Genomic DNA, 121896 nt, shown 5'->3' on the forward strand with positions numbered 1-121896 from the left:
CAGACGCGGCTCGGATTCCGCATTGCTGTGGCTCTGGGGTAGGCAGGCAGCTACAGCTCTGATTAGACCCCTAGCCTGGGAACCTCCATATGCTGCGGGAATGGCCCTAGAAAATATAATATTCATTATGAGAAAGAGAGGAGTGTTTGGGAAAACAGGCCATGACTGTTTCAGATGTTCCTGCCCCATTCTACAAGGAAGATCATGGAACAGCTGTTCTCCAAAGTTGAAGGCTGATGGGAAAACCAAGGGGGCAGAAGAGAACACAGGGAAGGTGGCCTGAGTCCCTTTCTGGCATCTCCACCTCTCTTCCTAATATGTGAGATGCTTCAAAGTTGTATAGTCTCCAGATCCACTCAGATGGCCAGGAGAGAATTTGAGAAAGCCCTGAATATATCTTAGGGAGAGGGGAGATGGTTGTTGGAATAACTCTTCCAGTTCCCCACGATCCTTTAAGAACCATCGGTCAGCTGACTGAGGGAGGCCTATGTGTCAAGGGAAGCCCCCAGGGCAGCCCTCGGAAGCCTTGATGAGGACTCTGGGGTTCCCTGAACAAAATCTTCTTTACTGCCCTCTTCCTCCTAAAACAGTCTTACCAAATCTCCAACTCTGAATTTCTCCTTTGTAGATGATTCACTTTGAAAACCCTTAATCCCTGACACGTTCTGTGTCCAAGGGTGTGTAACTACTCCTGCTGGCCTCCGTTGGATAGAAACAGAAAGCTGTCTCTACGGCCCCATCATCTAGGGTCAAAAAAGACAGTATATAGAAATTGTCTGCACTTTGGGCTTTTGTGTGTTGGGTGCCTTGTTTTTCCTGCTCCATCTTCCATATCGGAACTCACTGACTGTGTTAAATAAACATCTTCGACATTCAGTAGAGATTATCATGATCCATTTAAATGCTCAACTCTCTCTATGCACAGGATATAGAGTAATAATATATAAATTCTCAAGGGTATTATGTAAGTGGTGAGTACCTGTAACAAAAGAATGCTTACATTTGTTTCACTCTTTCACACCCGCCTTATGATAATTGATTTAATGTCCAGGAAAATTACAATTTATTACATGCCATGCACAGAGTTAACCACAGTGACTTTGGCAGAGTCTCTATCTCTACTTATAGACAGGCTGTCTCTTTTTTTTTTTTTTTTTTTCTTTTTTGCCTTTTCTAGGGCTGCTCCCGGGGCCTATGGAGGTTCCCAGGCTAGGGGTCCAATCAGAGCTGTAGCTGCCTGCCTACACCAAAGCCACAGCAATGCAGGATCTGAGCCGTGTCTGCGACCTACACCACGGCTCACCGCAACGCCGGATCCTTAACCCACTGAGCAAGGCCAGGGATCGAACCCGCAACCTCATGGTTCCTAGTCAGATTGGTTAACCACTGCGCCACGACGGGAACTCCCAGGCTGTGTCTTTTCTACACAGAGGCATGTGCTGGGTACTTTACATGCACTGTATTTACTCTTCTCAGGAACCCTATGAACTTGGTGTCACTATTATCCCCATCTTAAATCTGAGACGAAGCTTAGAGAAATTAAGTAATTTGCCCAAGGTCATATAGCCTATAAGTAGAGAACCCAGATCCGTGTGGCTCCAGAACCCAGGCTCCTAATTACTCTATGCTCTTTGATCTTTGTGAAAGATCAAAGCGATGCTGTTCATTGCAGAGAACTGTAGGAATCTAGATTTTGGTTTCCACCGTGACTTTAGCTCAGGGGCCCACTCTCTCGTCTCAACCCAGCCACCCAATGTAATGAAAACTGGGGGAAAGCCTCATTTGTCCCTTTCCTCTCTGGGCTTGTCTCACCCTGTCCTCTATAGAACCCGGGGTGACTCAGAGGCAAAATACCAACTGGTGTGACTCACTCCTGATGAGGAAGATCAAAGACAGGAGCAGTGAGCAAGGATGGAGGTGGGCAGGGCAGGGCAGGGCAGGGCAGGGCAGGGCAAGGCAGGGGTGCAGAGAGCAGGCCAGGCTGCAGACAGAGAGTACGTACAGATCCAGAGCGGGTGGAGGTGGTACTCATCATGCTGTCGCAGCTGCTGACGCGGGTCACGGGTTCCGAGCCAGGCCCCGCTGGCCACAGCTCCCTCTCGGGCATCGCCCGAAGCAAGGTGCAGGGGTGGTGAAAGGGGCTCCCAGAGGGGAAGCCAAGGGAAGTGGAGAATGTCCCAGGTCGGGCCTGAAAAGAGAAGAATCACAGCCAAGTGTGAGCTGAGCCGGGCTCTGGCGAGGCTCTGTCCAGGCCCTGGAGCAAGCATGGTGGCAGGGACTGCAAGCAAGCAGAGAGCTGGAAGGGGCCATGGCCAGCCACAGCCCAAACCCAGACCCCCAGCCTGCACGGGGGACATGGAAGCTGGACACGTAAGGACACATAAGCTGGCTCACGTAGATGCAGAAGGACGGACGTGGATGGTAGAGAGCAGTCTAGTCAGAAGGGAGACGCCATCCTGTCTTAGTTGGTTTTTTTCCCTCTGAACCAGGGAGCTTAGCCTACCTCTTCATTTCTATAAATCATAACTACTGCAGGGGTTAATAGCTTGGGTTCTGGAGGAAGCTGGATCTGGTTCAAATTCCAGTGCCACCATTTACAGTGATATGACTTGAGGCAAATTACTCTTTGAGTCTGTTTTTCCTCCTTACGTAGGGTTAATATAAGGACTAAATGAGAACAGTTAACATGGTTTAGTTGGTAATAAATATGCAAACGCTTAAGGAACAAATGAGTAACTACCACTGTTCTGGTAAGAAGAACACGACAAGATCCATGCCAGGTCAAAGTAGACTGAAGCGAGGGAAACAAGAGTTTAGAAAAACAAGGAACAGAGTCCGTAGTAGGACCTACCTCATAGGGTTGTCATGAATTTATAATGAAATATTACATGTCAATCACTTTGTGCAATGCCCGGACCTGTGACTGTCAGCTGTTACCATGGCCCCATCATCACGCCCCTCCCACCACAGCCACCATCAGCTCCCTAGACTGGGAGGTAGCTGCATGGCACCCCAGTGGTTGACACAAATCCAATTCCCCTCTTATGTGTCCCCCCTCTGATGCTGCACTTATTCCCAATGAGATTCCCTAACCTGTGTCAGATGAACAAGGTCAATGTCCTAGGTCGCTTCCTTCCAACTCCAACTCATAGGGAAAGAAAAGTTTCAAGTTCACTGTGCCAATAGAAATTGCCAAGGAAGGGTGTGTTGTCTTCCTTCAGGAAATCTCACGGATTTTCCTATTCCTGTTTGTGGGAAAAACTCCATCAGAGTGGGAAAGGCCAGACGTGACTCTCCTACGTGAAAATGAAATTCTGGAAGAATTAGGATGAAAAGACAGCGCTAAGGTCAAGCAGGGAGCTGGGGGAAGAGCTAGAATTAGAATATAGTTTGTCTGATTCTGAATCCATATTTTCCCCATCATGCCATGCTTTTATTTTCTACTTTCTTACCCTCCCAATACTAGGTAAAATGTTCTGGAAAACTGTGTTTTCTGGGAGATCTTGAGACTTGGGGTTTATTTTTTAATTTTTATTTATTTATTTTTTGTCTTTTTGCTATTTCTTGGGCTGCTTCTGCGGCATATGGAGGTTCCCAGGCTACAGGCCTCACTGGAGCTGTAGCCACCGGCCTACGCCAGAGCCATAGCAACGCGGAATCCAAGCCTCGTCTGCGACCTACACCACAGCTCCCGGCAACGCCGGATGGTTAACCCACTGAGCAAGGGCAGGGATCGAACCCGCAACCTCATGGTTCCTAGTTGGATTTGTCAATAATTGCACCACGACGGGAACTCCCGAGACTTGGAGTTTAGATTCCAGGGCAGGTTGCCTTTTCAGCCTCCGTCAGTAATTGCTTCCAGTGCCAAAGTCAGGTTTGGGCTGTGCTGGGTGAGTCAGCCTGACAAGCACAAGGCCTCACGGAGTTCCTCCCCTGCTTTGAAGGACGCCCTCGGGTGGGGTGGGGGAAGGGTAAGGGTAAGAAAGATCCTTTATGAGCAAGACCCATGTAATTTCATGGGGGTCCAGAGCCTCTCAGGAGAGAGAGGGAACCACAGGGGCCAGTGATACCAAAGAAGCCCAGTGATGAATCAATATGAGGTAAGACAACTCCTAGGAGTCCTCATGAGGTTAGTTCCCCATTACCCAGAGCCTCAAAGAAACAGAAATGTGAGAAGTCATGGGGATGAAATTCAGGCATCTCAGCTATCCTCTCTATGAATGGCCGTCTAGGTTCCCAAGTACTAACTCATTCCTAACCTTCTGTAGGGTTGAGATCATTACAAAGAAGAGGATCCACCCTTCCTAAGCCTAGGCACAGAGAAGGCACTCAAAACATGCTGAATGAATAAACTTGCCATCTGTTCTAGAGTCTTTTTTTTTGTCTTTTTGCCATTGTCTTGGGCCGCTCTCACAGCATATGGAGGTTCCCAGGCTAGGGGTTAAGTCGGAGCTGTAGCCGCCGGCCTCTGCCAGAGCCACAGCAACACGGGATCTGAGCCGCGTCTGCGACCTACACCACAGCTCATGGCAACGCCGGATCATCAACCCACTGAGCAAGGCCAGGAATCGAACCCGCAACCTCATGATTCCTCGTCGGATTCGTTAACCACTGAGCCACAACAGGAACTCCCGTTCTAGTGTCTATTGAGTTGAGCTGTTGGGAGGTCTCTCTTATGGCTTCTGCCCCATTATTGGAAGCTCCTTTTGAAAGCGCCTTTATTTTCCAGAGACTGTATGGGTCAATGGAATTTGGGAAATACTTTCAGTTACACTGACATGTAGGAGCACCCAAGAGGTATGGGGCATGGAAAACTTTATGAAGACAAAAGTATTGTTTCGAAGAAGTCAGTGTAGAGCCAAGGGTCTCTATTTTTGGCTCTAGATTTCCTATCTGTAGAACTGGGGCAGTAAGTATTAAAAGTGACTCACTGTAATTAATATAATATTCTCTGTGAATGGGTGAGCTGATGCTGCCTTTTCCTTTCAGAGAAAATTACCACCCTTGTTCTTCTAAGCACACATCAGCCTTTATAGTGGTTTGCTGGCCTCTCCGTCCACTCAGGGAGACCTGACACACTCTTACTTTGGAACGAAGGATGGCCTGAAGCAGCTGGAAGAGATAAGAACTACAGCTAGTACTGCTTCAAAAACCATAGCAAGGTCCTGTCATGGCGCAATGGAAACAAATGGGACTAGGAACCATGAGGTTGCGGGTTTGATCTCTGGCCTTGCTCAGTGGGTTAAGGAGCTGGTGTTGCTGTGAACTGTGGTGTAGGTCACAGAGGCGGCTCAGATCCTGCGTTGCTGTGGCTCTGGCATAGGCCGGCAGCTATAGCTCTGATTAGACCCCTAGCCTGGGAACTTCCACAGGCCCTCAAAAGACAAGACAAAAAAAAGAAAGAAAGAAAGAAATGACACCAAATGCCACTGAAGCTCATGTCGTAGACACAACATTATCACTGCAGAGATTAAACTGAACCTGAAACCAAAGCTGGATGAGCCCTGAGGTGCTCGCACCTCACCTCCACACCTAGTGTTCTGACTCCAAAAGTGTGAACTCTAAAAAGAGTCTTCTCTTCTTCCCAAACCCCGCCCCTGCCTTCTCTCTCGCACCAGCTTGACCTGACCTGGATGCTGCACTTCCTTCCACCAACTTTACAACCGTAAATCTTAGGGGCTACTTCAGGGCGGCCATTGAAACCAAGGTCTTTCTATTTGATAAGAAGCCTGAGTAACGAGCAAAACTCGAGGTGAGAGCGAGTTATCTTTTACCCCTTGACCTCTTTGGGAGGCTTGAGGGGAGGAGGGAATGGGTTAAGAAATGTGCACAGCCTATATCAGGGCCACCCATGCAAGGGCGCATTAAATATTAACTACACCCTGAAACCAGCCAAGCTTTGGAGGAGAGTAAATAAATGGCATGTGGAATTCTGGCATCTGGAGGGGGTGGGGTGAGGGCTCCAGACCCACTCCAGTTTGGCTTCTCTGTACCTTCTGAACAGACCCAACGGCCCCTTTTTACCCTCTTCCCGTGAGCCCACTCCCATGTCCTCCAAGGCTCTCTCCCCAGGGGTCCAAGAGGTTTCCGGTTTCTCTTAGGCCAGGTGTCTCTGCTTTCTGCTGACTGCACAAAAGGTGCCTTGAGCTGGAGCACATCGTAAGGAAAATGCCAAGAAGATTAAAAGTTGCACTGGGTGTGTATCCCTCTCCACAGGCACATGGGCAAGTTTCTGTGTGTTTTTAGGCAGCGATATAATCGCCTCCTTCAAGTGGGTTTGAGGGAGAGGGTTAGCAGAAATATCCCCTACGCAGAAGAGGTTTGCCAGACCCTGCAAGTTATCTTTATTGCTGACAAGGTCATCATCTATGGCTGCTTGGTGAGCTTGGTGGGCTGGTTCTGCAGCGCAGGCTGAGCGAATGCCCAAAGTTCCAGTTGGCAGGACCGGAAACTCGGTATATTCGCTGGGAGTTGTGTGCCAAGCCCTGGGATCCTGGCACTGGGTCGTCCCACTTCCCCTTTTCTGAAGCAGGAGGAAAAGGGGTGAAGTTAGGGACCACAGAGTTAACCCCTACGAGCTGGATGACCAAGAGCTGACTTGCCACTCTGACTTGACTTCCACACCCAGCTGTCCCTGTGCAGGGAAACCGGTCACACAGCCTGCCAGGGGACCCCTGAAGGAACACAAAGCAAAACCACCACACAGGTCTGGTTCTCCTCTCTGGCCTCTGCCACACTGCTTTGGCCTCAGCCCCACTCAGAATTCCTACTAGACTCAACATGCTATCGTGAAATATTAATGTGGGCGAGGCCATGGCACAGTTGAGTAGCTTTCCGTCTGCTAGTCCCTGTGTCTATTAACCGGCAACGTCGTTAAATTCATTAAAATGAACTCAAATAGGCTTGACTTTGCAACTAGACTATCCGGGGGTGTTGCAAAGATGAGCTGGTAGCCTGAGTTGGAGTTTTCCCAACGTAAGCAGACCTCACACCCCCCTTCCAAACACCCTAGCTCAGCTCACACCTTTCACACCCATCCACAGAGAGCTCCATTATCACACGACCATTACTGAACACACACACACACACACACACACACACACTGAACCCTTTGCTTAAATAAAGATAGACATTGAGTTGATAAAGCCACAGGAAATTTTCCTGTTAGAAATGCAATGGAAAACCAAAGTGCTAGGTGAGCCTTCATTTTGACGCCCTCTACAACTGTTCTCTTCCAAAATCACAACTCAATTTCAGCTCTTCAGAGATGCAAAGGTCTAAAACAAACCTGTTTTCCTTTCTTTATCTACACAATATGCATATCTAACCTAAACAGGTAGATGGAAAAAAAAAATGCGTCTCAGTCCTGTTCTCCACAGAAACACTGCAATCTCAGGAAGCTACCTACCTACTCTGATCCCACATTAGAGAGTTGAGGAACAGACAGGAAAGCCCTCTAGCTACGGGTATAAGGGGCTCCCCACCATTCCGTAGCTCCGACTTCCCATGAAGCCCCCCGCCCCCTCGCTGCAGAATAAGCAATAGTTGAGTTAGTAATTAACTCACCTTCACTGGGTGGGGACTGAGGGAGGAAAGGAATACCCTTCTATTTCAAAGGGCAGAGACGGAGACAGAGACTGCTCCCCCTGCCTCCTACTGTTTTCTTCTGACCTCTTCCTGACTTACCTAGACAGGTAAAAGCTTCAACGGAGCTGCCTCACCCCACCCAGCCACCGACTCTCAGCCAATCCCAGATTTCCCTCCCTCCTTCCCATTCCAGCTGTTCCTCCGGGGAGGGCGTGGGCGGGGACAGGGCGGGGCGGCGCTCTTCTCCTTTGGCCAATCCTCTCTTGCCTTCCCCCTCCCTCGTTGAGAGCCAATAAAGGCCCTTGAAAATAAAAGAGGAGGGCCTAGTTTGGGCTAAAACTGGAAGAAGGGAGAGTCAGCAGGGAGAGAGTAGGCAAAACATATTATTATTCATACTATTTTAAATCCTGATAGAAAGTCAGTCCACTGGGCAGTACGCTTTTCTAGTGTGTCTGCTTGAAACTTGGTTTTCTAGCTAGAACTGCCTTCTTCTCGAAGAGAAGTATTCCTCGGAAAGCCTTGTGCCAGTTTTGCTACTAGCTTTTCTAGATGTTCAGAATCACTGTTACCTTTAAGCGTTTTCCTAGAAGCTCATAACCCTAGCAGCTCCACCCAGGACCAAGGAAGAAGGCGTCTAAGGCGGGAGAGGCTGGAGCTGAGACACTGTTGCCCCACAGTTTACCAATGACCTTGGCTTCATCTATTTCTGCGGGAAATAAAACCTTTTTTCCTCCCCCAAGGGGTCCCTGTTCTGATGAAAAAGTGACTGGACAGCCTTGAAAGAGGGAACATGCACACCCTCATTTGGGTTCTGGTCTTTTGTAGCTGTGCTTGGAAAGTAGCAATGGATATTGAGCAATAAAAACAAAAAGAATCCACCAACCAGTTTAGCAGCTCCTATCTTCTTCTATGGGCACATTATTGGCACTTGTAGTTAAAAACAACTGGAGGGACTAGACAGAAGAGAATAGGTGGAAGAATCCAACGCTTTCAGGAGGAAATCTTCCTCATCTTTCTCCAGGTACAGAAGCCACTTTAACCAGATATTTTGCTTGGAAGCTGGTTTTTCCTTGGATATAAGTTATCCTTGATACCACAGGGGCAGGAAGAAAAATTAAAATCAATGCAGAGGAGTTCCTGTCGTGGCACAGCAGAAATGAATCTGATTAGGAACCATGAGATTTCGGGTTTGAATCCTGGCCTTGCTCAGGGGATTAAGGATCCAGTGTTGCTGTGGGCTGTGGTGTAGGTCGCAGAGGTGGCTTGGATCTGGTGTTGTTGTGTCTGTGATGTAGGCGGCAGCTGTAGCTCTGATTCTACCCCTAGCCTGGGAACCTCCATATGCTGCAGGTGCCCTAAAAGAAGACAGAAAAAAAATAAGTAAATAAAATCAATGCACATAGTCATTGCCAATATTCATTAAACTCTTTCTCTGCACTCAGTATTGTGCTAAGCATTTCCATGCATTTTTTCATTTAATCTTTATTTGAACTTCAAAAGGTAGGCACTATTAATATACAAATTTTACAAGGAGGTTAAATAACTTTCTCAAGATCATGCAGCTAGGATGTAGCAGGCAGGGACTTCAACGCAGGCAGTACGACATCAAGCTTGCCATGTATCAGTAGGATGCCAGTCAGCCTCTATTTTGGAGAAAATCCCAAGTAGAAAACATGAAATACACAGATAATATGCAGGTTTAATTCTAATTGCTAGATTCAGCCTTTCTTGTCACATTGCTGCCTTGTAGCTCTTCATGTCTTTTATAGCAAGATGACATATGGCTTTCATCTTTTCTCTGTATGTGATCTCTGCAACATAATCATTGCAGAAGTGCAATGATTGTAGGGCCAAGGGTAAGAAGGAGTAGGGCAGGACTAGTGAGGAGAAAGGGGGTTTGAGAAAGCCGGTTTTAATCTAGCACCCTATCAGCAGCATGTGGGTAATAGAGCTGACTACGTGTTTGAGGGGAATGACTTCTCTTCCTGATGTATCATTCAAATATGCATGATGTCATAATACTAACAAAACAGGAAGGGCATCTCCACATCAGAAGTTCAGTGCAACTAGAGTTACACCCATGGATGGAGTCACTGAAGCTGCTCCAGCTTCATAGGTGTGTTAGCTGAGCATTTGCTAAAAACAAACAAACAAACAAAAACTTAGGAGCATTAACCTCAAAGATGAGAGAGGAGGCACACTCTTTTTTGTGAACAGTTTTTGTGTTTATAAAAAAATTAGAATAATTCAGAAGCCTCTATCTTTTCCCAAGGAGAAGTAGAGAAACAGACAAAATGGTCTTTCTATTCCTTCCTTTCCTTTTTTTTAACATCTCTTTTTGAAAATTGTGAAATATTTCAGATATTCTGGGATCACAGCAGCACTGTACATAACACTCAGTTCAAGAAATAGAGTTCCCGTTGTGGCTCAGTGGTTAACGAATCTGACTAGGAACCATGAGGTTGCGGGTTCAATCCCTGGCCTTGCTCAGTGGGTTAAGGATCTGGCATTGCTGTGAGCTGTGGTGTAGGTTGCAGACTCAGCTTGGATCCCACATCGCTGTGGCTCTGGCATAGGCTGGCGGCTATAGCTCTGATTAGACCCCTAGCCTGGGAACCTCCATATGCGCGAGAGTGGCCCTAGAAAAGGCAAAAAGACAAAAAAAAAGACACACCACAAAAAAAGAAATAGAACATTAACATTATGGTTGAAGGTGCTTACAAACTTTGCTCCCCACTCACTCCTGCCTCCTCAAAATAGACATACACCCCAGCTGAAACAAATCACTTTTTTGAATTTGGTATTTTTCTTTCTCCATATCTTTAAATGTTTCCCTTGAAATCTTGCTTGTTTTTGCTTTGCTTTCCTTCTTTTGGGGTTTGGAAAAATACCCAGTCTCTAAGGTTCCAAGAGAATTGGGAAGGAGGTCTGGACCGGGGGAAAGAGAGGATTTCCAAGGTCAGAAACACCTGAGAGACTGGGTCCCTGGTAGATGTTGGTCATTGTCTGAGGAGGATGTTGCTCTTTGTATATGAGTCCTACTTGATGACCTGACTATGGAATCTAATTACAGTCCAGCTCACCTGACTCATCATATCCTCATTCCTCCATCCTTGCATCCTGTTGCTGTGTTGTCTTCTCCTCAACTATCAGAAGCCAACTTATTTCGTTCTCAGTCCAACCTCCCCATTGAAGCACCTCACTTCCCCTACATACTCACAGACACATAGACACACAGACACACAGACACACCACCTTAAGACCAAAATATACCACAGTCATTGGTCAGACTTTCCTCTTTGGGCTCCATATAAAATTAGACTTTCTGTGGGAGTTCCCATTGTGACTCAGGAGTGACAAACCTGACTAGTATCCATGAGGATGTGGGTTTGAACCCTGCCCTCAATCAGTGGGTTAAGGATCTGGCATTTTGGTGAGCTGTGATGTAGGTTGCAGATGTAGCCTGGATCTGGTGTTACTGTGGCTGTGGCTGGGCCAGCACCTGTAGCTCTGATTCGACCTCTAGCCTGGGAACCTCCATATGCTGCAGGTGCTGCCCAAAAAGAAAAAAAAAAAAAAAAAAAAAAAAAAAAAAAGAAAGAAAGAAAGAAGGAAAAAGACAAAAAGAAAAAAGTTGGACTCTCTGCAAAACAGAATGGGCCTTCATTCTAACCATTCATTTCATACTTTTCATTCACATTCCAGTCACACCCCAGTAGTGTTTTTCTTTCCTTTTCCCCTAAAAGGAAAAATGAATCACTTTGAACATGTATCATCACCAGCCCTAGGAAACACTGGGTACCAACTATGATCGTGGTATGGGGCTAAGTCTATGCTAAGTCTCAGAGTGTACTTCTAACATATTGGGGAGAGGGAAGGTTTTATTCCCCAAGTAATAGCAAGAACTTGCTTTAAAGCGAAAATAGCTAGGAAAGGATTTAGGTGAGAGTGATTATAATTTGATGGGCCAGATTAAGACATTAAATAGATCACCAGGTTCTCACCGAACTGATATTACTGTTAAGCCAAAAATAATTAGATGTGACTAAAGGGTGTAATTAGGTGGATTTGGATGAAGGAGTTCTGAAATTACTTAATCATTAAGTATTTGCTGGGAGTAGCTTTTTATTTTCCTTGTTTCTTTTTTGAGAGCAGTGTTAGCCCACCTACCATGAAATTTTGGAGGATTCAGCAGTCCTTTTCTTCCCTGTGCTAATGAAAGTTTGAGGGCTGAGATCATCTAGTTGCATCAGTGAGTTTTGTAAGGAATGCGAAATCTGAACATGTTCAAAATGCAACCCATCTTACCACTGCCCCTCAACTCTGTCCTCTCTCCCCTGGCCCCAGGCCAGCTAATTGCATCATCACACCTATCTCACCCAGACTTAATACTTCACAGCAATCCTCCCATATCTCCTCTGAGATCACCTTCATATCTGTTTCCAGCTCTTCATCCTCTCCTCTCTGATCAGGACTTCACTACTTGTAGGATCATGGACCACTGAAGAGGGAAGAGACTACAGCTCTTCCTTGTTTTGCATCTTTCATTTTATGGAGGCACATCTGGATTGTCATTCCACTCCTTAAAATTCTTTGAGGAATTTTCATAACATTCAGGATGAAATTCAAAGTCCCCATATGACGTTAAAAGACCTTCATGAGCTGGCTCTACCTGCTTTCCCACCACATATTCATCCATATTCTTTACTACCATCACATTTAATTTTTCTGAAACTGTCATGCTTTCATGCTACTGGGCCTTTGCACATGCTGTATCCTTTGCTTGGACCCATTTCCACCCTGTTCTCCTGGCTTAGTCTTCAAGGTTCAGCCCAAGCACCACCTTCTTTTGGAATAGAACGTTAGCCGTTGCTTCATCGTGGTCTGTCTTTCTTTTTCTCTCTCTTTCCCTCTCTCTCTCTCTCTATTTTTTTTTTTTTTTTTTTTGGCCACCCCATGACACATGGAGTCCCCAGGTCAGGATCAGATCTGAGCCACAGTTGTGACCTATGCCATAGCCACAGCAAAGCCGGATTCTTTAACTCACTGTGCTGGCCAAAGCTTGAACCATAAAACTTTCTGAAGAAAACATAGGCATAACATTCTTTGGCATAAATAAAAGCAACTGTTTTTTTTTGTCTTCTAAGGCAAAAGAAACAAAAGCAAAAACAAATGGAACCTAAATAAACTTAAATCTTTTTTTAAAAAAATTGAATTACAATTGATGTACAATATTATATGTTAAAGGTGTGCAACATTCATTCTAGGTTGCCAAATGCTACAGGCACTTTCAAGCTCCCTCTAACTTGATTTTTGTATAACATCCAACAAAGTTGGCCATATTCTGTTTCTTAAATAAGCATTGTCTCTTGGATTTCATGACATGAAATTCTCATGCACCTCCGATCTCTTCTGAACTCTTATCTTTGGTGGCTTGTCTCTTTAATAGACTTCTAAATGCTGGCCCTTTTCTTTACCTGACTTCTAAATGTTGGGAGTTTATTTGTGGTTTGGTGCTGAACTTTCTTCTCACACATTCTTGCTAGTTGAGCTCTTCCATTCTTATAGCTTTTAACTATAAGATAGGTAATTCAGACAAACCCTCCTTGCTGAAGCAGTGGTGAGCCAAAAATACAGTGAAGAATTTGAGGACTTGTCAGGCCAATATCATGATGAGGATAAAGTCTGATGCAATGCAACCAATAGTTGGAGCCACTTTTACTCTGGAGACATTCCTCTGTTCCAGAATGGGTGGCCAAGATGCTAAGGGATGCTTCTGACAGCTCCACAGAAGCAGGGCGAGAAATATGAAATTTAGACCTTAATCTTTAGACATACTTTTTGAGCTTTAGGTCTGTGGTTGCCTATATGACATCTTTTTTAGATGATTCATGAACATCTTCAACCTAACATGCCCAAAGTCTTATTTTTTTCTGTTCCTTCCATATACCTCCCCTTCCATCTTCCAGGGGTCAGTAAATGTCCCTTTCATCCACCAATTGACTGAATAAAAACACTGAGAGACATTATAGATGCTTCTCTCTCTATTGCTCCTCATGTCACCCAGTCCTGAAGATCCTGTCTATCTTCTTCTATTGGCATTTACTTCGTCCAATCTGTCATCCATTTATTAGCCATTCATCTTTGAAGAAGTTATCAAACCTCTCTAATTCTCAGTAACCCTATCTACAAAATGTAGAAGATAATAATCTGTCTCGTGGAGTTATTTTGAAGATTACATGAGATCATACATGAAAATTATTCTCTGTACATTGTAAGCACTCAACAAATGCTATTAAAATTATTGCCATTATCACTTATATAGGTACTGCAGTAGCCTCCTCCTAACTGGTCCTCCATATCTACTTATTTCCTTAACCCATTCCCTACAGAGCAGTTAAAATAACTTGGGAAACATAAATCTGATGATGCCTTCCTTAAAGTGCTTTAGTGTCATCCCAATGCTCTTTGGATGACTTTATTCCTAAATTTGCGCTGATATCATTCGCTTTATATTCATGCACATACATATTGAATATCTACCGTGTGTCCACTATTTTATTAGGTGCTGAGAATACAATGGTAATAAGAAAGAGCGGATCCCTGAACTTGTGGACAAATTACTTGGGGACACAAATATAAAATAAATGAGCAAATAAAATGTGGTAAATATGAATTAGGGTAAGCGCTTAATAGAGCTTATAGATGCTGCAAATCTGAATACTTACTTCTGAAACTTCATCTCATGTTTCTCTTTTCCTGTTTACCGCACTATCACCGGATTGGCCTGGAAAATATTTAATTTCCTCCTGCAACATGGTGTTCCCAAAAAAACATTATACTTGGAATGTTGTTCTTACTCATCAGCTAACTTCTATTCATGCTTCGGGTTTCATCTTAAATGTCACTCTAGAAAAGGCTTTCCCAGATTAACCACTTTTGATGTGATTCCTTCACCCCATTCATTCTTCTCTTCATAGCACCTGTATTTCTATTCCTTTATAGCCGTGTGTCTCCCCTCCTCCCCGTCCATGTGTACCCAGCCCCAGGGCAGTTCCTAACACAACATTCACATTAAAAAATGCTTACTGAATGACTATCCTTGTAATTCTGAGGAATTTGATCCCATATCGTGCAAGAGGTAGAGTTAAAGAAAACTGCTTAACAATTTATCTGAGATAAATCGACCTTACTGTTTCTGGTCAAACCTAGGATCATTTTCTCAGCCTTCATCGTGACAGAGTAAGAGTTTAAAAAAAAAAAAAAAAGCAAGGCTGGATATTAAATGATGGATCTAATCGAAAGGGTCACTTTGGCAGAAGGTCAACATAACTCAAAGTCGTTCCTTAGTTTTGTAGGTTTAAAACCCTGATTTGATTAGTTTATTTCATAATGGTCAAGCTCTGGGAGATGTAGTCCCATCTAATAAAATTCATAAGAAAAGGATTTATCAATCCCAATACAAAGTCATAGTAGAAGGAAGTTCGGAATTTTACAGTTGTAATATTCTGTCCACAATCAGGATGGAAAATTTTGTGAAGTATGCTAGACCATAAAAATTAATTCTTATTCTATGATAAAGGACACATCCTTCGTGGCTCAGTGGTTAATGAATTCGACTAGGAACCATGAGGTTTTGGGTTCCATCCCTGGCCTTGCTCAGTGGGTTAAGGATCCGGTGTTGCCGTGAGCTGTGGTGTAGGTCGAAGACGCGGCTCAGATCCCGTGTTGCTGTGACTGTGGTGTAGGCTGGTGGCTACAGCTCCGATTGGACCCCTAGCCTGGGAACCTCCATATGCCATGGGAGCGGCCCAAGAAATGGCAAAAAGACCAAAAAAAAAAAAAAAAAAAAAAAAAAAAAGAAAGAAAAAAAGGCACATTTTCTATTTAATTCAATATAAATATCCAATAGGATTGAAATGAAGTGTGCTAGAAATACTCATCATTATTTGATAAAGTACTTTGTCCTTGAGCTTTAAATACACATTGACAAATTCTTACTATCACTCTTCCTCTCTTGTTCTTCCTCTCTTTTTTTTTTTTTTTTTTTTTTTTTTTTTTTTTTTAAACAGTGAGGTGGTAAAGGGCTTTGTTTTATTATTTTTCTTTTTAGGGGCATACCCATGGCACATGGAGTTTCCCAGGCTAGGGGTTGAATTGGAATTATAGCTGCTGGCCTATGCCACAGCCACAGCAATGTAGAATCCAAGGCGAGTCTGCAGCCTGCACCACAGCTCACAGCAACACTGGATCCTTAACCCACTGAGCAAGGCCGGGGATCATTGAACATGCATCCTCATGGATGCTAGTCAGATTCAGTAACCGCTGAGCCACAATAGGAACTCCCCTTCCTCTATCGTTGATGGGAAAATTGCTATTAAATCATCTGCTTCAAACCTGCTATTTTCATTTCCAAGATTATATCTTTTTTTTTTTTTTTTTTGTCTTTTTAGGGCCGCACCTGAGGCATATGGATGTTCCCAGGCTAGGGGTCAATCGAAGCTGTAGCTGCCAACCACAGCCACAGCCACAGCCACACCAGATCTGAGCCACATCTGTGACCTTCACCACAGCTCACGGCAACACCGGATCTTTAACCCACTGAGCGAGGCCAGAGATCGAACCCACAACCTCAATGTTCCTAGTCGGATTTGTTTCTGCTGCACCACGACAGGAACTCCAATTTTGTCTTTGTTTTGGATTTAATTTCAGCATTGATTTTGAATTTGACTCCTGAGTAAGCTTCAACTCCAAATTAACATTTTTCAGCCTGTTGCAATTATTCAAGAGGGCCATTGTTAGGGTTTTAGACCATGGCCAACTCGCTATGACATCTACTCTAATATTTTAAGATTAACTAATGAAGTCCTTCAATAGAATACAAAGAAATGCCATCCCAATCCCAGTAAGGTTGGAGGACTCCCCTTGGTGTACAGAAGGAATTTTAGAAGGACAGAATGGCAGAGAAGCAGTCAAGAGGCAGGAAGTTACTAAGGCAAAGACAAAGGACTAGTTATCCTCAGAGCTTAGTTCCTCACAATTTTTTTGTTTACTTAAATTTACATATATAGGGAGTATAAAAAATAAAAATCCTAAATTTTAGTGAGTTTAGGGAAATGTGTTCATGACACCCTGGCATTTAATTTCATTTGATAAATACTCTCGAAATCTATAGACGCAATAGAGACAAAGACAAAACAAATGTTTAAAATAAAAAAAGTATTTGAGATGTTTGCTATTCTGTTCTTGAACTTCTCGTTTTAGGTTTAGAGATATAAGATAAGCATAGTATATACTACTCCCAAATAAGGAAGCCCTGCTTTGCAGCTTCCACCATATTACTAAATAAGAGTGCAAGCCCCTACTTTTCAAAAACTAATGGGATGACAAAAGAAGAAAAAGAAAAAAAAAAAGGATATGCAAATGCTAGGGAAGAAGTTTGTTTCATAATTATTCATTTCACAACCAGCTTTTGAAACATTTTCAAGATATCGGGGCCCTAATGATCGTCGCTCTATTTTTCACAATGCAGGAAGTTACATCACAGTACTTGACCTTAATATTACAGCACCCTTTTCTGTTTGTGTTAGGTTTCTAAGGGAAATTTTACTTTGTAATATTCACCCTTTATTGGTCTGAGTTCTTCCCTTCAGAGCCTCAGAGAGTAAATCGAATGCATTTGGCACACTTCCCCAGGTTTGTAGTTAGCCATCACAGCAATGTGAGAATCCTTTTCTATTCTCCAGGTAGTTGTCTACAGTTCCTTCCTGCTCTCACATGACAGTGGTCAAACCTTAGTTTTTCATCAGGTTTCACAGGTAAAACCCTCATCCCAACCCCCAATGCAATGTGGGTACACTAACACTTTTGCTTCTTTTTTCTATATCTTTTAACTATTAAAATGCAACTATGTCTGCAGCCCAAGTCATATCACCGGGTTGGGATTGGAAGAGTAGCTACGTACTATTGCTATTTCTTTGTCCATTCAACTATAAAGCCAGGTTTTACTCATGCTGCACTCACATAATGCATCATTTGAGAACTTAAGGGCAGGACTTTATGAGTATTCTGTCTTAGAGTTTTTCAGCCTGTGGAGATTTTGAATCATCTACTGTACTATCAGTCCTCTCTAGATTTATACTCCCTGTAATATTAATAACTATCTTTAAATAGTAGATAAAGATGGATTGAATGAGGCCAAGGATGTAGTACTGACATAAGCTGTCAGAGGTCTCTGGAAGTTGACACTGGCTCATTTACATGGTCCTAGCTGTGATTCTCTAACATTTACCATGCATCAGAATCACCTGGAGGGCTTGTAAAAACAGATTGTTTTATTTTTCTTTCTGAGAATTTTCATTTCTTACAAGTTCCCAGGTAATGTGATAAACACACTTGGAGAAGCTTTGCTTTATGGGTATAGTTAACTGTTCAACAAGCTACTGCCATACAATCCAGGAGACTCCTTTTAATATGAAGTTTGGCTTGACTTATTCTAAGGTTGACCCCCAAGGATATATTTTGTTTTGGTGCACAAGCTAGATTGCATTATGGTTCCCATTCCAGAATTTTTTTTTTTTGTCTTTTTGCCTTTTCTAGGGCCGCTTCTGAGGCATATGGAGGTTCCCAGGCTAGGGGTCGAATCAGAGTTGTAGCCGCTGGCCTAAGCCAAAGCCACAGCAATGCAGGATCTGAGCCGTGTCTACGACCTACACCACAGCTCAGGGCAACGCCGGATCCTTAATCCACTGAGCAAGGCCAGGGATCGAACCTGCAACCTCATGGTTCCTAGTCACATTCGTTAATCACTGCGCCAAGACGGGAACTCCCCATTCCAGAATTTTTAAGCTTTCAATGTGAAGGAAAGGACAAGTGGCTCCATTTAGTTAGCCAAAACTAGCCAGTTCTAATAACTTCAGTGTTGTTTCAAATAAATGTTTAAACCCTGACATTGTCAAAGATTAAATAAATTCTCCCATAGAGATGTTGCAGTTTCCAAACAGATCTAAGTTCGCGCAGATCTCAGTCTATTATAAATGAAAGGGAACATTCAGACTTTTCACTTTGACAATTTGTCAGCAACAGACATTGAATTACAAATTTCAGGAGCTGATCACTCACCAGAAAATATGGAGTTGAAGAAAGGAAACTTCAAAACCTTCTGGGTAGATGAAACATTTTAGTTTCTCTTGTCAGTCATTAAGATTCTGCCTATAGAGTGAGATTTGGCAGATAATGGTACACAAGTCAAAGCAGAGGTCCATTAGCTTTTGATGATAAATATGTAACTGGAGTGTGGCAGCTGTTCACTGGCCCTCTGCCCTCCCCAAGATATGCTCAGACAACAATATTTTCACTTCATTTATTCCTTCAAAACAAGTCACTTCATTCATTTAAGTACTTAGAATTATACATCTCATAAATAAAATCAATGCATCTTAATGATAAAGGCAAAATCACATAAGAGGTATACAAAATGAAAATTAGACATTTCCCAGGTAGCAACAGTGCATTAACTTAAAAAAAAAAAAATGCTGGCAAGTAGACAAAATATTTTTAAAACAAGAAAGCATTTTCCATCTTCATTAAGAAAAAAAAAATTCTTATGCCAAAGGAAACAGGACTTTGTTCTGCTTTACCCTTTCCTGCTACTTTTCAAGTCATATTTTAAAGCTCTAAATTTTACAATTTTATGGGTTTCTTCTTGTGTTTAGGAATTTCAACCTCGAATGCATTTATACAGGAAATATAGGAAACTGTTATTCTCTGTTCCTTTTGACAAGCTGTATTTTAAACTTAGTATCTTTTTAAAGGAAAAAGAATTACACTTTGCTACAGAAATTATATTTCCTGTAAACAGCTTATATCATGAATGGCACCAAGGTGAACTGGAGAACTGACAAGAATTAGGTGCCCTGGTCCTTTTAATTAACTTACAGGCTACAACTAATACAAATCCTATTACCAGTTATAGTCAGGCTCATGTAATCTCAGTAGAAACTGTAAACCTTTTTTTTTAGGTTAACCTGTTTACCTACAACTTACTATCATATCTTTACTAACCCTAAACTCCTAAATGTAGGTTTGTATTTTTAAAAACAAGTATAAAAAGGCATCATAGCAAAATGCTTATTTAGGGTTTTATACTTTACTGACGAGCTTTTCAGTTATGGCCTTGCTACATTCTATGCCAAGAAATGGGGGAGGAAGGTTATGGTGACACAAAGGCATTGCTTGAGATATTTTCTGAAAAGCCTAATTCAGGACTAGGAATGCATTCACTTAAGGATCTCTCTTTATATGGTACTTTATCTTTCTGCCTCTTTCTCCCTTTACTCTAAAACAGCATGGGAGGACTATCAATTTCCTTTAAATTCTATAAACCAAGACCTAAATCAGCACCCCACAATTCCAGAGTAACATCATTTCTTCAAAGTCAAATATCCAAAGCACTGTAAACAAAATATCAGCTAAGTTTTGGAGAAAAAAAAAAAATTATTTTCCACACTTGGGGAAATCGTATAATCTTTTTAAGTTCGATGAAATTTGTTGAAATAACGCATTTATTATCTAACAGTAAGAAAACATCTTTAGTTAATAAACTAGCTTATTCAAAACAAGTGTTTCACCTTAGACTTAAAAATGATGTTGCTTATACATAACTTTCAAGGCCTCAGACTCAAAAATCAGCTCCTTTAAAATAAGTTGCTCAGAAACAAATGAAGAGTTTGAGGACTCTAATCTTTTCAAAGCTGTAGTAGTCATCTTTGTGCTACAAGGACAAATACTTGAATACTGCATTGTACAATGAATAATAAAGAACAATCACATTATAGAAATAAGTAACATTTTGAATGCCAGGGCACAGAGCATGCTCCTAACAGTTCCTGAAATCCAGTTCTTCTGTTAACAAAACACCAGAATGTTGTGCCACTGGATACATTATACACTGATGGTAACTGTTAAGAAGAGCTAATTGTTGGGAGCTGAAGAATTGTATTTTAACATCTTTGACAAGACCCCTGGAGAGGGCTTACATGTAAACTTTCATTTCATATTTTTAAAGTGCAGCAAATAATAATAAATGTGTGTTCTCAACACATGAAAGAACATAAAAATCTTAATACATCAACGTTTAGGAAGGCCATTTGATTCATAAAGAAAAAAAATCATGCTGCTGCTCATCATGTATACTCTCTAATTTTTTCAAAAAAGACAGAAAACTGTTCAGTTAGGGCAACATGAACATTCATTTTTTTCGCTGTGCCCATGGCACGTGGAAGTTCCTGGGCTTGGGACTGAACCAGTGACAGCAGTGACCCAAGCTGCTGCAGTAACAATGCCAGATCCTCAACTCACTGCGCCACAAGAGAACTCTGCAACATTCATGTTTTAATGCCTACATAAGATAGAAAGAATAAGCTAGATATGCAAGGTGAACATGGGCATTTAGGGGCACGTATGGAGTAGTAATATGTTAATTCATTCCTGATTACGATTTTGCTGGATCTTGAACTACTTTATGGGATAATCAAATGGCATGACTATACCAGCTTTTGCCAACAGGGTCAAGCTGATCAGCCCCCAAACTTTCAAGGGTACCACTTGACTGTGCCTATTAAACATTCATGGGAAATAACCATGAACCACTAACAGATGTACCACACTGCTGTCTTCACATGGCTATCACATCACAAAATTCCCAGAGATACTAATTTTAACTTCTGAAATCACTCTATCTAGAAGAGCATCTTAACAGCCCTACATCTCATCTTCTTTAAGTCCAAAGAAGAGTAAGGAAAAGAAGAGTGAGGGAAAGTAGAGTAAGGAAAAGAAGGAGTGGGAGATAGGAGAGCACAATAATGTAAACTATACTCATTTTAATAAAAAAAATTCTTGTACGGCAGTCAAAAACTGAATGAATGGGAAGATGGGTTTCATTCCGCTCAAGTGCAAATTTAAGGTTTCTTTTAAACCTGCGGCAAGATTTTTCCAAGAGTTTAATAAGTGCAATTAAAAAAAATCTTTAAGGGAGTTCCTGTGTGGCACAGCAGAAGTGAATGTGACTAGTATCCATGAGGATGCAGGTTCTCCTGGCCTTGCTCAGTGGGTTGGGGATCTGGCATTACCGTGAGCCGTGGTATATGTAGGTGGCAGATGTGACTCGGATCCCGCATTGCTGTGGCTATGGTGTTGGCCAGCAGCTATAGCTCTGATTGGACCCCTAGCCTGGGAACGGCCCTAAAAAGCCAAAGAGAAAAAAAAAAAAAAAAAAAAAGAAAAAGAAAAAAATCTTAAAGTTCTGTGAGGCTTACAAGCTTGAGTTCAGAGCAAGTACAAGTTTAGGTCTTTAATCCTCAATAATTAAATCAAACAGTCTGCAAACAGTACTTTATCTTGAATTTCTCATGATCAGATCATTAAAGTCCCAGTGCAGAGTTTCAGCAGCTAATTTAAAAAGCCATTATTGAGAGCAATCTATCAGTGTCCAACTGAGAAATGCACAACCCAGTTAAAAGGTAAAATAGAATAAGATCCCCTGAATAAATATCTGACACTTGCTATAAAAGCATAAGCTTAAATATGCAAACAAAAGCACTTAAAATGATGGGTTTAATTTTATAAAATATAACGTTCTATTTCTTTCCATTTGTTAAATTAAAATCAAATGTAGATAATGTATACTCAATTCTAAAGTGACAGAATTTATGTTGGGCAACACATCAATGCATACCTGGTACATTATAAAGTACTCAATAAATATCTGCTGTATGAATAGACTTCTGTAAAATTCCAGTAAGCAAATATTAAGTTTGGCCCCTGAAATACTTAGGAAAGGAAGGCAAGGTTTATGAGTAATGACATATAAAGCTCAATTTGATGGGTGTTACACAGTGGTACACTCCTAACTTCAGCTTTAAATTTAGTGTTTTCTGGGGGAAATAAGAGATACAAAATCCTTTTAGACCAGATGACAGTCAGATACAAAGAGATTTTCAATCATATTCATTTGTACATATTATGATTGCCAAACATAAATACTGGAAGCTCACAAGTACTATTTTTAAGGCTCAGTAAAATAGAAAATTAAAGTTATACTGACCAAAACAACTCATAATGCCTAAAAGAGTTATTCACGCAAAAGGTACTTAAGAAGTGTCATCCAGTGATTTCAAGCATACTTTGTGAATTGTTCTTTAAAGGTACTTTCCCCCTAAATTGTTTACATGTTCCTTGATTTTATTTTATCTTTTTCCCCCCTTAATTTTACATGGCCACCTCCATCAAGGCAAAGTGCTACAAGTAAATCTCAATTTTAAAACATTTGCCAAGAAGATAAGCTAAAAGAAAAGATACAGGTGCTCTAAGGTATACCATTGGTTTTCTAAGTGAGATATTTAATCAAAAACAAGACCAAGGTAACAAAACTTCACAACATTAAGCTTCTTCACATTATGTGAGATAATATATAATGAATTATAATTTAGCATCCCTGATCTTCAGAAGAATTAAGAGGTAGAAAACTTTTATCTGGAAGATCTCATAGTGAACCTAAGTTTTAGAGGGTGTGCCTTGTGGATCAGCCCACCAAGCAAATGGCTCTACATCTAATACTAGAAAGGAGACAGCTGAATAAGGCAAAGACTTAAAACCTGTCATATTGTGGAAGTGAAGCAAATTCACTCAATATTGTCATCCCAACTACTTTAAACTTCTGCAAAAGACAAAGATTGTGGATAAACAAAGTGCTAATTTGCAGAAATGGGAAATCATTTAAAAGCATTAGTGGTGGGATAAGGTTAGCATGAAAACAAACACTGTTTAGGTAAGTCAAAGATCTCACAACAGCCAAACCAAAGCATGGCACTATTACTTAAGATAAAAATTTTTTTAAGGAGCCAGAGGAAGTGATCTTAACAAAAAGCTGAGAAAATTAAATCCCTCCAGGCAAACCTTTAGGTAAAAGAGCAAAAACCGAGCACTCAAACCTCAAGAAACCTCAATTTAAAAAAACATATCCTACTTAATTTTAAAGTTTTATCCCATGTGACAAAGATGAATAAATGAATAGCATTAAAACAATGAGGCCAATGGTCTTTTAAAGCTTCAGTAAGCTGCTCAGGCACCTTTTCCCTCATACATTCTACTTTTATACACTAGAAATCCTAAATTGGGCACTATCAGTTCCTATTTTTAAATAACATTCTCAAGGAGTAGACTGATCCCTGTAAAAATTGCTTGTTATGGACTTTGCATACAATGAAGTACACATTTATAAAGTCTACCAAATTGCAATATAAAATCAGTTTTGACAATTCTGAGCATCTTCATTAGAGGAATCTATTCATAATTTAGTAACGTTAACTCATTCCGAATTTTTAAAAGGACTCAATTACCGGAGACACTGTGGTTTATGTCCAGTGGCCTCCCTGAGGCCTTTTACATTACCCCAAATATGATGCTGTTTTCTTCTCCCAGTTAATGCCGCTGGGTGCTAATTTATAATACTAAAACTCAATCTTCAGGTTAGTGTCAGTAGGTAGCAAGGACCACCTATTCTGTCACCCCAGCAGAAAGAGGGCATGGATCACCACTGTAGACGCACATCTGTAAACTTGCACACTAATTTTAATCTTAACAAGGAATTCAGTGTCTTAGTGGTTTTAGGTTAAAATGATGGTTCAAGCATTGTGTCCTTTTACTCTTGAGGGTTACGAATAGCTTATTGGAAAACCCAGAGCCTTCTGGATCTGTGAGGTAGTAGGCTTCAATCCTCATCATGCATGGATCACACTTCTCCAAAGTTGGTATGGCCTGTCTCCTTGGCATGGTCCCTTGCTTCTGCTTGTCCAGTTAATCCCTTCTGACATACCATGCATCTCAGGGTGAAGCGGTTGACATCAGTAAATTGTCTCTTGCTTCTAGCTTCATCTGCTAATTCCAGTGCTTGTACAAGAACAATATCATCATTAGAGGAGAAAATGGTCAGAGGAGGGGTGTCTGGGTCAGGGAAGACACGCTGAAGTGGATCATAGTGGATGCCATCATATATAAGCAGGACCCGTTTGGTGTATCCTGCATCTTCCCCAAAACGATCAATTCTTACGGTCTGTGTATCCACTACACATATTTCGCATTGATAAAATTTAGACAAAATGGATATCTCAATAGCTCCACCCCAAGTATCATCCCTTTTGATCCAGTCACAGTACTCTTGATTTGTTTTTCCCAGTATTGCCTCACTATAGAAGTCTGGATCACTTGCTACGATTTGTGCTATGAGGCGTCTCATCTCCGGGGCACAAGCTGGATTCAAGACTCCTCCTTCAACAACATAGTACACACTGGTAAAGAGGCAAGAGTTGTCTGCTGGGACCGTTGTTCTGGTAAGCACAGGCAAAGGTTCCCTGACGTAACTAGGAGCACCATGTTTTGTAAATGCAGGTGATGTTTTGGGTCTGGTTTGGTCTTCTTCAACGATCAGCATGTCGCCTGTCAAAAATAAAACAAATCCAGAACTGCAGAGACATCATAGATGAAATGGGTATTCTCTAACCAAGTCTGTAAACTACAAACACGAGTTAAAAAGTGTAAGTTGGGGTTAGCAGGGAGAATACAGTTTTGCAAACATGTTTCGTCTTGTTTACTGAAATCTCCATAAAGATGAAAACAGAACAAAGAGAAAAACGTTTTAGGTTGCACTTAATTTAGTAAAGGGGCCTGAGGTATCCACCTTTATAATTTACTTGAAAAGACCCATTTCAAGAACAAAATTTTCTTAAGCTTGCTCCCTGCAGTTTACAAGCATAGATCGTCAAAAGATTTTTATTACAGAATAGGCCACTAGGGGGTTCTCTCCTTCTGAAACTTAATTATCTACTCTAGTGTTTACAGGGAGGGATCCTTGATATAACAGGGGAAAGGCTTTTAATTATCAATATTGCTGTTCAAGCTTTCATATTGGATAGAAATAACTTCTGTTGTCTAGAACTTAAAAAGGACTTTAGTAGATGTGTCAAAGCAAACTCTAAAATGAGTACACCTATCAAAGGAAGTATATATGAAGGTGACTGCAAAAATGAACCAGGAAAGCAAAAAAGTATCCTACATCCTTCAGACCTGCTGACACCTTTCAGTGATCTAAACGAAAACAGCCATCAGGACAGAAAATTTAAGTTCCACCTTTAAAAATACTTTTGTGGACGCAGAGGTTAAACAAAATGAATGAGATCTTTTCCAGACATACTAGAAAGCAGTGGGAAGGGGACTCCAAGCTTTGGGCTTGTCAGAGATCGGGCCCTCCCTGTCTCTTTCAACTGTACCTAACGTCAAGGAATTGCTAGACACTTGTCCCGACCTCCGTCAGAGTTCTGTTTTTTAACCTGTCCTCGTCCTCAAAGCCCCCAGCTGACCCATAGCCACCTCAACTGTTTCCACATGCCCTCTTGGTCTTCCCAGGACTCTGCCCGGTCCCAGCCTCGATCCCCCTTACCTGACTGGATGGGCAAGTCCCCCAGAATGGTATCCCCTTCGCTGAGATCCAGGCACTCGGGTGGGTATCCGACAAGGATGCGCTGACAATCGGGGGCAATCCCGGTGATGGCGGCAATTTGGCCCTGGAGTTCCCGCACCCGGGTACGGCTGGACAATCCCTGCAAAACATGTGTGCCATCCTTGGCCTTGCAGCGGAGCCGCCACATCGTGTCGCTCTGGCCGCCCATAGGCCAGACACCCGTGGACCCAGCTTTGGTCCCCGCAGCACGTTGGGAGACGCCGCCGGGGAAACCAGCCTCCCGCGGGACTCCAAAATGGCCACCCTTTGCCGGACCAAACATCGCGAGAAGTCGCTGGCTATAGTTCTCGCGACACTCCGCAGCTTCAGTCTTAGCCTATTCTTAAAGTGACAACTAGTTCCCACCCACCCCTACTTTAGGTGGCAAAGGGTGATGATTTAGCCGTATTCCTAAAGTGCGGCTAGTCTTGCTGCCTGTAGAACGAGTGAGGCACCTTCTGCGTTGGCAGAATATATGCTCAAGGGAAGAGGGCGGAGAACGGAGTTCCTGAATCTAATACATTGGAATGTAACCTTGCACTTAGGTCGGAAATTATTAAATTGGGGCTTCCAAACCACGCCGGATCATAGTTCGGAAGGCAAACGAATGCCAAGAATGGTCAGTGAGTCAAAAAGACCTGTCAAAGACAAACATATACTCGTGATTAGACGCATGGCTGCAGCAAACACTGACTCATTGAGGTTAAGGGACCCGGGGGACTGGCCTTTCCACCTTCATGAGCCTGCAACTTAAAAACGTCCATTTGCCACATCAGAAAGCGCAGTATGAGGTCAGCATCTGGGCCGAGGGCTATTCGGGAGGTGCTGGCAGTGTAAGAAGGAGGAATGAAGAGGGCTACCGTGTGTCATCCAGATTCCAGTTCGCCCTAGTTATACAAATACCAAGACGACTCCATTCCTGACTTCATTATGGCGAAGTACTCACGTAATCAGGAGAGCCGGTGAGGTGTAAAGGACACGCAACCCCTGTATTTCACAGCAACGTGATAATGCTAGGTTGTGTGACTTTTTCCAACCCCGTATCCCTAAACACAGGACTGTGCCTTCCAAGTAAGTGCTCTGTAAACACTTGCTGAATAGTTAGAACCAAGTTGTATAAGCACAGAGAAGGCAACTGTAACATACTGGGAGTTGTAAAAAGTTTCAACGAGTAGGTAATGATTTGAGCTGTTCAGAAGGATGAATTTAACCCCCAGGTGACAGAGGAATAAAAATACCTCTGAATTTCTCTCTCTTCCAAGAAATCCATACTCATTGTTCTTTTTCCATCCTGAATCCGAAGCAGCAAGGCCTACCCCGCGTAGAGACAGTTTATCAACAGAATCAAGCATCAAGGGGGCCTGGGGGCAACTGTGAAAAGTTCACTCGGAATGTGCAAACTCACCTCCACTGTAAAAGCCTCTAGATCTGAATAAGTTATATGGAGACTTTGCATCTTTTCAGATCTTTCATGACCCAATTTTCTCCTTGAGCAGTTTTTCTCTTTGGTTCTTCAAGATGACCATAACAGATGGTACAGTGTGAGTGGTAAGAGGGAGAATAAATAAGATGGTAAATCCACTGAAGTATGTGCATGGATCCAGGGAAGCTCCTGGTTCAGCGGTGAGAGTTGTTGATTTCCTTAGTTTACAGTGTCCGCGACCTGAGGCAAGAATATGCAAACACCTTAAGATGTATTGTGGTAGTTTACTCTAGCAAACACCTTCCAAGCTTACGTCCCAATTTACAGATCTAACAGATCCCGCTGGGATTCAGGAAAAAGCGTTAATCTCCGCAATGATTTTTCCGGTCACCCTCTCAAGACTTCTACTAGTTCATTCTCGCGAGAGGACGAAAAAACCCACAAAACTTACTTTTTATTAATCCCGCCCCCAGCCCTGTTAGTTGCCAAGCAACGATGCAACCAACCTCCACGGTGCTGGGAAACTTGCGAGCTTGTGATTTTTCCCCTTCACAGTTCTATCCTCCTTCTGGAGCTAGCGTCAGTGATTCTAATTTGAGCCCCGCCCCCTGAAGCCTGCTTGCTCTCTATTGGTGGACGATTCTCTCCAGGTGAGGACCAACGCGGGAGTGGGCGGAGCCAGGCGGGGGCACGTGATTTGCCGGCGACTGGTGTGCCGGACACCGGCCACAGTCTGTGGGTTCCCGTCTGCCGCGTTACCCGGTAGGTGCTGGGGCCACAGACGGGAGGAGTCTTAGGAGGGATCTTGGGGTGGCCGACAGCTGTACAGCGTCTTGAAGGGTCTAGGCGGACGAGAGGAGGGAGGGGCCGCATGCACCCTGAGATGTGGGAAGATGAAGCCTCGTCGTTTCGGGGAAGTACGGGCCCCCGGGCGTCGCCTGGAGTGCGGATGTTTAGGAACTCAAAGCTGCAGTTTATGTGAGTTACAGGATTTGTGTGGTTAGTGGAAGTACAGTGCAAGGTCCCTGAAGCAGTAGGACCTTCCTTCCTCACGAGTCCTTGTCCGGGTTTGTAGGGAGAACGCGTGGGGCTCTCCCACACTAGTTCGAATCAGGACTTACCCGTTATTCTGTAGGCGACCTTGGGGAAGTTATTTACCACCTCTTTGCTCCCCAGTGTTTCTTCCATGGACTGTTTCCCAGGGGATCGTTGGGGAGAGGGTGTGGACAAGGGCTTGAGAGTAGGAACACCAGAGGAGAAATGGTGACGGGTGAGGGCTGTCTCTGGGTCCAGTTACAGTTTTTCCTTCAGGGGATATGTTTGAGATTTTTCCCACTTCTCATTTTTTTCAGGACTGAATCCTCCCATTGGACTGCAGTTACTTTATGATAATGGACTTGATCTATTTGCAACTCACCCCACCCCCAACTGCTGCCACTACTCTCCCCAGATTCTTAAACTGGAATCTGAAGTCAGGAAGGAACTTGGATGAACCACTTAGTTTGATTAATCTCAGTTTTTCAATCTGTAAAATGAGGAGAAGTAATAATGGTAGCAAAATCTGTTTCATTACAGGATTGTTGGGAGGATTGAAGGAGATAATTTATTTGAGTGTAAACTCCAAAGTCAGCAATATAAATGCAAGCTTCTGCTGCACCTCTTCAGAGATGAGGAAACACAGGGCTAGGGGCATTCATGACTTATTAGGGCGTATAGCTCTTAACTGGGAAAAAGGCTGGACTTGACTCTTGGGCCAGGGTTCTTGCACTTATACCTCTCTGATCCTCTTCACTGAGTGTTTGGAAGGTTGTCTCCTTCCTTCTCTTCCTTATATCCCTTTTATCCCTTCCAGGGGTCCCCTGAAGAGCTGCCATGTCTGGGAATCCTGCATCTTCCTCAGAACAGAACAACAACAGCTATGAAACCAAAACAAATCTCCGAATGTCAGAGAAGAAATGCTGTGAGTGGTGGGAAAGAGGAAGGGCTGCCTTGTCCCAGGTTTTTGTCTTGGGAATATAGTTGTAATCCTAGACTTTGCTGCTCAATGGGAGTAAGAAATAAGTCTTTGACACGGGAATTTAAAACAAAGGCCATCAGGGGAATTTCCTGTCTGAAACAAGTAGACTCCGTGAAATGTCTGTCTTTGGTGCTAGGCTGCCCATGTGGCCGAGCATTTTCTTCCTGCTTTTGTTAACTGAATCTCTGTCTTCTGGGGGTATCTGTACACTCCACTGATGTTGAAAGAGCAAGCACTGTTGTATATGCAGTGAGTAAGACAGAGAGGCACCGGTACAGGGATTACTTGGGGCTGGTCCCGCTAACGGTTTCCCTTTATCGCTTAGGCTAAGTTTTGTGAGAGTGCTGCTCACTGCAGAAATTGCAGGTAGGAACCAGTCACTCATTTCTACAGACCTAAGGGGAATCAGCCTTGACATTTCACTTCTCGCCGTGTCTTGGGCACCTTACTTTCTCACAGGTTAACCTTTATACTTTGCAAACTATTTTCCCTGCAGGTTCATTCCTCTGGGGATGGGTTTCACAGGAGCATCTCCATGCCCATTTTTTTTAGACAGAGACAGCAGGTGGGTTTGCAGAGAGGTGAAGTGTCATTTCTTTTTTTCTTTTTTCTTTTTTTTTTCTTTTTGTCTTTTTGCTATTTCTTTGGGCCGCTTCCACGGCATATGGAGATTCCCAGGCTAGGGGTCTAATCCGAGCCGTAGCCACCAGCCTACACCAGAGCCACAGCAACTCGGGATCCGAGCCGCATCTGCAACCTACACCGCAGCTCACGGCAACACCAGATCGTTAACCCACTGAGCAAGGGCAGGGACCGAACCCGCAACCTCATGGTTTCGTTAACCACTGCGCCACGATGGGAACTCCTGAGGTGTCATTTCTTGTCCCCATGCATCTGTATGCTGAAGCATCCTTAATAGACTAGACTCCAAGAATGCATAGCCCAGTCCAGAAGGTCCCGGGCAGTTGGTTTCCAGATGTTTGGGGAGAATCTCAAGGAAAGCTAACTCTTGTTCCTGCTTCCAGGTTCCTTTGGAACCTTACCAGGCCTCACTTCAGTGCTGAGGAAACAGCCAGCCAGCCTGAGACTTGGCATCATCTCACGTTCAAAGCTTTCCCAAAGTCTCAACCTTGATGTCATGCTCTTGTCAATCTCATGATTCATGATAATCATCTCTTTTCACCAGGCGCTGACGAGGCTTGTTGGGGCTTGGGCTGTAGCTGGGGAGGCTTGTTTGGATGTGATGTTGGGGTGGGGACACCTCTTTGATTAGGGTCTTCTTTCTGTGCCAGGACTGGAAGCCAGGTACTGAGGGCAAACACTCCATGGAAAGTAACTAGCATAGCATGATATTTGAGTGCAGCCTCTGGAGTGAGACTGCCTGGGTTTAAATCTTGGTTTTAACTTCCTGGCTGTATGGTTTTGAACATGTTGTTAATCCTTTCCAGGCCTCAGTTTACTTTTTAATAAAATGGGGATGTTAATTGTACCTTCCTGCAGAGAGATGTGAGAATGAATGAGCAAGAGTGTTGGGTACATGGTTAAAGTGTGTTAATTTTCACCGGTGACTCTATTTGCATGTTGTATTTATTTCTGAAACATTACATATAGATTGAATTATAGTCTAAATGCTGTGCTGGAGCTCACTCTTTAAAGCTCCATGGGAGTTCCCCTTGTGGCTCAGTAGATTAAGAAACCACATAGTGTCCATGAGGATGTGGGTTTGATCCCTGGCCTCGCTCAGTGGATTCAGGATCTGGCATTGCTGCAAGGTGAAGCCCAGGTCGCAGGTGTGGCTTGGATCTCTTGTTGCCGTGGCTGTGGTGTAGACCGGCAGCTGCAGCTTTGATTTAACCCCTAGCCCAGGAACTTCCACATGCTGCAGGTGCAGCCCTAAAAAGAATACAAAGGAGCCCTGTGAAGAATTATATTTTTAGTAAAGAATGTTTTCTCGACAGTGTGGTAACCTAGATTTGGGGATATGGGATGCATATCTTAAAGAGAGCTGCCCTCATGTTGCTAGGACACTTGAGCCAAACAGGAGCAGAGAACTGGTGTCTGGGCGCTGGGGGGCAGGGGGAGCTGTGGGAGTCTCTGACCCTGCACAATTCCCAGTGTCAGACCTTCTAGTTCTGCTTCTCCTCCTTGGGAATCCCCTATCTGGCTCTCTTAACTCTTTTGCGCTTTTCCTGCCTTGAGGGCTTTTGATTAGTGAAGGAAGCAGTGCTCCCAGGTCTCTTTCCTGTCCTCTAGACTGTAATTCCTGCTGTAAGCTCTGCTCTCCCCTTCCCAAGTTCTCCCTTCTCCTCTGCTGGAGGCATCTGGGTTGTTCTGAAACGGCTGTAATTCATGAAGAAGCTCCAGGTTCTTCCCTTGTGGTTAGACTGCAGCAGCCATAGTCCAAGGAGAAATAGTTTTGAGACAATGTGTTAATGTCCTTTTTCTTTGTTATTTGCCTGTATCTCAGAACCGGATCCCCTGGCCGTTTAGTGTTCACGTCCAGCAGTTGCTTTATAAATAGCTCACCCGTTATCCCATTGCTGCTAATTACACCTGTTGTTAGCTGAATTGGACTCTGGAAAGTGCCTGAATTGGAGGGCTGAAGAATGTCTTTAGGGAGCCAAGACTTCCAAAAAAGCATGACTGGAATTTCAGCTGCTCCAGGGATGGTGGAAGAGGGGGGTCATGCTGGCTGAGGTGCCTTTAAGGTGCTCAGATGACTGGTTTCAGGGCTCAGTGAAAGCAGGAATTGGGGGTAGAAGGGGAGGTCTACATGCTTTTCTTTCTTTTATTCTTTGGTATTTTTGAATAGGTCTGGAACTGACCAGTTCCCGTATGAGCCTTTCCCTAATTACAAAAGCAATACACGTTCACGAAACATTTGACCAATACTGAAAGAAAGGGAAAAGCAAGAAATCTTTCACAGTTTCTCCTGACCTTGTTAAGTTTGCATCTTTCCAAAATCTTATGCTGTTGTATCCTGTTAATGAAAATAGTTCACACTGTACATATTTTATTCTACTGTTCCTTTTTTTTTTTTTTTAATGTACTATGTCCTGGACGTTTTTTTTTTTTTTTTCACATCAGTAAGTTTAGATTTACCTCGTTCTGCATAGTCTTGCCTTGTATGTATATACTAGCCTCTCCCTGATGGACATTTATGTTATTTCCAGTTTTCTACTGTCACAAACACTGCTGTAGAGAGCGTCTTTACACATACATCTTTCCCTGTTTGTGCTAGCTTTTTTTTCCTACAGAAAAAATAGGAGGAAAGATAGACACCTTTGAAATGTCAATTAGTATTCCTCCAAAGTTCTATATTGTCAGCTGTTTTTCATATTTCAAAATACTTGATAGAAACTGGGCGTTAAACTATAGTGGTACTGGTTAACTAAACATTAACATAATGAGTGTGTGGCTGCAGAACTTATGTTTATCAAACAACAGAACATAATGGACAGTTTTTTTGATGTCTGATGAATAAAAAGAAGATATGGCTAATGAGGCACACTTACAGGACGGCGTGTTTCAAAATATTAGGGCTATTTAGAACAAAAAGTAGAAGAACTTAGTCATGAGAAACCGGGCACCATGGTCTTTCTAGACTACCTTTAGGTTCAGATCAGAAAGCGGAGTTGTGCTGGCCACGTGGCTCCCTTTGTCAGGTGCTGACAAGAGCTGAAACTGGGCAGTCCTGAAACTGGGAGTCTGGTCAGAGCCCTGACCTTGACTTTCCATTGAGTGATTATGGGCCAACCTCTTCTCATTTCTCCGCTTGAAGTTTTCTGTCTAGGAGGGAAGTTATCAAGCCCCCATTTCCTCTAAGTGTGTTGGTGAGGGGACAGTACATTTCAGATTGAGAAAGTGAATTCCACCTTGTTGGAAGAGATTTTTCAGCATTGAATCGGCTTTCCATTGTATGTCAGGGGGGTATGCTGCCTTGTCTCTGAAATTAATGGGCGTGGAGTATCTACTGCTCAGATTAAAGTGGTGATGGTTTTGTTTTTTAATGGGCAGGACCCACTGTTCCTAGTTGTGCCTAGGTGGCAGTTTGAGGTGGACGCGTGGTTTAGTTTTGTCATCAGGAAAATGAGAAGCCCTAGGTGCAGCAGGTGTGCGCGGGCGGGTTATGGGCAGAGGTGGGAGGTGTGGTGCTGGGGGCCCTGTGGGGATCCTTGGTGCCTGGTATTTTCTTCTGTTCTTAGCGCTCTCTGTCCAGTTCGGTAAACATGGAGCATCTGGTTCCCTGGTTGGCTTCAGTGCATCTCCTAAGTATTAGTTCATTTGCAGCTTCAGGGAGGGTAACAGGGCCTTTGGGGAAAGTGCCTAATGGGCTGGAAGGTGTGGACCAAGCAGACAAGAGGTGCAGGTAATGAGCCAAGCTGTGGGGATTGAGGAGTGCAGTACTGAGTTGCAGAAAGTGAAGACTCAGGAGGATTGCACTCCTGAAGCCTGAGGCGCCTCATCTGCCTGTCAGGGGTCAGAGATCGATGATTAGTGTCAGGCAAGGCTGCAGTGTGGCGTTCGCTTGCCTTTGTGCTCCCTGTTTGGACAGAGATGAAAATCACTTCTGTTGCTCATTACCTACCTCGGGGAGGGGTGGGGTGCTCCTGCCCAGGCCTGGGAAATTTCCATGCGCACACTGGTAAAGGATTATAAGCCAAGCCCTGTAACCCCAAGTCTGGGCTTCTGCGCCCCGCCCCCTATCGCCAGGGCTTCTGGGTGCTTCTTGCCAAACACCCCTAGGAAATGCTCTTCCTTCTGAGGTCTGTGGTCTACCCACGCCCCTCTGCCCACTTCTCCATTGAGATCTTTTTACATTTCCTTCTCGAAAGAAGAAAGATGACTTTCTCATCCACATACCTTAGTTTTGTTGAATTGTTTTTTAGCCTTCCATGGTCACCTTGTCCCAGGGCAGAGAAGCAGCAACTACTTGTGGGGCCCGTTCTTGAAAGCAGTGCTGGGAAGATCAAGGTGAAGGTGGTTCTTTCTCACCCACCCCCACACAAGGCCTCTCTCATAGGAGCCATGGAGCCTGGGCCCTCCCACGTGACCTCAGTTGGGGTCTTGGCCCCAGGAACATGGCTGGCAGCTTGCAAGGCCCTCCCCTACTACAACACACATCTATCCCCTGTGAGCAAGCTGATGAGGAATCAGAGGCCCTTTTGATGGAAAAAAGCTGCCAAAGAAGCACAGGATCTGGATTCTAAGGCTAACCCTTCCCATGACTCATTGTGTGTCCTTAGGCAAGCCACTTGATAACTGAGCATCTCGTTGGCTCCACCTGTCCAGTGAGACCTATCTGCGTAAATGAACATTCCTTTTTTTTTTTTTTTTTTGGCTGGGCCCATGGCATGCAGAGGTTCCTTGGCCAGGGATCAAACCCGTGCCACAGTAGCAACCCAAGTTATAGCAATGACAATGCTGGATCCGTAACCTGCTGAGCCACCAGGATACTCCCTGTAAATGAGCATTCCTGAAGTAAGTTTCCTAAGGAAGGGCAGCCCAGTGGCTCTTCCTGCTTCTTAACTGTCTTGCTTTTACTTGGGCCTTTGAGGCAGGCTGGCTGATGCTCTTGTGGGCTGGCTTTACCATGACGCTTCCTGAGGGCTGGTCAGAACCTCTGGCAGGAAGACTTTGCCACAGTCTAAATGGTTGAGAAATTCTGTTCGGAGTTCCCGTTGTGCCTCAGTGGTTAGCAAACCTAACTAGCATCCATGAGGACTCAGGTTCAGTCCCTGGCCTCACTTAGTGGGTTAAGGATCTGGCATTGTCATGAGTTGTGGTGTAGGTTGCAGATGTGGCTCGAATCTGGCGTTGATGTGGCTGTGGCTGTGGCTGTGGCTGGCATCTGCAGCTCTGATTGGACCCTTAGCCTAGACACCCCCATATGCCACACACGAGGCCCTAAAAGACCAAAAAAAAAAAAAAAATTTCTGTTCTAAACTTATGCCTTGAACACAAAGGCCACCATAGGCTGAGGCCAGGCTCTTTTTCCGTGAGCAAGATAGCTCTTGCCTGTGGCTCTGAGGGACTAGATGGGATCCTCAGGATAGAAACGCTATTGGTCCTGTTAGAGGAGCCAGCTCAGGTCTGCCCTGGTAGGATCTCTCCAGACACAGGACCTTCCTTTGTGGCTACATCACTTTCATGTTACTAGACATCCTCATGCTAAGGAAGGTACTTTGATTACTGTCTTTCTAATCCTCGTTACTTCTTTTTCATTTCCACCTTTCGAACCTCTGTGAAGACCTTGCACAAGTGGGAAAGACATGTCTTAGTTTTGGGGTACTTTCTGGAAGTCGACACGACTCTTTTGTGTGTGTGTGTGTGTGTGTGTGTGTGTGTGTGTGTGTGTGTCTTTTTGCCTTTTCTAGGGCTGCTTCCCACGGCATGTGGAGGTTCCCAGGCTAGGGGTCCAATCGGAGCTGTAGCCGCTACAGCAACGTGGGATCCGAGCCGCGTCTGCAACCTACACCACAGCTCACGGCAATGCCAGATCCTTAACCCACTGAGCAAGGCCAGGGATTGAACCCGCAACCTCATGGTTCCTAGTCGGATTCGTTAACCACTGCACCACAACGGGAACTCCTGACACGACTCTTTGACTCTGTTTGAGGAGTTCACCCAGCCTCTCCTCGGTTTGCCTTCTCAGTCTTCCTGGACACTTGTCTCACTGAGGCGTATGAAGATCAAACCAGACTGTGACCATGAAGTTCCAAGCTCAGGGCGCAAATCTTACTCGGCCCCTCATCACTTAGTTCTGTTTTGTTCCCTGTCCTTCTAGCGTGGGCGTCCTACATGACCAATTCCCCGACCCTCATCGTTATGATTGGCTTACCGGCCCGGGGCAAAACCTACGTGTCCAAGAAACTCACACGCTACCTCAACTGGATTGGGGTGCCCACCAAAGGTAGGTGTAGTCATTCCTTCCTTGGGAAAGGAAATGATCAGTTTCTGGGCATAGGCCTCTGGGAAGACGTCTTTTCCCCGGCATTAGGATTACAGGGTGGTCCTGGCAGCAGTAGCGGCTGCTTCCTGGTTTCCTGGATTCATTCCCTGTCCATACACCTGTTCCTCATGGCCTGGCTAGATTGGCCTAGTTTAGAGGCAATGCCTTTGATAAGAGTCTTAAGAGTTAAATAAGTATATGGCTTTACACTTTCAAAGTCCTTATATCTACACCATTTTTCTTTCCTTTTATTTTTTTCGTTTTAGGGCCACACCCGTGGCATATGGTGGTTCCCAGGCTAGGGGTCTAATTGGAGCTACAGCTGTTTGCGTGCGCCACAGCCACAGCCAGAGCCACAGCAACATGGGATCTGACCGCATCTTCAACCTACACCACAGCTCACAGCAGCGCCAGATCCTTAACCCACTGAGTGAGGGCAGGGATTGAACCTGCAACCTCATGGTTCCTAATCGGATTTGTTTCTGCTGTGCCATGACGGGAACTCCAACATCATCTTTTCTAATCCTCGCAATGCCCCTGGGGAAGAGCCAAAGTGGCTGAGGAAATGGAAACTCAGACAATTTCAGACTTGTCCAAAGTCTTGTAAGTCAGAACTCGAACTTAACCCGATGCTTAATCTGGTGTTCCCAACATACCATGGTACTTTTTTTTTATCCATTTGGCCACTCTGACATTAGATCAAGAAGTCTCCTTTGGAACATGCCATTGTTTCTCTGCTGAAGGGTGTGGGTGTCTCTGCAGTGTTTAACCTTGGGGTGTATCGGCGTGAAGCGGTCAAGTCCTATAAGTCCTACGACTTCTTCCGGCACGACAACGAGGAGGCCATGAAGATCCGCAAGTGAGTCTGCTCAGGCCTGACCTCCAGGCTGGCTCTTTCTTGGACCTCATGAGACCGGATGTGATGGGGCTTGGTTTCCCCATGACAGTGAATCTCCTGTGGGGATCTAAGTGGAAGTTATCTTCAGGGCAGGTCACTGTGGGCTGGGGTAGGTAGAAGAAGAGGGCTCAGCAAGTCGTGTGTGTGTCTGTCGGCTCAGCCTGTGTGGGGCAGGGGAAGAAGGAAGATAGGGAAAGGTAGAAACATCCCAGCAGGGGAGTTGAAAGGACTAGTTAGGGAAGATTTTTAACCGGTGGGGGGGAATGAAATGGGAAGGGGTGTGACTCCTGTGCACCCCGGCTGTTGGTATCTCTGGCTCTGCCTGAGCCTGGCCTTTCCCCAGTCCTCTGGCTGATTCCCTCTGCTTTCACGACAGACAGTGCGCTCTGGTGGCACTGGAAGACGTTAAGGCGTATCTCACCGAGGACAACGGGCAGATCGCAGTAAGCCTTCCCGGTCCCTTCCCCATCTCGGTCTCTATCCTTTCAACAGCCTGGCTGTGCAGCCCCACACTGGGCCGGCCTTGGAGGGATTTCGTTGCTCGGTGGGTCCCCACTCCCCTACCCCGTGGGCTCTCTTCCCAGGTGTTCGATGCTACCAATACCACTCGAGAGAGGAGGGACTTGATTTTGAACTTCGCCGAGGAGAATTCCTTCAAGGTAGGATCTGCCTCTGAGCTGGAGGAGCAGAGGACCTGGAGGCAGGGAGTTAGGAGGGACAGGTGACTCCGTTTGACTGGTGGGTGAGGCCGGGACTGGACATCCGACTCCCTCCTCTTGGTGCATTACCTCCGGTCCTCGAGTGTTTTCTCTCAGGTCCTTTCTCAGACCCTTAGCCTGTGTGTATGAGGCCCCAGGGATGTGGTAAGAGCCATTTTGAAAAGAAAAGGCCTTGAAGGCCACTTTGATGAAAGAAAATCCTGGGGGAATGTCGTAGCTGGGATGGGTTAGGGATTGGCGTGTGCCATCTTTCTTTATTTTTTATTGTTTTTTTCTCTTTTTTTTCCTCTCTCTCTCCTTTTTTTTTTTTTTTTTTTTTTTTCCTTTCATTTATTCTTTTTGGCAAGTGCCGTCTTTGACTCATCCATCACTGCCTTGTCTCCCCGGCCAGGTGTTCTTTGTGGAATCTGTCTGCGATGATCCTGATGTCATTGCTGCCAACATCCTGGTAGGTGACAGCCCTACATGCCACCACCTCTTCTACCCTTAGCTCCTTGTGTGTGTGTGTGTGTTGGGAGGTGGAGTTGGGGACAGTCAACTATCTAAGGGAAGAAAGAAAGAGACGTGTTTAACAACACAGGGTGGTCTTTCTGCGCGGCGGCCAGAACACCCTTTTGCACATCCATGCTCTTTGAGGAAAAAAGGAAGAGTTAGCTGTTGCGTAGAGGTCAAACTTAAACTGTAGGAGTCCTGGCCCTGGGTTCTGAGTATCAGCTGGCTGCTGAGATCTAGGTGTGTTCTTAAAATAGACCAGACTCTTCATTATCTGTCAGGGCCGCTTTATAGGAAGGTCCTCTGCCCACCAGTGGTCTGATATTCAGGTCAGTGTTCCACACACCAAGAGCCTCATGCCCTGTGTGGGCACAGCTTATGCCAGTGCCCATCGGATGGTTGTGCCGTGCTGTGCTGAGTAGACATTGTGCGTTGTATCATGGGGGTGCTCTCCCTGCAGCGTGGGGACTTGCAAAGAGGTGTCTGGTCCACGTTGGCCATGCATCAGATCAAGCCCCCTGTTCTGAGCGGTCGTGGGGAGAGACTGAATCCCATTCTGTTTTCCCAGGAAGGTACAGAAAGGGATTGGGGCCCAGGAGCAGCTTCAGCTGCGTGTCTGCCTCTGTCTTTCAGCCAAGGGCAGGCACATGACTCCCCAGTTGTCTTTCCCTTCTTGGTTGCCAGGGTCACAGGACAGGGAGGGAGTGCTCAGTGAATGGGGAGTGCCAAGGCTCCAGTGAAAGTCCACTTCTATGGACTTCCTTTTCTTTATTTAGCAGTGGCTGTTTGCAGGAGGGCCGTTCAGGGCAGACTTCTGAATAGGCCCTGCTCTTCCTGTGATTCCAGGAGGTAAAGGTGTCGAGTCCTGACTACCCTGAAAGGAACAGGGAGAATGTGATGGAGGACTTCCTAAAGAGAATTGAGTGCTACAAGGTCACCTATCAACCCCTTGACCCAGACAACTATGACAAGTAAGGTCAAAGGCCAAGGTTTGAAGGGCCTGAGGCAGGGGTCTCCTTTGAGAAAAGAGCCTTTCTCCCTGTGTCCCCAGACTTCCCTCTGACCATCCAGACCTATGTTTACATCATTCCAGGGAAGCAAGGTATGGATTCGTGGCCTCTATGTGGCTTGAATCTTGTACTTAAACACTGGAGTGTTTTTTTATCTCAAGTTCTTCTTCTTCTTCTTTTTTCTTTTTTTTTTTTTTTTTTTTTGTCTTTTTGCCTTTTCTAGGGCCGCTCCCATGACATATGGAGGGTCCCAGGCTAGGGGTCTAATTGGAGCTGTAACCACTGGCCTACGCCAGAGCTACAGCAACTCGGGATCCGAGCCACGTCTGTGACCTACACCCCAGCTCACGGCAACGCCGGATCCTTAACCCACTGAGCAAGGGCAGGGACCGAACCCGCAACCTCATGGTTCCTAGTCGGATTCATTAACCACTGTGCCACAACGGGAGCTCCTATCTTAAGTTCTTCTTGTCTGTCCTCTGGAGCATGGATTTCTCAACCTCAGCATGATCGACAATTTGAACTGGATAATTCTCTGGTAGGGGATGTCCTGTATGCTATGGAATGTTTACCAGCATCCCTGACCTCTGCCCTCTAGATACCAGTAGCACTCCCAAGCTGGGGCAGTCGAAAATGTTTACACACATGGCCAAATGTTCCCCGGAGACAAAATCACCCCTGATTGAGAACCACTGCTCAAGAGCAGTGTTTCTTTTGGTTTTGTTTTTTTTTTTTCAGGCTGCACCTACAGCATATGAAAGTTCCTGGGCCAGGGGTTGAATCAGAGCTGCAGCTGCTGGCCTGCACCATGGCCACAACAATGCCAGATCCGAGCCGCATCTGCAACCTACACTGCAGCTTGAAGCAACATGGGATCCTTAGCCCACAGAGAGGGGCCAAGGATCAAACCAGCACCCTCACAGAGACCATGTCAGGTCCTTAACCCACTGAGCCGCAGTGGGAACTCCTAGATCAGTAGCTTTGATGCTGTAGGACACCCCTTAGAGATGTCATCAGCATTTGATTAATTTTTGAAGTTTATTGTGTGTGTGTGTGTGTATATATATATATACAAATACATTACATGTATAATACATGTATGTTGCACATGTAAATAACATATGTGCAAATATAGCATATATAAAGCATCATATATTGTACATTTTTGTACATATGTATGTAATACATATACACATTTTTTTTGGTGTATTACTTACTGTGGCCGTGCCTATCAGCAGTGTGGTATAGAGCACAGGTTAACTTGATGTGTGTGAGTGGTAAGAGCCATAACGAAATGACAAGTCCACGTTGAGGAATGATGTGTGGACAGGGAGACCTGCGAGAAGGTGGCCTTTGAAAAAGCACGCAGCCAGAGCAGATAACAGCTCTGTTTAAGTGCCAGTACAATCCTGCAGCCAAGCAAATGGCAAGACATTGTGCAATAGCCCACTGTTAAACTGCTTCTGTGGATGCTTGATGTTTTGAGTCTTTCAGCTCCTTCAGGTGTGTTGCCCAGAATGTTAGTGTCTGGAGGTGTTCCTTAGTACAGAAGTTGAAAACCACTGCCCTTGAAATGGCGAAATAGCATGTTCTTCAGTTAGCCCAAAGCCCTACGTAGAAAAACATTCTAGGAGTTCCTGTCGTGGCTCAGCGTTTAATGAACCTGACTAGTATCCATGAGGACCGGGTCCGATCCCGGCCTTGCTCAGTGGGTTAAGGATCTGGCATTGCCGTGAGCTGTGGTGTAGGTTGCAGACGTGGCACAGATCCCGAGTTGCTATGGCTGTGGCATAGGCTGGCAGCGACAGCTCTGATTTGACCCTTAGCCTTGGGAACCTCCATACGTCACGGATTTGGCCATAAAAACAACACCAAACCAAAACACCCCCTGAAAAACAAAACAAAAAAGAAAAACAGAGTGTGTGTGTGTGTGTGTGGTGTGTGTTGTGTGTGTGTGTGTGTTTATAGATATTACCTCTGGTGGTAGGGTTATGAGTGATTTTTATCTATCATCGTTTTTTCTTAACATTTTTAAGAATAAGCACATTGTTTTTATAATGAGAAAAATTTAATGATGGCCTCCAACGGAACAGTCTGTGTGAGTGCTTTTGAGAGAGGCTCAACAGGTGGTCACAGGGCATGCGCAGAGACCTCTGTGGTTCTGCCCCCTCTTCTCCCCTCCCTGCTGGTGGACACTGTCCTCTGACTCTGTCTTGACCATCTCAGATGGGCGCTGTGCTTCTCACCAAACTTCAGCGTTGGCGACACCTTCATGTGGTCCATTCCCATTCTGTCCCCCATGGGAAAGCCTGAATTCTGTTTACCATACGTATCCATGGTGTAGGCTCTGAGGACGTGGCATGTCTTGGTTCTGAAAAGTGACCCATCTCTTGGTTCCTTCAGTGTGGGTGGGGCGTGGCAGGAGAGGCGGTGGAGCTGCTGGGAGCCCTTGAGGAACTCACCATGCCCATCCTTTCCCCTCCTCCTGTCATCCTCACCTTTTCATCGCCAGGGGATTTTTTTTTCCCCCCTGCTCTGCCCCAGGGATCTTTCTTTCATCAAGGTGATAAATGTGGGCCAGCGATTTCTGGTGAACAAAGTCCAGGACTATATCCAGAGCAAGATCGTCTACTACCTCATGAATATCCACGTCCAGCCCCGCACCATTTACCTGTGCCGGCACGGAGAGAGCGAGTTCAATCTCCTAGGGAAGATTGGGGGTGACTCAGGGCTCTCAGTGCGGGGAAAGCAGGTGAGTCATCGTCCAGCAGGCTGGATTTCCCAGGCTTAGAGTTAGAAGGGCAGGGTGGAGGTCAGCCCTCTTATCTCCTTACTTCTGAATCCCACCGGGGCTGAGGCTGTGCTTTCAGATAATCAAACAAGTGAAAAGAGTTTCCCTGCACACTGATTCCAGCCCTGCATCGAAGGGTGCCTAATTTGGAACCCTTTCTGCTGTGATCATTCATCCATCAGATATTATTTATTGGGCTCAGCGTGTATGCTTAGCATAGTACAGGGTGCTCTGGTTAAAGTTCATTTCCTCCCTAGGTTTATTTTAACTATGGTGCACCTTTCAGAGTTTGACCGGGGTCATACATGCTGAGTTAGCGTCCTCGGGGAGTGTGTATGTGTTTTCTCTCCTTCTAACATTTTTGTTGCACACCCCCAGTTTGCCCAGGCTCTAAGGAAGTTTCTGGAGGAACAGGAGATAGCAGATCTCAAAGTGTGGACAAGTCAGTTGAAGAGGACTATCCAGACCGCTGAATCTCTGGGGGTGACCTATGAGCAGTGGAAGATTCTGAATGAGATTGATGCTGTGAGTAGGACGCTCTGATGGCTAAAAGCCAGCAAAGGTCTCCTCATTGGGCAGGAATGCTCCAAAGTCACCATGTGGGGCGTTTTTATCTAGAACACTAGAACCACCAGGTAGAAATTTTGAGGAACAGAGTTCCAGTCCTGGCTCAGTGGAAAAGAATCTGACTAGCATCCATAGGACGCAGGTTCAATCTCTGGCCTTGCTCAGTGGGTTAAGAATCTGGCATTGCCATGAGCTGTGGTGTAGGTCGCACACTCAGCTCGGATCTGGTATTGCTGTGGCTGTGGCAAAGGCTGGCATTTGTAGCTCCTTTAGACCCCTAGCCTGGGAATGTCCATATGCCGCAGGTGCGGCCCTAAAAAGACAAAAAAAAAAAAACCAAAAAACAAAAAACTTTGAGGAAGCTGAATCTATGGCTGGTTTGGGGAGTAAGTGGGAACAACTGTGCCCCCAATCAGGGCTTCCTACCTGCTTGACACACCCATGCCAATGATGGGACCCAAACCAATGTTTGACCTAGCCCCTGGCACCTGGGGAGAGTGACACTTCTTTTGGTTCCTTCATATACATTCCTCCTGGGAGAAAAGAAATGGCTGACAACTCACTTTTTTAATTCCTGCTACAGTCCCTCGATCAGTTTTTCTGGAAAAGTCCTTTCCGAATTTGTTCTTGGCTTGCTTTCTCCTTGAGCACAGATGTAGGCGTTTCTTTTTCTTTCCATCCTCTGTACCCTTTTATGTCTTCTGCAGGAATTCTCCGGTTGCCTTCAGTTTCCTTCCCTTCCCTGCTTTTCCTTTTTCCTTTCATCCTGACTTTTCTAAACCCTTAAATTCCCCACGGCAGTAGGAGAACACGGCAGCTAAAGCTAGAGACGCTGCCTTTCCTGCCGTGGCACAGCTCTTGGCACTTAGAAGCTATGGTTCTTCGGGGTCACCTGATCCTTGTGGGGTGGGGGGGTGCTGTCTGGGTCCGTTCACCTCCTCCAGCTGTGTGGCTCCTGCAGGGTGTGTGTGAGGAGATGACCTACGCGGAGATCGAGGAGCAGTACCCAGATGAGTTTGCGCTTCGGGATGAAGAGAAATACCTGTATCGGTACCCTGGAGGGGAGGTAAGATGCCTGTCACGTCAGGTGACTGCCCCGCCCTTTGCTGGGGGCTTAGCTTTAATGTGGGGGAAGGATTGAATGTGATTCGGGGGACCTAGAAAGGGTACCCAAAGCATCATTTAGTTTCTCTTCCTACCTTTGGGTCCTGCTGTGTTTAATTCAGCTCTGGCAGTCACATGCCTCATTGATTTGTTAAGACCTCCAGCGAAAAGGGTGACAGGATAGCCTCTGTTGTTGAGTATGTTGTAGAATCAAGACAATCTTTGTTACTTCTTTTTTCAGTCCACTCCCTCCATCCCACCCCCACCCAAACTGGTATAGGGACCAAATACATATATGGGATATGAATGATATTCTTGTCATCTTTGGTGTTTAAGGCTGCTTTCTGGTCTCAGTGGCCTTAGTCGAGGAATATGTGAGGCAAAGGTAAATAAAACACAACAGAAGCTTCCTTATGGTGCAGCAGGTTAGCGATCCGGTGTTGTCACTGCAGCAGCTCAGGTTGCTGCTGTGGCGTGAGTTCAGTCCCTGGCCTGGAAACTTTTATATGCTGCGGGCACAGCCAAAGAAACCCAGAACGGCAGGAGTCTAGGAAATCTCTAGGAACTTTTGTTGCCTTACACTCTGCCTATTCTGTGGGGAGAAAAAAAACCCCCAGAGGCTGCCATTCAGATTTTCTCTTCTTGACCTGCAGTTTTCTCAGACCGAACGTTGCTCTCTAAAGTTCCGCATATTCTCAGGAGATCCCAGGGCTGGGGGGTAGTTAGCAGGCGACATGAAGTCGCAGAACCTTGAGGAGGAAAGCCAGCTGGGGAGAAAGGAGAAATGGCCTCTTAACTCTGGATGCAGATACTCACTTGGCTGCCAGCTTGCGCCTGGCCTCCTACCAGCCCGCCTCACTTCCCCCACAGTCCTACCAGGACCTGGTGCAGCGGCTGGAGCCTGTCATCATGGAGCTGGAGCGCCAGGGCAATGTCCTCGTCATCTCCCACCAGGCTGTCATGCGCTGCCTCCTGGCCTACTTCTTGGATAAGGGTGCAGGTGCCATTGGATGGAGGGGCCGGGGACACATCCACAGGGCGGGGGCTGGACTTGGGAAGGCCCCAGGATCCCTGGCAACCAGACCCCCCCCCTTCCACACCAGTCGGAGTACATTCTCCAGGCAGCAGTCTGGGGCTCCCAGCAGCCACTGGGCCAACTCCTTGCTGAGTTTACTCTGCTGGTACAAAAGCCCCCAGTGGGGAGCGGCGGCTGCTGCAGCTCTTGATCCTGCCTGGCTAAAGGGCCAGCGTTGAGCTAACACTCCTGGCAGCATTAGAAAAGTGGTTGAACGTTCTCAGCCTGTTGCTTTGGCGACAAGAAGGGTGGTGTCTTGGAAGCATCTTCATCCTTTGGATGCGGGGTAGGCGGTTTCTGGGTAGAGCAGTCAGCAGTCAGGAAGTGCTGCTCTCCCCCCTGATCCTCCCCCTCCCTCCCTGACCCACCTGAGCTGCTGGGAAGCCTGCAGGTTGACCTTTGGTGAACCCAGCTATACCACCGCCTTCCCCTTCCGTGGGGCCCTGGCCCTGGCCTGGCCCTTCCTTCTGTCTTGCCTGCAAGGAAGGACTTCCTTCCTTCCTTAGCCACTCAGGAGCTTAGAGGCTATGTTGACAGTCATTTGGGGCTTAGAGGAGGAGTCGCGCAACTCCATGTCAGGGTAAAGAAGACCCTTGAGCTCCTTAGATTCTCTCTTCCACCAACCTGACCTTGCTTCCCAATACTGAGACGTCCTGCACCTGGTCTTTCTGCTTTCAGATGAGCTGCCATACCTGAGGTGTCCTCTCCACACCATCTTCAAACTCACTCCTGTGGCCTACGGTAACTATGAGCTTAGGAGCTGGGCAGGAGGTGGGGATTAAAGAGGGTCAGGATTTTTGAATTTTCTCTGAAGTCTGTCTTGAAGTTCTGCTTCATCCCCCTTATATATCAGGGGAGTTCCATCAGCGCCTTTCTTTCTTTTTTTTTTTTTTGCCTTTTTGCTATTTCTAGGGCAACTCCAGTGACATATGGAGACTCCCAGTCTGGGGTCTAATTGGAGCCGCAGCCACCGGCCTGCGCCACAGCCACAGCAATGTGGGATCCGAGCTGCATCTGCCACCTACACCACAGCTCATGGCAACGCCGGATCCTTAACCTACTGAGCGAGGCCAGGGATCGAACCTGCAACCTCATGGTTCCTAGTCGGATTCGTTAACCACTGCGCCACAACGGGAACTCCAACACCTTCCATTTTTAATGGAAGGGATGTATTATGCACTCTCTTAGGACCATACCAAAACGAAGGAATTTTTCCTTGAGCTTTTTTCCTCACGGCCTCTCCACATTCCTCTCTTTTCTCAGGGTGCAAAGTAGAAACAATTAAACTCAATGTGGAGGCTGTGAACACTCACCGGGACAAACCAACTGTAAGTATTTTCCCACGTATGACACGCAGGTTCCCCGCCACCTTGAGTCTCTGGACCTTTGGCGTCAGGAGCCTAGGGTTTCTTTTATGTACCAAAGGACGACAGCTCCAGAGCGCATGTCCTGGATGTAGCCTGCTGACTTTCAGAGGGAAGAGATGTTGGCATTGTTCTTTTTAAAAATGAGTATCTCTTTCATGAGTCTTAACCTTGAAAATTGGCTCTTGGAAATCTAACAAAACACGGAGTGTTTGGCTGAAGTGAAATGCAGATGTTTCCCCCAGAAAGCACTCCCTTTAGAAAGTAGGATCCAGAGGTGTCTGTAAGGTGGGGTCAGAAGGTGTAGGTTTGTTCCTACGTCTGTCCAGGTAATCTGTGATCTTCAATAAGCCCCTTCCTGTCTATGGGTCTCTTTCCTCCTTTGAGTACGATGCTCCAGGAGCTTCTCCCACTCTAGCCCGTTAGCGTCCCTGGGTCGGGGACCAGGCCATGGCCCAGGTGTTAGGGTAGACCCCCCATCTGCCGAGGGGCAGAAACGGGGAAGCCCGTTGTGGTTACAAGCATTATTTAACCTGTATGAGTGAGCTTTTTGGCTTGGCTTTCATTTGTGTGGTGTCCCTCATTTCCAATCAGAACAACCTCCCCAAGAACCAAACCCCTGTAAGGATGAGAAGGAACAGCTTTACGCCTCTGTCCAGTTCGAATACAATAAGGCGTCCAAGAAATTACAGTGTTGGGAGCCGGCCCCTCAAGCCCCTCAGCCCTCTTCGTGCCCTGGACATGCAAGAAGGGGCCGACCAGCCGAAGACCCAAGTCAGCATTCCGGTGGTGTAACCGTGTGTTTCCCTCCAGCCCTGGCCTCCTGCCCTTGTCACTAATCACCAAGGAGTCATTTAACTTCCAACCCCCACTCCCACCCCACCCCCCGGCCTCCCACCATGAATCTTAACAGAGAACTTGAAGTCATGTGTTTTTTCAGACCAACCTAGCTAGTCTATAGTGTGAAATGTCTATACCCCCCCCACCTCCAGGGGCCAGCTTGGTGAGTTGGGTATTTTTTAGGGCAGGTCCTCAGTTGGGGTGGTCTGGAGGAGGAGGAAAAGAGATCCACTCTCCTGGGGTGATTGGCAGAGCTGGGGCTGAGGCTCAGCATGCTGTGGTTCTCACAATATCTAAACTCACTAATGTTCTTGTGGGGGCAGGGTGGAGGGGCACAGAAGCCCATTTTCCCTATACCTTTGCCTCTTCAAGGTGTGCTTTACTCACAGTCCTTACCTGCCTGCTGTCTTCCCCCTCTCTCATGTCCCTGTCGGGTTGCCTCGTGTGATGCATGGCGTTGTCACTGTGTGTCTGTCTAGGAGGGAGGGGGCGGTGGGTGGGAGGGAAGGCTGGCTCAGTGGATGCTCTCTGCAGTGGGCAAATGGATCTGGATGGGGGAAGCCTTGCTTTTCCCCTCCCTAGGGTGAGAGTTCTTGCCTCTTTTCATGAGAAATGATCCTAAGTCTTTGATGCCCCAGGGGAAGCTGGCTCTCCGTCTGTGGGAAGTATCTTCGCTTTTATTTTTCAGACATAGGTCTTTGGAGGAGGGGTGAGGCTGAGGAGCGTAGGGTGGTCTCTAGGTCCTGCTGGGCTCCTGGAGGGCAGTCCTACCTCTTCTCCAGTGGCTCCCAGCTTCTTTGCCATCCCTGGGAACTTTCCTGTCAAAGCCAGTGACCTCTGGCTAAGTCCACTTCAGACTTAATTCTGACTCAATCTCAGGGGTTGGGGTCCAGATGTGTGTGTGTTTAAAAAGCTTCTCTGATAATTCCGAAACATAACTCCAGGTAAGAGCCCCATTTTATGAAGTTGGATGGAGAAACACAGGGGCAGTATTTCCTTAGACAAAGCCTTGACCTAGGGATTCTGAATTCCTTACGGTTCTGAAAGGGACAATTCTCTGGAGTTAGGCATGTGAACAGATCACAGCATCGAGTGAAGTAACCCCCTCCTAGTTACTTCAGGCAACACCCTGCCTCAGAGGCAGCCTGCTGTGTTTTAGAGGGTTCTATTCAAGGTTCCAGGTCCTGCTTTAACCCTTTACATTGCAGGGTGATGGGGAACAAATCACTACGTGAAACAAATGTCCCAGGGTAACAGCTGAGAATTTTAAGCACCCTGGAGAGGGCTACAGAGATAAAACTGATAGGATGACAAAGGTTATCTTCACAGGGTGCTGGCTTGTGACCCTGAATCCTTTATTCCTACATCCTGAGTAGGTCATCACAGCCAGTTTTCAAAGGCCACTTACCTAGATTCTCCTTCAGATTACTTCCAGACATAAAGTAACCTCTGATTCCTGCTTAGCCATCACACAGTGTGTATTCAGGGCCCTTGTTTGTGGGGCTTTAGCCTGGGTGAGGTGGTGGGGAAAGGTAGATAGAGTTTCAGGAGAAAAGGTCCTTGCCATGAAGAAGATTATTTCAGAGAAAGGGCATCTAATGTCTAATAAGTGAACATTTTTGAAAAAGCAACACACTAAATCTGTAAATGCGGGTGTTGGAGTACAGATTCCTTCTGACTTTTCTCTTGTCCTGTGAATATGAGACTAAAAGATTTGGGAGGCAGGACTGCCCCCCAGAGTGATGTGGTCTAGAAGGTGTGTGTGTGGCCCTTTAACAAGATTGCTTTGTCTAGCTTTGCTTGGCTTGGTGGCATCTTAAGCCCACATGGGCTCTTCTCTTGCTGTGAGGTGAGAGCTACTCAGAGCTAATGCATGAGAAGGAGCATTTTGATCCAAGACTTTGGCTTTGGGCTGTACATACTCTTAGGAAGAGGACAATTCTCTAACAAACTAGCATTGTGTTACCCTGTTAAAACCTCCAGCTCTAGACACAGGGCACTGGGATGGTCATTTGGGCTCTTAGCCTCCTGGTAGTTTTCCACTGTCCTCATGTGCTAGTTTGCTTCCTCCAGAAGAGGAGCCTGAGGTGGTCTTACTGTTCTCAGATAGGACATGAGAAATTAGAACATGACAACAGCCAGGCATTTGAGCATCCTTTGGTTTTTAGAGGAGGATCCCTCCAGAGAAGTTTCAGCAGGGAGAAGCCAGGAGAACATAGAATGGAATAGAGCCCTTACTGTACATGGAGAAGTCCTGTTCCCTGTCTTTTCTTTCCTGTCCTCTTTCCCCTTCTTCTAATGTGAATGATTATTGGTAATATATACATGTTACCGTGATTATGTTTCTCTCACACATCCTGCCAAGAAAGGCTAAACTCCAGAATACCTTTTGCTGAGGCTTTCAATTGTGTTATGGGAGAAATAGGTAAAGGCTTTAGCATTTGATCTTTTGATAGAACATGGGGAAAGAAAAAAAATCACCCTATATTCGATTCTCTTTCTGGTTTTAAAACTGAATGAGGGAGTTCCCGTGTGGCTCAGCGGGTTAAGGACCCAACATTGTCTCTCTGAGGATGCAAGTTCGATCCCTGGCCTCACTCAGTGGATTAAGGATATAGTACTGCAGCAAGCTGGGGCGTAAGTCACAGATGCAGCTCAGATCCAGTGTTGCCATGGTTGTGGTGTGGGCCTCAGATTCGACCCCTAGCCTGGGAACTTCAGTATGCTGCAGGTACTGCTGTTAAAAAAAAAAAAGTTCTTGTCGTGATTCAGCAGAAATGAATCTGACTAGTAGTATCCATGAGGATGCAGGTTCGATCCCTGGCCTCATTCCATAGTTTAAGGATCCAGCATTGCTGTGAGCTGTGGTGCAGCTCACAGACGCGGCTTGGGTCTGGCGTTGCTGTGGCTGTGGTGTAGGCCTGTGGCTACAGCTCAGATTTGGCCCCTAGCCTGGGAACCTCCATATGCCTCAGGTGTGGCCCTAAAAAGACAAAAAAACCCAAAAGAAGTAAAACTGAATGAGGAATTCCATGGCAGACTACAAAGAGGGATCTAAATCAGATTTAAAGAACTAGCTTTTCTTCCTATCTCTTAATCCTTAAATTGGAATTTAGCTCTTATGATCTGTACGTCTTTGCTTTTGTTTTGGTAAGGAGATTGTTTTGCATTCATTTGGAAAGTAGAATAAGAAAATCTTTTGGAAACATACTTATGCTAGGGGTCTGCCCTATATCCTTATCTCTGGTTTTTGTCTTTTTATTGTGGTTTTTTGGTCATTCCACCCAGCGCCCCCACTCTGCCCTGAGAAGTTAGGGTTAGGAATATAAGATATTTATATTCCTAGACTGAATGGTTAAGTATTTACTATGAGGTTCTGGGTGTTCTTCTTTGCAACCCACATTTGATCTTCAGAGGCCCTGGCATTTTGAAGAAACATGATATAGCTCTTTGGAATTAAATCCATCTTATGGTGTCTCTGTGATTAGGAGGTCTGAGTTCCGGAGACATTCACTGCTGCTCGGGGTTGCCAGAGGACGGGGGAAGCAACGTCTACCAACTGAGAGAATTCTATCTGGGTTACATTGTCTTAGGCACATTCCATTGTCTTTGTTAAGCCCAGAAGCCACATTCTGTTTGTTTTCCAGAAACTTGATAACTTCACGCGGGTTTTTCCAGTGTACATTTTGACTTGTCTTTTAACATGTTTTAATTTAAATTAAATATTTTATTTTATTATTTTTTTTTGTTTTTGTGGCATATGGAGGTTCCCAGGTTTGGGGTCGAATCGGAGCTGTAGCCGCTGGCCTACACCACAGACACAGCAGTGCAGGATCTGAGCCGCGTCTGAGAACTACACCACAGCTCACTGCAACACTGGATCCTTAACCCACTGAGTGAGGCCAGGATCAAACCCGCCACCTCATGGTTACTAGTTGGATTCATTTCCACTGCACCACAGCGGAACTCCTAAATATTTTAATTTTAATTGGATTCACAATCTCATCCGGTTACATTGAGAGGCTTGATTTCTGACCTCCCATCGAGGTGACACAGGCCTCAGAAGTAGGTCTAGGAATTTAATTTAGACTCACTGTGTCCAGAACACTGTCTAGAAGCACGTGTATGCTGATGGCCTGAGAGACTGTAGAAGGGTCCCCACACTACCTCACAGGTTCAGGTAGGGTTCCTTTGCTGACTACTGACAGAGTCTAAGCTGACAGTCTAACTGTTTTCTGATGGTGCCAGTTGATACTGTATGCATGTTACTGTAATTCTCCATCTATGGCATGTGTCCTCCAAGGAAGGGAAATAACCACTCCACATATTTTCTTTAGAGGAAAGTCCTGGACACTCTGAGTTTTTAATAGACATTTGTTTTAGTGTAGCAGCCAGATTCTAATCACTTTGTAGAACATGAAAGTTGCACATCCCTGGTAAGGTATTTAGTAAACTCAGCTAAGGAAGTGCCTGCCCAGAGCCAGACATTGTTAGCACTACTTGAAGTCCCCTCCCTCCATCCATTCCCCTACGTCTGGGCAGGACTTCACTTTCGGAGCCTTCGGTGTCGCCATCTTTCCTGCTATAGACTGTAGCATTCCCTTGGACAATGCTGCTGTTTTTCATCTGCCATCCATTGGGTTCTTAGTCATAATCTAATAAATAAAAATGAAAAGGGAGTTGCATTAAAAAATGGATTCTGTTGGCAAAAGTATTCTTTTCAGTAAACTTTTCATTGGGGACCTGTCACCAATATTTACCTACTCCACGTGTTTTGTATCTGAATTGCTTGTATCCTTTTTTTTTTCCTTATGTTGAAGTAACAAGATCAACTCATTCTGGTACGGTGATAGTTTTGCTGTGGCAAAAGCATAGGAGTGGTCGTCACCTGTGTCCTTTAGAAGGGTTGGGAGTGGGCCCAGCACCCCTGGGTTAAATGGAATGGACTGAACTGGGAACTCAAGCAGTAGGGCTGTACTGCTGGTTTCCTAGGCACAGCTCTGTTGAAAGAAGGAATGTAAGTCCTTAGCAGCATTCTAATTTAAACTGGTGACACTGATGTCAAAATTTGCCACTCGGATCCATATAAGGTATATAACTGTATTTGAAATGTGTTTTTGCGTGTGTGTGTGTAGAATGGGTAAATAAAATTGTTGAGTAACTTGAATCTTTCAGAAGGCTTCTGGGTTTTTTATTTTTTATTTTGGGCTGTGTTCTCCACCCATTCCATCACCCTCCAAAACTTTGCCTCAGGCTGCTCAGTGATTGAGCCTCCAGGGAGCAAAACCCTGTCTACACAGTGACTGGGGTCCTTGGTGGCAGCATAGCTCTCTTCCACCACCTGCTGGGGAAGATGGGAAGGACATAATGGAAGGCGCCTGAACTTAGTTGTATGTACTTTTTGGAGCCTCTGCAAGAATTAAAATTACCTTTGATCACATTGTGCTATGACTCCCACTTGCAACATGGAATTCATTATTTGTTGTAAAGAAAAACTTTGGTGATGGCTTAGAATTTAGGGGGCACTTCCTTCTAAGATATAACCTGCCTGTTTCTAAAGAGATTATAGCCAGTGGGATAAAATGACATTTAACTACTTGTGGGATAGGACATACAAGTGGAATTGTGTCACTCTTCTCATGCCGCATTCCTTGTTACCTTAACAAGGACCAGGAGCTCATTAGACATGCAGATTCTTGGGCCCCCTCCCAGGCCTGCTGAATCAGAACCTTCATTTTCACTGGATGCCCAGGTGGTTCCGATGCCCATTGAACATGGGAGATACACTGTTCTCGGGGGAAGCATTTCTCCCAAGGTCAAATGTTGGATCCCAGTGTCTGGGGAGGAGTTGATTTCTGCTCTGATGATTTCTGCAGGATGGACTGGGATAACTACAGTGATGGAGACCCTGCCCACAGTGTCACTTATCTGGCCTGGTCTTGTAGCTGGCGCAGCCTATTTACTCTCCTTCGCCACAGAGCTCCCTACTGCTTCTGCCTCCTATCTTATATAGCTTATCATCCATAAAAGGAGTGCCTGGTCCCTGGTCCCGCTTTGTCCCAAGGTCATTTTCTCTGGGAAGGTGTTTTGCTATTAGAGTTGGTCTGACCCCCCTAGAGTAGAGGGGCGTGTGCTACCCCAGTGTGCTCAGGCACATGTGCAGATTGGGGATGTGAGTGTGGGGAGCCGTGCGAGGGGGTGGGGGGGTGGGGGTTCTGCTCAACTTCCTCTGTCATTTGGCAGCCGTGTAATGGCTTTGTTTCTCTTCCTCTCTGGCCCTTAGGCAGTGACCTCGCTGGCTGTGCATAGGCTCTCCTCTCCGGCATCCCACACATTGCTCTCCTGATGATGTGGAGGCTGAGGCCAGACCTCTCCGGGGGACTGGGGGCTACCGAAAAGCTTGGCATGTCAGCTCTGCAGGGGCTTGAACAGGAAGCTAAGTGGGGATTGGACATTCGGGGCCACCCAAATGAGGCCTGGAGAAGCTTCACTACCCTTCTCCCCGACATGCCTAATGGGAATATCGGTGACGCTGGCAAACTTAACTTCCCTGTGCCTCAAAACTTTTCACAGCCTGAACCGATTCATTTTGATAATCTCTTTGCTGAGTTTGGCCCAAGTGGGCCAATCCTGTTCTGTTTCGGCATTTAACATCTGACCTGTGACTGTATCCCTAGCTGGCCCTGCTTTGCCTTCTGTGCAAACGCACCTCTTCAGAGTTCATTGCTTCCAAGTGAGAGGGCTGAATGCCAGCCAGCCTTTTCTGGGCTGTCAGAGCTGGTCTCTGCAGCCACTCCAAGTGTGCAGGCTAGGGTACAACAGACTTGTTAGCAGTCACTCTGTTTGGTCACATGGGAAACAAGAGATGCATTCACCAGGTGAATGGAGGGTATCTGAGAAATTCAGTCCCAGAAAATGTCTCTTCTGCAGTGATGGAAGAGCAACATCAGTAGCAACCTTTTCGTTGAGAGACGTTTTCCTCGTTCCAGGCCCCTCGAGGGCAGGATCTGATGGCAAGACTCCCCAAAATGGGTCCTGATCTTCTGAGTTCTCTTTTGCAGCTACTGTTAATTTTTTAATTGCCAGTTTTTTTTTTTTTTTTTTTAAAACTAGTTCCTGTGTGCCTCTCATAGCTCAAGAGGGCTAATGTCATCCTCTCTGGTGGTTGGGAATGCAGGCTGGAGAGAAAAGGGTGCCGTTAGGATCATGTGAAGAAGTAAGGGAGGTTCCTTGGGAATCAGCTCTACCATGGCATTCTCTCGGCTTCAGAACAGGTTCAGGGAGACTTGCCCATCTGTGGGGTCTGCTACTATGATGTGGTCTCTAAGAAAGCTGTGGCTGGGGCTGCAAGAACAGTTGGTCTTCTGATGCCTGCTCTTAGCTGGTGGTCGCTGTGGTGGTTTGCTGGTGTCTCAGGCAGATCTTGGGGGGAATGGGGAGGTGGGGGAGCCAGGCCCTCAGTGCATTCATACTGTGGTTTCCCTTAAAGATAAACCAGATAATTATTTATTCCCTAGATCAGTAATTGTCAAACATACAGATCCATCCCTGAGATGTGATTTGAATATGTCACCACTCCTGAAAGAGGGCATGGAAGCTCCAGAGAATACAATATCTTATAAGCAAAATTCGCCCCCCCCCACCTCCCTTAGCTTAAATTTTTTTCCGCTTTTCATTCAGATGCTCACTTGCTGGGCAAGAGGGTGAGTGGCATGAAAAAATGAAATGCAGCTTTTCCCAAATGGTTTTTATTAAATACTGTGGATGATAGAGGGATCTGTTACCTAAGATGTGATGTGCTGGGCTGCAGGCAGTTCAGCATCCAGCAACCAGGAGCCTGTTTTACATGCACAAAGCTGCCTTCAGAAAGGCTCTTGTCTCTGCTCTGTAGCAAGTCATTTTCATCTGGCTGCTCCTAGCATGTTGTACTGTAATGATATTGTTTCTTGTGATGCAGGTTTCTTTCTGCATCTAAATACACTGTCTTTTGATGATCCTATAATGTTTTTATTTAGTTATTTATTCATCCATGTAAGGTATTTTTAAGTCCCCATATTAGTGTCTGCATGTATTTAATCAGAATGTAAGGTTATTTGTGTGGTCAGTTTTTTTTTTTTTTTTTTTTTGATAGAAATTTAGGTAGTTTGAGTATTTAAGTTGAATGTCCATAGTATTACCTTAAATTAAAATTTCAGTATGTAGGTGTCTGTCTTATATAAAAGAATAATAATTATGTTAAGGCATAGTAGACTTCTTTTGAACACTTTTTTTTTTTCGTTGATTTTTATTATAAGTATAAACCAAGAGATGCATTTCTCTGGAGAAGAGTTTATCTCCTGGATAAATAAAATCATGCTAAAATTTGTGAGTAATATGTATTGCTTTTGTAATGAGAACTACAATAAAAATTATTTTTAATTTAAAAATGCAGTCCATTTTTAAAATCACACACAAAGGAAGATAATATTTGGTACATTACACATACGCAAAATAGTAACCTCATGTAAAATGTGTTGGAAACTAGCTTCTTTAATGTGATTCTCAAATTATGAGATTGTGTGTATTTTTCTAACCGATGGTTTTTTAACTGGTGACTCCTACCATTATCAGGCACCATTAGCATTCTAAAGTGATATCAGTGGGGTCATTACTGCCATGCATTATCAACACTCTAGGGCCTTATTAATTATTTAATGAATACTTAATGATCACCTCTTGGTTGCCGTGCAGTGACTACGACAAAGTCTCTCTCCTCTCTCTGAAGTTTATTACTAGAAAGGAAACAGTTAACAGCAGGTGTTAGAGACCCATTCTTTCCTGCTGGGAATGCCTTTCCCCCTTGACCAAAACCATTATTAGATAACAGTTCTGCAAATATTTATGGTAAAGAAACTTGGAACACTCTCTAGGGTCGTTAGCAATAGAGATAAAATGAAATGTTCATAATCGTGGTAAATCAGTTATAAGTTCTATAAATCCAACGGCTCTGTGAGCATGAAAATGATTCATGAATTCTCCCAGTCTGAGGTTGAGTGAGAGACAGTGCTAAATGTACTGAGCTTTAGCAATACATCGAGAGGAGTGACAATAACGAGGGTGTCAAGGGTGTCATTTCCTGGACAAGATCTCCAGGCACTGGTGCGTTATCTTATTCAGCAATGAAGGCACCATTTGTAGACGGCTGGGAGTGTCTGGGATCAGGCTCCCTGTTGTGCAAGTAGGTGAATGAACACCCTTATGAAATGACTCACCTCAATATGGATGGAATTTTTGTCAAATTAGAAGATTTGTGATGGTGAGGGCCCAGTAAACATATACTACTTTTATTTATTTTTTATTTTTGACTTATTTATTTATTTTTGGTAACACCTGTGGCATATGGAGGTTCCCAGGCTAGGGGTCGAATCAGAGCTGCAGCTGCCAGCCTACACCACAGCCACAGCCATGCAGGATCCAAGCTGTGTCTACAACCTACACCACAGCTCATGGCAATGCCAGATCCTTAACCCACTGAGCGAGGCCAGGGATCGAACCCGCATCCTCATGGACACTAGTTGGGCTTGTTACTACTGAGCCACAATGGGAACTTCCTAACACACTACTTTTTAAATATAGATGGAAAAATAAACATGATCAGGATTAGAAAATGCCTGGAGAGTGCTCCAGTGCTGGGTAATGGTCATTATCTGCTTTATTTCTACAGTCATAATCATTACATCATGTCTTAAGTCCCTTCAGGGTCCTCACCGGGGACTCAACTGTGGGAAGGGTCAGCCTTTGGGTTCACTAGCTTGTCCTTGTTGGTGACAACCCCACTGGCACTTCCTCTGGCCCTCTGGCAAGAGCTTGTCATCATGCTTTATGGTCTTAGAGTATTCTGCACCATTCAACCTATGGTCATTGTCTTGAACTCACTTGAGAATTTGATAAAAGCTAAGGGATCTCTCCCCAGAAAAATGTGCACACACCTAAGTTGTGCATACAGTTGAGGGGGGTCGTGGCTTCCTGAAACCTATTCCTGGACCTCAGGGTAGGAAACCAGGAGGAAGACGATAACCTACAGCTATGCACACCCCACATATTCCTTTCTTTCCTTTGACAAAATATAAAGAAACATCTATTTGATATTAACTTTTTAAGCAGACAAGGGAAATACGTGAGATTCTGAAATGCTCACTTAAACAGTATTTTTTTTTTTGAATTTGAAAATTTACACCACGGCCGGGCAACACCAGATCCTTTAACCCACGACACTAGGCTGGGGATTGAACCCACACCTCTTCAGCAACCCAGCTGCTGCAGTTGGATTCTTAATCTACTGAGCTACAGTGGGAACTCCTGAAATGCTCCCTTTTTTAAACTGGACATTGTGGACGAGTTAAGAATTTGAATGGATTGTGGTAACATCACTAATCATGGAGAGCGATGCTTTCTTAAAAACTTCAAAGCACACAGTCTTTCTTTTATTCTTAAGGCAGTGGTGTCAATAATAATGACTCATTATTTCAGTCATCATGGGCAGAATAACTCCCTTCCGAAATCGCTTCTGAATTCCCAAAGACATTTAAATACCCTTTTTGGTGGTATACGTGATACCTTACCTTTGAAAACTAGGTCAGTTTCTGTAGATGAGTTTCTCCTTGCAGTTAAGAGAGAGAATTTCAAGAGCATAGGAAGAGCAGTCGGGATCTAAGGAGCTTCCCCTCAAAACGTGTAATACCCTTTGCCAAGTATCCAGCCTAGTTTCAGAGACTACCTTGTTTATCTGTTTGGGTTTTCTTCATCTGTGGTCCCCTTACTGTACTGTTTACATTCAGTTTTCACTTCCGAGGTTCTTTCATCTGCTGCCTTTTTAGAATTTGTGCTTGGGATGGAAGACTCTCTGGGCATAAGTTAGTAAGATCTATTAAACTTTCTTTTCCAAATTTAAATTCCTAGGTCATTTCTCTCAGTAGAGTTGAGCTTTATTTTCTTTCTTTATCATTCTATCTTTTTTTTGTCTTTTTAGGACCACACCCATGGCATATGGGTGTTCCCAGGCTAGGCGTCTAATTGGAGCTGCAGCTGCCAGCCTACACCACAGCCACAGAAACGCCAGATCCGAGCCACGTCTGCGACCTACACCACAGCTCATGGCAATGCCAGATCCTTAACCCACTGAGTGAGGCCAGGGATCGAACCTGCATCCTCACAGATACTAGTCAGGTTTGTTAGCACTGAGACACGACGGGAACGCTGACCTTTGTTTTCTTACATTCATCAGTGTTTCAGATTAGAGTTTGTTTCAGATGATGGTGTCAGCAAACCCAATAACAGCACATTACATGTGACAGAAGGTTTCTCTCACCTACACTGAAGTGTGGAGATAGGCGGTTTAAGGACTGCCTGGAGCTTCCACCATCATCAGGGACCCAGGTCCTCTGTCATATTAACTTGGCATCCTCAAAATGTGTTGGATTCTACCTCATAGTACAATATAGCTACTCAAGCTACCAGGATCATGCCACATTCCAGTCAGCAAAAAGGGTCCATCAACTTCCTTTAAAGATATTTTCCAGATGTTTCACACAACACTTATGCTCATAGCCCGTTGGCTCAGACTTCTATGTAGTTGCAAGGCAGGCTGAAAAAGTATTTTTAAAAAGATTCCAGGTGACCTTGTGCCAGTTGTAATTGGGGTTTAATTACTAAAGAGAAGGATGGGATGGATTTGAGGAATGAAAAGCAATGTGCTTCAGTAGGTAATAGGAACTTTTTAGCAAGTCTGAAGGGATTTAACAGGTGAGCAGTAGGCTTTGTAGTTATAATGTCATCATGTAAAGACACATCATTTGTCATCTATCAAGTCTAATCTTACCATAGTGCATGTCTCTCTTGACTCACCAGCAAAGCTTATTTCATAATGTTTCATGAACCGTTTGACCTTTATAAAATGCATATCAGTTTCATTCTCATGTAATCTGTATAAAGTCTGCTTTTCTGGTCCAGCTTTTTCTGGATGAGACCTTCGAGAAACATCAACTTAATATATAAAAAATAATTGGAGAAGCAATTTAAATCTTTTCCGAATTATCTTAAGACCAAAGGGAATTCCTTCCCAATGTCCTATAGAAGTTCTTAAAATCACCTTTTCCCAATTCTCTTAAAATCTCATATACATATCACAGATGGTGTGCCCCTTGTTCAACTCCTCACAACTCTTGCCCCAGCCCAGGCATTGCTGGCTTTTGTATTTCTACCCCTGTACCCTCACCTCTGGATCTCTTCGATTAATTACTGGCTGCCATTCCTTTGTAAAGCAAGCCAACCCGTCTGAGTACAACTTCTGCACCTGATTTATTACCCCAGTTCTCCAGAAAACAATCTGGGTTAGATCAACTGTTCAAAGGTCTAGAAGAGTCTGTTAGTGCTCATTTATGAGTTAATTCAAAATTGGACTCTTACAGTAAAACACATGATCACTTACATAGAATGACAAAATTCCATATGCTTTAAAACCAAAGTTTTCTTTTGATTTATGGGACCAAAAAACCTGACCTGAAACTTGTGAGGCTATTTGTAATCTCTATATATCCCACTAAGTGTAAATATATTTACATTTTGTGGAGAAATACTAATGAAACAATATTATAAACCTTTCTAAAGTCCTAATAACGCTCAATCCAAAATAAACCATTGAAATGAAGACTTATTTACAGTTATTTCCTATAATAATGCTCTATTTTATGCCCATGTTTATACAGGAATAAACATTATTTTCTTTCACTTTTAATTACTTATTGTACAAACATTATGTACCTTAGATACTAAGGAGTGTGTATTCCTCAGGATATACAATATGTGGTATATTAAGAAAAATTATTCAAAATTTGGAAGTAGGCAAAAAGATCACTGGAGAAATTTTTTAGTGGATTACTGAGTATTGTCTAGCAGATACTTTCTAGGGATTATTGACTCCATAGAGGGTGTGTAATTTTGGTTGGACTTCTATTAACTAGACTTTCTCTTACAACGCTATTATGAGTACAGGTTAATTTATAGAAAATGGATAGAGTGCAAAGGATTCTTTCCTGAGAACAATGCAAATGATTCTTGATCATAGCAAAGCAAATGAATTTTATTCAGTAGAGATTCAATTAATTTCCAATTGTTAGAAAAGCCCATTCCAAATATTATGGTTTGTTGCCCTGTATATTAAACAGCTTGATGTCTATTAGAAAAGTCATTTTAGAATAATTTTGATTGACTGGCTGTATAAGTCTCTGTTCCTTAAATTCTTTAAATTCATTAGAGTGTATTAATGGTTCCCTCATTACTTAATGCGTTGAATAAAATCTTTAACATTTTATTTTATTAATTTAATTTAATTTAATTTAATTTAATTTTATTTTTTGGCTGTGCCTACAGCACGTGAAAGTTCTCTGGCCAGAGATCAAAACTGCAACACAGCAGCGACCTGAGCTGCTTCAGTGACAATGCCAGATCCTTAACCTGCTGTGTCACAAGGGAACTCCTATTCATTTTATATATACATGACTGTCATGAACTTTTTGCAAATTATACTTATTTATTTTTAAATGATTTTATTGGAGTATAGTTGACTTAGACAGTTATATTAGCTTCAGGTATATAACAAAGTAAATCAGTTATACATATACATATATCTGTTCCTTTTCAGATTCTTTTCCCATATAGGTTATTACACAGCACTGAGTAGATTACCCTGTGCTCTACAGTAGGTCCTGGTTGTCAGTCTATTTAAAGGTGTTTTCACTATAGTTATCAAGGATATAGGAAAGCCATAAAGGCAGTATATAATAAATGGTAGTATGGATTGGAGGGGCTGTGGTAGAGTTCCCTGGTGACTGTTCTTTTCATGTACCCTGCCTTGCTTTTGTTCATTTAGCAGGCAATCCTGCTTTGCATTATGGGAGGCAGAGGAAGGGAATGCAAACACAGATGAACCACAATCCCTGTTCTAAAGTTGTCAACAGTTATTAAAGAGAGAACCACAGGTCTCAAATGACATCATACCAAACCTAGGTTTAATACTTGACCTCATTGCAATTTCTACCTTCCCCAGGAATATAACCTTTAAAATTTTTTTCATTAAAAAATTTTTTATTAGAGTATGGTTGATTTAAATTTATAGTTGATAAATTGACAGTATTGTGTCAATTTCTGCTGTACAGCATAGTGACCCAGTCATACATATTTTAATTGGGGCCAGTCTGGAATTTTCTGGTTAGCATTAATGGGCCTAATTAGGCTCTCATCCTTTCCCCCCAGAGAAGGTGACCTACCCTGAAGCAATTCTTCCTTTTCTTTTGCTAATGACCTCCTTGCCTCATTCTACTATAAAAACTCTCCATTTTATACACCTCTTTATAAGGGAGCATCCTTCTATTTACTAAATGGATACTGCCCCATTCATGAATTGCTGAATAAGGCCAATTAGGTCTTCAAATTTACTCAGTTGCTTTTTTTTTTTTTTTTTAAACAGTCTACTGTGGGAGAAAGATGAGAACAAATCGTTACAAAGGAAGCATAATGGGTGGGGATGAGAATAATATTTGAGAACTGACTGTGTCCTTATGTTTTACATATACTGTGCTGTTTTATGTTTATTATTTTATTTAAATCTAAAATTTTGTAAGACTTTTACCCCAGCTTTAGAATTGGAACACAGACAACCAGCTCATGGCTGGAATCATCATGAACAAGAAGCTATGGGAACCCCAAAAGGATTTTATATGCTTTCATTCCAGAGACCAGAGCATTCCCCTCATCTCTCCCTTAGTTCATTTGATTGACTCTGGACTCAGGTCAGGTCCTGCCTGGAAGCCCCATGGAATGGGAAGCCTTGGAAGAGACCTGGCAAATGAGTTGCTTGGAATCCACCAGGACCAGTTCCTTTCTGGGAAGCAATATAGTCTGGAAGGTCAGAGACAGGCAAGGTTGGTTGACTTCCTTGAACTTTCAGCTTTCAGTGCCTCTTACAGTCTTGGGACACCTGGTGTTTGAGAAAGGGGGAGGAGGTAGCACTCCCTTGGGTTTCTTTTAGGAAAGTACTCCCCTCTTCACCCTCTCACATACCCCCCTCCACCCACAATGCTGGAGAGAGTTGCAGAAGGTGGAGTGCAAACACTGGCAAATATTGACAGAAGTGAAGGTCATGGCAAGACCATCTGGCCCAAGTCTATTGAGGAAGGATCAGCCTACAGTTCAAAGGCACTGGTTAACTGGATTTGCATAAATAACATGTGAGCAGTTTCTGAAACTGAATTTTAAAACTGGCAGCTCTTTTTTTTTTTTTTTTAATTTTAATCATCCCTTTGTGTTTTTTGCAAAATCTCTCCTTGTACGAATTTCCTTACAGCTATTATTTTACTTTTTGTTTTTTAGGGCTGCACCTGCAGCATATGGAGGTTCCCAGGCTAGGGGCTGAATTGGAGTTACAGCCGCCGGCCTACACCACAGCCACGACAACATCAGATCCAAGCCACGTCTGCGATCTATACCACAGCTCAAGGCAACGCCTGATCCTTAACGCGCTGATGGAGACCAGGGATCAAACCTGCATCCTCATGGATACTAGTCCTATACATTTCTGCTGAGAGTCACGATGGGAACTCCCCTTACAGCTATTCTTATTTCCTGATGTAGATTATTTTTTTTTTTCCTTCCAGGGAAGGGAAGTCAATACAACCTCTTTTCTAGGAAGGAGGTTGTTGGTCTGATCTTGAGTGGTGTGAGAAGACCGTTTTGATCCAAACCAGGTGCCTAGGCTGGGTCATTTCCAACCCGGGTCAAACAATTGATCACAGGATGTTTTTCTGGTTTATGTGCTATCTTGTGGTTGTGTGGCTGATTTCTGCCTCAGATGGTATGTATGCTCTTCTTAAGCTCAATTCATAAGGCACTTGATATCAGTTTGTGGATTATGAGGGTAAGGTTTTAATGAAATTTAGACTGATGACATTTAAATTTCTGAAATTATTTCTTTTACTGAAAAAAATCTCAAATTAATTAGCCTATGCTCTGTATTCAGTAGAGGTGTAGCAAATATTAAATGACTTTGCTCTGTGAGGTAAATTGTTAACTGTTTACTTTCGTTTTCTCTTCTGGGAGTCATAAAGTTACCAATTTTTAAATCTTGAAAAGTTTTATTTATGATAAACTCTAGGGCTACTATTTGAAAAGGGGGATTGCTTTTTTTTTTTTTTTTTTTTTTTTTTTAGGTGTGGATAACTTATCGCTGAATTTGAGTAGGATTCCTGTTATGCTTTTTTGGAAAGAAAACTGTGGGAAATCCTTAGGAAGGGAGGGAGGGGGTGTTACATGGAAGAGTAACATGGAGTCGGAATTAATAATCCAGCAAAAAGGCACTTGAATGGGGGGAATCTAAAAGCATCTGATACATGATACACACTTCCTCATAGTGCATGATACATCAAGTAAATCTGTTTTCTTTTTCCTTGTAGCCCAGAGCTGCCCAGAACTCCCTGCAGTAGACAATAGCATCTTTGTTGCAAAGGAGGGGGAAGGACAAATTCTTGGGACTTATTTCTGTATTAATGGCTACCACCTGGTAGGAGAGAAAACCCTTTTTTGTAATTCCTCGCAGGAGTGGAATGCCCCCGCCCCTGAGTGCCGTTGTAAGTTTGATTTTTCTGCTTCTTTGTCTGTCTTGTCACCCCACTGTATACTTTCACATCGTGTCTCCTGTAGGCCATGTTAAGACTTTATAAGAAAAAAAATCTCAATTCTAGGAACTCAATTTTTAAAGCACTCTAGTGGTAGAACTTCCCTTGGAAAGTATATAATCAGCTCTTGGTCAGTATTAATTTAGTTGAATTAATAGACTCAATCATCCCTATAAGAAGGATTTCTTCTACATATTAAAACCATTTTTGGGGGGGCTGTAATTTGTTTAATATCATACTGCTTTAAAATTTTATGTTATGAAAAATTTTACATATATACAAAAGACAGAAGAGTAAAATGAACGCATGAACTTATCACCCAGCTTCAACAATCACCAACATCCAATATGTGACTTTTTTTAATCTGTGATTTTTTTTTTTTTTTTGCTTTTTAGGGCCACACTCATGGCATATGGAAGTTTTCAGGCTAGGGGTCAAATCAGAGCTACAGCTGCTGCCCTGTATGTTTGACTGAATGAAAGGAAGAATTTTGAGCAATGTGCTTAACATAATAGGATGATGAACATGCTCTTGGTAATTTCCAGTTACATGCTTAATTTTAGTATGTTCAACTCTCAGTTGTCACTCTTGTGTAAGATCAAGACCTTGTCTACCATGCTAAGACAGCTCAGTCTTCTCTTTTTTTAAAAAAATGTTATGGCCATTCCTGAGGCATGTGGAAGCTCCCAGACTAGGGACTGAACCTGAGCCACAGATGTGACCCACGTTGCAGCTGCAACAACGCTGGATCCTTTAACCCACTGCCCTGCGCCAGGGATTAGACTTGCACCTCTGCAATAACCTGAGCCACTGCAGTCAAGATTCTTAACCCACTGCACCACAGTGCAAACTCCCAAACCAATCTTTTCTTATCCTGCATTGATATGCTTTGATACCGTCTACAGTCCTTATTAAAGGTGCAGTTTTAGTTGTAATTTTCAAGTTTCTCAACATAGGCGGTCTAGCTTTTGTTGTGATGAGCTTCAGCTTAGCCCTTTCAGCTCTCTGCCTGTTTTCCTTTTCAGTGGGCCACTGTCCTGATCCTGTGCTGGGGAATGGTGAGTTCAGTCACTTGGAAACTGTGAATGTGAATGACACAATCACGTTTAAGTGCAATGAGCATTACATCCTCAAGGGCAGCAATTGGAGCCGGTGCCGAGAGGACCACACCTGGGTGCCTCCCTTTCCCATCTGTAAAAGCAGTAAGTATAAGAGAAAGAAGTTCCAGTCCCAAAGATGCTGACCAGCAGTGAAAGTCTAGGCATTTGCCACATGCCTGCAATGCTTTCCTCTTTTGTGTATCTAGTAAGGGTTTAGAATCTAGCAGGCAGCCAAGAAAGAGCCAAGTCTCAACTCAAGTGATGGATAGCAATGCAATGAACAGCACCCAAACAATAATCAAACTTTCCCCCCACCACCCTCAAGTAGGATTCCTGTACTACTAGGGCCAATGCAGGGTAATTTGTTTTACTATGTTTTTTGTTTTTTGTTTTTTGTTTTTTAAATTTCAAGACTAAGTGACAAAATTTTGGGGGGAAAAAAGACCATAACTCATCATTGCAAAATTGTGTAAAATAAGAGTTGAAAATACCTCCTTTTACCACTACAGTTCACAGCTTTCAGAGGTAATTAGATGGCTGTATTTATTTAATACATCTTTTTCTTATATTTACACAGATATTGAAAATAAATATACACCCATACATACCAACACCTATATAGAACTATAAAAATGGGACTTTGCTACACATATTTTTATTTTTTATTTTATTTATTTTTTATTTATTTTTTGTCTTTTTAGGGCTGCACCCATGGAATATGGAGGTTCCCAGGCTAGGGGTGGAATCAGAGCTGTGGCCGCCAGCCTACACCACAGCCACAGTAATGTGGGATCCCAGCTGCATCTGCAACCTACACCACAGTTCACGGCAATGCCAGATCCTTAACCCACTGAGCGAGGCCAGGGATCAAACCTGCGTCCTCATGGATACTAGCTGGGTTTGTTAACCGCTGAGCCATGATGGGAACTCCCATATATTTTTAAGTATCTTTTTCCCCCATATAACAATATGCATGGGAATCTTTTTTGGATAGGTATGTATAGCTCTACCTCCTGCTTTTTAACTGTGTGTGGATATGCTATAATTTGTCTCTCATATTGATAAACGTTATTTTATTTTTGTATTTTTGCTCTCACAAACAATGATGAAATGAATGTTATTATATGTATATATACATACATACATCTTTATCTCTATGTTATTATTTCTATAGTATAGATTCCTAGAATGATTGGTGAGTCACAGGACATCATTATTTGCAAAATATACCTAAAAGATCTTAGAAATTCTACTTAAAAACTTCATTCTTGAATGCAAAATAAATTCTGAAAAATCAACGGTTTCACTTTCTAGTATTAGTTATCAGATGAATATTGAAATGTTAAAAATAATTCCACTCATGAGACCTATATGAAAATTTACTTAAGAACATAAGACTTGAATAAAAGAAAAGATCCTAGATGGGCAAACTTGATATTACCATGCAATCCTAACCAGAATTCTAAATTAGAAAATATGAAACAAAAAATTAATTTTCAAATCTGATTTGAAATGATACATATCTATGTATTTAAATATTTATTTAAGTGCTTACATTTATTTATTGCAAATGTGCCTAGTTAAATACTTTATTTAAATTAATTTATTTGAATTTCAGTTTTAGAGGAAATTTATTGCAAATTGATTTTGTTAAATACTTAATTTTTAGAGCTGCTTTAGGTTTGTTATAAAACTGGGACAATACCGAGATTTCCCCTCTTCCCCCTGTTCCTACACATACATAGCCTCCCCCTCTTATCAACATCACTCTCCAGAGTGGTTCATTTGTTATACTTGATGGACTTACACTGACACATCATTATCACCCCCAAACCATGGTTTACCTAGGAGTTCATTCTTGATATTACCATTCTGATTTGGAATGGTATATATCTATGCATTTATTTAAAATAGAAGACAAGGAGTTCCCATCGTGGCTCAGTAGTTAACGAATCCTACTAGGAGCCATGAGGTTGTGGGTTCGATCCCTAGCCTTGCTCAGTGGGTTAAGGATCTGGTATTGCCATAAGCTGTGGTGTAGATTGCAGATACGGCTCAGATCCTGAGTTGCTGTGGCTCTGGAGTAGGCCAGCAGCTACAGCTCTGATTAGACCCCTAGCCTGGGAACCTCCATATGCTGCAGGAGCGGCCCTAGAAAAGGCAGAAAAGACAAATAAATAAATAAAATAAAATAAAATAAAATAAAATAAAATAAAATAAAATGGAAGACAAGCCACAGACTGTCATGTCATGTCATCTGAAAATAAATCAATGGTTTCACTTTCTAGTAATAGCTATCAGATGAATATTGAAATGTTAAAAATAATTCCACTCATAAGACCTATATGAAAATTTGTCATCTGCAAAGACAAAATTTTATCTTCTTTCCCAATGTGTATACCTTTTAATTTCTCTTTCTTGCCATATTGCATTAGCAAGGACTTTCAGTATGATGTTGAAAGGTATGATGAGAGGGAACATCCTGCAAATTCATTTTTTGGAAAATAATGAGTAATATATATATTTGGCTGGGAAAACTTATTTATCAGATAGTAAAATGTGCAAAGTTACTATAAGCAAAAATAGCATTAAAATGGCAAATTATAGGTATTGTAATTAATGTACCATTAAAATAACTGAGCACTGACGGAAAAATATGGCAGTCCTTTTTTTTTTTTTAATGTTATTATAGTTGATTTACTATGTTCTGTCAATTTCTGCTGTATGGCAAAGTGACCCAGTTATACATATATATATACACATTCTTTTTTTCATTTTATCTTCTATCATGTTCTATCTCAAGTGATCGGTTTTTTTGTTTGTTTGTTTAGTTTTTTTATGGCTGCACCCATGGCATGTGGCAACACTGAATCCTTTAACTGACTGTGCTGGGCCAGGGATTGAACTCATGCCTCTGCAGCAATCCAAGGCACTGCAGTCAGATTCTTAACCCACTGCACCACAGTGACAACTCCTATGGCAGCTTATTTTAAATTAGTGGGGAAAGTCTTTATTTATTGTTAATGAGATAATTATCTACTTAGAAAAAAACAAAGTTAGGATTCTACTCATACCATATTGAAAATAAATTCCAAATGGATTTAAATATATAAATGTAAACAGCAAAATTATGAAATTATTAAAGAAAATATGAGAGAATATATTTATTTTCTCAGAATGGGCAGAGTATTCCTAAGCAGTAACATAAAACCCAAAGTTATACAGAAAGAAAATAGACAGGTTTAACTGAATTTTAAAAACCAAAACTTATGATATTAAAAGATCATAAAAACTATAATTTAATAAAAGGCTTAGAGAAAATATTTGCAACACATTTAATGTCTAAAGAATAAATATTTCTAATATATGATCCCCCCCCCACCAAATCAGTAAGGAATACACAACTCAACAGAAAAATGGCTAATTTTAAGGATAGATAATTCCAAAATTAGCCCCAAACAACTTTTATATCCCTCAAATTTCTGAAAGGATATTGAACATTACTAACAATTATATAAATGAATATTAAAATTAGATAAACATTTACTGATCGATTAGCAAAATTTTTCTTTTTCTTTTTTTTTTTGGTCTTTTTGCTATTTCTTTGGGCCGCTCCCGCGGCATATGGAGGTTCCCAGGCTAGGGGTCCAATCCGAGCTATAGCCGCCAGCCTACGCCAGAGCCACAGTGACGCGGGATCCAAGCCGCGTCTGCAACCTACACCACAGCTCATGGCAATGCCGGATCGTTAACCCACTGAGCAAGGGTAGGGACCGAACCCTGCAACCTCATGGTTCCTAGTCGGATTCGTTAACCACTGCGCCACGACGGGAACTCCAAAATTTTTCAAAAAGTTATTTCATCTGATATCTTTCAGGACATGAGGGAATAGCCACTTATGTCAGTGAGCTAAAGTGATACTACTTTTTGGATGTATTTTGACAGTAGCTATTAAATAATAAATTGGCATTTTAAAAGCATAAGCTATATATATTTTTATTTAGGGAGTTTGGGGTTATTTAAAACATATGTATATACTACCTGCAATTAAATTATAAATATATAATGTCATTTATATAATTAGCTCGTCATAGGTTTAAAGGATTTATTTCTTCCAAGTCTTTAATTCTGATCAACATGTTTTAGACTCATTTAATATCAGGGCTGAAAGGGACCTTAGAGATAATATTATTTAGCCTGCTCATTTTATAGATTAAGAAGGAAGCTGAGAAGAGTAAAATGGCTTCTTTGGTGCCCTATCGTTAGTGGAAAAGCCAAAACCAAAGCTGACAACATCTAGTGTCTTGTCCAACTCTCTTTCCCCAATTTTACCAACTCATCCTCTTTCCTCTAAGCTCTGTTCTCCTCTTTTCTCAGAAGGTCTCACATGGTATGATTGTCCTACAGTGGTTGTAAACCTCATTTAAGCTCATACAATTTATCACCTGTCTCAGGGAGTTCCTTTTTTCACCTCTATCTATGGTCTAATTTTTCTTTTCGTGTGCACTGACAATTAGCATCTCTACAACTTAACCTTCGTTCCTCAGCTCCTGCCAATCAGAAAGTACCCTCAAATCACTGATAACACAGAGAATGAGCCAGGGGAGGGAGTCTTTCCTATGGACAGGGATGACTTGGACCAGAAGGAAATGAATGGAGAACATGTCCTAGATTCCTCATGTGCTGTTATGAGGATGGCAGGTGCTGGAAGAGAAGTTACCCTTAGAGGGCTGGCATTGTTAGTTGAGCGTTATTGGACTTCACAACATATCATTCCTATACTCTTATCTCTCAGAAGACTGTGGCCCTCCTGAGAATCCAATTCATGGCTATTTTGAAGGAATCGATTTCAACTCAGGGTCTACCATTACTTATTACTGTAAAGCGAGGTAAGTGTACTGCAGCCTTTCAAATATGAGACGTTGCCCATTGCGTAGTAGCATGGTGTTTGGAATGACCCCGTTGGTTTCAACCTAGTCCATGGATGTACCAAGCACATTCTGATTTTGAGAGCTATTTTGACTCCCTTGCCAGCTCTCCCTAATCTCTAGAAGACAGGCTGATCCTTCCATTTATCCTAATTGAAGTATCACTTTTTCTCTTAGCTAGCACAAGATAAAATATTTAAAATGTATGTTTTTCTAAAGAATCTCAGAATAAAAAACTCCAAAAACCCAAGTATGTCTGAAAGTACAGAAATAGAATTATTTGTAGATCCTAAGCTGAGAGTCTTTTTCAGCCAGTTCACCGAGATTTATTTGAAGGCTGTCTCTAGCTTCCTACTCCTATTTAGAGCATAGGTGACAGATGCTTTTTTAAAATTACTGAACTATGATGAGGTTCCTCTCTCACCATCTCAACCCCAAAACTGTGTGCGTAAAACACATATTTAGAATTTTTCACTCCTCCACTGATGGGCTGAGGACTTGGGTCCTCTTCCCCCTGGGAGAGTGGTTTTACTTTATGACTGTTTCATAATATTAAGATAACTTAAGCGTGCACTAAGGCTCTGGAGTGGGGAAGTACATTCTATCCCAGGATGAAATACTGAACTGCAGTTACACAAAACCAGCTTTCGTTGCTCAGTTTAGAAGTTGGACAGGATAAATGTGGTTGCCGTTCTAACTTCTGTTCAGGTACCGCCTGGTGGGCACACAGCACCAACAGTGCATTGATGGGGAGTGGAGTGGTGCAATTCCAGTCTGTGAGCTGATCCCAGAAGCTCCCAAGACAGCTTTGCAGATTGAGTTTGAGAAGGCCCTTGTAAGTAATGGGCTCTTATCTTCCTTGTTCACAGCTGTACCTCCAGGGCCTGGTATCGCTCCTGGCACATACTCAGTCAATGGCTGTTCAATTTGGGATGTTTTTGAGTGGGTTGGCCTTGGCCTGATGACAGAGTGGGGCTCATAAATGACTAACTCATGTTTTTATATATGGAAGTTCCCATTCTCCACCATCATTGTAAATACCTCCTGAGGTCTTTTTGGTAGGGGTGTTGTCTTATGTGCTTTAAAGAGAAAGGTACATAAATTCATGTCTTAGACTTGGAGGTATTGCTGTGAAGACCCTTTAAAATTTTTCTAGACTCCCCAAAACAAAACACTGAGGAAATTCATTTTCTTTAATTTTTTGGGTAAAATTATAGTTGATTTACGATGTTGTGTCAATTTCTACTGTACAGCAAAGTGACCCAGTCATACATATATTGTACATTCTCCTTTCATATTATCTTCCATCATGTTCTGTCACAAGAGATTGGATATAGTCAGATCCATTTTCAATGAGAACTCTTCTCTTAGTCTATATTTATTATTGGTTGATAAGTAGATCGAAGCCACTATGTTTTATTTTCAGAAATGGAAAGGGACCCTAGGGGCAAGTGGTAGTGCCCTCCACCCCAAGACACAACAGATTTCAGGACTTTATATACAATATATCTCTGTGCCCCAGGGGGGAGCAGAGGGACACTTTTCAGCATCCCGGAATGGCCCCAGACAGACCCAGCCATTCTGCACATTTAAATGATTCATCCTGTTGAAGACCCAGATGCCTCCTTAAGCTCGCCCGGTTCTGAGCCACCATGTCAGGGCGTAAACACTGCTCATTAGCTTCAAAGTGTAGAGCCAGATCTCATTTCTGAAACTATAACTTAAAAAAATGTTCTTTTTCAGCTTGCCTTTCAGGAAAGTGAGGAACTGTGCAAAGCCACTGAGAACTTTATGCAAAGATTAAAGAAAAGTGGCTTAACGATGGAGGAACTGAAATATTCTCTGGAAATAAAGAAAGCTGAACTAAAGGCAAAAATGTTGCTCTGACATTGTAGTTTGAATAATCTGGGTCATAGAAATACTCTGATGAATAAAATTTCCTCTTGGTTCTGAAATTGGTTTCAGATTTTTCTCTCTCTGGGCTGAAATGCAACTTCACAGTAACCAACGACAATTGTATAATGCAGGTGTGTGTGGGGTGTGTGGTGTGTGTGTGTGTTGCCCCAAGAATGTAGAATGACCAAGTGTAGTCGTCCTCTAAGATAGAAATTAGCAACACATTAATGAGGAGGAAATGTTGTAAGGCCCTTCCCAGAACAAAGGGAAGGCAATATGGCATAGTCAGCATCTGTGTGTGCATGTGTAACTCTGTGGCGACATGACACAATCAGTATCTATGTGTGCATGTGCAACTTTGTAACATAGACCATCCAATCAGAACTCTCAGAATGTACGTTACCTTATAAGGGGGACAAAAGGACCAAAATGTAAAGGGAAAACTAATGGAGGGTATATAAAGCAATGACCTTCTGTGTTTGAGGCTCAGCCTTTGGATATGAATCCGCTGAGCCAGTGCTGGCAGGAATAAACGCTGCTTCCTGGCAAAAAACCTTGTACGAGAATCCTGCTACAGAAAGGGTTTAATTTCCTGTCTGAAGGAGGATGGGAAGCTCAGATTACAGTCAAGGTATGTGCCTCATATTTTGTTTTATTTTATTTTTTTCTTTTTGTGACTGCACCTGCACTGCAGCATATGGAAGTTCTCAGGCTAGGGGTCTAAATTGGAGCTGCAGCTGCAGGCCTATGCCACAGCCATAGCAATGTGGGGTCTGAGCCTCATCTGCAACCTGAGCTGCAGCTTGCAGCAATGCCAGATCCCCAACCCACTGAATAAAGCCAGGGATTGAACCTGAATTCCTCATGGACACCAGTCAAGTTCTTAACATGCTGAGCCACAGTGGGAGCTCCTCATATTTTAAAATGAAATGCAAATGAGGCAAAAATTAACCCAAAATTAACCAACACTTTTGAGGCAAACATTAAACTCTCATTTTGGGAAAAATAGGCTCATAACAGTTATAGCCTTTAAATGACTTATTGAGACAAAAGAAGAATTAAAATTCACACCCTCACCTGGTCTCCCCTACATCTGGTTTATAAAACCCAGTTTCTGAATCTTCTGCAGTAATAGTGCTTACTGCCTTTTGGATGAAATGCCACCCTACCTGGTCAATTTGAGATGTTGCAACATGTGTGAATACATTTTTTATACCCCCTTTTTTTAAGAGGGCAGAAAAATAAAAATCCTAAGGTTTTCCTGTCCAGATCTTATACTGAGCTGATAGGACAACCTTCTCCCTTTTCTCATTTTGACCTCTGCTCAGAACATATAGGAACTCTGAGTAAAATAGGAATAAAATACAGAAGAGGACTTGAAATAATGGAAAATCTCTAGGTGAAGTTATGAGGGAGAACAAGAAATGGGTAGGCCACAGTGTATTAATGGATACACACACACACACACACACACACACATCATGAATTCAGAGTGTTTAGAATGAAGTATACAACTTTCAGGAAAAGTGTGCTATGGGAGCTCACGTGAGAAGAGACAGACTTCTGTCTTGAGGAGGAAGAGCCAAGCAAACATCAAGGAAGATATCACATTTTCGGGGTCTTTGAATGTGAGTAGGATTTAGAGGCAAATTTAGAGAAAAGGCCATTCTAAGTAGAAAGAAGATTTGAGTATAATTTAAAATAAAAAAATTAAATATAGTTGATTTATAATATATTAGTAGAAAGAAGATTTGAGTATAATTTAAAATTAAATATAGTTCATTTATAATATTACATTCGTTTCAGGTGTACGATATAGTGATGTAATTGTCAATAGGTTACACTCCATTTAAAGTCATGAAAAATAATGCCTACATTTCCCTGTGCTGTACAATATATCCTTGTTACTTATTTATTTTACACACAGTAGTTTGTACCTCTTAATCCCCTACGTCTATCTTACCTTGCCCTCCTCCCTTCTCCCCACTAATAACCACTAATTTGTTTTCTATATCTGTGGGTACATTTCTGTCTTCTTATATATACTAATTTGTTTTAGTTTTTAGGTTTCACATATATGTGATAACATAGAGCATTTGCCTTTCTCTGCCTGACTTATTTCACTAAACATAACAGCTCTAGGTCCATCCACATTGCTTCCAATGAGAATCAGATGCCTTTTTTTTTTTTTTTTTTTTTTTGTCTTTTTAGGGCTGCACCTGTGGCATATGGAGGTTCTCAGGCTAGGGGTCCAATTGAAGTTACAGCTGCTGGCCTACGCCACAGCCACAGCAATGCGAGATCCGAGCTGCATCTGTGGCCCACACCACAGCTTATAGCAATGCCAGATCCTTAACCCACTGAGTGAGGCCAGGGATCGAACTTGCAACTTCATGGTTACTAGTCGGATTCGTTTCCACTGCACCACCATGGGAAGTCCAATACTATTTTTTTTAAAGGTGCTGCAAAGGGACAGGAAGGTTGAAACATATTTAGGGAATAGCATATAGCCTGGATTACCTGGTTAAAGCATAGGATGTGATAAGAGAGAGACTGGAGAGATACATTAAGGCTAGGTTATGTGGGGGTTAGAGGGCATGTTAGAGAATTTAAACTTTATTTGCTATGCAGTGAGTAAGATGGGAAACTTTCAAGCAAAGACGTGATAAGTACAAAACAGATTTTTCTTACAACAATATATAGTGCAGGTATAGTAGGAAAAGAACTAAACAGAAACCAAGGAAAGGGCTACAGAGATAGTCCATCTGAGAAACAGTGATGACTGGAACTGGTTTGATGGCATTAGAAATAGAAGAGGGACAGCAGGGAGTTCCCGTCATGGCTCAGTGGTTAATGTATCTGACTAGGAACCATGAGGTTGCAGGTTTGATCCCTGGCCTCGATCAGTGGGTTGAGGACCTAGCATTGCTGTGCGCTCTGGTGTAGGTTGCAGACGCAGCTTGGATCCCACGTTGCTGTGGCGTAGGCCGGTGGCTACAGCTCCGATAGGACCCCTCGCCTGGGAACCTCCATATGCCGCGGGAGTGGTCCTAGAGAAGACAAAAAAAAAAAAAAAAAAAAAAAACAAAAAAAAAAAAAGGAAAAGAAAAGGGACAGCAGAATTGAGAAACATTGCAAAATCATAAAGCTTGTCAACTGATTGAATTTTGGAGGATGAGAGAGAGGAAGCGTTTAAAGGTGAGTCTGAAATTCCATTCCTGGAAGCCTGCATTAATCTTGGAGTCAGAAGGTAAAGCTACTGGGCCGGAAATGAGAAGTTCTTCTTTGCCGAGTTTAAAGATGTTTATCTGGGGAGTTCCTGTTATGGCGCAGTGGAAACAAATCCGACTATTGTCCACAAGGATGTGGGTTTGATCCATGGCTTCACTCAATGGGTCGGAGATCTGGTGTTGTCGAGACCCAAGGTGTGTAGGTCGAAGAGGTGGCTTGGATCTGGCATTGCTGTGGCTGTGGCTGTGGAGCAGCTGGCTCCAATTCAACACCTAGACTGGGAACTTCCATATGCTGTGAGTGCGGCCCTGAAAAGCAAAAAAAAAAAAAAAAAAAAGATGCTTATATGATGTCCAATGGGCAATGACTAACGACTACTGTAAATCTGAGTTTAGGATGTAGTTATGGGGCGGTCCTCTTAGAGAGACTAGTTAAAGCCACAAGAGCAGGTAACATAAAGGTGTGAAGAGGAACAGTTTTAAGAAGAGGAACTTGGGAGGTATCTATAGGATGTAAAGAAGGAAGGGGAAGTAATAGCAACTAAGAAAGAGCAATTTGTAAGATAGGGACATCAGGAAAGTTGAGGGTAAAGGAAGCCCAAAGAGATAAGAGTTTCAAAAAGGAGGTTCTCAGCAGAGGCAGGGACTGCTGAGAAACCATAGTGATGAGTTAAAGAAATTTTGGTTTTGGAGATAAGGGCATGCCTCAAAGTGGTGTGTCAGTAAAGGTGGGAAGAAGCCAGATAGAAGATCATAATGGGAGGGTTGGAGATTACTTATCAGGACAGAGTGGGCTGAAAACATAGGAAATTCTTTTAAGAAGTTCAATGTCTCCCAGCAGAAGAAAACCTGAATTTGAGATTTTTGGCAAGAGTGAAAGAACATTTCAGGATGGAAGACACATCAAAAATAAGGAAGGAAAACAGTGAGCAAATCTCTTCATGGGAGTGAATAGGGAAAAATATTGGAGGAGGATGGAAGCTAATGTGGAATGATGGCTTAGGAAAGTGGGAGGAAAGACCATCTGCTCAGAGGAAGACAAGTTGCTGACTTGGAGAGAAAACTTTGGAACAGTCACTCTGGAAAGTGAAGAAATGATTTCCAGCAGGCAGGGAAATGGCCTTGTGAAGACCCACCTTGAAAGGCTATATTTCCTCCCACTTGGTTCTCTAGACTGCATGATTTGGGATCCTCTTTTAGTTTCATTTGTTTAAAGCTCAATGGATTTTATTATACTTATAGTTGTACACATAGCATCACAACCCAGTTATGCTTATTCCTGTCAAATCAGCAAATCGGTCTCACCTTTGTAACTTGGCCCATGTTCTTTGCCTCTAATACTTAGTTTCATCTAATAATTTCCACTTTTCATTCAAAGCGCCTCTTGACTCTCCTATCGTCTGTGAAAACTTTTGCTGTGATTCAAATCCTTCCTTTCTGAAAACTTTATAGGACTTTTGGGGTTTATTATAGAAAAAGTAAAGTTAGGAAGAATTGCTGTTTCCCTCAGCATACAAACCTAATCCTAAAGATTGAGAGTTTAATTGGATAATGTCAAGGTGTGTGGTCCTTCTTTGATCTCTCTCATAGAAGACAGGACTGGCCCTTCATTGCATCCTTCTGAGCAGCACTCGATGATAGACCAACTTCAGAAGTCTTTTGGTATCTAACATGTGGTTCCAGAGATGGTGATGGCAATTAATATTTATGGAGTGCTGATTATTTTCCCTACAACTCAGCGCATTGCTGGAACTCAGTACATGTGTTCAACTCCTCACCTTCTGAACTTTCTTGGAGAGGGAAGGAGAACAGCCCAGAGAAAGGTCATAGTCCCTGAGCCCCAGGAAAGCCAGCAGGACCTAGAACCACGGAATGCTGTTCATTTTTGTGCACTCAGTCTGAAACCTGCAGTATTCAAGGTTTTCAGGCAAGCTGGATTGCATCTTATGTAACTCTCTTTTGTTTATACATATAAAAGAGTCTTGCATCAAATTCGTATTACATTTCCACTTAGGGGAAATGGTTGGCAGAGGAGAAAACAAATGATTGCGACATGTTATCAAGAAAGAGGGCTAGTGAAGAGGAGGGAGATAAATAAATGATTTTGCTGTTAATCATTCACTGGGCCAATAGAGAGTCTCTGCCCGCTCATTTCTAGTTGGCCATCCCTGAAAAGCCAACCACATGGCTGGAATTTAGCCTTTACTAGCCAACTTCATGGTATTCTGGTAAACTCTTATCTGGGAAGGAACTAAGGCTATTACAGATCAAAGTAGTTTTCTTCCTTAAGAAACTACCCAAGGCACCACAAGAGAGTCGTCTTCTTCTTCAGCTACCTACAGGTCAGTGTATTATTTAGGGTACCTGCAGGGAAGGCTGGTGGTTTAGCCCTTTAAGGAATGCAAAATTAGAAGGAAAATACAGACATAAACTTGGAATGTTTTCAACAGAAGACTTTTCAGGGGTACTGCGTTAAGGGGAAACGTGACTTGCAAAGTGCTTTTAACTGCTACTGAGCCTCAATTTTCTATTATAAATGGGGAAATAACAATGCCAAGGAGCGAAGCAGAAAAAAAAGTAGGAAGTTACTCTTGTTATTGCATGTATTGTCTTGGTTTGTTAGTCCTTTACCATCTCTCTCTGGGGAGGTGGGCGTGAGGAGCTGAGGCAGGAGGTAAGAGAGACATCCCAAAGGGAGTCCTAGAAGACCTGGTTTTCAGAGTCAACTTTCTGAAAATTGGAGCAATTTCCTTTTTGGAGATTTTATTAATCATTCTGCATCTCCACCCTCAATAGCAAAGACCTTTAAATTTGGTAATAAGGAGGATATTGTTTAGCCTCCAGTTAGTTTTTGAAGCTAGAAGATTTCTTTGTCCTTACTTCCTTTCCTTCTCTCACTTTTTGAATTGGTGATGTTGATTCATCTTCCTTCTTGACATTCTCTTCTCTTTTGTTGTAGGACATAGTACAAGGCTTTGCATTTCAATTCTTCAACCACTCTTCCCTTTTCTGACTCCTGTTCTGTCTCTAAATGTGGTAGTAAAAGAGAATACAAAGTCAAGTGCTCAAGAGGGGAAGATGCATCAAAGAAGGTTTGTATTGAGTGTAGAGACACATTTGAATATAATGTGGACACAGAAGGAAGGAACTGATGGAGAAAGACATTCTAGGAAGAAAGAGGAAAGTTCTTTCTGGTGTCTGAAAGTGATGTGATTGGAAGTGCAGGTATGTAAGCCACCTGAGACTGGAGAAAAATATTATCCTTTCCAGAGGTATCTGAATTTTAAAAAAGGGAGTTATTGATTAGATTGATTGATTGATTGTCTTTTCTAGGGCTGTACCCGAGGCATATGGAGATTCCTAGGCTAGGGGTCTAAATCGGAGCTGTAGCCACTGGCCTACGCCAGAGCCATGGCAACACCAGATCCGGGCCGCCTCTGTGACCTACACCACAGCTCACGGCAATGCCAGATCCTTAGCTCACTGAGAGAGGCCAGGGATCGAACCTGAAACCTCATGCTTCCTAGTCAGATTCGTTAACCACTGAGCCACGATGGGAACTCCTAAAAAGGGAGTTTAAGCAAAATAAATACATTAACTTAATAGGTTAATCTCTAATGGGAGGAGAAATCTGGAGGCTGAGGATTTTCCCAGAGGCTCTCAAATTGCACTGCTTTGGCAAGTGCTAGTGGTATTTTTCACAAGAGAACCTCCATGTTGACTATAGTTCTTGAGTTCGTTTCATTTCTACAGGAATTCAAAAGGGGATGGATGTCATTGAAATATGAGGGCATTTGCAAGGGAAATCTCAGCTTTTCAGTGAGCAATGACAGAATTCTAGATGTTGTAGGGAATAAAAAATGATATAAGTTTAATATCATTTTAAGGATAAGAAACTGAGGTCCGAGGAGCCGATATAGCTTCTCCAAAATCACAGAAATAGACTGGTATGGCTGGGACTTGAATTCAGGTCTCCTCAACTCAGAAGTCTTAGCCTCCATCTCCATTCTCCGCGGTCTCCTGAGTCCTGCGCAGGTTCAGATGAGGGACCCCAGTGAGTCATGACGATAAACTGTAAATGGCCCACCGAGCCGATGCACATCCTGAGTATAGTAAGAGAAGTCAAATTACTGAATCATCTCTTCAAAATTTACCAAGCACTTCAAAATTTACAATGCATTATTTCATTTGGTCCTCAGTAGGTATGCAGGTCATTCTCACTCTGAAGATAAACCTAAATTGAGTTTCATATTTTACATTTACTGAATAACAATTGTATGCAGTTAATAATAGGTTAGAAACTGGAAAGTTAAATAAACACCTTCTGTTTTCTTCAAGGAACATTCAGTCTATTTCGGGAGGCAAAAGAGAATCGATAGTGACAATACATTGCGGGGTTAAAATTAAGGTAACAGTAAAGTACTGGGGGAGCATAGCAGTGACTGATATTTCTTTTTTTTTTTTTTTTTTTTTTTTTTTTGGTCTTTTTTTGTCTTTTGTTGTTGTTGTTGCTATTTCTTGGGCCGCTCCCGTGGCATATGGAGGTTCCCAGGCTAGGGGTTGAATCGGAGCTGTAGCCACCAGCCTACGCCAGAGCCACAGCAACGCGGGATCCAAGCCGCGTCTGCAACCTACACCATAGCTCACGGCAACGCCGGATCGTTAACCCACTGAGAAGGGCAGGGACCGAACCCGCAACCTCATGGTTCCTAGTCGGATTCGTTAACCACTGCGCCACGATGGGAACTCCCAGTGACTGATATTTCTTGGAGGGACTGGGCAATTCTTGACCAAGGAGCTAGATGACTAACCAGGGGAGTGAGAGCATTCATGCACAAAAGCCGTCATATGCCTATTTTTGCAGATGCTTGGAAAGTTCTAGGATGTGTTTTGGGAAAGGAAAGCACTTTGATGTGGTTGAAGTACATTGTTTAAGTGAGCAGAAGTAGTGGGAGAGTTGGGAGAGTTATGGGGACCTAAAGAATTGGGGGCCATGGGAGTTTTTAAGTAAATGGCTTTTTAGGACTAAAAGAGCATCCATGAGAAGGCTGGATTACTGTTGCTTGGAAGCTTTTGCAGTGACAAGGGTGGAGCGGAGAGAACTATGAAACCAAACCTGGACTGTGGAAGTGGAGTAAAAGAGAGAATGACAAATTCTAGTGTTGCTATGGCCCATGTGACAAGACTTGGTGACTCTGAATATGGAAATGTGCCCAGAGAAAGGAGGCTAGGATGACTCAGGTTCCTAGTCTGAGTGACTGTTACCTTGGCTGAGACGGAACACAAAGCTCAAGCACTGTTGGGAGGAAGAGAGTGCATTTAGAATATTGGATTCAAGGTGACTGGGAGATACAAATGAAGCAGTGGTAAATACTGATTTGTACCTTGGAATTTATTATAGCAAATTTTTTTAAAAAAGGTTTTTGCTTTAATAAGAAATCTAAGTGATTACCAGGGGTTGGGGTTTGGGAAAAATAAGGAGAGACTGGAAAAGATTTTCAGCTGTAATATGAAACTGTAAGAGGAAACTTCAGCTTTCAGCTATAAGATGAAGAAGGTTTGAGGATTTTAACTATAGTTGATAAAACCGCCTTGCATAGTCGAAATTTTGCTGAGAGTAGAACTTAAATGTTATTTCCAGAAAAAAAAGATACACTGCTATGTGGAATCTTAAAAGACAAACTCACAGAAAAAGAGATTAGACTTGTGGTTATCAGAGGTGGTAGGTGGGGCAGGATGGGGGATGGACAAGGAGAGGAAGGGAGGAATGTGGTCAAAAGGTACAAACTTCCAGGTATGAGCTACATAAGAGCTGGGGTGAAACATACAATATCATAACTACGCCAACACTGCTGCATGATGCATAGGAAAGGTGTTGGGAATTAATCCTGAGTTCTTATTACAAGGAAAAAATTTTTTCCTTTTTATTTCTTTTCTTCTTTTAAAAAACTGGATCTACATGAGAAGATAGATATTAGCCGGACCTATTACGGTAATCATTTCACAATATGTGCAAATCAAACCATTGTGTTGTACACCTTAAACTTATGAAATGATGGAGTTCTCAACATGGCACAGTGGAAATGAATTCAGCTAGGAACCATGAAGTTGCTGGTTCGATCTCTGGTCTCCCTCAGTGGGTTAAGGATCCAGGATCCGGCGTTGCTGTGAGCTGCAGTGTAGGTCACAGATGCAGCTCGGATCTGATGTTGCTGTGGCTATGGCATAGTCCAGTGGCTGTAACTCTGATTACACCCCTAGTCTGGGAACCTCCATATGCTGTGGGTGCAGCCCTAAAAAAAAAACCAAAAAAAAACACAAAACTTATGAAATGATGTATGTCAATTATTTTTCAATAAAACTGGGGAACAATAAATTTGTGAGGTGATGGATGTGTTCATTAGATGGGGGAGTAGGGGGAAATTCTTTTGTAATGTGTACCTTTGTCAAATCACCAATCATGGTGGTTGTACACTTACAATTTAGTCACTTATACCTCCATAAGGATAAATTAAAAAAAGAAATCCAACAGTCAACACTTTTAATTTGCCTTCAGGATTGCAAGGAAAGAGGAAAGTGTAATAATTTCCTTTTGGATTTTCTAAGAAAATGTTTATAACTTTCAAAAGCAGAAATGTTAATTTAAATATTATCCAAGACAAAAAATAATTTGCTAAGATAACCAGTCAGGATGGTAGACTTTTCCAGGATTAAAGGTAATGTTCAAGCGGCAGAGAACCAATCTCCTTTGTTAGACGTAACATTTTGCAAGTCAAACTTATGATGCAGATTTCTGCTGTTCAGTCGCTGCAGGGGAAGAGAGAATAGTTCCTCCTTACTTTGCTGAGATTTCTTTCATTGACTTTTAGAAAGGTCCACAGTCATAAAGCTCGGCACTGGAAATTTACTAGTTAGCAGCACGACTAAAAGAGGCAGGCCTGAATGGTTCAACATTTACATGTGGGAAATAATAGGGCAGAATAAGATTTTTTTATTAGCAATGGAGTTTATGGAGCATGTAAATTTCGGCACCTCCAGGAGACAGTTGGAACCACAAGTCTGTGAGTGATTCACCGAGGAAGATCAGAGTCATGGGCTGGTTGCCTTCCTTCCAGGAAGACAGTTTAGGGGAGGGAAGAAGACGCTCAGGACAGGCCCCCGTGGGCACCAGCATCACTGCTCTGGGTGTGGCACTGGGTCTCACTATTACCAACGGCCATGGTGAAGACCTGACCAAGGGCTTCTGGCCCAAGGCTAGTGTGGTTTCTTTTGCACAAAGGCTTATTAAAGTCCCCCGGAGTTGCAGTCATTTGTCATTACAATTTTATTTTATTTATTTATTTATTTTTATCTTTTTAGGGTCGAACCCATGGCATATGGAAGTTCCCAGGCTAGGGGTTGAATAGGAACTGTAGCTGCTGGCCTATGTCACAGCCACAGACACTCCAGATCTGAGCCTTGTCTGTGACCTACACCACAGCTCATGGCAACACTGGATCCTTAACGCACTGAGCAAGGCCAGGGCTCGAACCTGTGTCCTCATGGATGCTAGTCAGATTTGTTTCCTCTGAGCCATGATGGGAACTCTGTCATTACAATTTTATATCATTATTGTGATGATGTTTTGGTGCTAGGAGTTCTGGTTCTGTCAGAATCCCATTCCAACACCAACTCTGTCACTCTCTTCTCTAATATTTTTTATGAATATTTACTATGTGCTGTCCATGCCTGAACCAAGGCCCCTCTCAGCAATTCTGGGAGGCATGTAGTTGTTTTTATTTTATAAAAGAGGACATTGAAGCTTAGAGGAGCTTAGAGGGCTAAGTATCTTGCCCCCGGGCTGTTCCTGTGTGGTGGAATCAAGATCGAACCCACATGGCTGGGTCTGACTCCAGCCCATACCCTGGACCACATACTGTCCTCCTGTGTCCCCAGCACTACATCTGTGGCCTTGGTGCAAGGCTGCGTGATATAAATCCCTCACCACAAGGTGGGGTCTGTTTGTATGGCTGCCTTTTAGCTCCGGTCATAACCTGCATTTTTTGTTCGTTCCTTGCCTCCTTAGTGTCCTATGGTGTATGGTTGACAATCTGCTGACTTTAGATTAAGGATGGGAAACAACCTTGAGTAAAATTCCTGGGGTCTGTTCTCATCAAGATAGCAGGTGTGCCTTGCTTTAAATTCAGGTGAAATCTGCCCTTGACAAAACAAACACTCTAAGAATAGATATGGACATGGAACAGATTACTTTTCTTTAAAACATATTTTAGCACGAGGTGCTTTTGTTTTTCTTTTTCCTTGTCTTTTTAGGAAGCAGCATATGGAAGCAGCAGCATGTGGACATTCCCAAACTAGGGGTTGATTTGAAGTCACCTATGCCACAGCCACAGCAGCGCCAGATCCAAGCTGTACCTTCGACCTGCACCACAGCCTGTGGCAACGCCGGATACCTAACCCACTGGGTGAGACCAGGGATCAAACCAGCATCCTTATGGACACTGTTCAGGTTCTTAACTGACTGGCTACAACGGGAACTCCTAGAACGAGGTGCTTTTGAATGTAAATCCAACAAACACTTGTTGAGCACTTGAACGTGAGGCACAGTGATAGGTCGAATGTTGGGCAGAGATAACTAAAAACCACCTTCTGACTTCAAGGATCTTATGGTCCAGTGGTGAAAACAGACTTCAGGTGTCAGTTAAGCCAAGTCAGAATCAGTGTTACAAAGCCTCAGTGGTAACTGGAACATGGAGACTGGCCTGGAAGATAGGAGAGGCATCAGAGATGGGACTGCTAGCATGAGTAACAACAGCATTTTAAGTATTTTTGTTCAATTTCCTGAAGCTAAGGTTTTAATCTCATGGCTGTATTTTTATCATAACAAGTCTTTTTCTGTTTATATTCAATGTATGTATTTTCTTGTGAAAATCCTAACAACTGTAGCAATTCCTATGGGAACTTTTCACTTTATGCTCTAGCTTCTTGACTTTTTTATAGTCAAATTCTGTTTTGCCAGTGTATCGGTATTTTAAAATCTCTTCAGTTTCACTGAAATTTAATAAACATGAGACAGCTACTGACATCAAAAATGAAGGAAGGGAGTTCCCGTTATGGCTCAGTGGAAACAAATCTGACTAGTATCTATGAGGATGTGGTTTCAATCCTTGGCCTCGCTCAGTGTGTTGGGGATCCAGTGTTGCTGTGAGCTGTGGTGTAAGTCGCAGACGTGGCTTGGATCTGGCATTGCTGTGGCTGTTGTGTAGGCCGGCAGCTGCAGCTCCAATTCGACCCCTACCTAGCCTGGGAACTTCCATATGCCTCGGGTGTGGCCCTGAAAAAGACAAAAGAAAAAAAAAAAAAGCAAAAAATGAAACTGATTCTTATGTTTTTTATACTTTATTTTTTATTTTTAGTTTTGTCTTTTTGTCTCTTTAGGGCTGCACGCAAGGCATATGGAGTTTCCCAGGCTAGGGGTGGAATTGGAGTTGTAGCTGCCAGCCTACGCCACAGACGTAGCGTAGGATCTGAGCCGTGTCTGCGATCTACACCACAGCTCATGGCAATGCTGGATCCTTAACCCACTGAGCAAGGGCAGGGACCAAACCTGAGTCCTCATGGATGCTAGTCGGGTTCATTAACCGCTAAGCCACAATGGGAACTCTGGTTTTTATGCTTTATAACAGTTTTTATTGGGTGGGGAAATTGATTGTATTTTGTAAATTTTGCAGATGGTTTAGTACACTTGTTTACATTATATGGGATTGCCTTCCCTCCAACTGTCTCCAGTCTCATCTGATGGCTGGGGCAGAAGGAGGAAAGTCTAGACATCAGAAGGTCAGTGTTAGGAAAAGAGAAAAGGGGAAATAAGAAAGAAAGGGGCTCAGAACGCTGATTGTGGTTTCTCCTGACCTCTTTAGATCACCCTAGCTCATTCATCATAAATTCCACAAACATATTTTTAGTCATCAAGACAATTGATAAACTGTCCAACAGGTTAAACTTACTTTTTAGCAGAATTGTCTGGTGGCCATGTACCAAGCTCCTGAGATACCATGTGCACAGGCTAGAGTTGCCTACAACTGGCAGCAGGTAGAAGGATGAGCATCAGAACTGAGTTTTGGAAAGATAAGGTTAGATGAATCCTTACTCAATGAAGAAATCAGGGCCCACTACATAGTGTGAAGGACCACTGTGAACTTTCTTACCCCTGAATGTGAAACAAAAACATCTTTGAGGGCAATAATTGAGGGGTCTCCCTTTATCTAAATGGCTAAGCAATTCGTATGAATTACGGACACAGGGAGTGCAGAATCATGTGGCTCTAACAGAAATATCAGAATAAAAGATGCAATTCAGTATTTCATTGGGAGTTAACTTCCATATATTCTTTTGAGGATAAAGACCGTTTCTGAGGTAAATTTAAGATATACTGTTTTTGCCAATGGGAACAGGAGTGTGGTGATGAGAAAAATGTCCCTCATGATTTGGCTTTAAACAAGTCTCAAAATAGTCTGATTAAATCATGAAAATACATTTGTCTCATATATTTTTCTTTCTCTTTAAATGTCTTTATATATCTGCATATGTCTGTCTATCTATCTATCTATCTATCTATCTATCTATCTATCTATCTATATTTCTATCTATATTTCTATCTATTTATCTATCTGTAAAACCATTTTTTTTTCCAAAACTGCAAATTGCTTGATGGTTTATTGCCTCCATTGACAGCTGTTATGAGAAACTCCCAATGTTATACACAGCGATCCTAGTGATCCCGCTCCTTTTCTCTGTCTCATTATTTTCTAGCCTTTTTGTTTCGTTTTGTTTAACATCTGTTGCCTCTTCTCTAACCCCTCTGCCTTTTTTTGGCCACAGCATCTCTGTGGCTCACCTGGCCAATGCAGTAGTCTTCTTAACCAACCTCCCTGTGTCCTCTTCTCGTCCAGGTCAATCTATTATGTATACATCCACCATAGTGATCTTAAAGCCGAATAATGGGTCACTCTAAGGACACATTAAAAACAACCAAAACATAACGAATCCGTCTAGGAACCATGAGGTTGCGGGTTTGATCCCTGGCCTCACTCAGTGGGTTACGAATCCAGCGTTGCCGTGAGCTCTGGTGTAGTTTGCAGACGTGGCTCGGATCTTGCATTGCTGTGGCTCTGGTGCAGGCTAGTGGCTACAGCTCTGATTAGACCCCTTGCCTGGGAACCTCCATATGCTGCGGGAGCAGCCCTAGAAAAGGCAAAAAGACAAAAAAAAAAAAAAAAAAAGAAAAAAGGAAAACAACCAAAACAAAAAAAACAATAGCTCTTTATTTCCCACAGGGTAGTGTCCATAAATTCCTAAACTTGGCCCTCCCATCCCATTCAGACCTACCTATAAGCTGCCCCACTACTGAACAACCGTCTCCCCATCACCAGCACTTTACTTTCCAGCCAAATTGAAGTATTGTCTTCTGCTCCCCAATTTTCCTGCATCCATTTTATAAGGTTTACGGCCTATCTAATTCAGATTCAGCCCCCTCCCATCTCCTCACTTGGAATTACTCTCTCTTACGAGTGAAGTGTTTCTGCAGAAGCTAACACTCACTGCTTTGTGTTCTAACATTTGTGTGCCTGTCTTTTCTTCCACTCTAGGCTGTAATTTCTCAAAGACATGGATCCCATAGCATTTATCCTAGTGCTCTATGGCAATTAGGAATTCGATGACTGTTTATTAAACTGAGTTCTTTCAACAGAAAAGTGTCAGTGAAGCATCAGGTCATGGACTTCCCAAGAGCTCTAATTACGATCTTTCATGGAAAGGGGACAATGGCATCCTGGCCCTTCTCTAGGCGGTGGAGAGTCTCTGATCCTATTCTGTTCCAAGTGACCTTAGCTGCTGCTCTGTTGGCTACTGTTCTTGGTGAGTAATAGGAAGACAAGTTCCGATTGTCAATATTTAACATCATCCACTCATGCACTTTCAAGACTAACAAAGATACTTAAGCTTTTAGAAGAAGTCCTGCTTCAGCAGCAAAGTGTTTATTTGACCAGAAATTTGGAATTTATTTGGAATTATGTGGAATGCAGGGGGAAATTTGCTTTACCTAGAAAAGCGTAGTTCTTTTTTTTTTTTTTTTTTTTTTTTTTTTTTTGTCTTTAGGGCCGCACCAGCAGCATATGGAGATTCCCAGACCAGGGGTCCAAGTGGAGCTACAGCTGCTGGCCTACACCACAGCCACAGCAATGCCAGATCTGAGCTGCGTCTGTGACCTACACCACAGCTCATAGCAACGTTGGATCCTTTACCCACTGATCAAGGCCAAGGATCAAAACTGCGTCCTGCTAGTCAGATTTGTTTCCACTGAGCCATGACTGGAACTCCAGAAAAGTGGTAGTTTTGCAGATACTTCCCCCTAGAATTTCTTTTCCAGGAATTTCCAAAACAGTCTGTCCCCAATCATGAAATGAAACAAATCTGTATTATCTCTCTGAACAATCTTTAATGTCCAAGGGTTTATCTGGAATGGACAGGGGAAGTGTATCGTTCTACTTTGGCTCCTGAAGGTATACTGGCCCTATATTTCATTCTGGCAAGCAAAGCAGGGTTAACATTTTTATGCTTCCAAGGCCCCATATTTCTTCCTTCAAATCCCTCAAAATCCAAAGGGTGCCAAAAAGTACAAATTAGAAATGTTTTTCTTGGGGTTCTCGTCGTGGCGCAGCAGAAACGAATCTGACTAGGAACCATAAGGTAACCTAGTTGGAACATAAGGTTGCAGGTTCGATCCCTGGCCTCACTCAGTGGGTTAAGGATCTGGCGGTGCTGTGAGCTGTGGTGTAGGTTGCAGACACAGCTTGGATCTGATGTTACTGTGGCTGTGGCATGGGCGGAACCTCCATATACTGCGGGTGCAGCCCTAAAAAAGACAAAAAGACAAAAAAAAAAAAAAAAAAAAGAGAGAGATTATTCTTATCCTTCTCCCCAGTTTCTGTTTCCTGAGACAATTGATGTGACATGATGTGACATGATATATTTCTGTTGAGGAAAATTGTAGGGCTTCTGGATTTGCAAGGATACATCTGAGTCAGCAGAATTGGGGAATCTGATAGGCATATGGAATCATGTCTGCTATTCTTTTAAGATAAATTGTTTCATTTAGAGAAGGGGTGAAAAGTTTACGCCTTTTATCATTATCCTTGTCATTAATCAACAAACGTGTTACTAATTACTCACTGGATTCATTAAACAATGTGGATAATAGGAGTTAACGATTTTTTCTTGGTTAGAGGAGAAAAGAATGGTTTCTGTCCTAAAATGATGTTACTGAAATGTTAATATTCTGTGTCTCAGGCTGTAACTTTTGGTGCTGTTGTCATTTTGGTGTTCAGGCAAATGTGGTCCTCCACCTTATTTACAATTTGCTTCTCCAATAAGTGAGTTGAATGAGACAGAGTTTGAAACTGGAACTACTCTGAAATACAACTGCCGCCCTGGATACCGTAAAATTACTGCAAAAAATCATGTTCTTACCTGTGAATCAAGAGGCACATGGAACTACATTGAATTCTGTGTCAGTAAGTATGAACATTTATTTTTCTTCTTTGTTTTTTTTCCTTCCTTGCAAATGTATCTCAGGAACTAATCTTAGTGAATGCAAATGAATATCTTTGGTCACTAAGGAACAATCCAGTTTGTCAGATACTGATTTCAGCGTACACATGTGCCCCACATTTTTGAAGAACGTAAGCGAAAACAACAACAACAACAACCAAAAAAACCAAAAAAAAAAAAAAATGATAAACACAAAAACAATTAGGAGCAGTCTAGCAGCATAGAAAAATAAGTCTATCCTTTACAATATATTCAGTGAATACTTTTTTCCAGAAGTGAATGAGAAGTTCAATTTAAACACATTGAAAACTAGATTCACTCTAAAAAATTATAAAAAGTTACGTTATTAGAAAATGGTAATGTCGTTTGAAAAGAAACCTCACCCAAAATATCTGCTATGTTTGTAAGAATATGCTGTGTTTCACTCGCAGTTGAGAATTAATTCTGTGACCTTTTTCCGGTAGGAAGGGTATATACATAATGATCCATACCTTTTGTGGGGGCGTTCCTTTTGTGACCAAGGACATGCATTTTTGAGTGGCTCACGTTCAAGGTACACGTTGGTAAATCCTGGGCCATAGACTCCAATTACCACAGTGATTAATCAGCCCTCTTTTCCAATACCATATGTATGAGTACATGGTATCACTAATCATCATTTTAATTTTCTCTCAGAGAAACAATGCGGAAATCCGGGAGAATTACTTAATGGGCAAGTGAAAGTTAAGACAGATTACTCTTTAGGATCACAAATAGAATTCAGCTGTTCAGAAGGGTGAGTATAAAGCCATCTAGAAACAATACTTCTTTTTAAAATTAATTAAAAAAAATCTCACATATTCATATCTTTCAAAAATAAAAATGATGTAAAAAATTATACACTGAGAATTCTCACTTCTGTTCTATTGCCAGCCTCCCCATTTCTTTGCATTCTTAAACAGGGAACCACTTTTATTGGCTTCTTCTGTATCTTTCTAGTATCCACTGGTACAAACACGAGCTAAGAAATAGCGCTGTTTTGTACCTTTCCAATAACAAAAGTAGTTTTGAATCTTTAGCAGTTTTTGAAGCACAGAAATATTTTTTTGTTTGTGTCTAGAGAGGTTCCTCATTACTTCCCTTTTGCAACTGCATAGGAGGTTATTGTGTTGGCGTGGTTATGGTGTAGGCCTCAGCTGCAGCTCTGATTCTGCCCCTAGCCTGGGAACTTCCTTATGCTGCAGATGTGGCCTTAAAAAAAAAAAAAAAGGAGGTAAAATGAAACCTTATTACAGTTCAAAGTATATTTCTCTTATTATGAGTAAAATTGAACATATTTTTTATATTTCAAGTGATGTTGCATTTATTTGTGAATTATTTGACACATCCTTCCCCTATTTTTTCTATTAACTCATTTACATTTTATTTATTTATTTATTTATTTATTTATTTATTTATTTATTGTCTTTTCAGGGTTGCATTTGCAGCATATGGACGTTCCCAGGCTAGGGTCAAACTGGATCTGTAGCTGCTGGCCTACACCACAGCCACAGCAATGCCAGATCTGAGCCGTGTCTGCGACCTACACCACAGCTCACGGCAACTCTGGATCCTTAACCCATTGAGTGAGGCTGGGATTTGAATCTGTGTCCCCGTGGATACTAGTCAGATTTGTTTCCCCCGAGCCACATTGGGAACTCCTGAACTTTTAATTTTTATTTTCTAAGATAGACACATACACACATTCACATGAATCTATGCATATTAAGGTTTAAACCTTGTTTCTGATAAGAGCTGCAACTTTTCCTCCAATTATATTGTCCTTTGACTTACTTGGCTATTGGTATATTTTTTGTTCTTGAGAATAAATTTTTTATGCTGTTAAATTTATCAATCTCCTTTTTAAAATGGCTTCTGGATTTTAGGTCTCAACTTAAAAGGCTTTACCAAATACAGGATTTTGAACTATTTGCCTAGATTTCTTCTATTACATTTTTTGTTTTCCTATTTTTTAATGTGTAAAGATTTGATCAATTTGTACTCAATATATGGTATACAGTATGAGGTACATATATTGGTCCATATTTTTTTCATATGGCTTTCCTGTTATCCCAACATCATTTATTAGGAAAAACAAATCTATCTTCAGTTTACTGATCTGAGAGTGCTTGTTGATATTCTATGAAATTTGCATCTGGGTCTATTTCTGGATTTTTTATTCAAAGCCATTGTTTTCCCTATATATTTATTACACATTTCACAGTCATCTACTTATTGAGGCTTTAAAACATGTTTTAATAGTCAATATGGGTAGTCCTATCTTATTGCTCTTCTTTTTCAGAATATTCTTGACACTACTTATTTATTTTTCTATATGATCTTTAAAGTTAAGAATATTTTATAATCAGTGTTGTATTAGCTTTTAATTTTAGGAGAATAGATTTTTTATTTTATTAATTTTTTTTCATTTTTAGTGTTTTATTGAAGTGTAGTTGATTTACAATGTCGTGATAATTTCTGCTGTACAACAAAGTGACTCAGTAATGCATGTACACACATCCATTCTTTTTCAGATTTCTTTTCCCACATAGATTATCAGAATATTGGATAGAGTTCTCTGTGCTATACAGCAGGTCCTGTTAGCTAATCATCCCATATACCTCTATGTGTATATACCAATCACAAACACTCAGTCCATCCCTCTCTACAGCACCTGTCCCCTTTGGTAACCATAAGTTTTTCAAAGTTTGTGAGTCTTTCTGTTCTGCAAATAAGATCATTTGTTTCCCTTTTTTTTTTTAAGATTCACACATAAGTGATATTATATGATATCTGTCTTTCACTCTCTGATTAACTTCACTTAGTATGCTAATCTCTATTCCATCCATGTTGCTACTAATGGCATTATTTTGTTATTTTTTTATGGCTGAGTAATATTCCATTGTATATATATATCACATGTTCTTAATCCATTCATCTGTCAGTGGACATTTAGGTTGCTTCCATGTCTTGGCTACTGCGAATAGAGCTGCTATAAACATGGGGGTCCATGTATTTTTTGAATTGTAGTTTTGTCCAGATATATGCCCAGGAGTAGGATTGCTGGATTATATGGTAGTTCTATATTTAGTTTTCTGAGGTACTCCCATACTGTTTTCCATAGTGGTTATACCAATTTACATTTCCACCAATAGTGTAGGAGGGTTCCCTTTTCTCCACGCCTTCTCCAGCAAGAAATGCTTAAGTCTTATTGCATTTTTTATCTTGTTAAAATTTACTATTAAATTATTATTAAAACCTTATTATTAAATAAATTTCAGGACTTCTTAGATTGCTGAAGGTAATATTTACATTAGTGTTCAGTCATATTTGAGGTTTGTTCCTTGATAATAATATAATTTGAAACTGTACTAACAATGATTTTTTTTTTTTATCAGTTACCGTAATTCATATGGGGCAGTAAGATAAACTGAAGAAAGCTTAGGATTTGTCAACAGACAGAGAAGTGGAGATCATGGAGAGGGAATTAATGGTGTACAGCAGAGGGCAAGCATCTGGAAGTCAGAAAACAGAAAGGCAGAGTACAAGAGAGTTTGGGGCCAGTAATCTAGCTGATATTCTCATCCAAAAAAACCTGCAGAACACACTCAAATGAGTCTTTTACCCTACATTGTCCTGACTGAGCTCGGGATGAACTCCATGCCTGACACATAGTCGATGTCTAGTAACAGGTTACAGAATGAAAGGACGAATGAACAAATTTACACATCTCATTGCAGTGATGAAATTTTACCGAATGAAGTGCTCAATGGGAAATGTCAAAAATATTACTTCTTCATTTTTAATATTGAGTAACAAGTCAAGTTTCCAGACCCCTTCCTTCAATTTAATTTATTGTAGGAAGAATTCCTCTAAAATCTTTGATCCTGTTTTATTCAGATATGTCTTAGTTGGTCCAACCACTAGTTACTGTGAAATCCAAGAAAAAGGAGTTGGCTGGAGTGAATATCTCCCCAGATGTATGAGTAAGTAAAGACTTTCCTTGTCTTGACTATAAACCTAAACCATGTTAGGTAATACAAACTGGGTGCATCTTGGCAGCTTCTTATACCCTCCATTAGAATTTGCATCATGAATGTTCGATTTCTAAGGATGCGTTCCTGATTGTTTCTTCCTCTTCTCTCACTCATCTCAGTTGTCAAGTGTGAGCCTCCTCCAGCTATCAGCAATGGGAAGCACAACGGTGGAGATGAAGACTTCTACACGTATGGCTCTTCTGTCACCTACAGCTGTGACTCTGACTTCTCAATGTTAGGCAAAGCCTCCATTTCTTGCTCGGTGGAAAATGAAACAATAGGTGTTTGGAGTCCAAGCCCTCCTATTTGTAAAAGTAAGTCATAATGGTAAATTTTGGTTTGAATTATTTGTTTAAAAGAAAAAGGAAGGTAAATATATTGGGGGAAATATAATTATTCAAAGACAAATTATTATTTGCAATGATGCAGTCATTTACTCAGTAAACTGATGCTTAGGCATGCTGTACCAGTATATGGTAACAAACAGCACTGATATCTCATTGGCTTTGTGAATTAAAAGTTTTTTTTTAATTAAAATGTAATTGACTCACAATATTATATTAGCTTCAGATGTACTACATAATACATAAAGATTTGATATTTTTGTGCAGTACAAAATTATCACCACAAATCTGGTTACCATTTGTCACCATTCAAAGTTATTGCAATATTATTGACCATATTCTCTATGCTATACATCCTACATCCTCAAAACATTTATTTTATAGCTGAAAGTTTGCACCTCTTAATTCCCTTTACCTATTTTGCCCATTCCCCACTTTTCTTCCTTGTGGTGATCACCAATTTGTTCTCTGTATCTATGAGTCTATTTCTGTTCTGTTTGTTTTGATTTTTAGATTCCACTTATAATTAAAATCATATATAAGTCTTTCTCTGCCTGACTTATTTCACTTAGCATAATATCCTCTAGCTCCATACATGTTATCACAAATGACAAGATCTTACTCTTTTTTTTTTTTCATGGAATATGGTTGTTCTATTTTTAATTTTGGGGGAATCTCCATACTGTTTTCCACAGTGGCTGTACCAAGGGTGCACCGGTATTTTTTTTTTTTTCTCCACATCCTTGCCAACAGTTTTTATTTCTTGTTTTTTTGATAATAGCCATTCTGACACATGTGAGGTGATATCTCATTGTGGTTTTGATTTGCACTTCCCTGGCAAATCAAATTGAGCACCTTCTAATATGCCTGTTAGCTACCCATATGTCTTCTTTGAAAAAAAAATCTATCTAGGTCCTCTGTACATTTTTTAATTGTTTTTTTTTCTGGTATTGATTTGGCTGAGTTCTTTATAAATTTTGGATATTAACCCTTTCTTATATATATCAATTTCAAATATCTTCTCCCATTCAGTATGTTGCCTTTTTGTTTTGCTCATGGTTTCCTTCAGCTCTCTCTTTGGTTTGATGCAGTCCCTTTTTTTTTTTTTTCTGCTTTTGTTGTCCATGCCTGAGGAGACAAATCCACTCCCCCAACAAAAAATATGGCTAAGGCTGATGTCAAAGAAGTTACTTATGTTTTCTTCTAGCAGTTTTATAGTTTCAGGTCTTGCACTTAAATATTTAATCCATTTTGAGTTCATTTTTGTAAGTGGTATAAGAAAGTGGTTTAGTTTCATTCTTTTGCATGTAGCTGTCCAATTTTCCCAGCATCATTTATTGAAGAGTCTATCTTTTCCCCATTGTATACTATTGCTTCCTCTATCCTAGAATAATTGACAATATAGGGGTTTGTTTCTGGGATCTCTATTCTGTCCATTAATCTCTGTGTCTGTTTTTGTGCCAGTGCCATACTGTTTTGATTACTAAAGTTTTGTAGTATAGCTTGAAATCAGGGAACATGATAACTCTTGCTTTTTTCTTTTTTCTCAAAATTGCTTTGACTATTTGAGGTCTTTTGTGCTCCAATATAAATTTTGTCTCATTCTATGAAAAATACCATAGGTGTTTTGATAGGGGTTACATTAAATCTCTAGATTGCTTTGGGCCATATGGACATTTTAGCAATATCAATTCTTCCAGTCCATGAGCATATTATATGTTTCCATTTTTTGGTATCATCAATTTCTTATATCAATGACTTGTAGTTTTTAGAGTGCAAGTATATCGTCTCCTTGGTTAAATTTATTCCTAAATATCTTATCCTTTTCGATGCAGTTGTAAATGGGATTATTTTCTTAATTTCTCTTTTTGATAGTCTGCTATTAGTGTATAGAAATTTACTGGGTTTCTATATATTAATGTTGTATCCTGCAAATTTATTGAACTCATTTATTAATTATAACAGTTTTTTTTTTGGTGGAATCCTTATAGTTTTCTATCTATAGTATCATATCTCCTGCAAATAATGACAGTTTTACTTCTTCCCTTCCAATGTGGATTCCTTCTACTTCTTTTTCTTGTATGATTGCTCTGGTTAGCACTTCCATTATTTTGGTGAATAAAAGTGGTGAGAAGGGATATCCTTATCTTATTCTTGATCTTGGAGGAGAAACTTTCAGCTTTTCACCATTGAGCATGATATTATATATATATATATATATATATATATAGCCTTTATGTTGAGGTATGTTTATCCTATACCCACTTTATTGAGAGGTTTTTTTTTTTTTTTTAACATAAATGGATGTTGAATTTTGTCAAGTGCTCTTTCTAGGTCTATTGAGATGATGATATGATTTTTACCCTTTGTTTTGTTAACATGGTGTATCATGTTGATTTATTTGTGGATATTGAGCCATTATTGCATCCCTGAATAAATTCTACTGGATCAAGGTGTGTGATCCTTTCAGTATATTGTTGAATTTGATTTGCTGATATTTTGTTGAGGATTTTTGCATCAGTGTTCATCAGGAATATTGACCTGTATTGTTTTCTTGAAGTGTTTTGTTTCAAGTAGAATGAATTTGGAAGTATTCCTTCCTTTTCAACTTCTTGGAGTAGTTTAAGAATAGGTATTGTTTCTTCTTTAAATGTTTGGTAGAACACACATCTGTTTATTGGGAGTATTTTTTAAATTACTGATTCAGTTTCCTACTGGTAATTAGACTGCATTTTCTTTGTCTTCTTGATTTAGTCTTGGAAGATTATATGATTTTAGGAATTTATCCATTCATTCTAGGCTTCCAATTTGCTGGCATATAATTGTTCACAGTAGTCTCTTATGATTGTATTTCTGTGATGTCAGTTGTAACCTCTTCATTTCTGCTTTTATTTATTTGGGTCCTCTCTCTTCTTTTCCTAAGGAACCTGGTTAAAAATTAATCAATTTTGTTTATCATTTCAAAGAACTAGCTCTTGGTTTCATTGATTTTTTTTCCTATTGTTTTGTAGTTTCAATTTAATTAATTTATTTATTTATTTTTCATTTGGAACATATTCCTCTCTCTCTTCTTGTTTGACTTTTCATGTATGTGTCCATGAAGCAGACCTGGAAATATTGGTTAGCAATTTTCATGTCAACCACATATGCCTACAAAGCAAGCAAAACCTACTAAACACCCTAAGTTCAACAGAATAAAGCAATCAGTAACTGAGCTAGAAGAAATATTATAGTATTGCTATTTTGCTAATCTAAGGCATCTTTCTTTGCCACTAAGAACCTACACAGTGTCACTTACCACAGGACACAATCAAATCAGGGGATAAAGGAGCATGAAACTGCACACAGTTAAAAATGCCTGAGGAGCTCTCAGGAGTTCAGAAAGAGGGTGGAAGGGAGACTTTTAAAGACTTTAACCAGGGGAGTAAATGTGCTGCATTTTAGAAAGAAAACTCTGGCTGCAGAATGGATAATGATTTGCAGTGGGACAAAACTTAACCCATACTCGTCTGTTCCAGCTATTCAGCTAAGTAGTGAAGCTGGCTTCAGCTGTAGTCGTGACAATGGGCCTGCAGAGAAACTGAGGAATCATAGAGGAATTAAAGTGGCAGGACTGACAGGACTTGATGACTGACTGCTGTGTGTGCAGTAGTGGAGGGGGAAGTTTGTACTTTGCTTGTGATCTGTGATCCCTGGCTGCTTCTGCATCATAACCATCATATTGGTTATTGGTCACTGCCCAACCACCCCATCAAAATCATCCAGGAAAGTAGGCCATTATAAGGGGAGGATTTAAGGACTTCAAGATAGGGTTTTGTTTTGTTTTGTTTTTTTCCTGGATTACACATGGCTAGTTTTTCTTGGGAAAGTGAGAAAGTTACTCACAAGCATCTTACAATAGATTCAGCATGGTGGGATGTCATGCTACCGAGGCTTTTAAAAAAGGAATAAAAAGTATATAACCCATATGTCTTTTCTTATGAGTCTTTAGAAATCAATTGTCTTCAGCCAGTGGTTAAAAATGGAAAAATAACCTCCGGATTTGGACCCATCTATGCTTATAAAGAGTCTATTTTATTTGGATGCGATAAAGGTTTTCGCCTTAAAGGCAGCAATTTAATCCATTGTGAAGCTGATAGCAACTGGAGTCCTCCTCCTCCCATTTGTGAACTGCGTAAGTACGGACCATGAAGGAGTTTCAATGTTTGGCATCTAAAAATATCCAGAAATGTTGATGGGAGCATTCTTATATGCCTAAGCCCACTTGAATCACTGTAAAAATTTAAATGTAGATGAATCCCTCTATTTTTTTTCCTTGTTGGAGAAAAGAATGATTACAGTACACTGTGCAAGGTCACATAACATCACAAAAGTCTGCCACATGCAGTTGTGAAGGTTGTGCACATTCCAACCCTAAAGAGAGATCATTGCATTGCAGACATTGTGGATTAGTATATTTACTTCAACCATTTATTGCAGTTGATAGAAAATTGTTTTGCTCTAACAAAAATCATTATGTTATGATTACTGTTTTGAAAGATGAATAGCAAAGTGTCCTGAGGGAAAAAACCACTTTTTTCTAACTTGCACAAAAGTATGGATTATGATTCTGATACTCCGAAAATATAAACTCATGTGGATCGCTAAAACTTATCTTAATAGTAGCAATGATAACTAGTTTAGGTACAGTCAATGAATTCTCTCCATAATTGTACACACTATTATTACCACCCTCATTTTACAAGTAAGAAATCCATTCACAGAGGGGTTTTTTTTGTTTGTTTGTTTGTTTTTGTTTTCTTTTTTGGCCACCCCACAGCATATGGAGTTTCTGAGCCAGGGATCAGATCTGAGCTGCAGTTGTGATCTATGCCACAGCTGTAGCAACACCAGATCCTTTAACCCACTGTGCTGGGCTGGGGATCCTATACCTGCATCCTGGCGCTGCAGATGCCATGGATCCCATTGTTCCAGAGCGGGAACTCCCACAGGGTTACTTAAAATATCAAGAATAGGCATATCCATAGGGAAAGAAGGTATTTTAGTGGTTTCCAGGGCCTGGGAGGAGGTGAGAGTAGGGGATGACTTCTCACAAGAACAGAGTTTCCTTTTGGGTTGATAAGAATATCCTATAATTGGATAGTTGTGATGGTTGCACAACTCTGTGAACGTACTAAAAAACCACTGGATTGTGTATTTTCAAAGGATGAATTTTTTGTTCTATGACTTGTATCTTAATAAAACTGTTAAAAACTCCCTTACTCTCTATGCCATCTTAAATGTTTGATGATAAAGTGTAATAAACCTTCAGCTTGGCAGATGTTTGAATTGTATTCCCACATTGTATGAACCAGGAGCATCAGGAAAGCATGACAGCAAGACACAAGCTTCAGGCTCAAAAGTCGCTAGATGCTTGGTTTGTCCTTGCCAAACCCTTAAATGATAAAGTTCCTGGTATCATCGGGATATGTGTTTATTTTCTCCTATCAGTGAAGAAACGAAGTAGTTAGATTTGTTTGTCTGCCATGGTTCTCCAGCCATATTTATCTAGCAAGCTCAATGTTAAATTCAGAGACTAATCTTTCTGAAAAAAAATTAAAAGGAAGAAGAATAAACATTTTTTTTTTTTGTCTTTTTGTCTTTTTGCCATTTCTTGGGCTGCTCCCGTGGCATATGGAGGTTCCCAGGCTAGGGGTCTAATCGGAGCTGTAGCTGCCAGCCTATGCCAGAGCCACAGCAACGCAGAATCTGAGCCTCGTCTGCGAACTGCACCACAGCTCACGGCAACGCCTGATCCTTAATCCACTGAGCAAGGGCAGGGATTGAACCTGCAACCTTGTGGTTCCTAGTCAGATTCGTTAACCACTGCGCCATGACGGGAACTCCAGAATAAACATTTTGAAAAGCTGGCACAACACACAGAAACCAGCTGTTCATGGCTTTAGTAAGAAACTCTGGAGATTTGGTCACGTGTCCATGTGTGTGTTCTGGTGTGGCTGATTCCTCAGCCCTGGTGGGCTGATTTCTGGCTGAATGAACACAGAACATCCTTTGATAGGACAGGCTCATTGATCAGTGTCTTTTTCCTTTGTTCTTCATTTATGAGCAGATGGTTGTGCTGGCTTGCCAAACATCCCCCATGCCACCTGGAGAAGATATAGCTACTCCCTGCCTACAGAAGAAGTGTATGGTGTTGACACTGTGATGAGTTACTACTGCCTTTCTGGCTATAGACCCAAGACAAGTGGGTCTCTGACTGTGACTTGTCAGGAAGATTTCAAGTGGTCTTCATACATAGAATGTGTGGGTGAGTTTCTACTTAAACATTTTTTGGGGGGGTTCCCGTTGCGGCTCAGTGCTTAGTGAACCCGACTAGCATCCATGAGGACATGGGTTTGATCCTTGGCCTTGTTTAGTGAGTTAAGGATCCCACGTTGCTGTGGCTATGGTGTAGGCCGGCGGCTGCAGTTCTGATTGGACCCCTCGCTTGGGAACCTCCAGGTGTGGCCCTAAAAGACAAAAAGACCAAAACATAAATAAATAAAAAATTTTTTTGGAATGTTAAACATCCAGCATGTGCCAGGGTTTTCAAACTTATATGAAAATAATTGTTTTCCTCAAGATAATTAACATCTAATTCTAAATCTTTAATTGATAGTGAACCATTATTGTCAGAAGGGTTCGCAAAGCTCTTGGAGTTTGAGGAGCTAAGAAATTATCATCTTATCCTGGTTCAGAATCAAATGAGACGCAGATATATAGGTCAACAGTATGCAGATTAAGTATTATCTACATTACTAGTAAAAGCAGAATGGAAAATACCTTTACCTATTGCCAGAGTCAGACCTGCATCACAGCCCTTTCCTTCCTAAGGAAGACTTCGGGGTACTTGGTAGAAGGAAGGTCTGTGAAATAGTCATGAACTCAACCAGCTGCAAGGTGACTTGTGTCTCATATCTCTTGAACCATGAGATGGTAAGACCTTCCTCTAGAAGACAGACTCTGACCCCTGACCCAGAATTCTTGCCTCAATATGATAGAAAGGAGATTTTTTTCCAGTCTCACTTGAGAGACTAAGTGAGGGGCTGAGAGACACGTGCAAGCAATTTTATGGGCCTCAGTGAAATTATCGACATAGATTTTTCTACACATCTGTCAGAATCTTGCCATTTTTTTTTTTTTTTTTTGGCTTTTGTTGTTGTTGTTGTTGCTATTTCTTGGGCCGCTCCCGTGGCATATGGAGGTTCCCAGGCTAGGGGTTGAATCGGAGCTGTAGCCACCAGCCTACGCCAGAGCCACAGCAACGCAGGATCCCAGCCGCGTCTGCAACCTACACCACAGCTCACGGCAACGCCGGATCGTTAACCCACTGAGCAAGGGCAGGGACCGAACCCGCAACCTCATGGTTCCTAGTCGGATTTATTAACCACTGCGCCACGACGGGAACTCCCCATTTTTTTTTTTTTTTCTTTTTTGGCTGCCCCAAGGCACCACCTATGCCTCAGCCGTGGCAATGTGGCATCCTTAACCCACTGTGCCAGGCCTGTGTCCCAGTCCTCCAGAGACACTGCTGATCCTGTGGTGCCACAGTGGAAACTCCATAATCTTGCCATTTTAGAAGTGAAGATACTGAAGTCCAGAATATAAAGAACTTTATTCTGTGGACTGAAATTGAAAAATATGTGAAATGCACAAATAATAAATAAAAAATGGTAGTTTAGATTTACCTATTGAAAGGTTATTCATTTCATATTAGGACTTAAAGTTTAATTGCAGCCGTTCAGACTTATTTTGGGGAAATAGAATGAAAGGTTTTAACAATATGACTGACCTAAAAATATATTAACAAAAATTATTGCCACCACTTAAATAACAAAATATTGTTTAGTGTAACCTTTGAGAATCCTCTTTAATGAATAAAAAACAATGACATGTAATTAATACACTAATTTTTCTATGTAAATGGATGTTTATACATGTTTAAAAACCTACTTGTAAATTATATTTATTTTGCCTACTAAGGTCTTATTAATTTAGTTATTTAATAAAGAATCTTTTTTAACTATTTAAAAAAAGTAAAATAGTATTTATTCAAGTTATCATAAAATCTGACTAAATATGAATTTAGACTTGTGACTTAAATATTTAAAAATGTTTTCTACAATATAAAGCTACAATTTGCAATCCATATGAGAGCTGGGTATTTTTATCATAATTCATAAGCAATGAGTGCTGAGAATATTTGAATGAGTGTGAAAGACCCCATTGTAGTGCTGGTTAAGATCCTGATATGGGAGTTCCTGTTGTGGCTCAGTGATTAACGAATCTGACTAGGAACCATGAGGTTGCAGGTTCGATCCCTGGCCTTGCTCAGTGGGTTAAGGATTCAGTGTTGCCGTGAGCTGTGGCATAGGTTGCAGATGCGGCTCAAATCCAGTGTTGCTGTGGCTGTGGCGTAGGCCGGCGGCTAGAGCTCGATTGGACCCCTAGCCTGGGAACCTCCATATGCCACGGGAAACGGCCCAAGAAATGGCAAAAAAACAAAAAAATAAAAATAAATAAATAAAAAATAAAAAAGATCCTGATATGGAGAAGAGTATTTTATTCTGTTTTGATGTTTTTTCTTCTCTTACATCAAATAATATCTAGTTTTATCTAAAAGTATTTCTACTAATGAATAAAAAATTATATTCCTATATCACTTACTGCATTAAAAATGAAAGCACGTGAATAGCTATTTCTCTTAAATTTGGTTGAAAATGAAAGAAAGAAAAATTCTGGCCCCAAGCAATAATTTAAATTTATTTCTGTGTATTAGCTGTCAGGTTCCCCAAACTCTCTATCTTTTGGGAACATTCTTCCTCCTGTGCTTGAGGAAGTGTAAGTTATTTGAGAATTTAATAATGATGCAACCCTAAAGGAAGCCATATGAATGTTACTTGTCATTGTTCTTAAATAATTTTGAAAATTTACATTTTCATACAGGTTTAGTCCAGCTTCTTATTTTGGAGGTTCTTAATGAAAATATTTAGTTGATTGGAAATGACTGAGTTGGAGAACTTTAGCAAATCAGAGCCAGGGAAAGCAGACTAAAAGTGTCGCAGTTTTCCCAATCTCTCTTCAGTGGTGAGATCGTCTAAAGGCAGAAATTAGACTTTTAACCATAGGCATCTCCTCATGGTGATGTTGCTAATCATTAGCCTTCTTTTATATTTTTTAGAGGTATGTTGCCCAGTACCAGACGTGGATCATATCAGCATCACCTACAGGAAGAAAAATCAGTCTGCCAATCACTGTACCTATTACTCTGGAGATAAGATTTCATATACATGTAATAACAATGAGAAAGTTAGATATGTATCTTCATGCTCAGAACAAGGCACATGGAGGCCCAGAATGCCAGTATGTGATAGAGGTAAGAGCTTACAGACGCACATTATTTTAGAAGTTTTTTTCATGTCAAAATGATGGAAATTATTATTATTTTTAATTGAAGTACACTGATGTACAATATTATATAAATTTCATGTGTACAGCATAGTGATTCACAATTTTGAAAGGTTATATTCCATTTATAGTTATAAAAATTGGCTGTATTCCTTGTATTGTACTGTATATCCTTGTGGCTTATTTATTTCATACATAGTAGTCTGTACCTCTTAATCCCCCACCCCTATCTTGTCTCTCCTTGCTTTCCTCTCCCTGGTAATAACTACTTGGTTTCTACATCTGTGATATAGATTCATTTTCTTTTCTGTTATATTCATTCATTTTCTTTTTTGATTCCACATATAAACAACAATATAGAGTATTTTTCTCTCTCTGTTTGACTTTTTCACTAACCATAATATTCTCCAGGTCCATCCAGGTTGTTGCAGATGGCAAAACTTCATTCTTTTTTTTTTTTGTCTTTTTGCTATTTCTTGGGCCGCTCCCATGGCATATGGAGGTTCCCAGGCTAGGGGTCGAATCGGAGCTGTAGCTACCAGCCACAGCAAAGCGGGATCCAAGCCTTAGCCGCGTCTGCGACCTACACCACAGCCGGATCGTTAACCCACTGAGCAAGGGCAGGGACTGAACCCGCAACCTCATGGTTCCCAGTCGGATTCGTCAACCACTGCGCCACGACGGGAACTCCCAACTTCATTCTTTTTTATGGCTGGGTAATATTCTATTATATAAACATACCACATTTTCTTTATCCATTTGTCCGTTGATTGACACTTAGGTTGCTTCCATTTCTTGGCTATTGTAGGTAATGCTACTTGTGAACATTCAAAAGGGTGGAGATTATTAAGGGGAGGTTTCAAATTAGGTAAAAGAGACTTGGGCTGATTGGCCCCGAGGACATGGTAAGCCCCCCAACGTGGAGCCCCTGAGAAATTGGTCTCTAGGGGGATCATCCCAGGATCCCTTTTTGTGTCAAGCATAGAGGATTTCAAGATGGTGGAGTCTGTGAGGGTCAAATACAACAGTCCCTGAGACAAGATCATATTCAAGTGTGAGACAAGTTCATATTCAAATGTGAGGCAAGGAGTGTTCATTCTTTCAGTCTCTCTATGTTGACATACAAGTTGGAGTGCTTCTAACTGCCTACCTTGCAAAACACTTTAGATTCACAGCACTTCTTTTGTAAAAACAACAAAGAAGATATCAGTGTTTTTTTTTTTTTCTTTTCTTTTTTTTTTGTCTTTTGTCTTTTTAGGGCCCCCCATGGCACATGGAAGTTCCCAGGCTAGGGGTTGAATCAGAGCTGTAGCTGCCAGCCTACACCACAGCTACAGCAATGCGGGATCCGAGCTGCATCTGTGACCTACACCACAGCTCATGGCAATGCCAGATCCTTAACCCACTGAGCAAAGCCAGGGATTGAACCTGCGTCCTCATGGATGCGAGTCGGGTTTGTTAACCCCTGAGCCATGACAGGAGCTCTGCGTATTCCATTTAGATCAACAACTTCAAATTCTTAGCATGGAAAATTCAGAGAAGACAGAAGTGGTTCTCATTGCTGGTGATTTTTTGAAATCCTATCACCAGTGTGTACCCCAGGTTTTTTGAACTAGCCAAGGACTACATGAATGGAACAGGAAAATTCGAATGTTCCAAGGCACAATTTCTCCTCCTGGCAAGGGATAGAGGAAGGACTCATCTCAGTCCTTTACTGAGTTATGAATTCAAAATGGGTGGATGTTGATATATAGGAAAGCCTTTAGAAGGGTTGGAGAGACTGTCGGTGCTAAGATACCATCAGGAGACCCTGGAGGCTAGTAGCCGTGATCAACAGTGGGATTCACCTATGCTGGAAAGGCCCAGCCTGAATAGAAGAGGAAGTGGACTGAACAAAGATAAAATTCAAAAAAAAAAAAAATCCCTTGAGCCCAAAACAAAAGTTGTGGCAAAGGTAAAGTTGCTATGTGGGGCGGATTTACTGGAGTCCTTTGGTGTTCCCAGTCTGTGGGAGAGTGAGGATATCTTCCAAACTGTGGGAGACCATGGGCTTGTATGTGTTACCTGGGGTAGAAATGATACTCAAAAATTCATCTACGTATCCCCCGTGTTGGGGAAACATCAGAATATCACCTGGTGAATCACCAATGACATTTCATTCACAAAGATCCAGCAAGCCTTTCACTACTTGCTACCAGAGCATTTGCTATTTGGCACCAGATCTTGTCCAAGAATATATTGAAAAGCATAATGGTGTAGCTCTGGGAGTGAAGAGAGAAATGTTGGGGTTGTCTTGGCTCATTTGCAGAAAAACACTGCAGAAGCTAACTCATAAGAAATTCTACAGCATGATATCTTGGGCTTCCCTTTTGGGAATTTGAAGCAATCTAGTTAAGAACTAGAGAAAGGAATTATGATTTTTTTCAAATGCAAAAGCTTAGAAGTTTGGTAAGCATTAGTAGTAAATTAAAATCAGGTTTTTCTTTTTATTAGAAGTTTTCAAGATGAATGCTTTCACTGCGGTCTTTTTTTGTTTGCGTTCTTTTAGAATGTACAAGTCCCTTTATCTTTAAAACAGGAGACTAGCAGCACTAAAACCAAAAGACCATTCAATCAAACTAGTTACAAAAATAAGTCAGAAAGGACATCCTGGCTGTATCACATAAGAGAGGCAAACTGTGAAAAGCAAGAGTTCATTTAAGATCCTAACTTTAGTCATGAAGGGAACTAACAGTTTATGCATGCTTATTTCTGGGCAGTCGTCACCCAGGATGACTAAAGAAGTAATTCTTAAAATATGATTTTGTGAAATATGCCACTGATTAGTCATCTGCTGCTGTGCAAGATACAGGCTGTGAATGTGCCTGGCGGAAACTTTATGCCAAGAATTCTCTCTCTGGCGTACATCTCAAGGCCAAATAAGCTCTGCCAAGGTACACTGGAGACACTGGACACACTCATCACCTTTGGAAGTAGGGAGAGGAGTCCAAGAAAATGCTTAGAGAGGTACACGGATGTTTCTGATACATTAACACAATGACTGGAAGCTTAAAAAAAAAAACCAAAAAAAAAAAAAACCCAAAAAATACTTACTATAAGAAAATATACCTAAATAAGCGGAATAAGTTATTTAACAATTTGCCTGTTTCCTTAAAGATAAAAGGCACCATGAAATATTACCCAGCTGTTATGGGCTAAATCATTTCTCTCCACCCATCTTATGTTGAAGTCCCAACCCTAGTAGCTCAGAGGGAGAGAGCCTCTGCCTTCCTCTGTATAACAATACGTATTCTCTTAGCATCCTATTGTGGCTCTAGCCTTGGCCATCTGTCATCTTTTATCTTCGGAGATGACATCATGCTACCTGCAGTGGAGAGAACCACAAAGTATGAGAGATCGCATTCAAAAATTTTATGAAGTATGCATGCTCTTAGGCTTTAATGACTGCTTAATAATCAAAAGATGAATGGACGTTGGAAATGCCACACTGGGTCAGCCCAACCCTTTCTTCAGCTCAGAATTTGGGGTACTGATGAATGGATCATGGAAGAACTCTCTGTGATCTCAGTTTAAAACTATTGCATTTGTGAAAAGCCCTGCTGTTTCTATTCAGCCCCCTGTGAATCTGCCATTTGTGAATTTAAGTAGAAAAGGAGTCTGTTTTCTTACACTTTTTCTCTTCTTGTTCTTTTGTATGGACTTTAACAAAAGAGAATTCTCAAATAATAAAGCCATAGCTTGATGTTAAAAACTCAAGCATGTGGTGTTGCCCCTGCGGTGCAATGGGTTAGGCATCCAACTGCAGTGGCTCCTGGCAATGTGAAACTCAGATTCTATCTCTAGGCCAGTGCAGTGTATTTAAGTATCTGGCATTGCCGCAGCTATGGTGTAGGTCACAGCGGCAGCTCAAATTCAGTCCCTGGCCTGGGAATTTCCATATGATTCAGGTTTGGCCACAAATAAATAAATAAACAAATAAACACAAGCTTGCTATATGGTTTATTATACAGTTTGCCACTAACTGAAATTTTTTGGAAGTTTTGTCAACTGGTAAAGCAAAAAGACCAGAAATAGTTTTTTTCCGTGCAATTGTGCAGTCAGATCTGAATCCACTGTTTATTTTTTAAAACTTTTTTTATTATGATTGATTTATAATGTTCTGTCAGTTCCTGCTGTACAGCAAAGTGACCAGTTATACCTATGTATACATTCTTTTTCTCATATTATCTTCTATCATGTTCTATATTCATGATTGGATATAGTTCCTTCACTGAACTATATAGCAGGACCTCATGGCTTATCCATTCTAAATGGAATAGTTTGCATCTACTAACCCCAAACTCCCAGTCTATCCCACTCCCTCCCCCTCCCGCTTGGCAACCACAAGTTTACTCTCCATTTCTGAGTCTGTCTCTGTTTTGCAGATAGGTTCATCTGTGCCATATTTTAGATTCCACATATAAGTGATATCACATGGTATCTGTCTTTCTCTTTCGGACTTCACTTAGTATGAAAATTTCTAGTTGCCTCCATGTTGCTGCAAATGGCATTATTTTGTTCTTTTTTATGGCTGGTTAATATTCCATTGTATATATGTACCACATCTTCTTAATCCTGAATCCACAGTTTAAAAAAGGAAAATGTTAAATAAAGCGAGCACGAATTCTATAACCCCTGACTTATTCTCACTGAAGCCAATGGCTGACTTCTCAAAGATAAGGAGGGGTGCAGAGCCTGACCCATAGGTCCTAGTCTCTATCTGCTAAATGAATGAAAGGCTAGACTCTCAGATCTTAGAGATGAGTTTCATTCTCCCTCTCCATAGCTTTTGGATTTTTAGAGTTGGAGCAGTACTAAAGAGGAACAATTTAGAAGCAGATAAAACTATCAAATTTAGCTTTGATTTCTTCTCCTGGCAACCCGCCCTTATTCATCTGAAATGCATAAAGTTCCCAATGCTAGTAACTTCTCTTATCCCGTGATGCCTTTTTACCTAGAAGTTCCCATACCCTGCTCAGCTGTGAGTATATTCGTCACAGGACCCACTGGGTAAAGCACAAGGGCACCCTCCCAGGAGACCTGGTAATAGTGAAATGATCCTATTATTGTGCTATTTATGGATCAACAACTTGAACATAGGGCAAGCTGCTTGGCTTTTATCCTAGTACCAGGATTCTGCTAATGCCACAGCATAATAGGGTTTTGGGTAACCTCAAGGACAGATTTCCTCTTTGGATAATGTAAATTAGAACAAGAACATTAAGACTAATAGTTCAAATCTTAGTAACTGTCGTGACTTCCATTGAGAAAGAAGAAGTATGCCATCATTTATTCCCTACCATGACTTTTTTGTAATTTGCTTTATAACATCAATTTAGAACTTTGGAAATGTGTAAAGATAATGTTTTGTTTGTTTGCTGCTGGTGGTTTTTGTGTTGTACTTTTTTACCCCTATCATTTTTTGTATAATTTGAATGAACTTGCAGTGAAAGTTTTTTACTTCAGCATTAGTCAATTTGAAAAATGAAACGAAATTTAAAAAATTAGGCAAAAAAAGATTATGTAACCAGAATGATTTTTGGAGTGGATAAGTTTGTTGAAAATACTGCTCCTCAGGCCACCTTTCTTTTTTTTTCCACGTTGCTTCTCATCATTCTTTTGGCCTTCCTGGTTTCTTCTTCTTTTCTAAATTAATGACAATAAGCCACACCTAATAGATAAGCTACACTTTTCAATTATTACCTTTTATTTCTTAGTATTTATTCTCTTCCTTGCTACTTGTCCATATACATTTACCTACACTATAAGATCTTCCCAAATATACTTGAACCTGTCTTTCTTTTCATTTTGTTTTTTTGGCCTCATCCAGGACATGTGGAAGTTCCTGGACCAGGGATGGAACCCCCACCACAGCAGTGACCAGAGAAATAGGAGTTATAACACCAGAACCTTAACCCACTGGGCCATCAGGGAATCCTGAACCTACCTTTCTGAGCTTCTTTTCTTCTTTCTCTCTCTCCCAGACTCTGGATCATCATCATTCCTCTTGCTTGTTCAGTAGATTTAACATGATGCCATTGATATGCTGGATCAATGTGATAGTCTGTGGATGTCCACATGGTCCTGATACCTTCAGACTCTATTATGACAGGGCAGGAGAGTTACCATGGCCAAGGGCTAAACATGCAAATAGATGATCTTGACCCTTTCAGGGGTACAACCGTTCGTGACCTGGCCCTCTTTTCTGATAGGGATGGGAAGGAGGCCTCTGCTGAATCAGTGGCCTCATTTACCCAAAGCCACATAAATCTGTTCTAGCAAAGATACCACATCTGATGCAGTGGCTACAGTAGGGGCTAAAATGCTGTTGGGTTTTCAAGAGTCTACTGTACTTCTCCAGAATCCTAACTTTTGTAGTAGACACACTGGTGAAGTACATGGAGATATGATGACCACTCCTGAATCTTCAGTTCTTTAAGAGTGGCACTAATTTCTACCTTTTTCCTACCCATTGGTACATGATTTTTTTAAAAAAAACCTACCTTCTTTTCCTCAAGGGGGAGGATATAGATAGCATAAATGTCTTCTACTGGGCCTTCTTGGATAAGAGAGCTCTTACCTCATAGGCCAAGAACCCAGTATGGGGCTTGTGCCTGTGACCAGTTTTGTCTCTCCCATTTATCCTTTCAAAGATAATGGAAATGGCCACCAAGTAGTGTAACAGGGGGGCCACGATGGTTCTAGGTCCATGTCAGGTCAAGCTCTCTGTCCAATAATCCTTGGATTATTGTGCATCTCTCATGCATGCACGGTTACCTGTTTAAATAGACAGAGGTCTTTTGGAAGACTAGGGCATTCACTACTGTGCATACTTTCCGAGGTGCTGTAGTATCTTTACTTCTGGAAATTGTCTTTTTCTTCAGTTGATGATCTCCAAACCTGACTACTGGCACAGGTCCAGAAGCTGAATAGGGGATTAAAACTTGATATGGACCAAATGTCGTCAGCCTTGTGATCATCCATCCTAGATTTCTTTTTTCTTTTCTTTTTTTTTTACCATGGTGTAAAGCAGCTTGATGTGGGATCTCAGTTTCCAGACCAGGGGTTGAACCTGGGCCACAGCAGTGAAAGCAATCAATCCTAACCATTAGACCGCCAGGGAACTCCCCTCAATTTCTTTTAATGGTAGAGATTGAGTATTATCTTAGTTGGCTGCTCATCTATTTTCACCCTTATGAATGCCATGTTCTTTTCTTCCTAGCTGTCAAGCAGCTCTGAGTGTCTCTCTAACTTGCCACTCATTATGATGATTACATTTATTTAGCTTTTAAAGTATATGGACAACTGTCATACTGCTATTGCTCAAAGTGAAGCTTGTTTTTTAATGGCCTCCCTATCATCAGCTCTGGCCTTGATATTAGTGCTCCTCTCATTGGGGAATTCCTTCTGACCTTGGTAAATGTATCCTCCAGGCCTTCCCAGGTAACATGATTATCTGGTGGCATTTCCAGCTTGTGTGGTACATCCACTCCAGCATGCTCACTTTTCTGGGTCACTCAATCCTTCCTCCTACCATCTGTCATGGCAGTTCCAACATTTGAATCTCACTTATTTCCATGCCTTGAGGAAGCATCTTAGAATAGTACTTACAGAAATGATTGTCCATGACTATAATATTTCACCTGACATTTCTGATGACCCATTTTGCTTATATTTCTCATGCAGTGTTTGTGGGCCCTGTCAGTGTTCCCTTCCAGAGAGGCACTCAGCACCATGTCATGCCTGTTATTCCAACAAGCATGGCATCATATTTATGATTAGTATGAGCTCTTTCCTAAAATATTTTATTTTTTAAATTTTTTGTCTTTTTGTCTTTTTAGGGCCACATCCACGGCATATGGAGGTTCCCAGGCTAGGGGTCTAATCGGAGTTGTAGCTGCTGGCCTACACCACAGCCACAGCAACACCAGATCCTTTACCCACTGAGCGAGGCCAGGGATCAAACCCGCAATCTCGTGGTTCCTAGTCAGATTTGTTTCCACTGCATCACGACAAGAACTCCTAAAATATTTTAGAATATAGTAAGTACATTCTTGGGAGCATGGATGGACAGGTTTGCTTGGGAGCAATGTGTCAGAGATTGTGAATTGATTTTGCATCTTTACAGTTTCTCTACTTTTATCCTGGAATTAGTGGAGTATAGAGCTAATACAATGTGGCTCTGGGAGGAATCCAGCCTTCATGCCCAAATGGCTCTGAAACAATATCAAGGGCCGTGAACTTGTCAATAAGATGAAGCAAGTCCTAAGAGCTTGTCATTTCACTGGAGCCTTTCTATGGTTCCCCAGCCTCAGCCCTACAGAAAGGCAGCACAGGTTCTGGGTTTAGTTGGGTGATCCTCTGGGCAAGGAATGTGGAAGCATTGAAGGAAGCTGCCTCCAAACCACTCACATTCCGGGAAGTATTATTAGATGCATTCTATACACTGATGCTCTCTCACGTTTTGGCCCCTCCTCAAGGTTGCGATAATCCTCCTGTGGTTGCCCACGGACATCATACACAAATTATTACGCTATTTGGAATAAAAAAAGATGAGGTTGTATATAAATGTGATGAAGGATACACTCTGGTTGGAGAGGACAGACTCTTCTGTCATTATTCACGCTGGTCACCTGCAGCCCCTCGATGTAAAGGTAACTCCAGCTCCTTCTTCAGAGCTAAGTAGGTAGAACTGTCATGATAGTGTTGACAGCACAATTTCTTCCCTGTCAGAGGCAGCAAAAAGCCATTTGATTTGATTGGACTGATTGAAAATAGTTACTCCATTCTGATGGTACCAGAAACAAAAAGTAGAGAGGGCTCAGAGAAATATTAATCTCCCCTCGATCTTTTTCCTAGGTGCAAAATTCAGCCTTTGTGAGGCAGCCCCTATTCCCAATTTCTTGTGTATTTCCAGAAATATGCTACAGGGAGTACCCTGTATCTGAGTGTAGCTGTGGTCTGTACAAAATTTCCATGGGAAGTTGGTCTAGTAGGAATGTAGGTTGTCATGGGCTAATTCCAAGCGTCATGAAATCACAGGCATTTCCATCAGAGCCAGTGCAGGACACCACCAGTTCAGGGTGTGGGTGTGTGGTGGGGACTCCTAGTTTGCCAGCTGTTGTGGGGACAAGAGTCAAGATTGGGTCTGATTGTTATGTGCACACAGGTTTAATATCACGACTCCAGGGAGTGTTTGCCACCATTGCCTCCATTGCCCAAGGCAGGCTAATAGGCAAGAGGGAAAATTTCATATCTAGTGCCTTTCAGGGATCAAGATATGAGAGATAGTTGCTTTGATATCTTAGTATCTGGGGTCATAGGACTTTTTATGTTCTTTCATTTTATTTATTTATTTATTTCATTTTACTGAATTAGTTGATTTACAATGTTGTGATAATTTCTGGTGTACAGTAAAGTGATTTAGTTATACATATACACATATCCATTTTTTTCAAATTCTTTATCCATGTAGATTATTGCAGAATATTGAGTTGGGTCCCCACGGACCATCCATTCCGTATACAATAGTGTGCATATGCCAGCCCCAAACTCCTAACTATCCCTCACCCCAACCTGTCCTCTTTGGTAGTATTAAGCTTGTTATTAAAGTCTGTGAGTTTGTTTCTGTTTTATGAATAAATTCTTTTGTATCATTTTTATTAGATGATATCACATATAAATGATATATGATGTTTATCTTTTACTTCACTTAGTATGATAATCTATAGTTCTATCTGTGTTACTGAAAATGACATTATTACATTCTTTTTAATGGCTGAGTAACATTCCATTGTATGTATGTACCATATCTTCTTTATCCATTACTCTCTTGATGGACATTCAGGTTGCTTTCTATGTCTTGTCTATTACAAACAGTGCTGCAATGAAAATTGGGGTACATGTATCTTTTTAAATTATAGTTTTCTCCAAATATGTGCCTATGAGCAGGATTGCTGGATCATATAGTAGTTCTATATTTGTTTTTTAAGAAACCCTTATATTGTTCTCCATAGTAGCTTCACCAATTTACATTCCCACCAACTGTGTAGGAGGGTTTCATTTTCTCCATATCCTCTCCGGCATTTATTTTTTGTACACTTTTTGATGCTAGCCATTCTGACTGGTGAGAAGTGATATCTCACTGTAGTTTTGTTGTGCATTTCTCTCATAATTAGCAGTGTTGAACATCTTTTCATGTGCTTTTTGGATATCTCTCTGTCTTCTTCGGAGAAATGCCTGTTTAGATCTTCTGACCATTTTTTGATTGGGTTGTTTGTTTTTTCTGATATTGAGCTTCATGAATTGTTTGTATATTTTGGCAATTAATTTCCTGTCAGTCCCTTCATTTCCAAAGATTTTCCTCCCATTCTGTGGGCTGTCTTTTCATTTCATTAATGTGCAAAAGCTTTTAAGTTTAATTATGTTTGTTTTTATTTTCATTACTGTAGAATGTGGATCAAAAAGATATTGCTGGAGTTCCTGTTGTGGCTCAGTGGAAATGAACCCGACTAGTATTCATGAGGATGCGGGTTCAATTGCTGGCCTAACTCAGTGGGTTAGTGATCTGGCACTGCCATGAGCTGTGGTGTAGGTCACAGACATGGCTTGGATCTGCCGTGGATGTGGCATAGGCCGGCAGATGCAGCTCTGATTGAACTCCTAGCCTGGGACCCTCCATGTGCTGTGGGTGCAGCCCTAAAAAAGTTAAAAAAAGGATATTGCTGCAGTCTCTGTCAAAGAGCGTTCTTCTTATGTTTTCCTCTAAGAGTTTTATTGTATCTAATCTTATATTTAGGTATTTAATCCATTTTGAGTTTATTTTTGTTTATGGTATTAGAGAGTGTTCTAATTTCATTCTTTTACCTGTAGTTGTTCAGTTTTCCCAGCACCACTTATTGAGGAGATTTTCTTTTCTTCATTTTATATTCTTTACTCCTTTGTCATGGTTTAGTTGAACATAGGTGCATGGGTTTATTTCTGGGCTTTCTATCTTGTACATTGAGCTATATTTCTGTTTTTGTGCCAGTACCATATTGAAGTTTTGCAGTTGAGTCTAAGGTCAATGATACTGATTCCTCCAGCTCCATTTTTCTTTCTTAATATCGCTTTGGCTATTTAGAGTCTTTTGTGTTTCCATACAAATTAAAAAAAATTTTTTTGTTCTAGTTCAGTGAAAAATGACACTGGTAATTTGATAGGATTGCGTTAAATCTATAGACTGTCTTGGACTGTATAGTCATTTTGACAATATTGATTCTTCCAATCTAAGAAACATGGCATATCTTTCCATTTGTTTGTGTCATCTTTGATTTCTTTCACAGTGTCTTATAGTTTTCAGACTACAGGTCTTTTGCCTCCTTAGGTAGGTTTATTCCTAGGTATTTAATTCTTTTTGATGCAATGGTAAATGTGATTGTTTCTTTTATTTCTCTTTCTGATGTTTTGTTGTTAGTGAATTGAAATGCAAGATATTTCCTGTATTAATTTTGTATCCTGCAGGTTCCCATGTTGGTGCAGTGGTAACAAACTCAACTAGTATCAAGGACACAGGTTTGATTCCTGGCCTCACAGTTGTGAACTGTGATGTAGGTCACAGACGCGGCTCAGATTCTGCATTGCTGTGGTGTAGGCTCCAATTTGACCCCTAGCCTGGGAACCTCCATATGCTGTGGGTACAGCCTGAAAAAGGACAAAAAAAATGTAACTTTGCCAAATTCATTGATGAGATCTAATAGTTTTCTGATAGGATCTATCTTTAGGATTTTCTATGTATAGTTTCATGTCATCTGCAAACAGAGACAGTTTTACTTCTCTTTTCAAATTTGGATTCCTTTTATTTCTTTTTCTTCCCTATTGCCATGGCCAGGACTTCCAAGACTATGTTGAATAAAAGTGGCTATAGTGGACATCCTTGTCTTGTACCTGATCTTATCAGCTTCTCACCGTTGAAAATGATGTTAGCTGTGGATTTGTCACATATGGCCTTTATTATGTTGAGATAGATTCCCTCTATGCCCACTTTCTGGAAGGTTTTTTTTTTTAAATCATAAATTGTTTTTGGATTTTGTCAAAAGCTTTTTATGCATCTATTGAACTGACCATATGGTTTTTATTCTTCAGTTTTTATGTGGTGTATCATGCTGATCGATTTGCAGTTATTGAAAAATCCTTGCATCCCTGGAATCAATTCCACTTGATCATGGCGTGTGATCCTTTAAATGTAATGTTGTATTCAGTTTGTTAGTATTTTGTTGAGACTTTTTGTATCTATATTCACTAATGATATTGGCCTATAATTTTCTTTTGTATGCTATCTTTGTCTGGCTTTGGTATTTGTATGAATTACTTTGGGAGCTTTCCTTCCTCTGTGCATTTTTGGAATATTTTCAGAAGTATAGGTGGTAACTCTTCTCTGAATGTTTAATGGAATTCACCTGTGGAGCCATCTGGTCCCTGACTTTTGTTTGTTGAAAGTTTTAAAATCACAGTTTCAATTTCAGTACTTGTAATTGGTCTGTTCACATTTTCTATTTCTTTTTTGGTTTGTTTGGAAAATTGTACCTTTCTAAGAATTTGCCTATTTCTTCTAAGTTGTCCCTTTAATTGGCATATAGTTGCCTCTTTATGATTTCTTTCCTTCTACTAACTTTGGGTTTTGTTTGTTCTTATTTCTCTAGTTGATTTAGCTGTATGTCAGGTTGTTTTTGAGATTTTTCTTATTTCCTGAGGCAAAGTTTTATTGCTATGAACTTCCCTCTGGGAACTTCTTTTGCTGCATCCAATAGGTTTTGGATCATCATGCTTTAATTTTCATTTGTCCCTAGGTTTTTTTTTTTTTTTTTTTTTTTTTTTTTTTTTTTGCCTTTTTGCCATTTCTTGAGCTGCTCCCATGGCATATGGAGGTTCCCAGGCTAGGGGTTGAATCGGAGCTGTAGCCGGCGGCCTACACCTCAGCTACAGCAATACAGGATCCAAGCCGCATCTGCGACCTACACCACAGTTCACGGCAACGCTGGATCCTTAACCCGCTGAGCAAGGCCAGGTATCGAACCCGCAACCTCATGGTTCCTATAGGATTTGTTAACTGCTGAGCCATGACGGGAACTCTGGTATTTTTTTTTAATTCCCTCTTTGATCCTTTGGTTTCTTAGTAACATATTGTTTAGTCTCCGTGTATTTGTGTTTTTGCAGTTTGTTTTTCTTCTTATAGTTGATTTTAATCTTATAGCATTGTGGTCAGAAAAGATGGTCAGTATGATTTTAATATTCTTAAATTTACTGAGGCTTGATTTATGGCCCAGCCTGTGATCAGTCCTAGAAAATGTTCCATGTGCACTTGAGAAGAATGTGTATTCTCTGGCTTTCAGATGGAATGTTCTATAAATATCACTTAAATCTTTTTGGTCTAATTCATTATTTAAGGCCTGAGTTTCCTTATTGATTTTCTCTCTGGATTATCTGTCCATTGCTATAAGTGGGGTGTTTAAGTCCCCCACTATTATTGTGTTATTATTGAATTCTTCTTTTATGGCTATTAGCACTTGCTATATATATTGAGTTGCTCCTATGTTGGGTGCATATATATTTACAATGTTGTGTCTTCTTCTTGGATTGATCCTTTGATCATTATGTAGTGACCTTCTTTGTCTCTTTTAACCATCTTTATTTTAAAATCTGTTTTGTCTTATATGAGTATTGCTACTCCAGCTTTCTTTTGATTTCCATTTGCTTGGAATATCTTTTCCCAGCCTCTCACTTTCAGTCTCTATGTGTCCTTAGATATGAGATGGGTTTCTTATAGACAGCATATATATGTGTCTTGTTTTTGCATCCATTCAAGTAGTCTGTGTATTTATATTTTAGAGTTTAATCCATTAACATTTAAGGTAATTATTGATATGTATATTCTTATTGATATTTTGTTAATTGTTTTTTTCTTTCCTTCCTTTTTTTGTAGTCTTCTCTTGTGGTTTGATAACTGTCTTAGTGTTGTCTATGGATTGCTTTCTCTTTTTTGTGTGTGTGTATCTATTGTAGATTTTTGGTTTGTGGTTACCATGAGGTTTTAATATAGCAGTCTGTATATGTATATATAAGATTGCTTTTAAGTTGTTGGTCTCTTAATTTCAAATGCCTTTCCAGTGTCCTGCAACCTTACTCTCCTCTCTTGATTGCTGGCTTTGATATAATATTTGTGTTTGGTTGTTTTCCTACCTTTACTATATGTTTGCCTTTACTGGTGAGACTTCTTATTTGTAATTTTCTTGTTCTAGTTGTGGCCTTTTCTTTTCTGCCTAGAGAAATTCCTTTAGTATTTGTTGTAAAGCTGGTTTAGTGGTACTGAATTTTCCTAGCTTTTGCTTGTATGTAAAGCTTTTAATTTCTCTGTTGAATCTGAATGAGAGCCTCACTGGGGAGAGTATTCTTAATTGTAGATTTTTCCCTTTCATCACTTTAAATATATTGTGCCACTCCTTTGTGGCCTGCAGAGTTTCTGCTGAAAAATCAGCTGATAACCTTATGGGGGCTCTTTTGTATGTTATTTATTGCTTTTCTCTAGCTGCTCTTAATATTTTCTCTTTGTCTTTAACTTTGGTCAGTTTGATTAGTATATGCCTCAGTTTGTTCCTTCTTGGGTTTATCCTATATGGAACTCACTGTGCTTCCTGTACTTGAGTGAATATTTCCTTTTTCGTGTTAGGAAAGTAGTTGGCTATTATCCCTTCAAATACTTTCTCAGGTTCATTCTCGCTCTCTTCTCCTTCTGGCACCCCTGTAGGGTGAATTTTGATGTGTTTAATGTTGTTGCATTTAATGGTGCCTCAGAGTTCTCTTAGATTTTTGCAATTTCTTTTTATTCTTTTTTCTCTATTCTGTTCCATGTTAGTGATTTCCACCAGTCTGTCTTCCATCTCACTTATTTATTCTTCTGCCTCATGTATTCTATTGATTCCTTTGAGCATATTTTTCTTTCTTTCTTTCTTTTTTTTCTTTTCTTTTCAGGGCTGCATCTATGGCATATAGAAGTTCCCAGGCTAGGGGTCAAATTGGAGCTGCAGCTGCTGGCCTATGCCACAGCCATGGCAACACCATATCTGAGCTGTATCTGCAACCTATGTCACAGCTCACAGCAATACTGGATCCTTAAACCACTGAGTGAGGCCAGGGATTGAATCTGCATCCTCATGGATACTAGTCAGGTTCTTAACTAGCTAAGCTACAATGGGAACTCCCCTTCTGGTGTATTTTTCATTTCAGTTAATTTATTACTCATTTCTGTCCCTTAAATCGTCTATATCTTTTTAAAACATTTCTTATAGTTTCTCAATCTTTGCCTCCAATTTTTCCCGAGATCTTGGATCCTCCCTACTACCACTATTCTGAAGTCTTTTTCAGGTAGGTTTCCTATCTCCTCTTCACTTAGTTGTTCTTCTTTTTTTTTTTTTTTTTTTTTTTTTCTTGTTCTTTCATCTGGAGTGTATTTCTCTGCTGTTTCATTTTGTCTTGCTTTCTGTGTTTGTGATCTGCTTTCTGCATGCTGTAGGATTGTAACTCCTCTTGCTTATGGTGACTAATCCCTAGTGGGTGAAATTGATCTAGGGGCTTGTGTCGGCTTCCTGATGGGAAGGACTGGAGCCTGTCCATTATTGGGTGGAGCTGGGTCTCACCCCTCTTGCAGACAGGGCCATGTTGAGGGGTGTGATTAAAGACAACTGTGTGCCTAGGAAAACTTTACGTAGGCAATCTGTTGATGGGTGGGGAGCCCCAGTCCCTGCAGGTTATACTTGGGTGAGGCCAGAGTTTTCCAAAATGGCAGCCTCCAGAGGAGCTCATGCTGATTCACTGGGACTTCTGCCTCCAGTGTCCTGCCCCCAAAGTTAGCCACAGCTGACCTCTATTTTCTCAAGAAACCTTGCATGACCTATAGGTAGGTCTGGCCCAGATTCTTATGGAGTCCCTGCTGTGTTATGGGCACCAGAGCATATACCTAGTCTGCACCCTCCAAGAGTGGAGTCTCTTTCCGCAGTCCTGTGGAGCTCCTGTAATCAGGCTGACCTTCAATGAGCAAAATGCCCCGGGGGGTCCTCTTCCCAATGCTGGGCTGAGGGCTGGGAATTCTGAGATGGAGTTCAGAACTCTCACTCCTGTGGGAGAGCCTCTGTGATTAGTTATTTTCCAGCTTCTGTGTCACCCACCTTATGGGTATGGGATTTGCTTATATTCTGAAAGCGCCCCCACCCCCGCTGTCGTGTTGTAGTTTCTTCTTTGTCTTTTGGGGGTAGGACACCTTGTTTTGTAGCTTCCAGTCTATTTTTTGACAGTTACTTGTAATTTTGGTGTTTTCATCAGAGGAGGCTAACTGAAGTCCTACTCTGCCATCTTCTCTCTTCTGTATCTCTGTCACGTTATTTAAAAGTGTTATGTCCTTGGGGAAGTAACTTAACCTCTCTGTAACTCACTTTGTCCTTGACAAGAGGGAGACTTAAATGAGATAACCACATAAAGTCTCAGCCCAAAGTCTGATCTATAGCCAATGCTCAATAAATATGTTGATGAATATTAATTTATTTTCAAGATAAATTATAGGTAAAACAATTAGCAGCACTTAAATATAGTTCATTCTTAATGCCCTAGACTCATATATTTTCTCTTACATTTACAGATTGCTTAAAATTATGTTTTCTTTGTAGCTCAGTGTCTGAAGCCAGTGATAGATCATGGAAAGTTATCTGTGGATCAAGATAAATATACTGAGTCTGAAATTATCACCGTCCAGTGTGACTCTGGCTATGGTTTGGTTGGTCCCCAAAATATCACTTGCATAGAAGACAGAACCTGGCACCCACAGGTGCCCAAGTGTGAATGGGTAAGTGGCACAATCCAAGGAAGTTTCTGTGCTGTCAAACTCAAAATGGGTGCCTTCCCCAAAGGACTGTCCTGTTGGGAAAGGTGATGTCTTACTCAGCAGGCTTCATTTCTGGGTCCTTCAAAGGACCTCTCACTTTTGCCTTGAAGCCCCCTGGTCAGATAGGAGTGGCAAGTTTTCCTGCTGTCCCTTGAGAAACAGGGAAAACTGAACCTCTTTGGATTGGAGGGTCTCAGAGACCTGGGTGTTCTGACTCCTGCCTTCACTTTTCTAGACTGCATAACATACTGTTGTTGCATTTCTGGATGGTCAGCAGAAATAGTCTCTGTCCCCCCAGAGGCTTTCTGGGAGGCTGTGTCAGAGCAGAGCTGGATCCTGCTGAAGGAGATGATGGTGGGGCCTGAGGTTTTCTTGGTTTTCCTGCTCACCCACGAGTCCTGGGGTGGGTCTTGGTCCTAATCTCTGGCCCCTCCTTTGTCAGCAGGAACCACCCCTCCCTCATTTTTGAGAGAGTAGCCTTTCCAGCCCACTCACCACCTATCTCTCCTTTAGGAGTACCCCGAAGACTGTGAGCAAGTGCATGAAGGCAAAAAACTCATGCAGTGTCTCCCAAACCCGGAGGAGATAAAATTGGCCCTGGAGCTGTATAAGCTGTCCTTGGAAATTAAACTACTGAAGAGACAGATAGACGAGAAAGCCGATCTTGAGTCATCAGTGTAATTTTTCCCAAGAGATGGAGGAAAAATGTGCCTTGACACCTTTAATCTAATATGGATAATTTCAGTTTATCAACCGTATTCTCTCTTTTACACTATCATTTATGATAATTATTATCCAGAAAGTATCATTTGTTAATCATTACTGTTTTGAGACTGTAGCCTTATTGATCAGCTTCTGATTCATATTTTTGCTTTTCTTGACACGGAATACACATTTTTAAAATTAAAAATTTACATATTAAGAAGATTTTGTCTTCATTGTAATTAGGACTCGGTGAAATGAGGTCCATGAACAAACCCACATATGAAGTTAATACATTTATTTTATTGTAAGGACCTTGGATATATGGACATGAGTTCATACTAAGACATTTCTCTTGACTGCTTTTACTCCACAGTTCCACATGCACGGATCTCTCAGGTGCTCAGTATTTAGGTTAAGTACCAAAAGCCTGGTCCATTGCTCCGATTTGAAGCAGACATGCTTTTTTCTAAACCCCCATGCACTTGGCCCCTGCCTCACTAAAGCTCCCTCTTGACTTTTGCTCACCAGAAGGGGATTTATATCTGTGTATGACCACCTGATTCCATCCTCAGAGAACAATCTCTGAAAGCCTGAGGAGTGGAAGCCCACTCGGCAGCTACCTGTGTGCTCCCAAGACCTCAATCTGTTTTCATTCTTATTTTTTTGTAACAGAAAGTAAAAATGGCCCAAGCAACTACCTTCCATATGAGGAGAAAACTCATATTAATCATATTTATGCCTCAGGCTATTTGGAGACTTTTGTTTCTTCTACTCACTGCTTCCTCTAGTTCTTGCATCCCCTGAAATCTCTCATCCATATCTCATCTCCTTTGGTTGTCCCTTCTCTCTTTTGTACACAGAACTCTATGGGGGAATATTGACTTCTTTTAATTTCCTGAAATGTACTCTAATGAAGCCATGGTGTGTAGCAGACTTTCACTAACCTTAGACATACCAGGGAGATTTGAACTGCTGGAGAAACCTACCTAACATGGAGGCTAACGTGGACCCATGGTCTTAAAGCTATTTGCCTGGTTCTATTCCTAGGAATTTCTTTTGGTTGATGTTTCTTTGGGATTTCTCCCAAAACAAATGGGGATCTACTTTCCTTGGGAGGTACCCCAGACAGCACCATGTTTGAATGGGGGTAATAAAATGGGGAAGGAAGGACAGCCTCAAGAAGGAGCATTATTGAGAAAGTCTTTGCCATTGCAAAAAAGAAGCTCAATCATGCTGACTTCCCTCTGAGGGCAGGTGGAACACAATTCTAAGTTGTCTTTCTAAGGAGGAAGACCTGGTATTTATTCACCAGTTCTCTCCTCTCGCTGTAAAGACTTGCTCTAGAAGCACTTAAACCCAAGCACATCTGACCCACACTGCCTGCTATTGGGGCGGGTAATGAGACATCAGACACAGAGACAGGGGTAGTGGCGCTGCTTGTGGGAACCTCCAGCGTAGGGTTGTGGGCAGAGCACAGATGACATCTTCTCTGGTTGCTTTTTCTCTGTCAACCTGTTGTTCCAGCCTATCCCTTCTCCTC

The 121896-nt window shown here is 41.8% G+C and overlaps 5 protein-coding genes and 1 pseudogene across 20 annotated transcripts in view; 4 read left to right on the forward strand and 2 right to left on the reverse strand.

The window, feature by feature from the left end:
* The window catches only part of C9H1orf116 (chromosome 9 C1orf116 homolog), a 13052-nt gene extending 5372 nt beyond the window's left edge, over positions 1 to 7680 (reverse strand). The window contains 3 exon segments of the mRNA XM_021063321.1: positions 2003 to 2188; positions 3094 to 3245; positions 7567 to 7680. Of these exon segments, the coding sequence (XP_020918980.1) occupies positions 2003 to 2107 (105 nt within the window). The 5' untranslated portion in view covers positions 2108 to 2188; positions 3094 to 3245; positions 7567 to 7680.
* On the reverse strand, positions 18936 to 28185 carry YOD1 (YOD1 deubiquitinase). Of its 4 annotated transcripts, none has more exons than XM_005667547.3 (4): positions 28070 to 28185; positions 27546 to 27803; positions 26081 to 26240; positions 18936 to 25080 (listed from the first exon to the last, which is right to left on the reverse strand). In XM_005667547.3, the coding sequence occupies exons 2-4, from the start codon at positions 27594 to 27596 to the stop codon at positions 24377 to 24379; spliced, it is 915 nt and encodes a 304-aa protein (XP_005667604.1). In that variant the 5' UTR covers positions 27597 to 27803; positions 28070 to 28185; the 3' UTR covers positions 18936 to 24376. The 4 variants fall into 4 exon arrangements, with proteins under 4 accessions (XP_005667604.1, XP_020918990.1, XP_020918992.1 ...); XM_021063333.1 differs by having other exon boundaries at positions 21923 to 25080; positions 26081 to 26778; XM_021063331.1 differs by lacking the exon at positions 28070 to 28185 and having other exon boundaries at positions 26081 to 26778; positions 27546 to 28017.
* Positions 28082 to 63217, forward strand: PFKFB2 (6-phosphofructo-2-kinase/fructose-2,6-biphosphatase 2). Of its 7 annotated transcripts, none has more exons than XM_021063328.1 (16): positions 28082 to 28213; positions 29416 to 29523; positions 36368 to 36493; positions 37295 to 37391; positions 37807 to 37873; positions 38015 to 38089; positions 38541 to 38597; positions 39488 to 39612; positions 42196 to 42403; positions 42821 to 42967; positions 43971 to 44075; positions 44984 to 45113; positions 45867 to 45929; positions 46452 to 46516; positions 47147 to 47338; positions 53676 to 55818. In XM_021063328.1, the coding sequence occupies exons 2-16, from the start codon at positions 29436 to 29438 to the stop codon at positions 53736 to 53738; spliced, it is 1608 nt and encodes a 535-aa protein (XP_020918987.1). In that variant the 5' UTR covers positions 28082 to 28213; positions 29416 to 29435; the 3' UTR covers positions 53739 to 55818. The 7 variants fall into 7 exon arrangements, 5 of the variants coding, with proteins under 5 accessions (XP_020918987.1, XP_020918985.1, XP_020918988.1 ...); XR_002335794.1 differs by lacking the exons at positions 47147 to 47338; positions 53676 to 55818 and adding exons at positions 62161 to 62349; positions 63082 to 63217 and having other exon boundaries at positions 28124 to 28325; XR_002335793.1 differs by having other exon boundaries at positions 28124 to 28325; positions 47147 to 53456.
* On the forward strand, positions 62501 to 72081 carry C4BPB (complement component 4 binding protein beta). Of its 2 annotated transcripts, XM_003130455.6 has the most exons (7): positions 62501 to 62655; positions 63082 to 63278; positions 63877 to 64050; positions 65124 to 65300; positions 69994 to 70087; positions 70835 to 70961; positions 71870 to 72081. In XM_003130455.6, the coding sequence occupies exons 2-7, from the start codon at positions 63221 to 63223 to the stop codon at positions 72011 to 72013; spliced, it is 774 nt and encodes a 257-aa protein (XP_003130503.1). In that variant the 5' UTR covers positions 62501 to 62655; positions 63082 to 63220; the 3' UTR covers positions 72014 to 72081. The 2 variants fall into 2 exon arrangements, with proteins under 2 accessions (XP_003130503.1, XP_013835097.1); XM_013979643.2 differs by having other exon boundaries at positions 62644 to 63278.
* C4BPA (complement component 4 binding protein alpha) lies at positions 72455 to 120665 on the forward strand. 6 transcript variants are annotated; one of them, XM_005667550.3, is made up of 13 exons: positions 77404 to 77594; positions 78212 to 78344; positions 86999 to 87165; positions 88635 to 88820; positions 89533 to 89632; positions 92776 to 92861; positions 93032 to 93226; positions 97248 to 97430; positions 99366 to 99563; positions 102477 to 102671; positions 111223 to 111396; positions 119437 to 119612; positions 120165 to 120665. In XM_005667550.3, the coding sequence occupies exons 2-13, from the start codon at positions 78331 to 78333 to the stop codon at positions 120330 to 120332; spliced, it is 1842 nt and encodes a 613-aa protein (XP_005667607.2). In that variant the 5' UTR covers positions 77404 to 77594; positions 78212 to 78330; the 3' UTR covers positions 120333 to 120665. The 6 variants fall into 6 exon arrangements, with proteins under 6 accessions (XP_013835101.2, XP_020918983.1, XP_020918984.1 ...); XM_013979647.2 differs by lacking the exons at positions 77404 to 77594; positions 78212 to 78344 and adding an exon at positions 72455 to 72653; XM_021063324.1 differs by lacking the exon at positions 111223 to 111396 and having other exon boundaries at positions 77402 to 77594; positions 120165 to 120576.
* Positions 104066 to 105816, forward strand: LOC102159174 (annotated as a pseudogene).

Source organism: Sus scrofa, chromosome 9 (genome assembly GCF_000003025.6).
Source record: "Sus scrofa isolate TJ Tabasco breed Duroc chromosome 9, Sscrofa11.1, whole genome shotgun sequence".
Taxonomy (NCBI): domain Eukaryota; kingdom Metazoa; phylum Chordata; class Mammalia; order Artiodactyla; family Suidae; genus Sus; species Sus scrofa.

Bases quoted from the DNA above. Each gene is read 5' to 3' on its own strand.
- YOD1 (XM_021063331.1), bottom strand. From the start codon at position 26,423: ATGTTTGGTCCGGCAAAGGGTGGCCATTTTGGAGTCCCGCGGGAGGCT. The intron at 25,081-26,080 runs GTAAGGGGGATC...TATTTTTGACAG, and splicing joins GGACTTGCCCATCCAGTCAG to GCGACATGCTGATCGTTGAA.
- PFKFB2 (XM_021063328.1), top strand. From the start codon at position 29,436: ATGTCTGGGAATCCTGCATCTTCCTCAGAACAGAACAACAACAGCTAT. The intron at 37,874-38,014 runs GTAAGCCTTCCC...CTCTCTTCCCAG, and splicing joins AGGACAACGGGCAGATCGCA to GTGTTCGATGCTACCAATAC. The intron at 45,930-46,451 runs GTAACTATGAGC...CTCTTTTCTCAG, and splicing joins ACTCACTCCTGTGGCCTACG to GGTGCAAAGTAGAAACAATT.
- C4BPB (XM_003130455.6), top strand. From the start codon at position 63,221: ATGTTTTTCTGGTTTATGTGCTATCTTGTGGTTGTGTGGCTGATTTCT. The intron at 70,088-70,834 runs GTAAGTGTACTG...ACTTCTGTTCAG, and splicing joins ACTTATTACTGTAAAGCGAG to GTACCGCCTGGTGGGCACAC. The intron at 70,962-71,869 runs GTAAGTAATGGG...GTTCTTTTTCAG, and splicing joins TTGAGTTTGAGAAGGCCCTT to CTTGCCTTTCAGGAAAGTGA.
- C4BPA (XM_005667550.3), top strand. The intron at 99,564-102,476 runs GTGAGTTTCTAC...TATATTTTTTAG, and splicing joins TTCATACATAGAATGTGTGG to AGGTATGTTGCCCAGTACCA. The intron at 119,613-120,164 runs GTAAGTGGCACA...TCTCTCCTTTAG, and splicing joins AGGTGCCCAAGTGTGAATGG to GAGTACCCCGAAGACTGTGA.